We start from the raw sequence: 144179 nt of genomic DNA on the forward strand, positions 1-144179 counted from the left end.
TCTCTCTTCCATTCTCCTCCCCCTACACTCTCTCTCTCTCCATTCCCTCCCCCTACACTCTCTCTCTCTCCATTCCCTCCCCCTACACTCTCTCTCTCTCTCCATTCCCTCCCCCTACACTCTCTCTCTCTCCATTCCTCCCCCTACTCTCTCTCTCTCCATTCCCTCCCCCTACACTCTCTCTCTCCATTCCCTCCTCCTACACTCTCTCTCTCGTCCATTCCCTCCCCTACACTCTCTCTCCCATTCCCTCCCCCTACACTCTCTCTCTCTCCATTCCCGTCCCCCTACACTCTCTCTCTCTCCATTCCTCCCCCTACACTCTCTCTCTTCTCCATTCCCTCCCCCTACACTCTCTCTCTCTCCATTCCCTCCCCTTACACTCTCTCTCTCTCCATTCCCTCCCCCTACACTCTCTCTCTCTCCATTCTCCCTCTCTCGTCTCTCCATTCCCTCCCCTACACTCTCTCTCTCTCCATTCCCTCCCCCTACACTCTCTCTCTCTCCATTCCCTCCCCCTACACTCTCTCTCTCTCCATTCCCTCCCCCTACACTCTCTCTCTCTCCATTCCTCCCCCTACACTCTCTCTACTCCATTCCCTCCCCTACACTCTCTCTCTCTCTCCATTCCCTTCCCCCTACACTCTCTCTCTCTCTCCATTCCCTCCCCCTACACTCTCTCTCTCTCCATTCCCTCCCCTACACTCTCTCTCTCTCCATTCCCTCCCCCTACACTCTCTCTCTCTCCATTCCCTCCCCCTACACTCTCTCTCTCCATTCCCTCCCCTACACTCTCTCTCTCTCCATTTCCCTCCCCCTTCACTCTCTCTCTCTCTCCATTCCCTCCCCTACACTCTCTCTCTCTCTCCATTCCTCCCCTACACTCTCTCTCTCTCCATTCCCTCTCCCTACACTTCTTCTCTCTCCATTTCCTCCCCTACTCTCTCTCTTCTCTTCCATTCTCTCTCCCCTACACTCTCTTCTCTCTCATTCCCTCCCTACTCTCTCTCTCCATTCCTCCCCTTCACTCTCTCTCTCTCATTCCCTCTCCCTACACTCTCTCGTCTCTCCCATTTCCTCCCCTACACTCTCTCTCTCTCTCCATTCCCTCCCCTTACACTCTCTCTCTCTCATTTCCTCTCCCCTACACTCTCTCTCTCTCTCCATTCCCTCCTCCTACACTCTCGCTCTCTCATTCCCTCCCCGACTCTCTCTCTCTCTCTCTTCTCTCCATTCCCTCCCTCTACTACACTCTCTCTCTCCATTCCCTCCCCTACTCTATCTCTCTCTCCATTCCCTCCCCCTACACTCTCTCTCTCTCCATTTCCCTCCCCCTACTCTATCTCTCTCTCCATTCCTCTCCCCTACACTCTCTCTCTCTTCCATTCTCTCCCCTACTCTATCTCTCTCTCCATTCCTCCCCTACACTCTCTCTCTCTCCATTCCCTCCCTACACTCTCTCTCTCTCCATTCTCGCCCTACTCTCTCTCTTTCTCCATTCCCTCCCCTACACTCTCTCTCTCTCATTCCTCCCTACTCTCTCTCTCTCATCCATTCCCTCCTCCCTACACTCTCTCTCTCTCCATTCCTCCCCTACTCTCTCTCTCTCTTCCATTCTCCTCCTCCTATACTCTCTCTCTCTCCATTCTCTCTCTCTTACACTCTTCTCTCTCCCATTCCCTCCCCCTACACTCTCTCTCTCCTCCATTCCTCCCTACACTCTCTCTCTCTCCATTCCCTCCCCTACACTCTCTCTCTCCATTCCTCCCCTACACTCTCTCTCTCTCCATTCCCTCCTCCTACTCTCTCTCTCTTTCCATTCCCTCCTCCTACACTCTCTCTCTTCTTCCCATTCCCTCTCTCTCTATACTTTCTTCTCCCATTCCTCCCCTACACTCTCTCTCTCTTCCATTCCCTCCCCTACACTCTCTCTCTCCATTCCTCCCCTACTCTCTCTCTCTCTCCATTCCCTCCCCTATCACTTCTCTCTCTCCATTCCTCCCCTACTCTCTCTCTCTCTCATTCCCTCCCCCTCACTCTCTCTCTTCTCCATTCCTCTCCTCTCTCTCTCTCTTCTCTCTCTCCATTCCTCCCTCTACACTCTCTCTCTCTCCATTCCCTCTCCCCTGCTCTCTCTCTCTCTCCATTCCTCCCCCTACTTCTCTCTCTCTCTCCATTTCCCTCCCCCTACTCTCTCTCTCTCTCCATTCCCTCCCCCTACACTCTCTCTCCTCCATTCCCTCTCCCTACACTCTCTCTCTCTCCATTCCCTCTCCCTACACTCTCTCTCTCTCCATTCCTCCCTACTCTCTCTTTCTCTTCTCTCCATTCCTCTCCTCCTACACTCTCTTTCTCTCTCTCCATTCCTCCCCTACACTCTTCTCTCCATTCTCTCATTCCCTCCCCCTACACTCTCTCTCTCTCCATTCCCTCTCCCTACACTCTCTTCTCTCCATTTCCTCCCCCTACACTTCTCTCTCTCCATTCCTCTCCTCCTACACTCTCTTCTCTCCATTCCTCCCCTACTCTCTCTCTCTCTCCATTCCTCCTCCTCTACACTTCTCTCTCTCCATTCCCCTCACCCTACACACTCTCTCTCTCCATTCCCTCCCCCTATACTCTCTCTCTTCCATTCCTCCTCCTCACTCTCTCTTCTTCCATTCCCTCCCCCTACACTCTCTCTCTCTCCATTCCCTCCCTACACTCTCTCTCTCTCCATTCCCTCCCCCGACTTCTCTTCTCCATTCCTCCCCCTACACTCTCTCTCTCTCCATTCCTCCCCCTGCACACTCTCTCTCTCTCTCCATTCCCTCCCCTACACTCTCTTCTCTCTCCATTCCCTCCTCTACACTCTCTCTCTCTCTCTCTCTCCATTCCCTCCCCCTACACTCTCTCTCTCCATTCCCTCCCCCTACACTCTCTCTCTCTCTCTCTTTCCTCCCCCTACACTCTCTCTCTCATCCTTTTCCTCCCCCTACACTCTCTCTCTCTCCATTCCCTCCCCTACACTCTCTCTCTCCATTCCTCCTCCCTACCTCTCTCTCTCTCTCCATTCCCTCCCCTACACTCTCTATCTCTCTTCCATTCCCTCCCCCTACACTCTCTCTCTCTCTCTCCATTCCCTCCCCTACACTCTCTCTCTCTCCATTCCCTCCCCCTACACACTCTCTCTCTCCATTCCCTCCCCCTACACTCTCTCTCGTCTCCATTCCCTCCCCCTACTCTCTCTCTCTCTCCATTCCCTCCCCCTACACTTTCTCTCTCCATTCCTCTCTCCCCTACACTCTCTCTCTCTCTCCATTCTCCTCCCCCTACACTCTCTCTCTCTCCATTCCTCCTCTCTCTCTCTCTCTCCATTTCCCTCCCCTACTCTCTCTCTCTCTCCCATTCCCTCCCCCTACTACTCTCTCTCTCTCCATTCCCTCCCCTACACTCTCTCTCTCTCCATTCCTCTCCCCTACACTCTCTCTCTCTCCATTCCTCTCCCTACACTCTCTCTCTCTTCCATTCCCTCCCCCTACACTCTCTCTCTCCATTCCTCCCCTCTCTCTCTCTCTCCATTCCCTCCCCCTACACTCTCTCTCTCTCCATTCCCTCCCCCTACACTCTCTCTCTCTCCATTCCCTCCCCCTACACTCTCTCTCTCTCCATTCCCTCCCCCTACTACTCTCTCTCTCTCCATTCCCTCCCCCTACACTCTCTCTCTCTCTCCATTCCCTCCCCCTACACTCTCTCTCTTCTCATTCCTCCCCCTACACTCTCTCTCTCTCCATTCCCTCTCCCTACACTCTCTCTCTCTCCATTCCCTCCCCTACACTCTCTCTCTCTCTCCATTCCCTCTCCCTACACTCTCTCTCTCTCCATTCCCTCCCCCTACACTCTCTCTCTCTCCATTCCCTCCCCTACACTCTCTTCTCTCTTCCATTCCCTCTCTCTACACTCTCTCTCTTTCCATTCTCCTCTCCCTACACTCTCTCTCTCCATTCCCTCCCCTACACTCTTCTCTCTCTCCATTCCCTCCCTACACTCTCTCTCTCTCTCCATTCCTCCCCTACACTTCTCTCTCCATTCCCTCCCCCTACACTCTCTCTCTCTCCATTCCTCCCCTACACTCTCTCTCTCTCCATTCCCTCCCCCTACACTCTCTCTCTCCTCCATTCCCTCCCCTACACTCTCTCTCTCTCCATTCCTCCCCCTACACTCTCTCTCTCTCCATTCCTCTCCCTATACTCTCTGCTCTCTTCATTCCCTCCCCCTACACTCTTCTCTCTCTCTCCATTCCCTCCACCTACACTCTCTCTCTCTCCATTCCCTCCCCTACACTCTCTCTCTTCTCCATTCCCTCCCCTACACTCTCTCTCTCTCCATTCCCTCCCTCTACACTCTCTCTTCTCTCCATTCCCTCCCCTACACTCTCTCTCTCTCTCCATTCCCTCCCCTACACTCTCTCTCTTCTCTCCATTCCCTCCCCTAGCACTCTCTCTCTCTTCTCTCCATTCCCTCTCCCTACAACTTCTCTCTCTCCATTCCTCCCCCTACACTCTCTCTCTCTCCATTCCTCCCCTACACTCTCTCTCTCTCCATTCCCTCCCCCTACACTCTCTCTCTCTCCATTCCCTCCCCCTACACTCTCTCTCTCATCCATTCCCTCCCCCTACACTCTCTCTCTCTCCATTCCCTCCCCTACACTCTCTCTCTCTCCATTCCCTCCCCCTACACTCTCTCTCTCTCCATTCCTCTCTCCCTACACACTCTCTCTCTCCATTCCTCCCCTACACTCTCTCTCTCTCTCATTCCCTCCCCTACACTCTCTCTCTCTCCATTCCCTCCCCCTACACTCTCTCTCTCTCCATTCCCTCTCCCTACACTCTCTCTCTCTCCATTCCCTCCCCCTACACTCTCTCTCTCTCTCCATTCCCTCTCCCTACACACTCTCTCTCTTCCATTCCTCCCCCTACACTCTCTCTCTCTCCATTCCCTCCCCCTACACTCTCTCTCTCTCTCTCCATTCCCTCCCCCTACACTCTCTCTCTCCATTCCCTCCCCCTACACTCTCTCTCTCTCTCTCCTTTCCTTCCCCCTACACTCTCTCTCTCTCCATTCCCTCCCCCTACACCTCTCTCTCTCTCTCCATTCCCTCCCCCTACACTCTCTCTCTCTCCATTCCCTCCCCCTACACTCTCTCTCTCTCCATTCCCTCCCCTACACTCTCTCTCTCTCTCCATTCCCTCCCCCTACACTCTCTCTCTCTCTCCATTCCCTCCCCCTACACTCTCTCTCTCCATTCCCTCCCCCTACACTTCTCCTCTCTCCATTCCCTCCCCTACACTCTCTCTCTCCCTCTCTCCATTCCCTCCCCCTGCACTCTCTCTCTCTCCATTCCTCCCCCTACACTCTCTCTCTCTCCATTCCCTCCCCCTACACTCTCTCTCTCTCCATTCCCTCCCCCTACACTCTCTCTCTCTCCATTCCCTCCCCCTACACTCTCTCTCTCCATTCCCTCCCCCTACACTCTCTCTCTCTCCATTCCCTCCCCCTACACTCTCTCTCTTCCATTCTCCTCCCCTACACTCTCTCTCTCTCCATTCCTCTCCCCTACACTCTCTCTTCCCCATTCCCTCCCCTACACTCTCTCTCTCTCCATTCCTCCCCCTACACTCTCTCTCTCTCCATTCCCTCCCCCTACACTCTCTCTCTCTCTCTCCATTCCCTCCCCCTACACACTCTCTCTCCCCATTCCCTCCCCCTCACTCTCTCTCTTCTCCATTCCCTCCCCTACACTCTCTCTCTCTCCATTCTCTCCCCTACACTCTCTCTCTCTTCTCCATTCCCTCCCCCTACACTCTCTCTCTCTCCATTCCCTCCCCTACACTCTCTCTCTCTCATTCCTCTCCCCCTACACTCTCTCTCTCTCCATTCCCTCCCCCTACACTCTCTCTCTCTCCATTCCCTCCCCCTATACTCTCTCTCTCTCATTCCCTCCCCCTACACTCTCTCTCTCTCTCCATTCCCTCCCCCTACACTCTCTCTCTCTCTCCATTCCCTCCCCCTACACTCTCTCTCTCTCCATTCCCTCCCCCGACACTCTCTCTCTCTCCATTCCCTCCCCCTACACTCTCTCTCTCTCCATTCCCTCCCCCTACACTCTCTCTCTCCATTCCCTCCCCTACACTCTCTCTCTCTCCATTCCCTCCCCCTACACTCTCTCTCTCTCCCCATTCCCTCCCCCTACACTCTCTCTCTCTCTCCATTCCCTCCCCCTACACACTCTCTCTCTCCATTCCCTCTCCCTACACTCTCTCTCTCCATTCCCTCCCCCTACACTCTCTCTCTCTCCATTCCCTCCCCCTACACTCTCTCTCTCTCCATTCCCTCCCCCTACACTCTCTCTCTCCATTCCCTCCCCCTACACTCTCTCTCTCTCCATTCCCTCCCCCTACACTCTCTCTCTCTCCCCATTCCCTCCCCCTACACTCTCTCTCTCTCTCCATTCCCTCCCCCTACACTCTCTCTCTCTCCATTCCCTCCCCCTTACACTCTCTCTCTCTCCATTCCCTCCCCTCTACACTCTCTCTCTCTCTCCATTCCCTCCCCCTACACTCTCTCTCTCTCCATTCCCTCCCCCTCCACTCTCTCTCTCTCCATTCCCTCCCCCTACACTCTCTCTCTCCATTCCCTCCCCCTACACTCTCTCTCTCCATTCCCTCCCCCTACACTCTCTCTCTCTCTCCATTCCCTCCCCCTACACTCTCTTTCTCTCTCTCCATTCCCTCCCCTACACTCTCTCTCTCTCTCTCCATTCCCTCCCCCTACTCTCTCTCTCTCTCCATTCCCTCCCCTACACTCTCTCTCTCTCCATTCCCTCCCCTACACTCTCTCTCTCTCCATTCCCTCCCCCTACACTCTCTCTCTCTCCATTCCCTCCCCCTACACTCTCTCTCTCTCCATTCCCTCCCCCTACACTCTCTCTCTCTCTCCATTCCCTCCCCCTACACTCTCTCTCTCTCCATTCCCTCCCCCTACACTCTCTCTCTCTCTCCATTCCCTCCCCCCTACACTCTCTCTCTCTCCATTCCCTCCCCCTACACTCTCTCTCTCTCCATTCCCTCCCCTACACTCTCTCTCTCTCTCCATTCCCTCCCCCTACACTCTCTCTCTCTCCATTCCCTCCCCCTACACTCTCTCTCTCTCTCCATTCCCTCCCCCTACACTCTCTCTCTCTCCATTCCCTCCCCCTACACTCTCTCTCTCTCTCCATTCCCTCCCCTACACTCTCTCTCTCTCCATTCCCTCCCCCTACACTCTCTCTCTCTCCATTCCCTCCCCCTACACTCTCTCTCTCTCCATTCCCTCCCCTACACTCTCTCTCTCTCCATTCCCTCCCCCTACACTCTCTCTCTCTCCATTCCCTCCCCCTACACTCTCTCTCTCTCCATTCCCTCCCCTACACTCTCTCTCTCTCCATTCCCTCCCCCTACACTCTCTCTCTCTCCATTCCCTCCCCCTACACTCTCTCTCTCTCTCCATTCCCTCCCCCTACACTCTCTCTCTCTCCATTCCCCTCCCCCTACACTCTCTCTCTCTCCATTCCCTCCCCCTACACTCTCTCTCTCTCCATTCCCTCCCCCTACACTCTCTCTCTCTCCATTCCCTCCCCCTACACTCTCTCTCTCTCCATTCCCTCCCCCTACACTCTCTCTCTCTCCATTCCCTCCCCCTACACTCTCTCTCTCTCCATTCCCTCCCCCTACACTCTCTCTCTCCATTCCCTCCCCCTACACTCTCTCTCTCTCCATTCCCTCCCCCTACACTCTCTCTCTCTCCATTCCCTCCCCCTACACTCCTCTCTCTCTCCATTCCCTCCCCCTACACTCTCTCTCTCTCCATTCCCTCCCCCTACACTCTCTCTCTCTCCATTCCCTCCCCCTACACTCTCTCTCTCTCCATTCCCTCCCCCTACACTCTCTCTCTCTCCATTCCCTCCCCCTACACTCTCTCTCTCTCCATTCCCTCCCCCTACACTCTCTCTCTCTCCATTCCCTCCCCCTACACTCTCTCTCTCTCCATTCCCTCCCCCTACACTCTCTCTCTCTCCATTCCCTCCCCCTACACTCTCTCTCTCTCCATTCCCTCCCCTACACTCTCTCTCTCTCCATTCCCTCCCCCTACACTCTCTCTCTCTCCATTCCCTCCCCCTACACTCTCTCTCTCTCCATTCCCTCCCCCTACACTCTCTCTCTCTCCATTCCCTCCCCCTACACTCTCTCTCTCTCCATTCCCTCCCCCTACACTCTCTCTCTCTCTCCATTCCTCCCCCTACACTCTCTCTCTCTCCCATTCCCTCCCCCTACACTCTCTCTCTCTCCATTCCCTCCCCCTACACTCTCTCTCTCTCCATTCCCTCCCCCTACACTCTCTCTCCTCTCTCCATTCCCTCCCCCTACACTCTCTCTCTCTCCATTCCCTCCCCCTACACTCTCTCTCTCTCCATTCCCTCCCCCTACACTCTCTCTCTCTCCATTCCCTCCCCCTACACTCTCTCTCTCTCCATTCCCTCCCCCTACACTCTCTCTCTCTCCATTCCCTCCCCCTACACTCTCTCTCTCCATCCTCCCCCTACACTCTCCTCTCCCTCTCACTCTCTCTCCATCCCTCCCCTACAACTCTCTCTCTCCATTCCTCCCCTACACTCTCTCTCTCTCCATTCCCTCCCCCTACACACTCTCTCCTCCCTCCCCTCACTCTCTCTCTCATTCCCTCCCCCTACACTCTCTCTCTCCTCCCCTACCTCTCTCTCTCCATTCCCTCCCCCTACACTCTCTCTCTCTCCATTCCCTCCCCCTACACTCTCTCTCTCTCTCCATTCCCTCCCCCTACACTCTCTCTCTCTCCATTCCCTCCCCCTACACTCTCTCTCTCTCCATTCCCTCCCCTACACTCTCTCTCTCATTCCCTCCCCTACACTCTCTCTCCTTCCCTCCCCCTACACTCTCTCTCTCTCCATTCCCTCCCCCTACACTCTCTCTCTCTCCATTCCCTCCCCCTACACTCTCTCTCTCTCCATTCCCTCCCCCTACACTCTCTCTCTCTCCATTCCCTCCCCCTACACTCTCTCTCTCTCCATTCCCTCCCCCTACACTCTCTCTCTCTCCATTCCCTCCCCCTACACTCTCTCTCTCTCCATTCCCTCCCCCTACACTCTCTCTCTCTCCATTCCCTCCCCCTACACTCTCTCTCTCTCTCCATTCCCTCCCCCTACACTCTCTCTCTCTCCATTCCCTCCCCCTACACTCTCTCTCTCTCCATTCCCTCCCCCTACACTCTCTCTCTCTCTCCATTCCCTCCCCCTACACTCTCTCTCTCTCCGTTCCCTCCCCCTACACTCTCTCTCTCTCCATTCCCTCCCCCTACACTCTCTCTCTCTCCATTCCCTCCCCCTACACTCTCTCTCTCTCCATTCCCTCCCCCTACACTCTCTCTCTCTCCATTCCCTCCCCCTACACTCTCTCTCTCTCCATTCCCCCCTGTTCTGGGCTCTAACCCACTCCCCACCATTTCCAGTGGAGATTATTGTGCCGAAAGCTGCTGTCCAATTCCACAGTCCCGCAGCTCCTGCTCTCATCAGCCCGCTCACAGGGAGATGACTCCCCGCTCAGCCCAAAGGCCGAGTCCGAGCAGCGCCGCTGTAGTTTGCGGCTCTGTGTGGAGAGGCCGCAGTGTCCGGGCCTGTTGGTGCTGGAAGAGCCCCAGGTTCCCCCGGGGGGTGGAGCCGCCTCTCCAGGCTCCACATTGCCCGTCCCTCCCTCGCTCTGCTCCGGCCCGGGCCCAGTGCCCCCGGGGGGGGGGGAGCCCCGCGCAGGCGCGTCAGGCAGAGAGGCGGTTCCCGGGTTTATTTTCCACCTTCCTCTCTGCAGGGTTTGGAAAGGGGATTTTTTCCTCTTTATCTCCGGTTTAATTTGTTTCTTGTCCCATTCTGGGTCTGTTCTGAGCTGATTATTTTCGGTTTGTGTTCACTGGGCCCAGTTTGCTGCCCCGTCACTCCCGGCACCGAGTGTTTATAAGAATTTCACTTCCTGCTCTGGTTCGTCGCTCTCTCTTGTTCTGTGTGAAAGCTGCTTCAGGTGCTGTAGGAATGGAGCCCGGAGCTTTCGAGGATGAATTAACCTGTGCTGTGTGTCTCCAGGTGTACCAGGACCCGGTGGTGTTGTCCTGTCAGCACAGTTTCTGTTTGAAATGTATTGAGGGACTTTGGGCCCAGACACCAGGCCCAGAAGGGTTTGAGTGTCCTCAGTGTCACCGGAAATTCAACCCCAGGCCCAGTCTGGAGAGAAACTTCACGCTGTGTAATATTGTGGAAAAATACAAGCGGCCACAGCCTGCTGCTGATTCAGCCCGTGTCGTCTGCGATTACTGTGTCGAGAATCCATCCCCAGCTGTGAAGACGTGTCTGAAATGTGAAATATCTCTTTGCTCCCATCATTTAAAACCACATCTGCTGAACAAGGCCTTCAGTGGACACACCCTCATCGAGCCTGGAGCTGACCTTAAAGACAGGCAGTGCGTTGACCATAAGAAGATCCTTGAATACTACTGTGAAGATGATGCAGAGTGTCTGTGTGTTTCTTGTGTAATAATAGGGAAACATAAATCCCACACACTGCTGAGCCTGGATCAGGCACAAGCTGCAATTAAGGTGAGTGACACAAATCCCGATATTAAATACAGTGAGGGAGAATTTTCCTGTTAATGACCAACATTAATTAGAACTGATTGCAGACAGTGCTGATTTAGCCCAGTGTTTTCTTGCTGCCTGGGTCTGGGTTTACAGCTGTTTGTCAGTCAGATTTGCTCCCTCTCCTTTCTCTTACAGTCTGTCTGAGAGAACAGGGTGGGCTCTGGGAGGGTGTGAGAGTGGCCCAGGGTAACTGCCCCTCACCCACACTCAGCCCCTCCTGGTGAGGGCACTGTGGAGCTCAGTAATTCACTGTGTGGGCACCTGTGAGAACTGGCACTCCATGGCACAGGGCTGTGGAGCAGAGCATGTTGTAGCCCTGTGTAACACTGGGGTATTCTGCCATCTGACCAGCAGGGAGAGGACCATCACCGGTGGGGGGAGTGAGGGACACCCACGGGGGGAGACTCAGGGGCTGGGGGGAGAAACTGTTTCTCACAACAAGAGGGAATTGGTGTTTGAGAAATGCTGGTGTGACTGAGTCTGTCTCCCTTTCCCCTCGGCTGATTCTGGAAATGGAGGAGCTGAGTCCGTGTGAAAATTTGTTTTTTATTTGTTCATGGGATGTGGGCGTCACTGGCGAGGCCAGCATTTATTGCCCATCCCTAATTGCCCTTGGGAAGGTGGTGGTGAGCCGCCTTCCTGAACCGTTGCAGTCTGTGTGGTGAAGGTTCTCACACAGTGCTGTAAGTTAGGGAGTTCCAGGATTTAGATGCAACGATGATGAAGGAACAGCGATATATTTCCAAGTCAGGATGGTGTGAGACTTGGAGGGGAACGTGCAGGTGGTGGTGTTTTCATGTGCCTGCTGCTCTTGTCCTTCCAGGTGATAGAGATTGGGGGTTTGGGAGGTGTTGTCGAAGAAGCCTTGGTGAGTTGCTGCAGTGCATTCTGTGGATGGTACACACTGCAGCCATGGTGCGCCGGTGGTGAAGGGTGTATGGGGTGTCAATCAAGCGGGCTGCATTGTCCTGGATGGTGTCGAGCTTTTTGAGTGTTGTTGGAGCTGCACTCATCCAGGCAAGTGGAGAGTATTTCATCACACCCCTGACTTGTGTCTTGTCGATGATGGAAAGGCTTTGGGAGTCAGGAGGTGAGTCAATCGCTGCAGACTACCCAGCCTCTGACCTGCTCTTGTAGCCACAGTATTTATATGGCTGGTCCAGTTAAATTTCTGTTCAATGATGACCCCCAGGATGTTGATGGTGGGGGATTCGATGATGGTAATGCCATTGAATGTAAAGTGGAGGTGGTCATTGCCTGGCACTTGTCTGGTGCGAATGTTACTTGCGAGTGATCAGCCCAAGCCTGGATGTTGTGCAGGTCTTGCTGCATGCAGGCACTGACTGTTTCATTATTTTGAGGGGTTGCGAATGGAACTGAACACTGTGCAATCATCAGCAAACATCCCCATTTCTGACCTTATGATGGAGGGAAGGTCATTGATGAAGCAGCTAAGATGGTGGGCCTAGGACACTGCCCTGAGGAACTCCTGCAGCAATGTCCTGGGGCTGAGATGATTGGCCTCCAACAACCACTACCATCTTCCTTTGTGCTAGGTATGACTCCAGCCACTGGAGAGTTTTCCTCCTGATTCCCATTGACTTCAATTTTACTCGGGCACCTTGGTGCCACACTCGATCAAATGCTGCCTTGATGTCAAGGGCAGTCACTCTCACCTCACCTCTGGAATTCAGCTCTTTTGTCCAGGTTTGGACCAAGGCTGTAATGAGGTCTGGAGCTGAGTTGTCCTGGCGGAACCCAAACCGAGCATCGGTGAGCAGGTTATTGGTGAGTAAGTGCCGCTTGATAGCACTGTCGACGACACCTTCCATCACTTTTCTGATGATAGAGAGTAGACTGATGGGGCGGTAATTGGCCGGATTGGATTTGTCCTTTTTGTGGACAGGACATACCTGGGCAATTTTCCACATTGTCGGGTAGATGCCAGTGTTGTAGCTGTACTGGAACAGTTTGGCTAGAGGCGCGGCTAGTTCTGGAGCGCACGTCTTTCGCACTACAGCCGGGATGTTGTCGGGGCCCAAAGCCTCTGTTGTATCCAGTGCACTCAGCCGTTTCTTGATATCACGTGGAGTGAATCGAATTGGCTGAAGACTGGCTTTTGTGATGGTGGGGATATCGGGAGGAGGCCGAGATGGATCATCCACTCGGCACTTGTGGCTGAAGATGGTTGCAACGCCTCAGCCTCTTCTTTTGCACTCACATGCTGGACTCTGCCATCATTGAGGATGGGGATGTTTACAGAGCCTCCCCCTCCCATTAGTTGTTTAACTTTCCACCACCATTCAGACTGGATGTGGTCGGACTGCAGAGCTTTGATCTGATCCATTGGTTGTGGAATTGCTTAGCTCTGTCCATAGCATGTTGCTTCTGCTGTTTCGCATGCATGTAGTCCTGAGTTGTAGCTTCACCAGGTCGGCATCTCATTTTTAGGTACGCCTGGTGGTGCTCCTGACATGCTCTTCTACACTCCTTAATGAACCAGGGTTGATCCCCTGGCTTGTTGGTAATGGTAGAGTGAGGAATTTGCCGGGCCATGAGGTTACAGATTGTGCTGGAATACAATTCTGCTGCTGCTGATGGCCCACAGCACCTCATGGATGCCCAGTTTTGAGCTGCTCGATCTGTTCTGAATCTATCCCATTTAGCACGGTGATCGTGCCACACAACATGTTGGATGGTGTCCTCAGTGCGAAGACGGTACTTCGTCTCCACGAGGACTGTGCGGTGGTCACTCCTACCAATACTGTCATGGACAGATGCACCTGCGACAGGTAGATTGGTGAGAACGAGGTCAAGTAGGTTTTTCCCTCATGTTGGCCCGCTCACCACCTGCCGCAGGCCCAGTCTGGCAGCACATGGTGAGTCAGTGTGAAAAGAAGCCGGTGTGTGTGGTTACTCAGTTTATACAGGGTAGGGAGCGCCTCTTTACTGAGAGCCACAGAAGGGAATATTTCTGCTCGGGGCCCAGACACTGAGTCCATTATTTGAGGGGAGGGAGTACCTCAATGGAATTGGTTTACTCAGCGGGGGATTGTGAGATCACACCCGGGAGTGTGAGATTACGGGGGATGAAATGGCGGGGGGACAGAGACCACCAGGGGCTGTGAGATCGGCGGGGGTTTGGCCAATTGTTGGGAGGGAGGCAGATAGCGAAGTGTGTAGCCCGATCGTGGGGGTGGGGGAGAGATGGCGGCAGGATTGCTTGAAGGTCCGGGGGAGAGCTCGCTCCTGCTCCTCCTGGCCCACGAGCAGTGCTGGAAAAGCACTTACCTGCTGGATCCGGCAGCTCCCGCTTCCCTTTAGCTGCCAGGTTTCCCGAGCCCTGGAAATCCCGTCCCACAGCCATTAAATCCAGATGGCAGCTAAAATCTGAGGCTGGCAACCTGATTAAAATATTAGAATTCCTGATCCACCTCTCGAGAGACCATCCTTGGTCCTTTGGTCAACAAGGGGCCATAAATATAAGACTGTCACTAATAAATCCAAGAGGGAATTCAGGAGAAACTTCTTTACCAGAGAGTAGTTTGAATGTGGAACGTGTTACCACAAGGAGTAGTTGAGGCGAATATCATAGATACCATTTACAGGGAGGCTGATAAACACATGAGGGAGAAAGGAATAGAAGGATAAGTTGATGGTGTTAGATGAAGTAAAATGGGAGGAGGCTCGTGTGGAGCATAAACACTGGCGTACACCTGTTGGGCCGAATGGCCTGTTCCTGTACTGTCCATTCTATGTGATCCGTTCAGCTGCCTCCGCCTCTTCCCTCCCTTCCCCTAGCCCACCAAACCAAACTTCCCCCAAGGTTCCCCCCGCCCTAGCCCTGAACTCACATCGCGCTCTAATTTATCTCCTATCTCTCCTCATGCCCTCTCCATGCTCACCTTGTTCATGAGACCCACCTCCTGCTCTCTCGACCCTATTCCCGGTAAATTACTGACCACCCAACTTCCCCAAATGGTGTGTTAGCCTTTATTGCAAGGGGGTTGGAGTATAAGAGTAAGGAGGTCTTGCTGCAATGATATAAGGCTCTGGTGAGACCACACCTGGAGTGCTGTGTCCAGTTTCAATCTCCTGATCTAAGGAAGGATATACTTGCCTTTGAGGGGGTGCAAAGAAGTTTCACTAGATTGGTTCCTGGGATGAGAGGGTTGTCCTCTGAGGAGAGATTGAGTAGAATGGGCCTGTATTCTCTCTGGTATTGAGTAGAATGAAAGATGATCGCATTGAAACAGATCACGTTCTTAGAGGGCTTGACAGGGTAGATGCTGAGAGACTGTTTCCCCTGGCTGGAGAGTCTAGAACTCGGAGTCCTAGTCGGCCATTTCGGACCGAGATGAGGAAACATTTCTTCACTGAGTGTTGTGAATCTTTGGAATTCTCTATCCCAGAGAGCTATGGATGCTCACTCATTGAGTATATTCAAGACTGAGATCGATAGATTTTTGGACACGAAGGGAATCAAGGGATGTGGGGATAGGGCGGGCAAGTGGAGTTGAGGCCGAAGATCAGCCATGATGTTATTGAATGGCGGAGCAGGCTCGAGGGGCCGTATGGCCTACTCTTGCTCCTATTTCTTATGTTCTTATGTCCTTCCTGACCCCTATGCTAGCTGATATTATAAATAGTTCCCTCTCTTCAGGTACTGTCCCACTCCCTTTCAAATCTGCTGTCATCACCCCCTCCTCAAAAAACTCACCCTAGACCCCTCTGTCCTTGCAGACTACCACCTCATCTCCAATCTCCCTTTCCTCTCAAGTCCTTGTACGTATTGTCACCTCCCAAATCTGCGGCAATCTTTCCCGCAACTCCACGTTTGAACCTCTCCAATCAGGATTCCACCTCTGCCACTGAACTGAAACGGCCCGACTAAAAAGTCACAAATGAGATCCTTTGTGACTGTGGCCGTGGTGAACTATCCCTCCTCATCCTTCTCCACCTGTCTGCAGCCTTTGACATGGTTGACCACACCATCGTCCTCCAACGCCTGTCCTTTTGTCCAGCTGAGTGGGACTGCCCTCGCCCGGTTCCATTCCGATCTATCCAGTCGTAGCCAAAGAATCTCCGACAATGGCTTCTCTCCCCACCCCCCCGATACCTCTGGAGTCCCCCATGGATCTATCCTTGGCCTCCTCCTATTTCTCATCTGCATGCTGCCCCACGGCGGCATCATCTGAAAACACATTGTGAGGTTCCACACTTAGACTGATGACACCCAGCTCTACCTCAGCACTACCTCACTCGACCCCTCCACTGCCTCTGATTTCTCACACTGATGGTCCGACATCAAGTCCTGGATGAGTCGAAATTTCCTCCAATTAATTGGGAAGACTGAAGCCATTGTCTGAGACACTCCCTGCCCCCGGCCACAAACTCCGTTCCCTAGCCACCTATTCCATCCCCCTCCCTGCCACTGTCTCAGGCTAAACCAGACTTATCGCAATCTCAGCGTCCTATTTGACCCTGAGCTGAGCTTCCGACCCCATATCCTCTCCATCACTAAGACCACCTACTTCCACCTCTGGAACATCGACTGTGTCCACCCCTGCCTCAGCCCATCAGCCACTGAAACCCTCATCCATGCTTTTGTTATCTCCAGACTTGACTATTCCAATGCTTTCCTGGCCGACCTCCCTTCTTAAATATGAGCTCATCCAAAACTCTGCTGCCCATATCCTAACTCGTACCAAGTCCCGTTCACCCATCACCCATGTGCTCGCTGACCTGTATTGGCTCCCAGTCCGGCAACGCCTCAATTATAAAATTCAAATCCCCCCATGGCCTCACCCTTCCTATCTCTGTAACCTACTCCAGTCCTACAACCCTCCGAGAACTCTGCGTTCCTCCAACTCTGGCCTATTGTGCATGCCCAAATTCCTTTGCCCCACTATTGGCGGCCGTGCCTTCAGCAGTCTCGGCCTTAAGCTCTGGATTTCCCTCCCCAAACCTCTCCGTCTCTCCACCTCTCCCTCTCCTCCTCTAAGACTCTCCTTAAAACCTACCTCTTTAACCAAGCATTTTGTCACCTGTGCTAAAGTCTCCTTCTTTGGCTCGGTGTCAATTTTTGTGTGATGACTCTCCTGTGAAGAGCCTTGGGAGGTTTTACTACGTTAAAAGCGTGATATAAATGCAGGTTGTTGTTATAAGAACATAAGGAATAGGAGCATACGGCCCCTCGAGCCTGCTCCGCCATACAAAAGATCATGGCTGATCTTCGACCTCAACTCCACTTTCCCGCCAGATCCCCATACCCCTTCATTCAGTTAGAGTCTAAAAATCTATCGATCTCAGTCTCGAACATACTCAACAACTGAGCATCCACAGCCCTCTGGGGTAGAGAATTCCAACCCTCTGAGTGAAGAAAGTTCTCCTCATCTCAGTCCTAATTGGCCGACCTCTTATCCTGAGACTATGCCACCAAATTCTAGACTGTCCGGTCAGGGGAAACAACCTCTCAGCATCTACCCTGTCAAGCCCTCTCAGAATCTTACATGTTTCAATGAGATCACCGATCAATCTTCTAAACTCCAGAGAGTATTGGCCCATTGTACTCAATCTCTCCTCATAGGACAACCCTCTCATCCCAGGAATCAATCCAGTGAATCTTCGTGAAACTGCCTCTAAGGCAAGTATATCCTTCCTTCGGTAAGGAGACCAAAACTGTACACGGTACTCCAGGTGTAGTCTCACCAAAGCCCTGTTATTTTAAAGACTTCCTAATTGCCTTTACAGGAAGAATTGGAGAGAGAAATCGAGAAGCTTCGAGTCCAGCAGAAGGGTTCCAGCAAACAGCGAGACTTGGAGAGATCAGAAGCTGAAATAAAGGTGGGTAAAGTGGGACTGGATTTAGAAAGGGTTTCTCTCCCCGCTGAGTCAATGAGCACATCAGAAACAGGCCTTCCAAACCAGGCTGGTTGTGTTGGGGCCGAGTCACTGATTACACTGAGTTCCCCGTGTGTTTGATGTGAGGGGGAGCTGCTTAACTCTCCCTGCACCTCCCAGGGAATATTATTACATCACTTGGGCACTGGATTTCCTGAAACAGACACAGTCAGAGGCTGGGAGTTGGAGACTTGCCCTGAAGCCTGTGTCAGATGAACATAGAAAGGAAGAGGAAGAAAAGACCATTAGCCCCAGCGAGCCTGCCCCATGCAGACAGGGTTCAATCACACACACCACTGATCCACCCCGAGCCATGTACTCACCTGGGAAAGGCAAACAGAAGAGAGAAAAAACACCTGCAGACAATTCAGGACAAACTCTGGGAAATTCCTCCCCAGCTCCCTTTTAAAGGGTGGGAGTGACTCCATACCCCCGACATGTTGAGGGAGTCTGTTCCAGAGATCGAGGACTCTGGGGTCTAACCTAACTCTGTGCCTATGGATTTTATACACAGGCCCTCTAGTCCCACCATCCCGATCCATCTCAAGTACCTCACCCAACGAGTGAGTCCAATAATCCCTCGATCATTTTCAAAACCTCAATCATGTCCCTCTCGGCCTGCCTTTCTGTAAATCACCCTCCCTCTTGGAGCCGATCCTCAGAACTAAAATCCATCAGACTACGTGTCATTCTGGCCACCGTCCTCTCCAGAGTCTCAATCTCCTTCACCAGGTGTGGGCACCAAAACTGGACCCATCACTCCAGGTGTGGATGGACCAGGTGGCAGTGCCATACACAGTCTAAATACAGTGCTCTTTCTATTAAACTCAAGGCTCAAGGCAACACTCGTTAAACTCTGTTTTCTCTCCCAGTGGACCCTCCCCCCACTGCTTGTCTATCTTTAACGGGTGATTGAGTAGTGATCGAAACAAACTGTCCCGTCCCTGGAAAGTGCCGTGTGCTCAGGGTAAGAGCTGTGTGGAAGGGCCGTTTGTAATGAGAGTTGGTTTGGGTTTCAGACACGAATCAATGAGTTGAAAGGAAAGCTATCGAAGAGCTTCTCTGAATGGAGGAGAGAGCTGGAAGAAGATGAAGAATACGCACTGAAACTGATCGATGAGGAGGGGCTCCGAGCTCTCTCACAGATTAGAAGCTGTTCTGAAGCATTAAATGGGATGGAACAGATTCAATTAATGGATAGAGAAACCCAGAGTCTGGTACAGAGGGACCCTCTCTCCTTTATTCAGGTACATCTTCAATATAAACAGGGCCATGTCTGGGGAATGGGGCGTTTCTGTGAGGCTGGTGAGAGGGCTGAATTGTTTGAAGATTGTTGGTGGGTCCAGCATTGGCGCTGCCCCCTCAGCCCTGCCCTGGGAGTGTTGGCGCTGCCCCCTCAGCCCTGCCCTGGGAGTGTTGGCGCTGCCCCCTCAGCCCTGCCCAGGGAGTGTTGGCGCTGCCCCCTCAGCCCTGCCCTGGGAGTGTTGGCGCTGCCCCCTCAGCCCTGCCCTGGGAGTGTTGGCGCTGCCCCCTCAGCCCTGCCCTGGGAGTGTTGGCGCTGCCCCCTCAGCCCTGCCCTGGGAGTGTTGGCGCTGCCCCCTCAGCCCTGCCCTGGGAGTGTTGGCGCTGCCCCCTCAGCCCTGCCCTGGGAGTGTTGGCGCTGCCCCCTCAGCCCTGCCCTGGGAGTGTTGGCGCTGCCCCCTCAGCCCTGCCCTGGGAGTGTTGGCGCTGCCCCCTCAGCCCTGCCCTGGGAGTGTTGGCGCTGCCCCCTCAGCCCTGCCCTGGGAGTGTTGGCGCTGCCCCCTCAGCCCTGCCCTGGGAGTGTTGGCGCTGCCCCCTCAGCCCTGCCCTGGGAGTGTTGGCGCTGCCCCCTCAGCCCTGCCCTGGGAGTGTTGGCGCTGCCCCCTCAGCCCTGCCCTGGGAGTGTTGGCGCTGCCCCCTCAGCCCTGCCCTGGGAGTGTTGGCGCTGCCCCCTCAGCCCTGCCCTGGGAGTGTTGGCGCTGCCCCCTCAGCCCTGCCCTGGGAGTGTTGGCGCTGCCCCCTCAGCCCTGCCCTGGGAGTGTTGGCGCTGCCCCCTCAGCCCTGCCCTGGGAGTGTTGGCGCTGCCCCCTCAGCCCTGCCCTGGGAGTGTTGGCGCTGCCCCAGGATGGAGTGCAGTGAAATGTGGGATTATTGCCCATTCCTGTGACTGGCCCCACCTACTGTTATACACTGAACTCTTTACTCTCAATCCCAAATTCACTCTTTGGTTCCATTGGGTGTTGATTTGTTCGTTGACTGATTTGATCTCCTCTCTTTATTCACAGAACTCGAAGCAGCTCCTTTCCAGGTAAGTTCCTCTCAGTCATACAGTACCTGCTGCTGATAGGGAACCTTCCCCTGTATCTGGGAGAAGAGTGAAAGTAGAATCACCGCTTGGAAACCTTCCCAGATAAGGTGCTTTCAAATGGTGGGAATATTGAGTGATGTTTAACTGTGGTTTGAGGGGTTATTGGCTCAGGCAGCCTGTCGGAAATGGGAGTGACCTGTGCTGTTCCATCGGTGTGTCGAGCTTCTCAGGAACCTGTTAGACAGGAAGTGAGAGAGAGAGAAACCTGCAGTGACCTGTATCTAACCGAGGCTTCCGAAAGGCTCCATGTGTGTCAGTGACAGCTTTATTCCATTGGGTCAGTAAGTGCTGTGTGATTGGCTTGTTCCATCAACCAGCCCATGGAGAAATGAGGAGAGGGGCAGGTCCCAGTGTCAGAGTGACAGTAAAATGTGTTGTGATTGGCTCATTCTATCCACTAACAGAGAAATGAGTCAGTGCTGAGATTTCCCAGTAATGTCACTGTGATTGGACCCTCTGTGAGGGAATCCCACTGATCCCAGGTCCCTGGGAGGCTGTTCCTTCTCCTCTCCTCACTTCAAATGATTGTGGAGAGTGTGATCCTGCAGAGAGGGGGGAGCACAGACTGGAGACCCTCGGGATAATAATAATTAATAATGGAAAGATGAGGGCTCCAGTCCAGAAATACTGGACTGAACACAGACGGCTTTGAAAATCACAAATTGAGCTGAAGTGGCAGCAAACCAGGATCCCACTGCACGTGTGGAGATCAGTGTGAATGCAGGGAGACTGCAAATCCCGGGATTCTGCCATTTTCAGGATGGGTTGCTGCGGGGTCTCAGTACGAGCGTTAGAAGGGGTGCAGGTTGTTGCACTGATCACTCGTTCCCCTTTGGGTTTCTGATCTGAAATGTCCCCACTGATAAAAACATTCTCTCCTCTTTCATTCCAGAGTGACTGAGACTCAGAGAGTCACAGACCCAGATGTTCCAGCGCTCACCCTGAACCTGTCCAATATATCTCAACTTATCCAGAAGAGGCTGAATGGATCGGAAAAGTATCACTCAGACATACTGGGAATCATTGGTAAGAACATGCAGCTTTTCTCCAATATAAGGGGCTGAGAGCACGTCGGGTTAGTTGTGTTCAGACAGTTGGGAATATCCCCGAACTTTAATATCAGGTCCCCGTGTGTGTGGATCAGGAGCCTGAGATTAATCCTCAGTCCCCAGTGACACCTGCTTTAAACATTCCTCACTGTAATGGGCCAGAGCTTCACCCCCCATGGGTCAGGGAGGGGCGGGTTAGACGAACGATGTTCTTACTGATCAGTTCCTGCTCAATATAATAGGGTCGACAGTATTACAGTGGGTTGACAACGGATCTGGCCCGGGTAAATTGGAATCAAAGATTTGCAGGCAAAACTGTAATTGATCAATGGGCGGCCTTTAAAGAGGAGATAGTTTGGGTACAGTCTGGGTACATTCCCATGAGGGGGAATGGCAGGGCAACTAAAGCCAGAGCTCCCTGAATGACGAAAGAGATGGAGAGTAAGATGACGCAGAAAAAGCAGGTGTGTGACAGATGTCAGGTTAATAATACAAGTGAGAACCAGTCTGAAAATAGAAAATACAGAGGGGAAGTGAAAAAGGAAATAAGAGGGGCAAAGAGAGAGTGTGAGAATAGACTGGCAGCTAAGAGAAAAGGGAATCCAAAAGTCTTCTGTAGGCATATAAACAGTAAACGGGGGGTAAGGGGAGGGGTGGGGCCAATTAAGGACGTAAAAGGAGACCTCCGCATGGAGGCAGAGGGCATGGCCGAGGTACTAAATGAATACTTTGCATCTGTCTTTACCAAGGAAGAAGATGCTGCCAAAGTCACAATAAAAGGGGAGGTTGAGATAATGGATGGGGTGAAATTTGATAAAGAGGAGGTACTCGAAAGGTTGGCTATACTTAAAGTAGATAAGTCACGCGGTCCGGATGGGATGCATCCTAGGTTGCTGAGGTAAATAAGGGTGGAAATTGCGGAGGTACTGGCCCGAATCTTCCAATCCTCATTAGATCAGGGGGTGGTGCCAGAGGACTGGAGAATTGCAAATTCAACTGCAAATTTTTGAACAAGGGTTTAAGGAAACATCCAGAAACTCCAGGCCAGTCAGTTTAACGTCGATGGTGGGGAATCTTTTAGAAACGATAATCCGGGACAAAATTAACAGTCGGTTCTCATAGAATCCGAGAAAGGTTCCAGCACGGAAGGAGGCCATTCGACGCATCGAGTCAGTGCCTGCTCAATGCAAGAGCAATCCAGCTAGTCCCACTCCCCCGCCCTTTCCCCGTAACCCTGCAAATTTTTTGCTTTCAAGTACTTATCCAGTTCCCTTTTGAAGGCCATGGTTGAATCTGCCTCCACCACCCCCTCGGGCAGTGCATTCCAAATCCTGACCACTTGTGTGAAAATGTTTTTCCTCATGTCACCTTTGGTTTTTTTGCCAATCACCTTAAATCTCTGTCCTCTGGTTCTTGACCCTTCCCCCAATGGGACCAGTTTCTCCATATCTACTCCGTCTCGACCCTTCATGATTTTGAAAACCTCGATCAAATCTCCTCACAACTCTTCTCTGTTCCAAGGAGAACAACCACAGCTTTTCCAGTCTATCCACGTAACTGAAGTCCCTCATCCCTGGAATCATTCGAGTAAATCTCTTCTGCACCCTCGCTAAGGTCTTCACGTCTTTCCTGAAGTGCAGTGCCCAGAGCTGGACACAATACTCCAGTTGTGGCCGAACCAGTGTTTAATAAAGGTTCATCATGACTTCCATACTTTTGTACTCTATGCCTCCATTTATAAAGCCAAGGATCTCGTATGCTTTATTAACCGTGTTCTCAACCTGCTCTGCAAATTTCAACGAATTGTGCACATATACCACCAGATCTCTCGTTCCTGTACCCTTTATGAGTTGTGCCCCCTAATTTATATTGCCTCTCCTCGTTCTTCGTACTGAAATGTATCACTTTACATTTTTCTGCATTAAATTTCATCTGCCACATGTCCGCCCATGCCACCAGCCTGTCTATATCCTCTTGAAGTCTATCACTATCCTCCTCACTGTTCACTACCCTTCAAGTTTTGTGTCAACTGCAGATTTTGAAATTGTGCCCTGTACACCCAAGTCATTAATATATATCAAAAAAAGCAGTGGTCCCAGCACCGACCCCTGGGGAGCACCACTGTACACCTCCCTCCAGTCCGAAAAACAACCGTTCACCACTGCTCTTTGTTTCCTGTCACTTAGCCAATTCTGTATCCATGTTGCCACTGCCCCTTTTATTCCATGGGCCGCAATCTTGATAAGCCTACCATGTGGCACTTTATCAAATGCCTTTTGAAAGTCCATATACACCACATCAACTGCATTGCCCTCATCTACCCTCTCTGTTACCTCATCAAAAAACTCTATCAGGTTAGTTAAACATGATTTGCCTTTAACAGATCCGTGCTGGCTTTCCCTAATCAATCCACACTCATCCAACTGATTGTTAATTCTGTCCTGGATTATAGTTTCTAAAAGTTTCCGCATCATTGAGATTAAACTGGCTGGCCTATAGTTGCTGGGTTTATCCTTACACCCTTTTTTGAACAAGGGTGTAACATTTGCAATTCTCCAGACCTCTGGCACCACCCCTGTATCTATGGATGTTTGGAAGATTATGACCAGTACCTCCACAATTTCTACCCTTACTTCCCTCAGCATCCAAGGATGCATCCCATTCAGAGTGGGTGACTTATCTACTTTAAGTCAGCGAGCTTTTCAAGTACCTCTTCTTTATCAATTTTTAGCCCATCCAGTGTCTCAACTTTATCTTCCTTTACTGAGACTCTGGCAGCATCTTCTTCCTTGGTAAAGATCGATGCAATGTACTCATTCAGTACCTTGGCCATGCCCTCATTTTTTCTCTTCGTTCATGGGATGTGGGCGTCGCTGGCTAGGCCAACATTTATTGCCCATCCCTAATTGCCCTTGAGAAGGTGGTGGTGAGCCACCTTCTTGAACCGCTGCAGTCCGTGTGGTGAAGGTTCTCCAACAGTGCTGTTAGGAAGGGAGTTCCAGGATTTTGACCCAGTGACGATGAAGGAACGGTGATATATTTCCAAGTCGGGATGGTGTGTGACTTGGAGGGGAACGTTCAGGTGGTGTTGTTGCCATGTGCCTGCTGCCCTTGTCCTTCTAGTGGTAGAGGTCGTGGGTTTGGGAGGTGCTGTCGAAGAAGCCTTGGCGAGTTGCTGCAGTGCATCCTGTGGATGGTACTCACTGCAGCCGGTGGTGAAGGGAGTGAATGTTTAGGGTGGTGGATGGGGTGCCAATCAAGCGGGCTGCTTTGTCCTGGATGGTGTCGAGCTTCTTGGGTGTTGTTGGAGCTGCACTCATGCAGGCAAGTGGAGAGTATTCCATCACACTCCTGACTTGTGCCTTGTAGATGGTGGAAAGACTTTGGGGAGTCAGGAGGTGAGTCACTCTCCACCGAATACCCAGCCTCTGACCTGCTCTTGTAGCCATAGTATTTATGTGGCTGGTCCAGTTAAATTTCTGGTGAATGGTGACCCCCAGGATGTTGATGGTGGGGGATTCGGTGATGGTAATGCCGTTGAATGTCAAGGGGATGTGGTTAGACTCTCTCTTTTTGGAGATGGTAATTGCCTGGCACTTGTCTGGTGCGAATGTTACTTGCCACTTATCAGCCCAAGCCTGGATGTTGTCCAGGTCTTGCTGCATGCAGGCACGGACTGTTTCATTATTTGAGGGGTTGCGAATGGAACTGAACACTGTACAATCATCAGCGAACATCCCCATTTCTGACCTTTTGATGGAGGGAAGGTGATTGATGAAGCAGCTGAAGATGTTTGGGCCTAGGACACTGCCCTGAGGAACTCCTGCAGCAATGTCCTGGGGCTGAGATGATTGGCCTCCAACAACCACTACCATCTTCCTTTGTGCTAGGTATGATTCCAGCGACTGGAGAGTTTTCCCCTGATTCCCATTGACTTCAATTTTACTCGGGCTCCTTGGTGCCACACTCGGTCAAATGCTGCCTTGATGTTAAGGGCAGTCACTCTCACCTCACCTCTGGAATTCAGCTCTTTTATCCATTTTTGGATCAAGGCTGTAATGAGGTCTGGAGCCGAGTGGTCCCGGCAGAACCCAAACTGAGCATCGGTGAGCAGGTTATTGGTGAGTAAGTGCTGCTTGATAGCACTGTTGACGACACCTTCCATCACTTTGCTGATGATTGAGAGTAGACTGATGGGGCGGTAATTGGCCGGATTGGATTTGTCTTCCTTTTTGTGAACAGGACATATCTGGGCAATTTTCCACATTGTCAGGTAGATGCCAGCGTTGTAGCTGTGCTGGAACTGTTTGGCTGGAGGGGCGGCTAGTTCTGGAGCACATGTTTTCAGCACTGCAGCTGAGATGTTGTCAGGGCCCATAGCCTTTGTTGTATCCAGTGCACTCAACCGTTTCTTGATATCACATGGAATGAATCGAATTGGCTGAAGACTGGCTTTTGTGACAGTGGGGATATCGGGAGGAGGCCAAGATGGATCATCCACTCGGCACTTCTGGCTGAAGATGGTTGCAAATGCTTCAGCCTTGTCTTTTGCACTCACGTGCTGGACTCTGCCATCATTGAGGATGGGGATGTTCAGAGAGCCTCTTCCTCCCATTAGTTGTTTCATTTTCCATCACCATTCACGACTCGATGTGGCAGGACTGCAGAGCTTTGATATGATCTGTTGGTTGTGGAATCGCTTAGCTCTGTCTATAGAATGTTGCTTCCGCTGTTTAGCATGCATGTCATCCTGTGTTGTAGCTTCACCAGGTTGGCACCTCATTTTTAGGTATGCCCGGTGCTGCTCCTGGCATGCTCTTCTACACTCCTCATTGAAACAGGGTTGATTCCCTGGCTTGTTGTAATAGTAGAGTGAAGAATATGCCGGGCCATGAGGTTACAGATTGTGCTGGAATACAATTCTGCTGCTGCTGATGGCCCACAGCGCCTCGTGGATGCCCAGTTTTGAGCTGCTAGTTCTGTTCTGAATCTATCCCATTTAGCACGGTGGTAGTGCACATAACATGATGGTTGGTGTCCTCAGTGTGAAGACGGGACTTCATCTCCACAAGGACTGTGCGGTGGTCACTCCTACCAACACTGTCATGGACAGCTAGATTGGTGAGGACGAGGTCAAGTAGGTTTTTCCCTCATGTTGGTTCGCTCACCGCCTGCCGCAGGCCCAGTCTAGCAGCTATGTCCTTCAGGACTCGGCCAGTTTGGTCAGTAGTGGTGCTACCGAGCCATTCTTGGTGATGGACATTGAAGTCCCCCACCCAGAATACATTCTGTGCCCTTGCTACCCTCGGTGCTTCCTCCAAATGGTGCTCAACATGGAGGAGGACTGATTCATCAGCTGAGGGAGGGCGGTAAGTGGTAATCAGCAGGAGGTTTCCTTGCCCATGTTGGCCTAATGCCATGAGATTTCATGGGGTCCAGAGTCAATGTTGAGGACTCCCAGGGCCACTCCCTGCTTGCTGTATATCACTGTACCGCCACCTCTGGTCGGTCTGTCCTGCTGGTGGGACAGGACATACCCAGGGATGGTGATGGAAGAGTCTGGGACGTTGGCTGAAGGGATTATTCTGAGTGTGTGGCTTTGTCAGGTTGTTGCTTGACTCGTCCGTGGGACAGCTCTCCCAATTTTGGCACAAGTCCCCAGATGTTAGTGAGGAGGACTTTGCAAGGTCGACTGGGCTTGGTTTGCCTTTGTCGTGTCCGGTGCCTCGTGGTCTAATGCCGGGTGGTCCGTTCAGTTTTATGACTCCATGAGTCGGTCTCCTTTATGGTCTCTAACCGGCCCCACCCCTCCTTTTACTGCCCGTTTACTGTTTACATGCCTGTCGAAGACTTTTGGATTCCTTTTTATGTTGGCCAGTCTATTCTCATACTCTGTCTTTGCCCCTCTTATTTCCTTTTTCACTTGCCCTCTGAACTTTCTATATTCTGCCTGGTTCTCACTTGACATCTGCCATACGTCCCTTTTTTCCATTTCAACTTACTCTCCATCTCTTTTGTCATCCAGGGAGCTCTGGCTTTAGTTGCCCTACCTTTCTCCCTCGTGGGAATGTACCTAGACTGTACCCGAACCATCTCCTCCTTAAAAGCTGCCCACTGTTCAATTACAGTTTTGCCTGCCAATCTTTGATTCCAGTTTACCTGGGCCAGATCTGTTCTCATCCCACTGAAATTGGCCCTCCTCCAATTGAGTATTTTTACTTTAGAGTGGTGCATGCCCTTTTCCATAGCTATTCTAAACCTTATGATGCGATAATTGCTGTTCCCGAAATGCTCCCCCACTGACACTTGCTCCACTTGGCCCGCCTCATTCCCTAGAACCAAGTCCAGCAATGCCTCCTTCCTTATTGAGCTGGATACGTACTGATCAAGAAAGATCTCCCGAACACATTTCAAAAATTCCTCCCCCTCTTTGCCCCTTATTATTATTAACCCAGACTATATTAGGATAGTTGAAGTCCCCCATTATCACTACTCTATAGCTTTTGCACCGCTCTGTAATTTCCCTGCAAATTTGCTCCTCTGTATCGTTCCCACTAGTTGGTGGCTTATAGAATACTCCCAGTAGTGTAATGGCACCTCTATTGTTTCTTAACTAACCAAATAGATTCTGTCCTTGCCCCCTCCAGGACATCCTCTCTCCAGCATTGCATTATTCACCTTAATCAATACTGCCACCCCCCTCCTTCCTTTCCTTCCCTCTCTTTCCTGAAAACCTTGTATCCAGGAATATTTAGTATCCAATCCTGCCCTTTTTTGAGCCAGGTCTCCGTTATCGCCATGACATCATATTCCCATGTGACTATTTGTGCCTGCAGTTCACTGACCTTGTTTACCACACTTCGTGTGTTTACACACATACACTGCAAACCAGTCTTAGACTTTCTTCTACTCTCTCCTTGTCTGATCCCACCTAATACTGTACTATTTCTTGCTCTATTGCTGTCCGTCTCTCCCGATCCTTTGTGCCCCTTGTTTCTCTTTTCCAATACTACATCCTGGTGCCCATCCCCCTGCCAAACTAGTTTAAACCCACCGCCCCCCACAGCATAAGCAAACCTCCTCGCGAGGACATTGGTCCCAGCTCCATTGAGGTGCAACCCCCCGGCCTGTTCAGGTCCCACCTCCCCCAGCACGAGTCCCAATAACCCAGGTATCTAAAGCCCTCCCTCCTGCACCATCTCTCCAGCCACACATTCATCTGCTCTATTTTCCTATTTCTATACTCACTGGCGCATGACACTGGGAGTAATCCGGAGATTACTACCTTTGATGTCCTGCTTCTTAATCTCTTTCCTAACTCCTTAAAATCTGCCTGCAGGACCTCATCCCTCTTTCTACCTGTGTCGTCGATACTGATATGGACTACGACTTCTGGAAGTTCACCCTCCCCCTCCAGAACGGTCTGCAGACGCTCAGTGACATCCATGACTATGGTGCCATGGAGGCAACGTACCATCCTGGACTCGCGTCCGTGGCTGCAGAAATGCCTGCCTGTTCCCATAACTGTAGAATCCCCTATCACTGTTGCTCTCCTGACCTTCTCCTCCTCCCACTCCTCCCCCCCCCCCCCCCCCCCCCCTGTACAGCCGAGTCACCCATGGCGCTATGGTCCTGGCTCTGGTCCCTCTCAGGTCCGCCGCCGCTCTGTTCTCTGGTCTCAGGTCGCCCCTCCTTTTATCCCCGCTCTCGGGTCTCTCACCTCGGGGTCCGCTCCGCTCTGGTCAGTGACTTAATAGTCACGTGGACAAGAGGAGATTGGATAGAAGTGTTTCAAATCATGACGGGTTTAGATAAAGTAAATAAAGAGACACTGTTCCCATTGGTGGAAGGGTCGAGAACCAGAGGACACAGATTTAAGGTGATTGGCAAAAGATCCAATGGCGACGAGAGGTTGGGATCTGGAATACACTGCCAGGGGGTGGTGGAGGCAGATTCAATCGTGGCCTTCAAAAAGGAATTTGATCAATATTTGAAGAGAAGAAATTTGCAGGGCTACAGGGAGAGACCGGGGAATGGGACTAACTGGATTGTCCTGACAAAGAGCCAGCACAGGCTCGATGGGCCGATTGGCCTCCTCCTGTGCTGTAACGATTCTATGATACGGGTGGATAGTCACAGGTTTATTAAGCATATGATAACTATTATTGACAATAATTAAACACACACAACAACAGCACTCAGGAGTTTTTAACCCGGAGAATCCACACGTTAACAGTGAAATGGTCGGCTGGTCAGGCCCCATCAGATTCTGAGCTCTCTCTTCCCACTCCGACTGTTTATCGTTTTTCCCAATCCTGTTATGTTTTAGTGTTACCTCTTGTTCCTTTCATGTCCCCTGTCAATGATTTCCACATCCTGATTGATCTGTCAATCAAATCCTTAGGATGAGGTCAGTTACAGAACCATCAAAGACATTCTAACCCTCCAGTGCACGTGTTGCTGTTCCTCACACTGGGCCGTGTTCCTTTCGACAGGTCTCTCCTTCCAGGGGGGCCTTTACAGACAGCTGTTTATGTATCAATACAACCAGCTTCAACATTACAGACAACGAACCACCATTCCCACCTCTATCATGTCCCTGTGAAGTTCAAAGACGAAGAGTTTACAAGATGCCGTTCCACTCGCACCGACACGCCTCCTAAGGTCTTGTTACAGGGTCTGTCCATATCAAAGGGAGAATCAAACTGCTGGTGAGATCAGTTCCAATTGAAAAGTTACTGAACACAGTTAAATTAATATAAAGAGGAATCAATAACAGTCCCATTTGATTAACCCTTCGCTAACAGCAGAGTTACACACAGCCAATCAGTGTGTCTCTTAAAGGGACACCGTCCCTCACAGGGCTGTCAGTATCTGTGCTCTGGGGAGGAGGCAGAATCAGCTCAACAGGGGCAGCCCCTGTCCCAGGGATCGTCATCGAGCAGGGGACTGGGATCAGGGGGAGAGCGGGAATATTCCAAGGTGTGTTTATAATCTTAAACGGGGATCATTAATTTCTATTTAACCCTTTATTTGTTGATTTAACCCTTTATTTTTCTGTGCTGTTTCTTCAGTCCGGGTTCAGTGCGAGGGATTCGAGGGTCGAGTTCCTGCTCCTGTTCCCTCCTCACAGCTCGGAATTGGTCCGAGTCTCAGACCCAGGTCCGGAGGGAGTGTTGGTGAATTCAGAGTGAACAGGGAGCAACAGTTTAATGGACAGAAGGGAGATTAGATTCCCCTCAATTCCCCACTGAATCCTCCCTCCTGTGAGCTGTGTGTTCCCAGTACAGCCGGTGCTGAGATTGTGGGGCTGGAACTGTGAGTCTGTGGGATGTGTTGTGTGCCGGTGAATCCCCTCCATTGTGTCTGGGAGAACGTGAGCACAGTGCCAGGGGCTTGTGTGATTAAACTGACTGCTGCTGTGTGTCTCCACTGCAGTGTTTGCACTGAGTGTACAGCACTGGGACCCACACACTGCTATTTAACAGGGATTCTGATTGAAGGCCTTTGATTTAACATGGGATGAATCCAGTCTAAGAGGTAATGTGGAGCTGACACTGTCTGGGAAATACTGACACTCCCACCCTGCAGCTGTCAATCATTGATCTGAGTGGAATAACCCTGTCTGACCAATCTCTTCTCTCCTCTCCAGGGCAAAGGTCACCGATGAGCCTGGATCCAAAGACAGTAAACTGGAACTTGGTTCTGTCTGATGATCTGAGATCAGTAACATGGACTGAATGGGAACAGCCCCACCCACCTCACCCAGAGAGGTTTAAAGACTGTCCCCAAGTCCTCTGCTCCCAGAGTTTCTCCTCAGGATCCCATTCCTGGGATGTGGAGACTTATGGGAAGGACTGGGGAATCGGGATTGTGTGTGGGAGTGTGGCGAGGGAGGGGGACAAGTCTAATCTTAGGCTCAGCAGGAAATCCTGGTGTTTGGATTTTTATGATGATTCTCCTCTCAGAGCCTATCACAATTCCCAGTTCACTGTCCTCCCATTGAACTGGTCAATCAGCAGGATCCGAGTTCAGTTAGACTACGAGGCCGGGACTCTGTCATTTCACCGGGTCACTGACTCACTGAGACATTTACACACATTTCAAACCACATTCACTGAACCCGTGTTTCCCGCATTTTATTGTGGGAACAAATCCCTAAAACTGTTAAATTAATCTGAGATTCTGTTGACATCACTCCCGGGTCTGCCACTCGAAAGATGTCACTTCTGGGTTGCTGGATATGATTGTATCACTTCCAGGTCTGCCCCTCTGATGATGTCACTCCCGGGTCTGCCCCTCTGATGATGTCACTCCCGGGTCAGCCCTCTGATGATGTCACTCCCGGGTCCGCCCCCTCTGATGATGTCAGGAGCTCAGAAGCTTTGCTGTTTTTCAGGATCCGTGGGGTCTTTGTGCTTTTCTTTGTCAGGGCCTGTCACTAACGCTAAAAATAGTAACTTTTGGTGAGTTTGCTTGTAATTCGTGGTGTTACAATTGATTGTCTACTTCAGTTGTATAATTTTACTACTTTAGTTCCATAATTGTAGTGGTATTAATCTCAGTAATGAATCATAGAAATGTCAGGTGTGACTATTAATCTCAGTCCTGAGTGATAGTAGTGACAGGTGTGACTGTATTAATCTCGATGTGGAGATGCCGGTGATGGACTGGGGTTGACAATTGTAAACAATTTTACAACACCAAGTTATAGTCCAACAATTTTATTTTTAATCCCACAAGCTTTCGGGGGCTTTCCCCTTCCTCAGGTGAATGTGACGAACTCACCTGACGAAGGAGAAAGCCTCCGAAAGCTTGTGATTTTCAAATAAAACTGTTGGACTATAACCTGGTGTTGTAAGATTCCTGACATCTGAAAATCTGAGGCTGGGGTTGAAATTGTTCTTTGGCCGTAGCTCAAAACAGCGATGGTGAATCGACAGCCCGAGTTACACTGACTTCAGTGGAAAGGAAAATCGTGCGGGGTGTAAAATGGGCTGTCCATTCACTATCGCCCGTGTTGCACTAACACCAGAGACTAATTCCACCCCCGGGGTCTCCTGGGCATCGCTGAGAGCTTCTGGGACTGCCCAGGGGGGTAACAAATCTGTCCTAAACTAAGTCAATGTATTGATAGATTGGACCAGACTGGGAACTTTTAATCTATGGTTTATGGGGTAATGATTTTTAGTTTATTGGACAGTAAGGTTCCTCCAGGGCTCACGACCAACATGAAATGGTAATATTATGGGATGTTTAACTTCATTAGACACGAGGAAGTGACTGAGTGTGTGAGGTATGAACAGGAAAATTGCCCCACCAATTGGGGTCTACAGTCAGTGTCTCAGGTGACCATGGGTGATAATGGCCCCCAGGATCCCACAAAGGAGGGGGAGGGAGGGGCTGTTGAAGATTGAGACTGAGAAGTAAGAAGGGAAACCACTTTCTCAGATTACTTCTGTAGTTTAAAACCCCTAATATTGATAGACTGACAGTGCACATGAAACAACGTAATGCTGAGATTGAAAAGGGGACCTCTCCCCTTGGGAATCATGAATGGTGGGAGGTCGTCTATAATGTGGGACAGCACCCTTGGGTGAAAATCATATCTATACTTTTTGTTATTATACAGCTTGTTATGATTGGAACACTTTTCTTTCATTTGTCATATTTGAAAGAACTTTTGTGTCGATGTCTCGGTGATTAAACTTCTTGTAACAACAATTCTTAACCTCATCTGTGGTGAGTGCAATTCAGATTCATTGAATGATTTAAAGTCAGTTGTTCGATCGCTCACACTCACTGAAGGATTTTGGACTTTTCAATCCCAGTTATGAATTACCTGCTAAAGGAGCTGAGTTTGGTTAAAAGTATTAATTCAACAAAGGAACTGTTAAACTGACTGTTCAAGGCAGCATGCTGGGAAGGTTGGTCACATTGGAAAAGTCTTATTCAGCAGACTGTCTAGACGGTTAAAGATAAGACAGCGGTGAGGCCTTGAAAGTCTGTGAGAAGCTGTTGTAAACATCAGATGCTGTCGTATCTACTTGTTTAAACCATGGGAAAGAGAGAGAGTGGGAAAAGGAACAACAATGTGTTTTGAGCAGCAAGAAGGGTCTAAAACCAGACATTTTAGTGAGATGGAAGGAGACAGTCCACGAGAGAGACCAGAGACAGACCAGAAGATCACAGCACAGGATGGTGATGGAGAATTAACCTCTCAGTCTCCCGAAGCAGAAGAATTGGCCATTCTGAGTTTCGAGTTGTGCTTCTAATTAAGCTTGTATCAATCTCTATCTGTAAAACTGGTATTTTAATGTTCATAAAACCAATTGGTTCGAAAAGTTTAAAGCCTTGTTTGATCTTACCTCTGATTCCCCCAAAAGAGTAAAGAGAGTAAATTAAAAACCCTGCAGTCACTCTGTCCCTAATAACAGATTCTAGTAACTTCCCCACAACAGACGTTAGACTAATGGGCCTAATTCTCCTGCCAGAAATGAAGGTGTTTGGAGAATATGGCTGTCATGGTGGAATAGCTGAGTGTGTGTGAGATGTGAGTTGTGGGTAAGTGAAGTTTGTGACAGTGCTGAGTGTGTGAGGATGGGGAGAAGGATGTTTAGTGAAGTGTGGTGCAATGATTATATAGAATTACATCGAGTCCACAGCACAGAAACAGGCCATTCGGCCCAACTGGTCTGTGCTTGCATTTATTAATTAGGAATTAAAGGAAATTAGTATTCGTAAAAAAAGAAGTGCTGGAGAAATTAATGGTACTGAAAGCCGATAAATCCCCAGGGCCTGATAATCTGCATCCCAGAGTAATAAAAGAGGTAGCCATGGAAATAGTGGATGCATTAATTGTCATCTTCCAAAATTCTATAGATTATGGAACAGTTCCTGCAGATTGGAGGATGGCAAATGTAATCCCACTATTTTAAAAAAGGGAGAGAGAAAACAGGGACCGACAGACCGGTTAGCCTAACATCAGTCGTAGGGAAAATGCTGGAGTCTATTATAAAGGAGGGTCATTCTTTATCCGCGGGTGGGAGTAGCGATAGGACAAGAGGCCCTCCAGACATATGCTCAAAAGGCAGTGGGGGTCAGCGGGGGACGAAGTCAATGCCAGGCTCACAGCATCAAGAACATGGATGCAGTGCAGGAAGAAGTTCAATGCTTTGCCATGAGTGGTCAAGATGAGTGAGGTCAATTGTCCTTGGCATCTCCGACCAACTGCTCCACCCACTACACCCCCATCACCCACATACCAACAAACTCTATCCATCAGTACTCAACTCTTACAATCAGATGCTTCCTCTCACCCTCACACATCACCACTGTTGCAAGCCACACACCCACAACTCATGGGACACACACACTGGTAGCTATTCAACCACGACAGGCACATCACCCAGACACACTTCTCGCTTCCTTGCAGGAAACGGTGGAGCATTACAGGAGGCAGCAAGTGGCCGTGGCATTTCGTCCCTCGAGCCTGTTCCACCATTCAATGAGATCACGGTTGACCTGTGACCTAACTCCATATACCTGCCTTAGCCCCACATCCCATAATACCCTTGGTTCACAGAAATCTATCAATCTCAGATTGAGAATTCACAATTGAGCGAGCATCAACTGCCATTTACAGAAGAGTGTTCCAAACCTCTCCCACCCTTTGCGTGGAGAAGAGTTTCTTAACTTCACTCCTGCACATCCTGGCTCTAAATGTTAGACCATGTCCCCTCATCCCAGTATTCAAATATAGGAGACCTCCAAAAACAGTTACAAATGCATCAGCAGCCAGAAGCAATAATCCAGCCACTAACCTGTAAATCCTGCACGGTCCCTTTAAATAGCGCTGGTGGGGGGTCCTCCAGGCCGTCCAAGACGTGTTCAGCTGGTCGTGGTTAAGACAGTGCGTTGAGTGGAGCGTTAAATGCCAAAATGGTGTCTGTCCCTCGAATTCAGCGTTGCACACTGATCGAACGCATATTCTCCCGATGCCGGCACTCGTTATTTGCGCAGGCGCGAAACCCTTTACCAAGATGGCGTCCGGCGCACGTCATGCTAGAAGCGTGCGTGCACATCCCGGACACCATCTTGGACATTCGGAAAGCCACGTCGCGCCGAAACAACGGGCGCTACATGGCCCAATTTAGCGCTCATCGAGTCCACAGCACAGAAACAGGCCATTCGGCCCAACTGGTCCATGCTCCACATGAGCTTCCTCCCTCCCAACATCATCGAACCCGATCAGCATATCCTTCTATTCCTTTCCCCCTGGTTTGCTTATCGACTTCCCCTTAAATGTATCTGTACGATTCACCTCATGACTTGCCAAAAAACAACACTGTGACTATCGCAAGGGATTGAGTGTTTCCTCTTCCAATGACGCCCATGTGCGGGACGTCAATCTGGCCGACCGTGCTCATTGTATGTCACCGACTGCCCTCGCTGCCGGTCAGTAAAAGTGCGGACTGAAGGACAAGCACCAAAAATGCAGCCGATGCAGGTAGTCATGAGGGGGGAGGGGAGCAGAATCAGCGGGGGAGGAGCAGAAACAGGGGGCAGGGAGGGAACCTCCCCATTGGACCTCGATCTCACTCTCCTCCTCCCCCCATTAGACCTCGATCTCACTCTCCTCCTCCCCCCATTAGACCTCGATCTCACTCTCCTCCTCCCCCCCATTAGACCTCGATCTCACTCTCCTCCTCCCCCCATTAGACCTCGATCTCACTCTCCTCCTCCCCCCATTAGACCTCGATGTCGCTCTTGACCATGAACGTCAGCGAGCCAATCCATGGCCCACACACGATGCCCCATCACTCTCCCCAGCTCTCTCCCACAGTGTTTAGTTTGACGGACTGATTAGTGACAGTCTGGGGATTTCCAGTATTTGATCGGCCAGTGACATCACTTCCAATGATGTCACCCTCACCCGTTCTCGGTGAATGAAATGCGCCCTCACTAAACCAACCTTAGAGCTCAGATTATGTCAAATAGTCAGTGCTGTAGATTTGTCAAATTCAGCCTCAGAGATACGGTTACAGCCCCCCCACCACGTGATCTTGCAGTGCCTGTTCATGGGGCCGAATATTCGAAGGGGCCCACAGGTCAATTGCTGGGTTGGCCTGGAGTGGAGTGTTTTCAGAGTCAAAGTGAAGTGGGAGGCTGCTCAATGTGGAGACCTCACTCCCCCAGCAGACAGGGGAGTTTTACAGATCAGGCTGATACTGTGCCATGTGTGATGCCAGGTTCACAATGACTGGCATAAATTGGTGCCATGCAGCTCTCCATAGAGTGGGGCCTGGCTGGCCAGTGGAGATAATCTTTCACTATTTACCCACAGTAAGGTCCCCAGGTTTCACTCACCCCTTTACCAGCTGCTCCTCTCTCGCCATCGCTCCCACTCACCATGTTCTTGCTGCTGCTCCCGACTCTGCCCGACTTATCCCGCCCCGACCATCTCCCCCACCCCCAATCCACAGTCTCCCTCTTATCATCTAAGTCTACGCTGCTCTCGAGTAAAGGGCCATTGAAAGGTCGACCTGCTGCTGCTCCCGAGATGCCCTTCCACACCAGGCACTGCAGCAGGCCGAGTCCCCAGGCATGATGGTGATCGATGAGTATGGGCCATGAGGGTGAGGGCGAGGGGGATAGTGCACCACAGTGACAGTGAGTTCCTCACAACTTCTTGTTGGAGGTGAGGGGTGGGTAGGGGCGAGTTCCTGGAAATGATTGATGGGGCAGTGAAGAAGTGGAGGGTTATCATTGCTCTCCAGGATGACCCTGGAGTAGTCGGTGGTCTTGGCAGAGGAGGGTGAGGCCTGAAAGCGCTTGATGTTGTCCATCCTGATAAGGTGATGGATGGTTAAGTGTGTTGTGCACCGGATACACCCAGACCTGTGCCCCTTGGGCTCACAGAGTGAAGATGGGGGCCAGACCACGGGAAGGCAGGAAGGAAGGAAGGAAGGAAGGAAATAAAGGAACCAAAACACGGGAGCCGATTTGCACACAGCAAGATCCCACAAACAGCAATGAGATGGTGTTGGTGAAGTGGGCAGGGTGGGACTTATGCCTGCCCACGCAATCCCCCCAGCAGCTACTCGTAATGTGGAGGCCTCACTCACCGAGCAGACAGGGGAGTTTGGTTGGAGTTTTTCCCGATCATGCTGAGCATTCGACAAGGTTCCACATCAGAGACTGTTAACAAAAATGAGAGTGTCTGGAATTGGAGGCAACCTATTGGCTTGGACAGGGAATTAGTTAGGAAGTAGGAGACAGAGAGTAGGGATAATAGCTCTGGACTCAAACTGTCAGGATGTGACCAGTGGTGTCCCCCAGGGATCTGTCCCGGGGCCACAGCTTTTCACTATATTTATAAATGACTTGGATGAAGGAATAGAGAGCCGTATATCCCAGTTTACTGACGACACTAAGTTAGGAGGCACAGTAAATAACGTCGATGGGAGCAGAAAATTGCAAAGGGTCATTGATAGATTAGGTGAGAGGGCAAAACTGTGGCAGATGGAATTTAATGTTGGAAAGTGTGAGATCATCATCTATTTAAATGGTGGAGCAGGCTCGAGGGGCTGAATGGCCTCCTCCTGTTGCTGTAAATGTATACAACTACTCAACATCACTGGGAGAAGGCAAACAATCCCATCACTGTCCATCACCGCACTCCCTGTTCTCTGGGTCCGAACCCCCTCGAAACCTGTTATTGCATTCTAGTGAATCAAGTCATTGTAATCGAAATGAAGACCAAGGGTTTTTGCCAAACACCATTTCATCAAAGGTGAGGCCCCTTTAACTGGACGGGTCACACCGTGAGGTCACAGAGCGAGCCTCACCCTCACACTGAGCATCACAGTGAGATCAGACATCACAAGAGGTTTGTAAACTGGGTCAATTTGAGGCAGGAGGCTGGACAACCAGTTTAAGTGAAGGAAAGGGAGCTGCACTGACTGGGACTAACTGGCTGATCTATCTCGGAGTGAATGGGGTCGGGTAGAGGATCTGAACAGGTTTACTTTGTGAAGAGAACACATGGAAACATCATCAATTAGACAGAAGGTTGTGGTCATTGAAAGGTTTGTCTCAACGTTTTTATCTTGTATCATTATTTGTGAAAGTCACAACGAGTAATATGGACAGTTTAACAGACCCAGTAATATTGATGCACAGTCGGGTGGAATAGTTCAATGTAATGTCACGAAAGGATCTTCCATGGCGTTGCTCATTAGGTAGTCTGGGGCCTGGAGCCTGGTTACTGCTGGTTACTGAGCCCCACTCTCAGGTCCCTCCCTCCCTGTTGTCCCTCACTGACCGGCTGCTCCCAGTCCTTGAGTTTGGTGCTCACTCTCTGTTCTGTAAATGTAGACAGTTGTATCGGTCTCTGGTTAGACCACATCTGGAGACTGCGTTCAGTTCTGGGCACTGCACCTCAGGAAGGATAGATTGGCCTTGGAGGGGGTGCAGCCCATATTCACCAGAATGATACGGGGTTAAAAGGGTTAAATTATGAGGACAGGTTGCACCAACTCGGCTTGTATTCCCTTGAGTATAGAAGATTAAGGGGTGATCCAATTGTGGTGTTTCAGATGAGTAAAGGATTTGAAAGCGTAGATGGAGAGAAACCATTTCCTCTGGTGGGGGTGTCCAGAACAAGGGGGCAGAAATTTAAAATTAGAGCTAGGCCATTCAGGGGTGATGTCAGGAAGCACTTCTTCACACAAAAGACAGTGGAAATCTCGAATTCTCTTCCCCCAAAAAGTTGGTGGGCTGGGGGTCAATTGAAAATTTCAAAAATAGATTGATAGATATTCTTTAGGTGAGGGTGTTAATTAAGTGCGATGGAATGAAGGAGGGTAAATGGAGTCATGATACAGATCAGCCGTGATCTAATTGAATGGCGGAACAGGCTCGAAGAGCTGAATGGCCCCATTCTTGTTGCTGTAAATGTATACAGCAACTTATCATTGGTAGAAGGCAAATAATCCCATCATTCCCCATCGCCCGTGCACCGTCTTCTCTGGGTCCGAACCCCCTCGAAACCTGTTATTGCATTCTAGTGAATCAAGTCATTGTAATCGAAATGAAGCCCAAGGGTTTTTGCCAAACTCTGTTTCATCAAAGGTGAGGCCCCTTTAACTGGACGGGTCACACCGTGAGGTCACAGAGCGAGCCTCACCCTCACACTGAGCATCACAGTGAGATCAGACATCACAAGAGGTTTGTAAACTGGGTCAATTTGAGGCAGGAGGCTGGACAACCAGTTTAAGTGAAGGAAAGGGAGCTGCACTGACTGGGACTAACTGGCTGATCTATCTCGGAGTGAATGGGGTCGGGTAGAGGATCTGAACAGGTTTACTTTGTGAAGAGAACACATGGAAACATCATCAATTAGACAGAAGGTTGTGGTCATTGAAAGGTTTGTCTCAACGTGTTTATCTTGTATCATTATTTGTGAAAGTCACAACGAGTAATATGGACAGTTTAACAGACCCAGTAATATTGATGCACAGTCGGGTGGAATAGTTCAATGTAATGTCACTAAAGGATCTTCCATGGCGTTGCTCATTAGGTAGTCTGGGGCCTGGAGCCTGGTTACTGCTGGTTACTGAGCCCCACTCTCAGGTCCCTCCCTCCCTGTTGTCCCTCACTGATCGGCTGCTCCCAGTCCTTGAGTTTGGTGCTCACTCCCTGTTCTGTAAATGTAGACAACAACTTACCATTGGTAGATCTCCCATGGCATTGCTCATAGGTAGTCTGGAAGGTGGGGACCAGTTACCAATGTTTACTGGGCCTCACTCCAGTTGCTGTAAATGTTTACAACTACCTAACATCATTGGTAGAAGGCAAACAATCCCATCGCTGCCCCACCGCTCCTGACACCGGCCCAAGGGAAGGGAATTGGATATAAACTTGTAAAGGAGAGATTTGCAGGGCTCTGAGGAAAGAGCATTGCAGTGGGATAATTGGGGAGCTCTTTCAAAGAGCCAGCACAGACACAAGGGGCCGAATGGTCTCATTCTGTGCTGTACCATTCTATGATTCCAGGTACAGCAGTCTCAACCGATGATCCTGAGCTACAAAACTCAAAATTAATTTTCCTCATTGTGATTAGAATAGACCGAGCCAGCAGAGTGGGAGAGAATAGAAGTCTTGGAGAGGGAGAGAAGACATTGACAGAGGAAGAGTTGGAGACAGGGAGTGGATACAGAGAAAGAGAAAAGAGAGAAAGACACAGAGAATATGAAGAGAGCTCAGAGAGTGAGGTGGGAAAACTTTCACAAGAGACTCTCAGAGGCAACTCTTGCAGCAAATAGGCACTGTACCAATTCCTTCCATTCTTTTGAGCTGCAGGCAATATCTGAAACACCGAAAATACTGCATTCTGGGGGTGAGAGGGGGGAGATAGTGGCTGTTTTAAACTGAAAATGGAAATACTGCTCCTGAAATGTTTTTGATGAGGAACAGTTTATTATTTAATTGAACCCAGTGCATTGACACTCTGTTAATTAAAAATATAAAAAGATCTGGAGCTTGGGCTTGGCCTCAGACAATGAGACTGAAGGAGTCGGGGAGATACTCTTGACCCAGGTGTTACTGGTGTCGTCTGGACTTGTCAATCCCTGGGTCCTTGCCAAGGACCTCCCAGGTCAGCTGGTTCAGGTCCTGCCATCTGAAGCACTCCGATAGTGTCAGACAAGCTCCTCTTGTGCCAGTGATCCTGGTTCACCTGAAGGCATGGCAGCCATTCTGGACCTTCTCTCTGATTCTGAAGAAGGTGTCAATTGTCCAACTCCAGAACCGGTGGAATCTTCTGCCTTTAATACTCAGGTGGCATCAGAATCTGTGGCCAGAAACGTTACAAGAAAAGAAACAAGTCATCTGCATTAAGCATTTCCATGTTGAATGGTTTACTATATGTGGGCAGCTATAAAATGCCTGTCGTTGTCCTTGTTGCAATCCAGTGATTTTATGTGTAATTTCTTCTGCTGCCACAGGTACACAGTTGGTGTCAGGATGAGTGAGAGGAAATGGGTGTTTTTATCAAACTCCCCACAGACTAAAGTTGGAACAAAACCACAAAGAACAAGTGGATCTAATACAAGTGAGAGCGTATCCTGACCGGAATCGAATCAATGCCAGCAGAGATACCACAAAGGAGGGAGCAGTGCAACTGAAATTCCCCTCACGCCATCCCTCTGTGTCCCATCCATTTCTCAGTGCCAACTCCACATCTTTTCATTTGCTTTTTAATTGACGGCCAAAAACCAACCCCCAAAGACCCATCTAAACGTGCAGCCAATGACTGGAGATGGTGTTAAACCCACTCTCTCCCTTCTCTCACATTTCTTTCCCATCCCAGACTCCCAGTTTTAGCAAAATGAAAGGGTCGACCCACCAGGTTTATTTTGTTCACCTCCCCGGATTAACAAGACAAATAGATGTCAAGAGTACGGAACTGAAACTAAAAGTTTGGAACTGGTTCATTGATTCTGATGATTGAAGCAATGAAAGTGCCCAGAGAGAACCTTAGTCCCTTCCTCGATTGATTGTGTCTCATCTACAGGCCCATCTGAGGAGTCATTGAAGGGTTGGCCAACAATTTACACTGATCACTAACAGTGAGAAGTCTGTGGGTCTGCAGTTTGGACACTAAGGTCACCGAGCCTGTTATCCCTACCAGCTCTGCCTTGACTTATTCTGACATCTATTTGTATTGTTAATTTGCTCCCCTCCTCCCCACTCCCCTGGGCTGGACCTCCACGTCCAGCCATCTTGTCCCTGCATCGGCATCAAGCACCAACCCTGCTCCAACTCCAGGTTCAGTTCGGCACTGCTCGGGGTTAACTGCACTGGCACTGGAGAGGGCCCAGTCCATACAGTCATCTCCGACCGATGTCGGCTGGAGCTCCACCTTGGGACTGAACAGGAAAGTCTCGAGGGGGGACACTCCGGTTGTTGCCTCGATGGTGTAGAGTGGGACAGGCTGGTTAAAGCCACTCGCCAACCAATCCCTGCCATCCCAGTCCACACCATCGGGTGAAGCCCCGGTACCAACTTGTACCGAGGCCTCCCGGGATAAAGAGGAAGAGTCCTCCTCTGGCACCAGCTGGCTCTGAGGTGTCCGTGCCTTCTGGTGCCAGAATCAGGCTGGTTCCCCCAAGTGCCGCCAGCTACTGTTGGTGAGTCCTTCACCAGAGGCATCTGTCGTGCCCTCTGGTGACACCAACCCAGCCCCGGGACATTGGTCTCCAGTTGGCGCCAGCTCATTTGGGGGCACCTCTCTCGGAGGACTCGACCCCGCTCAGGGTCACCGATGCTGCGAGTGAGTTCCACTTTGGTGAGGGCAGTCCCAGGTCTCCGTTCACTTTTTATAGATCTGTGTCTCCCCCACCCCCCACCACCTTCAGCCGCTCCCTACAATTCCTGAGGGGCATCCAGGTTCCAAGGGCTCTCACTCCCAGGGAGGTTACGTGTGCCTCAGTGGCACCTCCCCCGAGTGGCAGGGGCTCATGTCTCGAGGGTTTAACTCGATCGGCACTTGTATTCATGAGTCTGTTGCTGGTATAGCCGCCCTCATCCCTGTTCCCAGGGGCTAACTATCAACCTTCCCTGTCGGTTTAGCCCGAGGAAGCTGCCCGGAGGCTTCCCACCTTCGGAAGCCCAGTTGGGAGCCTGAGTCAGACCACGACCTCCAGTCACTGAGGCTTATTCATGTATTCAACACAAGGGTGACCCAGAGTCTGAAACTGTCGGTTCCGGAAGTCCCTGTCCTTCTGTTGGTTATGGCCAAGGTAGACAGCATCCATAGTGCCTCTGCCACCCTGCTTCACACCTTGCAGTTCACTGATCCAGCTGGTGAACTTTAGTCGTGAAAGCATCAGAAGGAAGGTCACCGCCCAGGAAACGAGTCCTGTTCCACCCACCACAATCCAAATGGTGGGACATGTGGGTCTGGTGGACCTTCCTGCAGGGTTTGGCGCATATCCCATTTTCCCTGCTACCAAATCCACTGGGGCCGGCTTTACTTATTGGCAGGCAAATGGTTCGCAGGTGAGTTGAGGGAACAATCCCTGCCACACAGTGAGGACCACCTTCAGAGAGCATCCACTGCAGCAGCAGGCTGTGTGGGTGCCCTCAATGTAGGAGCAGCGTCCATCGTCCAGTGGATCTTGTATCACCAATTAGCTTGTCTGCGCACCTTGGGGTTCCTTCAGGAACTGTACAGCAACTACTGCAGCTGCCGTTTGATGCTGAGGTCTTCATTGGCGAGCAAATGGAGGAGCAGCTGCAGGGCTACAAGCATCTCCAGCAGAACCTTCAGGCATTCCCGGATTGGCACCCAAGGTGGGGGGGACACTTAGGCAACACCCCATCTACAGGCCCCTTCAAAGCTTTAGCTGGGCCGCAATGTCCTTTGTACCATGCCAGCCCGTCATTCCAGATTAGGACCTGGAACGCAGGGAGCTCACAACAAGTAACCTTCGAGACCCTGTCCAGCTCCACGTCCCCAAGCAGTGATCCTGCCTTGATAGCCCACCACAGATCTGGATGACTGGCCATTTCCAGTCCTTCCATGTGGACGTGGATCACTCTGGATGCTTGGGTCCAGGAGACCAGGAGTAGTGAGTATCCTCTGCGTTAGCAGCTTGAGCCTCCATGTTTTTCACAACGTGGTTTGGTTTGACCATCAGAGGAACCATCTACTACTGGGCATACTGGCAGGTGACATCATGGTCTTCTACCATCCACACTGAGAGTGAGTGAGTGATTGTCATCCAGAAGGCTCAACTGTTGGGGATATTTCTCCAGTTGAGCCTTGCTCCGCCAGTAATGTTTCCACAGGTCTCCTTTGCCACGGCATCTGAACTAGAGCTGGTGGTCCTGGGAGCACAGTGTTCTCCAGGGGTTGGTGCTGCAGCCATCAGGGTCTTCAGCTAATGCTCTGACATATGGGTGGAGGTCACATTCAGGGTGAATGGGCTTCTAGGCCAGTGGACACGGATGGGTTCACTTGGCATTTCAACAGGCTCGAGGAGTGAACGATACAACAGGACATTATCCATTTTCAGACTCGGTGCGGGGTAAGTCAGTGTGTCTCCAGGCAGACAATATGGCAGTATTCCGGTCTGTCTACAGGGTGGGACTCCCTCCTGGGTCCTTCTGTCAAGATGACACGTTGCTTCCCATTGGTGCTTGAACGATGGGGTGACACTCTTGGTGCCACATTTGGCCGGCGTGGACAACACTACAGTCGGCACACTCAGCTGCTCTGTAGTCCATCCTGACGAGTGGATGATCCACACTGAGGTAGTCCAGAATATCTTCAGGACTTGGGGGGTGACCAGATCGATCGACTTGCTCGTATCACCAGACAATCACCAATCTGCTCGAGGACCTCAGACAGTCAAGGTGGAGGCTGGGACAGTCTTTCATTCTTTTGTTTCTAGATTCTGTTGCTCAGGGTTGCCTGATCTCCAGGATGCTGCAGAAAATTGCAGCAGGAGGTGGCTCTGGTTAACCCTTTACTGGCCTCACAGACCGTGCTTTTCAGATACACCGGTGTTGAATGCTGCCAGTCTGACTTCAGGAGCCCACGGGAGAACGCCAAGTCATTTGAAGATTAAAGACGTCCCTACTTTTTTAGGGAATCTTTCTGCTTCATTCCGACATCCTCCAAACACTGCTGGACACTGTCCAACTGGTACTCAGGGTGAGAAGGGTGGACCCTGCAAGGGAACAGAATCCGGCTCCCAGGACAAATAGGTCAAAGTGAGCGTGATTCCCAGAAATGCTCGGGAACCAAGGGTCCAGTGAGAAGGAGGAATTATTATTCGTAAAAAAATAGTGCTGGAGAAATTAATGGAACTTAAAGCCGATAAATCCCCAGGGCCTGATAATCTGCATCCCAGAGTACGAAAAGAGGTAGTCATGGAAATAGTGGATGCATTCGTTGTCATCTTCCAAAATTCAATAGGTTATGGAACAGTCCTGCAGATTGGAGGGTGGCAAATGTAACTCCACTATTTAAAAAAGGAGGGAGCGAGAAAACAGGGAAATACAGACCGGTTAGCCTAACGTCAGTAGTAGGGAAAATGCTGGAGTCTATTATAAAGGATGTGATAACAGGACACTTAGAAAATATCAACGGGATTAGACAAAGTCAATTTGGATTTATGAAAGGGAAATCGTGTTTGACAAACCTACTGGAGTTTTTTGAGGATGTAACTGGTAGAATAGATAAGGGAGAACCAGTGGATGTGGTTTATTTGGATTTTCAGAAGGCCTTTGATAAAGTCCCACATAAGAGGTTATTGTACAAAATTAAAGCACATGGGATTGGAGGTAATATACCGGCATGGATTGAAAATTGGTTAACAGACAGGAAACAGAGAGTAGGAATAAATGGGTCTTTCACTGGGTGCCAGGCAGTGACTAGTGGGGTACCGCAGGGATCAGTGCTTGGGCTCCAGCTATTCACAATATATATCAATGATTTGGATGAGGGAACCAAATGTAATATTTCCAAGTTTGCTGATGTCACAAAACTAGGTGGGATCGTGAGTTGTGAGGAGGATGCAAAGAGGCTTCAAGGCGATTTAGACAAGTTGAGTGAGTGGGCAAATACATGGCAGATGCAGTATAATGTGGATAAATGTGAAGTTATCCACTTCGGAAGGAAAAACAGAAAGGCAGAGTATTATTTAAATGGTGATAGATTGGGGAATGTTGATGTACAAAGGGACCTGGGTGTCCTTGTACACCAGTCATTGAAAGCAAACATGCAGGTACAACAAGCAGTTAGGAAGGCAAATGGTATGTTGGCCTTCATTGCAAGAGGATTTGAATACAGGAGCAGGGATGTCGTACTGCAGTTATACAGGGCCTTGGTGAGACCACACCTGGAGTATTGTGTGCAGTTTTGGTCTCCTTACCTAAGAAAGGATATACTTGCCATGGAGGGAGTACAGCGAAGGTTCACCAGACTGATTCCTGGGATGGCAGGACTGTCGTATGAGGAGAGATTGGGTCGACTAGGCCGGTATTCACTCGAGTTTAGAAGAATGAGAGGGGTCTCATTGAAACGTATTAAATTCTGACAGGGCTCGATAGACTGGATGCAGGGAGGATGTTTCCCCTGGCTGGGGGTCGAGACCCAGGGGTCACAGTCTCAGGATACAGGGTAGAACATTTAGGACTGAGATGAGGAGAAATTTCTTCACTCAGAGGGTGGTGAACCTGTGGAATTCTCTACCACAGAAGGCAGTGGAGGCCAAGTCACTGAATATATTTAAGAAGGAGATAGATAGATTTCTAGACACAAAAGGCATTATGGGTATGGGGAGAGAGCGAGAATATGGTATTGAGATAGAGGATCATATTGAATGGCAGAGCAGGCTCGAAGGGCCGAATGGCCTACTCCTGTTCCTATTTTCTATGTTTCTCTGGATCCAAACAGTGAGCTGAAGTGTCAGGATCAGGATCTGGATCCTGCCAGATGCTGATTGATGGCCTGGCTGTTGAGATGGAATGCCTATCAGATTAGGGTACACCAGCAGTGGGACATTCATGGGCAATGTTCACTTTATCATGTCTGTCCTGGTCACTTAAGTCTCCGTTCCCCTACAAGTACCTCCATCCTCCTTGTCCTCAGTACTACTTGGTTAGTCCCCAGCAGAGTGTGAAGAATGCCTGAATGACCATCAGCTCCCTTGTAAGCTGATTGCGGTGCAGTCTGACCAGAACTGGACACAGTACTCGAGGTATGACTGACAGAACTGGATACAGTACTCGAGGTGTGACTGACAGGACTGGACACAGTCCTCGAGGTATGACTGACAGAACTGGATACAGTACTCGAGGTATGACTGACAGAACTGGATACAGTACTCGATGTGGGACTGACCAGAACTGGACACAGTACTCGAGGTATGACTGACAGAACTGGATACAGTACTCGATGTGGGACTGACCAGGACTGGACACAGTACTCGAGGTGGGTCTGACCAGAACTGGACACAGTACTCAAGGTGGGTCTGACCAGAACTGGACACAGTCCTCGAGGTGGGTCTGACCAGAACTGGACACAGTACTCGAGGTGGGTCTGACCAGAACTGGACACAGTACTCAAGGTGGGTCTGACCAGAACTGGACACAGTCCTCGAGGTGGGTCTGACCAGAACTGGACACAGTACTCGAGGTGGGACTGACCAGAACTGGACACAGTACTCGAGGTGGGTCTGACCAGACCCTGTACAGTTTGATCGTGACTTCCTCTGACTGTATTCTCCTGTTTTGGATTTGATGTACAACATTATTTTATCTTTGTTGGTCACAGCTCTGTGTTGTTTGGACATGTTTCGTGTTGAGTTTACTGAGACTTGCAGCCTCTGCTGGTTTGCTTTGTTTGATCTCTCTTTGCCCCTCTGATGAACCTTTTAACTTTTTCTGTATATTTTTCCATTCCTCCCAGAGATCTCCTTCACCTTCCTCTCTGCAGGATTTGTAAAGGTTATTCTTAAAATTACAAATTTTTTCTGTGTGTTTCTGATTTTTGTTCTGAACTGCTGCTGCAGGCCTGAAAGGGTTAATCTTCAGCAAAGGTGAATCATGAAATTAACACCGTCACTCCCGACACTGAGTGTTTACAAGAATTTCACTTCCTGCTCTGGTTCGTCGCTCTCTCTTGTTCTGTGTGAAAGCTGCTTCAGGAGCTGTAGGAATGGAGCCCGGAGCTTTAGAGGATGAATTAACCTGTGCTGTGTGTCTCCAGGTGTACCAGGACCCGGTGGTTTTGTTCTGTCAGCACAGTTTCTGTTTGAAATGTATTGAGGGAGTTTGGGCCCAGACACCAGGCCCAGAAGGGTTTGAGTGTCCTCAGTGTCACCGGAAATTCAACCCCAGGCCCAGTCTGGAGAGAAACGTTACGCTGTGTAATATTGTGGAAAAATACACACGGTCACAGCCTCCTGCTGATTCAGCCCATGTCTTGTGTGAGTACTGCATCGAGAATCCATCCCCAGCTTTGAGGATGGGGGTAATTTTAGCCAGGAGCCAGGAAGGGGGCGGTGGGGGTGCGGGTCGATTTGCGGAGAGGAAACCCGGAAGTACGGGTTTCCCAGACATTCTTACAATTTTAAGGTCAGGATGTCTTTTTTTTGACGGTTTCCCGACTGACAGGCCAGCCTGATTGACAGGCCGGTCTCAGTCAGATGGGAGCAGAGCAAGGAAGGGGTAAGTGTTCAGGTCAGCCTTAGATTGGATGGATGGGAGGGTAAAGGTCATCGGTGGGCATGGGGGCATTGGGGGGCATGGTGGCATTGGCGGTGTCGGGGGGAGTTAGTCATTGGGGTGGGGATCAGTCATTGGGGGGTTGGTCATCAGGAGGGGTATCGGGCGTCATGGGGAGGGGGATCAGGGTCATCGGGAGGGGAATCGGGGGTCATTGGGAGGGGGATCGGGGGTCATCGGGAGGGGGATCGGGGGTCATCGGGAGGGGGATCGGGGGTCATCGGGAGGGGAATCGGGGGTCATCAGGAGGGGGATAGGGGGTCAGTCACCGGGGGATCAGTCAACGAGGGGTGGCGGGGTCATGATCGGAGGTCATCGCTGCAGGTGGGCTTGTCGGGCCGGGGGGAAGCACTCCTGCTCCTCTGGGCCCACAAGCTGTGCTGTAAAGGCACTCACCTGCAGTTTCGGGCCTTCTCGCCTCCTCTCACGGTGTGATGGAGAAGGCCCAGGAATCCCGGGCCCCAGTGACTAAAATCACAAAACCTGACAAAATGGAGGCCCACAGCCTCCTTGAAAGCTTTTAATGACCAACCCTCCTCCTGAGAGCGGGTTGGTCGCCCGCCCCTCGTCCCGCCCCTCGTCCCGCCCCTGGGAAAACCAGAAATGGGCGGGTTGGAGGCGGGTTGGGGGCGGGTTTTAAATTGTTGCAATTTTTAATGCACCCCGTCCCCAACCCACCCGTTTTTCAAAGCGAAAATCATGCCCAATGTGTCTGAAATGTGAAACATCTCTTTGCTCCCTTCAGGGTAAGCACATTCCTTATAAAGTGAAGGGCAAGGCTGGTAGAAGTAGGGAACCTTGGATGACTCGGGAGATTGAGGCCCTGGTCAAAAAGAAGAAGGAGGCATATGACATGCATCGGCAGCTGGGATCAAGTGGATCCCTTGAAGAGTATAGAGATTGCCGGAGTAGAGTTAAGAGAGAAATCAGGAGGGCAAAAAGGGGACATGAGATTGCTTTGGCAGATAAAGCAAAGGCGAATCCAAAGAGCTTCTACAAATACATAAAGGGCAAAAGAGTAACTTGGGAGAGAGTAGGGCCTCTTAAGGATCAACAAGGTCATCTATGTGCGGAACCACAAGAGATGGGTGAGATCCTAAATGAATATTTCACATCGGTATTTACGATTGAGAAAGGCATGGATGTTAGGGAACTTGGGGAAATAAATAGTGATGTCTTGAGGAGTGTACATATTACAGAGAGGGAGGTGCTGGAAGTCTTAATGCGCATCAAGGTAGATAAATCTCCGGGACCTGATGAAATGTATCCCAGGACGTTATGGGAGGTTAGGGAGGAAATTGCAGGTCCCCTAGCAGAGATATTTGAATCATCGACAGCTACAGGTGAGGTGCCTGAAGATTGGAGGGTAGCAAATGTTGTGCCTTTGTTTAAGAAGGACGGCAGGGAAAAGCCTGGGAACTACAGACCGGTGAGCCTGACATCTGTAGTGGGTAAGTTGTTAGAGGGTATTCTGAGGGACAGGATCTACAGGCATTTGGAGAGGCAGGGACTGATTAGGAACAGTCAGCATGGTTTTGTGAGAGGAAAATCATGTCTCACGAATTTGATTGAGTTTTTTGAAGGGCTAACCAAGAAGATAGATGAGGGCTGTGCAGTAGACGTGATCTACATGGACTTCAGCAAAGCCTTTGACAAGGTACCGCGTGGTAGGTTGTTACATAAGGTTAAATCTCACGGGATCCAAGGTGAGGTAGCCAATTGGATACAAAATTGGATTGACGACAGAAGACAGAGGGTGGTTGTAGAGGGTTGTTTTTCAAACTAAAGCCTGTGTCCAGCGGTGTGCCTCAGGGATCGGTGCTGGGTCCGCTGTTATTTGTTATTTATATTAATGATTTGGATGAGAATTTAGGAGGCATGGTTAGTAAGTTTGCAGATGACACCAAGATTGGTGGCATTGTGGACAGTGAAGAAGGTTATCTAGGATTGCAACAGGATCTTGATAAATTGGGCCAGTGGGCCGATGAATGGCAGATGGAGTTTAATTTAGATAAATGTGAGGTAATGCATTTTGGTAGATCGAATCGGGCCAGGACCTACTCCGTTAATGGTAGGGCGTTGGGGAGAGTTATAGAACAAAGAGATCTAGGAGTACAGGTTCATAGCTCCTTGAAAGTGGAGTCACAGGTGGATAGGGTGGTGAAGAAGGCATTCAGCATGCTTGGTTTCATTGGTCAGAACATTGAATACAGGAGTTGGGATGTCTTGATGAAGTTGTACAAGACATTAGTAAGGCCACACTTGGAATACTGTGTACAGTTCTGGTCACCCTATTATAGAAAGGATATTATTAAACTAGAAAGAGTGCAGAAAACATTTACTAGGATGCTACCGGGACTTGATCGTTTGACTTATAGGGAGAGGTTAGATAGACTGGGACTTTTTTTGGAGAGTAGGAGGTTAAGGGGTGAACTTATAGAAGTCTATAAAATAATGAGGGGCATAGATAAGGTAGATAGTCAAAATCTTTTCCCAAAGGTAGGGGAGTCTATAACGAGGGGACATAGATTTAAGGTGAGAGGGGAGAGATACAAAAGGGTCCAGAGGGGCAATTTTTTCACTCAAAGGGTGGTGAGTGTCTGGAACGAGCTGCCAGAGGCAGTAGTAGAGGCGGGTACAATTTTGTCTTTTATAAAGCATTTGGACAGTTACATGGGTAAGATGGGTATAGAGGGATATGGGCCAAGTGCAGGCAATTGGGACTAGCTTAGTGGTATAAACTGGGCGACATGGACATGTTGGACCGAAGGGCCTGTTTCCATGTTGTAACTTCTATGATTCTATGATTTAAAACCACATTTATTGAAAGGGGCCGACAAAGATCACACCCTAATCGAACCTGTGGCTGATCTTACAGACAGGCAGTGCGTTCACCATAAGAAGATCCTTGAATTCTACTGTAAAGATGATGCAGAGTGTGTGTGTGTTTCCTGTACAATAACAGGGAAACATAATTCCCACACACTGCTGAGCCTGGATCAGGCACAAGCTGCAATTAAGGTGAGTGACACAATTCCTGATATTAAATACAGTGAGGGAGAGTTTTCCTGTTAATGACCAACATTAATTAGAACTGATTGCAGACAGTGCTGATTTAGCCCAGGGTCTGGGTTTACAGCTGTTTGTTTTTTGTCAGTCAGATTTGCTCCCTCCCCTTTCTCTTACAGTCTGTCTGAGAGAACAGGGTGGGCACTGGGAGGGTGTGAGAGTGGCCCAGGGTGACTGCCCCTCACCCACACTCAGCCCCTCCTGGTGAGGGCACTGTAGAGCTCAGTAATTCACTGTGTGCGCACCTGTGAGAACTGGCACTCCATGGCAGAGGGCTGTAGAGCAGAGCATGTTGGAGCCCTGTGCAACGCTGGGGTATTCTGCCATCTGACCAGCAGGGAGAGGACCATCACCGGTGGGGGGAGTGAGGGACACCCACGGGGGGAGACTCAGGGGCTGGGGGGAGAAACTGTTTCTCACAACAAGAGGGAATTGGTGTTTGAGAAATGCTGGTGTGACTGAGTCTGTCTCCCTTTCCCCTCGGCTGATTCCTGGAAATGGAGGAGCTGAGTCCGTGTGAAAATGCAGCACACGGTGAGTCAGTGTGAAAAGAAGCCGGTGTGTGTGTGGTTCCTCAGTTTATACAGGGCAGGGAGCGCCTCTTTACTGAGAGTCACAGAAGGGAATATTTCTGCTCAGGGCCCAGACACTGAGAATCCCCCAAACCACTTTCTATCCACACCCAGTGGGGTCACTCCTGGAACGGAATCATTTCCCTTTTACATTCCAGTTTCAATCCCTTTAAAACACTTTCCAATTGCCTTCACAGGAAGAATTGGAGAGAGAAATCGAGAGTCTTCGGGGAGTCCAGCAGAATTGTTCCAGCAAACAGCAAGACTTGGAGAGATCAGAAGCTGAAATAAAGGTGGGTAAAGTGGGACTGGACCTGGATTTACTCTGGAACCTGCAGACAACTCAGGAAAATCTGTGGGAAATTCCTCCCCTTTTAAAGGGTGGGAGTGACTCCATACCCCCCACATGTTCAGGGAGTCTGTTCCAGAGATCGAGGACTCTGGGGTCTAACCTAACTCTGTGCCTATGGATTTTATACACAGGCCCTCTAGTCCTACCATCCCGATCCATCTCAAGTAGCTCACCCAACGAGTGAGTCCAATAATCCCTCGATCATTTTAAAAACCTCAATCATGTCCCTCTCGGCCTGCCTTTCTCGAAATCGCCCTCCCTCTTGGAGCCGATCCTCAGAACTAAAATCCATCAGACTACGTGTCATTCTGGCCACCGTCCTCTCCAGAGTCTCGATGTCCTTCACCAGGTGTGGGCACCAAAACTGGACCCATCACTCCAGGTGTGGATGGACCAGGTGGCAGTGCCATACACAGTCTAAATACAGTGCTCTTTCTATTAAACTCAAGGCTCAAGGCAACACTCGTTAAACTCTGTTTTCTCTCCCAGTAGACCCTCTCCCACTGCTTGTCTATCTTTAATGGTGATCGAGTAGTGATCGAAACAAACTGTCCCGTCCCTGGAAAGTGCCATGTGCACGGGGTAAGAGCTGTGTGGAAGGGCCGTTTGTAATGAGAGTTGGTTTGGGTTTCAGACACGAATCAATGAGCTGAAAGGAAAGCTATCGAAGAGCTTCTCTGAATGGAGGAGAGAGCTGGAAGAAGATGAAGAATACGCACTGAAACTGATCGATGAGGAGGGTCTCCGAGCTCTCTCACAGATTAGAAGCTGTTCTGAAGCATTAAACAAGAGGATGGAACAGATTACATTAATAGATGGAGAAACCCAGAGTCTGGTACAGAGGGACCATCTCTCCTTTATTCAGGTACATCTTCAATATAAACAGGGCCATGTCTGGGGAATGGGGCGTTTCTGTGAGGCTGGTGAGAGGGCTGAATTGTTTGAAGATTGTTGGTGGGGCCCAGCATTGGCGCTGCCCCCTCAGCCCTGCCCTGGGAGTGTTGGCGCTGCCCCCTCAGCCCTGCCCTGGGAGTGTTGGCGCTGCCCCCTCAGCCCTGCCCTGGGAGTGTTGGCGCTGCCCCCTCAGCCCTGCCGTCGGAGAGTTGGCGCTGCCCCCTCAGCCCTGCCCTCAGAGTGTTGGTGCTGCCCCCTCAGCCCTGCCCTCGGAGTGTTGGCGCTGCCCCCTCAGCCCTGCCCTCGGAGTGTTGGCGCTGCCCCCTCAGCCCTGCCCTGGGAGTGTTGGCGCTGCCCCCTCAGCCCTGCCGTCGGAGAGTTGGCGCTGCCCCCTCAGCCCTGCCCTCAGAGTGTTGGCGCTGCCCCCTCAGCCCAGCCCTCGGAGTGTTGGCGCTGCCCCCTCAGCCCTGCCGTCGCAGAGTTGGCGCTGCCCCCTCAGCCCTGCCCTCAGAGTGTTGGCGCTGCCCCCTCAGCCCTGCCCTGGGAGTGTTGGCGCTGCCCCCTCAGCCCTGCCCTGGGAGTGTTGGTGCTGCCCCATCAGCCCTGCCCTCGGAGTGTTGGCGCTGCCCCCTCAGCCCTGCCCTCGGAGTGTTGGCGCTGCCCCCTCAGCCCTGCCCTCGGAGTGTTGGCGCTGCCCCCTCAGCCCTGCCCTCGGAGCGTTGGCGCTGCCCCCTCAGCCCTGCCCTCGGAGTGTTGGTGCTGCCCCTTCAGCACTGCCCGAGGAGTTATATCGAATTTCATAGAATCTACAGCACAGAAACAGGCCATTCGGCCCATCATGTCTCTGCTGGTGTTTATGCTCCACACGAACCTCCTCCCTCTCTAATTCATCTCACCCTATTAGTATCTCCTTCTATTCCTTTCTCCCCCATGTGTTTATCGAGCTTCCCTTTAAATATATCTGTGCTGTTCACCTCAACTACTCCTTGTGGTGGTGAGTTCCACATTCTCACCACTCTCCGGGTTAAGAGGTTTCTCCTGAATTCCCTATTGGATTTATTAATGTCTATTAAAATACACTCTTGGACCTAATCCATTAAATAAGTGTCCTTTTCGAGTTTTTATGTTGCTCTTCAATTCTCAATATCTGGCAAAACCACGGATCAGGGGCTGTAACCTCAGTGACACAATAAAGTCTCATTATTGAACAGAATTGATCAAGCAGTGGAGGAGTTGAGGGGATAAAATTATATTTATGGCCCCTATTTCTGGTCTCCCCCACAAGTGGAAACATCTTCTCTCAGTCTACCCTATTAAACCCTTTCATCATCTTAAAGACCTCAATCAGGTCACCCCTCAGTCTTCACTTTCTAGAGAAAAGAGCCCCAGCCTGTTTTTTGTGATATATATTAATGATTTGGACTTAAATGTAGGGGGCATGATTAAGAAGTTTGCAGATGTTACAAAAATTGTCCGTGTGGTTGATAGTGAGGAGGAAAGCTGTCGACTGCAGGAAGATATCAATGGACTGGTCAGGTGGGCAGAAAAGTGACAAATGGAATTCAATCCAGAGAAGTGTGAGGGAATGCATTTGGGGAATGCAAACAAGGTAAGGGAATAAACAATAAATGGGAGGATACTGAGAGGTGTAGAGGAAGTGAGGGACCTTGGAGTGCATGTCCACAGATCCCTAAAGGTAGCAGGACAGGTAGATAAGGTGGTTAAGAAGGCAAATGGAATACTTTCCTTTATTAGCCAAGGCATAGAATATAAGAGCAGGGAGGTTATGCTAGAACTGCATAAAACACTGGTTAGGCCACAGCTTGAGTAACTGAGTACAGTTCTGGTCACCACATTACAGGAAGGATGTAATTGCACTGGAGAGGATACAGAGGAGATTTACGAGGATGTTGCCAGGACTGGAGAAGTTTAGCTATGAGGAAAGATTGGATAGGCTGGGGTTGTTCTCTTTGGAACAGAGCAAGCTGAACGGTGATTTAATTGAAGTGTATAAAATTATGAGGGGCCCAGATAGAGTGGATAGGAAGGACCTATTTCCCTTAGCAGAGAGGTCAGAGGGCATCGAATTTAAAGTAATTGGTAGAAGGATTAGAGGGGAGCTGAGGAAACATTTTTTCACCCAGAGGGTGGTGGGAGTCTGGAACTCACTGCCTGAATGGATGGGAGAGGCAGAAACCCTCAACTCATTTGAAAAGTACCTGGACGTGCACCTGAAGTGCTGTGACTGACAAGGCCACGGACCAAGTGCTGGAAAGTGGGATTAGGCTGGGTGGCTCATTGTCGGCCGGTGCAGACACAATGGGCCAAATGGCCTCCTTCTGTGCCGTAAATTTTCCATGATTCTATGATTCAGTCTTTCCTGATAGGTATCACCTCTCAGTTCTGGTATCATTCCAATAAATCGTTTCTGCACCTTCTCCAGTGCCTCAATATCCTTTTTATAATATGGAGACCAGAACTATTCACAATACTGCAAGTGTGGTCTAACCAAAATTCTATACAATTTTAACATAAATTCTATCCCTCGAGAAATGAAAACCAGTCCTTTGCTTTTTTTATGGCCTTATTAACCTGCGTCGCTACTTTTAGTGATTTGTGTATCTGGAGCCTCGAGATCCCTCTGCGCTATTTCGACTCTTGTTTTCCAAGGAGTTTGAGGCCTCCTTATTATTCCAACCAAAATGTAATGCCTCACACCTAACTATATTGAAATTCATTTGCCAGATACACACCCATTCCGCAAGTTTATTAATGTCTTCCTGTATTTTGTCGCAGTCTCCTCAGTATTAACTACACCTCCAATTTGGTGTCGTCCGCAAATTTTGAAATTGTACTTCCAATTCCCGAGTCCAAATCATTTATGTAAATGGTGAACAGCAGTGGTCTCAGCACCGATCCCTGTGGGACAACACACCCCAAGTTTTACCCTGCCCTCGGAGTGTTGGTGCTGCCCCCTCACCCCTGCCCTCGGAGTGTTGGTGCTGCCCCCTCACCCCTGCCCTCGGAGTGTTGGCGCTGCCCCCTCACCCCTGCCCTCGGAGTGTTGGTGCTGCCCCCTCAGCCCTGCCCCCGGAGTGTTGGTGCTGCCCCCTCACCCCTGCCCTCGGAGTGTTGGTGCTGCCCCCTCAGCCCTGCCCTCAGAGTGTTGGTGCTGCCCCCTCAGCCCTGCCCTCGGAGTGTTGGCGCTGCCCCCTCGGCCCTGCCCTGGGAGTGTTGGCGCTGCCCCCTCGGCCCTGCCCTGGGAGTGTTGGCGCTGCCCCCTCGGCCCTGCCCTGGGAGTGTTGGCGCTGCCCCCTCGGCCCTGCCCTGGGAGTGTTGGCGCTGCCCCCTCGGCCCTGCCCTCGGAATGTTGGCGCTGCCCCCTCAGCCCTGCCCTGGGAGTGTTGGCGCTGCCCCCTCGGCCCTGCCCTCGGAGTGTTGGCGCTGCCCCCTCGGCCCTGCCCTCGGAGTGTTGGCGCTGCCCCCTCGGCCCTGCCCTGGGAGTGTTGGCGCTGCCCCCTCGGCCCTGCCCTCGGAATGTTGGCGCTGCCCCCTCAGCCCTGCCCTGGGAGTGTTGGCGCTGCCCCCTCGGCCCTGCCCTCGGAGTGTTGGCGCTGCCCCCTCGGCCCTGCCCTCGGAGTGTTGGCGCTGCCCCCTCGGCCCTGCCCTCGGAGTGTTGGTGCTGCCCCAGGATGGAGTGCAGTGAAATGTGGGATTATTGCCCATTCCTGTGACTGGCCCCACCTACTGTTATACACTGAACTCTTTACTCTCAATCCCAAATTCACTCTTTGGTTCCATTGGGTGTTGATTTGTTCGTTGACTGATTTGATCTCCTCTCTTTATTCACAGAACTCGAAGCAGCTCCTTTCCAGGTAAGTTCCTCTCAGTCATACAGTACCTGCTGCTGATAGGGAACCTTCCCCTGTATCTGGGAGAAGAGTGAAAGTAGAATCACCGCTTGGAAACCTTCCCAGATAAGGTGCTTTCAAATGGTGGGAATATTGAGTGATGTTTAACTGTGGTTTGAGGGGTTATTGGCTCAGGCAGCCTGTGGGAAATGGGAGTGACCTGGGCTGTTCCATCGGTGTGTCGAGCTTCTCAGGAACCTGTTAGACAGGAAGTGAGAGAGAGAGAAACCTGCAGTGACCTGTATCTAACCGAGGCTTCCGAAAGGCTCCATGTGTGTCAGTGACAGCTTTATTCCATTGGGTCAGTAAGTGCTGTGTGATTGGCTTGTCCTATCAACCAGCCCATGGAGAAATGAGGAGAGGGGCAGGTCCCAGTGTCAGTGACAGTAAAATGTGTTGTGATTGGCTCATTCTATCCACTAACAGAGAAATGAGTCAGTGCTGAGATTTCCCAGTAATGTCAGTGTGACTGGACCCTCAGTGAGGGAATCCCACCGATCCCAGGTCCCTGGGAGGCTGTTCCTTCTCCTCTCCTCACTTCACATGATTGTAGAGAGTGTGATCCTGCAGAGAGGGGGGAGCACAGACTGGAGACCCTCGGGATAATAATAATTATTAATAATGGAAAGATGAGGGCTCCAGTACAGAGAAACTGGACTGAACACAGACGGCTTTGAAAATCACAAACTGAGCTGAAGTGGCAGCAAACCAGGATCCCACTGCACGTGTGGAGATCAGTGTGAATGCAGGGAGACTGCAAATCCCGGGATTCTGCCATTTTCAGGATGGGTTGCTGCGGGGTCTCAGTACGAGCATTAGAAGGGGTGCAGGTTGTTGCACTGATCACTCGTTCCCCTTTGGGTTTCTGATCTGAAATGTCCCCACTGATAAAAACATTCTCTCCTCTTTTATTCCAGAGTGATTGAGACTCAGAGAGTCACAGACCCAGATGTTCCAGCGCTCACCCTGAACCTGTCCAATATATCTCAACTTATCCAGAAGAGGCTGAATGGATTGGAAAAGTATCACTCAGACATATTGGGAATCATTGGTAAGAACATGCAGCTTTTCTCCAATATAAGGGACTGAGAGCAGGTCGGGTTAGTTGTGTTCAGACAGTTGGGAATATCCCCGAACTTTAATATCAGGTCCCTGTGTGTGTGGATCAGGAGCCTGAGATTAATCCTCAGTCCCCAGTCACACCTGCTTTAAACACTCCTCACTGTAATGGGCCAGAGCTTCACCCCCCATGGGTCAGGGAGGGGCGGGTCAGAGGAACGATGTTCTTACTGATAATTAATGGTCAAAATACTGGGGTTCACAGTATTACAGGTGGATAGTCACAGGTTTATTAAGCATATGATAACTATTATTGACAATAATTAAACATACACAACAACAGCACTCAGGAGTTTTTAACCCGGAGAATCCACACGTTAACAGTGAAATGGTCGGCTGGTCAGGCCCCATCAGATTCTGAGCTCTCTCTTCCCACTCCGACTGTTTATCGTTTTTCCCAATCCTGTTATGTTTTAGTATTACCTCTTGTTCCTTTCATGTCCCCTGTCAATGATTTCCACATCCTGATTGATCTGTCAATCAAATCCTTAGGATGAGGTCAGTTACAGAACCATCAAAGACATTCTAACCCTCCAGTGCACGTGTTGCTGTTCCTCACACTGGGCCGTATTCCTTTCGACAGGGGTCTCCTTCCAGGGGGGCCTTTACAGACAGCTGTTTATGTATCAATACAACCAGCTTCAACATTACAGACAACGAACCACCATTCCCACCTCTCTCATGTCCCTGTGAAGTGCAAAGACGAAGAGTTTACAAGATGCCGTTCCACTCGCACCGACACGCCTCCTAAGGTCTTGTTACAGGGTCTGTCCATATCAAAGGGAGAATCAAACTGCTGGTCAGATCAGTTCCAATTGAAAAGTTACTGAACACAGTTAAATTAATATAAAGAGGAATCAATAACAGTCCCATTTGATTAACCCTTCGCTAACAGCAGAGTTACACACAGCCAATCAGTGTGTCTCTTAAAGGGACACCGTCCCTCACAGGGCTGTCAGTATCTGTGCTCTGGGGAGGAGGCAGAATCAGCTCAACAGGGGCAGCCCCTGTCCCAGGGATCGTCATCGAGCAGGGGACTGGGATCAGGGGGAGAGCGGGAATATTCCAAGGTGTGTTTATAATCTTAAACGGGGATCATTAATTTCTATTTAACCCTAACTATTTCAGTGATGTTTCTTCAGTCTGGGTTCAGTGCGAGGGATTCGAGGGTCGAGTTCCTGCTCCTGTTCCCTCCTCACAGCTCGGAATTGGTCCGAGTCTCAGACCCGGGTCCAGAGGGAGTGTTGGTGAATTCAGAGTGAACAGGGAGCAACAGTTTAATGGACAGAAGGGAGATCAGATTCCCCTCAATTCCCCACTGAATCCTCCCTCCTGTGAGCTGTGTGTTCCCAGTACAGCCGGTGCTGAGATTGTGGGGCTGGAACTGTGAGTCTGTGGGATGTGTTGTTTGCCGGTGAATCCCCTCCATTGTGTCTGGGAGAACGCGAGCACAGTGCCAGGGGCTTGTGTGATTAAACTGACTGTGACCGTGTGTCTCCACTGCAGTGTTTGCACTGAGTGTACAGCACTGGGACCCACACACTGCTATTTTTAAATTTGTTTTTATGAATTCATGGGATGTGGGCGTCGCTGGCGAGGCCAGCATTTATTGCCCATCCCTAATTGCCCTTAAGAAGGTGGTGGTGAGCCGCCTTCTTGAACCGCTGCAGTCCATGTGGTGAAGTTTCTCCCACAGTGCTGTTGGGAAGGGAGTTCCAGGATTTTGACCCAGCGACAATGAAGGAACGGTGATATATTTCCAAGTCGGGATGGTGTGAGACTTGGAGGGGAACGTGCAGGTGGTGTTGTTCCCATGTGCCTGCTGCCCTTGTCCTTCTAGGTGGTAGAGGTCGCAGGTTTGGGAGGTGCTGTCGAAGAAGCCTTGGTGAGTTGCTGCAGTGCATCCTGTGGATGGTGCACACTGCAGCCACAGTGCGCCGGTGGTGAAGGGAGTGAATGTTTAGGGTGGTGGATGGGGTGCCAATCAAGTGGGCTGCTTTGTCCTGGATGGTGTTGAGCTTCTTGAGTGTTGTTGGAGCTGCACTCATCCAGGCAAGTGGAGAGTATTCCATCACACTCCTGATTTGTGCCTTGTCGATGATGGAAAGGCTTTGGGAGTCAGGAGGTGAGTCACTCGCCGCAGAATACCCAGCCTCTGACCTGCTCTTGCAGCCACAGTATTTATGTGGCTGGTCCAGTTAAGTTTCTGGTCAATGGTGACCCCCAGGATGTTGATGGTGGGGGATTCGGCGATGGTAATGCCGTTGAATGTCAAGGGGAGGTGGTTAGACTCTCTCTTATTGGAGATGGTCATTGCCTGGCACTTCTCTGGTGTGAATGTTACTTGCCACTTATCAGCCCAAGCTTGGATGTTGTCCAGGTCTTGTTGCATGTGGGCTCGGACTGCTTCATTATCTGAGGGGTTGTGAATGCAACTGAACACTGTGCAATCATCAGCGAACAACCCCCTTCTGACCTTATGATGGAGGGAAGATCATTGATGAAGCAGCTGAAGATGGTTGGGCCTAGGACACTGCCCTGAGGAACTCCTGCAGCAATGCCCTGGGACTGTGATGATTGGCCTCCAACAACCACTACCATCTTCCTTTGTACTAGGTGTGACTCCAGCTACTGGAGAGTTTTCCCCCTGATTTCCTTTGGCATCAATTTTACTCGGGCTCCTTGGTGCCACACTCGGTAAAATGCTGCCTTGATGTCAAGGGCAGTCACTCTCACCTCACCTCTGGAATTCAGCTCTTTTGTCCATGTTTGGATCAAGGCTGTAATGAGGTCTGGAGCCGAGCGGTCCTGGCGGAACCCAAACTGAGCATCGGTGAGCAGGTTATTGGTGAGATTTAACAGGGATTCTGATTGAAGGCCATTGATTTAACATGGGATGAATCCAGTCTAAGAGGTAATATGGGGCTGACACTGTCTGGGAAATACTGACACTCCCACCCTGCAGCTGTCAATCATTGATCTGAATGGAATCACCCTGTCTGACCAATCTCTTCTCTCCTCTCTAGGGCAAAGGTCACCGATGAGCCTGGATCCAAAGACCGTAAACTGGAACTTGGTTCTGTCTGATGATCTGAGATCAGTAACATGGACTGAACGGAAACAGCCCCACCCACCTCACCCAGAGAGGTTTAAAGACCATCCCCAAGTCCTCTGCTCCCAGAGTTTCTCCTCAGGATCCCATTCCTGGGATGTGGAGACTGATGGGAATCGTTGGGGAATAGGGATTGTGTGTGGGAGTGCAGAGAGGAATGGGAGCAACTCCGATCTTAGGCTCAGCAGTAAATCCTGGTGTTTGGGATTTTCTGCTGATTTTCTCAGAGTTTGGCACAATTACCGGAGCTCTGACCTCCCACCGACCCCGTCTAACAGCAGGATCCGAGTTCAGTTAGACTACGAGGCCGGGACTCTGTCATTTCACCGGGTCACTGACTCACTGAGACATTTACACACATTTCAAACCACATTCACTGAACCCGTGTTTCCAGCATTTTATTGTAGGAATAAATCCTTAAAACTGTTTAATTAATCCTGATATCTGAGACTCGGATGATGTCACTCCCAGTTAAGATGATCAGGGGACTCTGAAGATGGCATTTCCGGTTTCTCAATCCCCTCCATGATGTCACTCCTGGGTCTGCCCCTCTGATGATGTCACTCCCGGGTCTGCCCCTCTGATGATGTCACTCCTGGGCCTGCCCCCTCTGATGATGTCACTCTCAGGTCTTCCCCTCTGATGATGTCACTCCTGGGTCTGCCCCTCTGATGATGTCACTCCTGCGTCTGCCCCTCTGATGATGTCACTCCTGGGCCTGCCCCTCTGATGATGTCACTCCCGGGCCTGCCCCCTCTGATGATATCACTCTCAGGTCTGCCCCTCTGATGATGTCACTCCTGGGTCTGCCCCTCTGATGATGTCACTCCCGGGTCTGCCCCTCTGATGATGTCACTCCCGGGTCTGCCCCCTCTGATGATGTCACTCCTGGGTCTGCCCCCTCTGATGATGTCACTCCCGGGCCTGCCCCCTCTGATGATGTCACTCCCGGGTCTGCCCCTCTGATGATGTCACTCCCGCGTCTGCCCCCTCTGATGATGTCACTCCCGGGCCTGCCCCCTCTGATGATGTCACTCCCGGGTCTGCCCCTCTGATGATGTCACTCCCGGGCCTGCCCCCTCTGATGATGTCACTCCCGGGACAGAGCTCAGAGCTTTGCTGTTTTTAAGGATCCGTGGGGTCTTTGTGCTTTTCTTTGTCAGGGTCTGTCGCTAACGCTAAAAATAGTAACTTTAGGTGAGTTTGCTTGTAATTCGTGGTGTTACAATTGATTGTCATTACCTGATCAATACCCGAGACATCGGGACCGTGCAGGGGGAGAGAAGCAAAGACCTCCAGACACCCCCCGATCTGTTGATAAGACAGACTGAAAGTGCAGGAATGGTTTGTATTTGATGTCACGTTTGGGATGATTTTGGGAAACCGCTGTGTGTAAATGTGATATGTTGCGTGTGAGGCAACTCGTATGTGGAATGCATGATGAAGATGCACTGAAGAACGGGTCTCAGACACGCTCAGTCACGTTGACAACATCACTACATGAAATGGTTAATGTGCTCAGGAGAGTGAGGACATCTACTGGGTCACTACTGATCTGAACTTTTTTTAATCAAAGCACTGACACAAACTCCATAAACCGAGCAGTTAATGAAACAATCAGGATCGAGTTAAACACACTGGGACCTGTCAGAGGGATTGAAATTAAAGTAAAGAGGGACAGAGAATTTGGATTTCCAGAATTCAGGGTTGGGTTTCTTTGAGTTAACAATGAAATTGGGACAACTGAGGGCCGGGGAGAAATAATACTTAGCCTGAATTATCCACAAGATGGATAATGGGAAAAGGGGGAGCTGGAGGATCTTTGAAGTCCAAGATTTCTTGATAATATGGTAGTATTTGGGGGAGCCGAGTTTCTGTAGTTTTCTGTACAATGTATTATGATTTTCTTTGTCTCTATCATGATGTGTAATATTAACCAAATGAAACTTCGATTAGAAGAGCAAATGGCTGGAGATCGGTCTGTGATGCTAACAAGATGAGGACCTTGGATAAGGCCCCCAGGATCCCACAAAGGAGGGGGAGGGAGGGGCTGTTGAAGATTGAGACTGAGAAGTAAGAAGGGAAACCACTTTCTCAGATTACTTCTGTGCAAAGGAACTGTTAAACTGACTGTTCAAGGCAGCATGCTGGGAAGGTTGGTCACATTGGAAAAGTCTTATTCAGCAGACTGTCTAGACGGTTAAAGATAAGACAGCTGTGAGGCCTTGAAAGTCTGTGAGAAGCTGTTGTAAACATCAGATGCTGTCGTATCAACTTGTTTAAACCATGGGAAAGAGAGAGAGTGGGAAAAGAAACAACAGTGTGTTTTGAGCAGCAAGAAGGGTGTAAAACCAGCCATTTTCGTGAGATCGAAGGAGACAGTCCACAAGAGAGACCAGAGACAGACCAGAAGATCACAGCACAGGATGGTGATGGAGAATTAACCTCTCAGTCTCCCGAAGCAGAAGAATTGGCCATTCTGAGTTTCGAGTTGTGCTTCTAATTAAGCTTGTATCAATCTCTATCTGTAAAACTGGTATTTTAATGTTAATAAAACCAATTGGTTCGAAATGTTTGAAGTCTTGTTTGATCTTCTGCGAGATGTGAGTTGTGGGTAAGTGAAGTTTGTGACAGTGCTGAGTGTGTGAGGATGGGGAGAAGGATGTTTAGTGAAGTGTGGTGCAGTGATTATATAGAATTACACAGAGTCTACGGCACAGAAACAGGCCATTCGGCCCATCTGGTCTATGCCGGTGTTTATGCTCCACACGAGCCTCCTCCCACTTCTCTTCATCTCACCCTATCAGTATATCCTTCTATTCCTTTCTCCCTCATGTGTTTATCTAGTTTCCCTTTCAATGTATCTGTGCTATTCACCTCAACTACTCCTTGTGGTCGCACATTCCACATTCTAACCACTCTCTGGGTGAAGAAGTTTCTCCTGAATTCCCTATTGGATTTATTAGTGACCATCTTCTATTTATGACCTCTAGTGTTACACTCCCCCACAATTGGAAACATTTTCTCTACTTCTACCCTATCAAACCCTTTCATAATCTTAAAGGCCTCCATCAGGTCACCCCTCAGCCTTCTCTTTACTAGAGAAAAAAGAGCCTCAGCCTGTTCAGCCTTTCTCAATAATTATACCCCGTCAGTTCTGAAATCATCCTTGAGAATCTTTTCTGCACCTTCTCCAGTGTCTCTATAACCTTTCATCTGGAGACCAGAACTGTGCACAGTTCTCCAAGTGTGGTCTAACCAAGGTTCGGTACAAGTTTAACATAACTTCTCTGCTTTTCAATCTGATCCCTGTAGAAATGAACCCCAGTGCTTGGTTTGCCTTTTTCATGACCTTATTAACCTGTGTCGCTACTTTTAGTGATTTGTGTATCTGTACCCTCAGATCCCTTTGCACCTCAATCCCATTTAAACTCTCATTATCCAAGCAGCAAGTGGCCTCCTTATTCTTCGTACCAAAATGTAGTACCTCACACATATTGAAATTCATTTGTCAACTCGCCATCATGAGGGACCAGCCCTCGCCACCACCAGCCAGCCGACAAACTGAGGAGGGGGAGGAGGAGGAGGAGGAGGAGGAGAGGCAGCGATCTCCACAGCCCCTTTCTGCCAGGGCTCCAAGAGATCAGCTCATTGAGGAGCGATTCCACTAACCTCAACTCCACCTCCCCATTCACCAGCACTTTAAATAATGAAGTCCAGAATTATAATTAGACAGCATCTGATTTGCATAAACTTTGTTTTGAAAATGCATTAAATTGTCAGTTCTTCTGTGCTTAAACTATAATAATGTTAACAGTGATCATATTTAATGGTCTGACTGCAGAAAAGGTGGAGTACAGTTTTGCGAATGGCCACATTTACATGAAGTGCCCAAGCCCTTTGACGTTCCCAGTGCAGGCTCGATCTCTGCTGGACGGTAGAGAATGTTGCTGCTTCTCCCCTGGGGCAGAATCAGCTTCCCATTTTTCCCCCTTTCTCAGTTCCCTCCCCCTCTCCACCTCTCACCGCTCCCAGACTCTTCTTAAAACATTATCTGGCGCTCTAAAGCAGACGAGTCACATTGTCCCGTCACAGTCTTCATCAGAGCAGGTGTTTCTGCTTTTACTAAAGGTGAAGTCATTCTGATAAACTTCATCCTGTCATTTTTCATCCAGAAAGCCCTTTGTGTTTTCCAATCATTGGCAGCTGAGGTAGATTTTTCCTTTCAAGTGGTGACGAGTTGGCTGAAGATCAAAGCAAGGCCCTGTGGTATTGGTGGCCCCGAGGGGTGTTGGAGTTGGCATGGAGCCCAGATCCTCAGTGACAGGCAGACCCAGTAGGTGCTGAGCCCCTGGGTCAACAGTGAGTGTCTGGGCACGTTCTCCTCTCTGTCTGTCTCATGTTACATTTCCCCTTTTGGTTTTACAGACCAGCAGCAGGTTGAAGCAGATTGAGAAAGAATACAGTCAGAGGCTTTTCGAATCTTCCCAGGCCTGGCCCAGAGAGTCAGAAACCGCAGCATCGTTCCCCAACAAGCAGCAGTTGATCCAAGGCCTCTGTCACTGCTGTTCACCAACCAGCCACTGAGAGAGGCAGGAGGGCCATTTACTCGACTCCCAGTTTGATTTTTGTGGGGAAGCAGCTTGCCTCTGCCTGTGATGGCCCCCCGCCCCCGCCCCGAGATTGGTTAATTGTCTCATGGAGAATAATGGAGGCAAGTTTCCAGTGGCAAAGGATGTTGCTGCGCTGCCCATTCTGTACTGACGACACTCTTTTACTTTGATTCATCTTCCCTGGGGCTGTCCCTGGGGGACGGATGGTTTGTAGAATGTTACATCAATAGACCTGAACATCTTTCAGCACTGCTCCCATTTCTGTGCTTTTCATTTCACCGAGAAGCAGCTGTTTAACTGTAAATGCCCCACATGAGCCACAGAAAAGCAAAAGAAGAGACAAATACTTTTGGAATAAATCCGCCGTTTCTCCGGGACATAAACCATTCCTCATTTTTAACATTCTTTCCTGGTTTTACAAGACAAGGAACTACAGGCATTTCCAAAATGGGGAACCGATATCCTCAGACCTGGATCGATGTGCTGACAGCTCCGAGCGATTTGTGAACTATCGATAAACATTGGACCAATCACATAATTTCGGATTATCGGTGATGAAGGATTCCCGTTAAGTTCTGATTCTGAAAAGTGAAAATTCTAAAAAGCTTCTAAAGATTGACCTTTTACTAAAATGCATTCACCTCCGGTATTTTTAAAAATGTCGATTTTTATGTTCTCTTTTTTTTAAAGTTTGCTTGAATCAGACTCCATTCATTCTCTGGGCACGGGGAGAGTCTCTGCTTCATTTTGAACTAATGTAAAGTCCCCCCGTCCCAGGACCAGATTTTAAATGCGACTGTCAAATTCGATTGGTGCCTCAGATGTCTGCAGCCACATAATGTGGATTAGTGATTGTCGGGATTAGTTTTACTTGGTATTTTGTCAATATTGTCATCAACCAAATTTACAACAATCCGAATCACAGAACGTTTATTGAGGCAACCAGTTGAGAACAGTGAGCCTGAGAGAGGATCAAACCAACAGTGAGAGATAATAAGGTCTGGGCAAAATGAAGATCTGGAGGTCCTGCTGCAAAGGAATGGACAGGACTTGCATTTATATAGTGCCTTTCCCCACCTCAGGACGTCCCAAGGTGCTTTCCAGGCAATGAGGTAGTTTTTGAAGTGTAGCCACTGTTGTAATGGAGGAAAGGCGGCCGGATGGTGCGTGACCCAGAGAGGGACTTGGAGGTGACGCTGTTTCCAGAACATTGCTGCTCTTGTCCTTCTCAGTGGCAGATATCGCAGGGAAAGGAGGTGCTGTTGAAGTGACCTTGGTGAGTTGCTGCAGTGCACCCTGGAGATTGGACAAACTACAGCCAGTGTGCTGGTGGGGAAGGGGCTGGATATTGGGGCTAACTTTAACCCCCAAGAACTGGTGGGCTGGGGGTGGGAGGGGAGTAAAAATAGTTGAATTCTTCAGAGGGACGGCATCCCAGCTCCAACACGCCCACTTCCGGGTTTAACCCAGGAGCGTTTGGATGGGCACACAACAGAAACCCAGAAATCCCGTCCCCACTTAAAACCGGCAGGTCAACACGTCAAGGAGCAACGGACCTCACTGTCAGAGTCGAGACACTTAATTTCTTGTGTATCAGAAATGTAAAATTAATTTAACCTTTCCTGTTCGGGTTTCCCATCGCTTCTGATTCACGTCAGGTGAAAGCAGGCGGGAAGGGTACGGTAGCATAGTGGTTATGTTACTGGGCTAGTAATCCAGAGTCATGAATTCAAATCCCGCCACGGCAGCTGGCGAATTTAAATTCAATTAATTAATTACATTCAATTAATTAAATAAAAATCTGGAATTAAAATACTAGTATCAGTAATGATGGCCATGAAACTACCGGATTGTCGTAAAAACCCATCTGGTTCACTAATGTCCTTTAGGGAAGGAAACCTGCTGTCCTTACCCGGTCTGGCCTATATGTGACTCCAGACCCACAGCAATGTGGTTGATTCTTAATTGCCCTCTGAAATGGCCTAGCAAGCCACTCAGTTGTAAAATCTCGCTACGAAAAGTCATAATAAGAATAAAACCGGACGGACCACTAGGCACCGGACACGACAACGGCAAAAAAAAAGCCCAGTCGACCCTGCAAGGTCCTCCTTACTAACATCTGGAGACTTGTGCCAAAATTGGGAGAGCTGTCCCACAGACTAGTCAAGCAACAGCCTGACATAGCCATACTCACAGAATCATATCTTTCAGCCAACGTCCCAGACTCTTCCATCACCATCCCTGGGTATGTCCTGTCCCACCAGCAGGACAGACCCACCAGAGGTGGCGGTACAGTGATATACAGTCAGGAGGGAGTGGCCCTGGGAGTCCTCAACATTGACTCTGGACCCCATGAAATCTCATGGCATCAGGTCAAACATGGGCAAGGAAACCTCCTGCTGATTACCACCTACCGTCCTCCCTCAGCTGATGAATCAGTCCTCCTCCATGTTGAGCACCACTTGGAGGAAGCACTTAGGGTAGCAAGGGCACAGAATGTACTCTGGGTGGGGGACTTCAATGTCCATCACCAAGAGTGGCTCGGTAGCACCACTACTGACCGAGCTGGCCGAGTCCTGAAGGACATAGCTGCTAGACTGGGCCTGCGGAAGGTGGTGAGCGAACCAACATGAGGGAAAAACTTACTTGACCTCGTCCTCACCAATCTACCTGTCGCAAATGCATCTGTCCATGACAGTATTGGTAGGAGTGACCACCGCACAGTCCTCGTGGAGATGAAGTCCCGTCTTCGCACTGAGGACACCATCCAACGTGTTGTGTGGCACTACCACCGTGCTAAATGGGATAGATTCAGAATGGATCTAGCAGCTCAAAACTGGGCATCCATGAGGCGCTGTGGGCCATCAGCAGCAGCAGAATTGTATTCCAGCACAATCTGTAACCTCATGGCCCGGAATATTCCTCACTCTACCATTACCAACAAGCCAGGGGATCAACCCTGGTTCAATGAGGAGTGTAGAAGAGCATGCCAGGAGCAGCACCAGGCGTACCTAAAAATGAGGTGCCAACCTGGTGAAGCTACAACTCAGGACTACATGCATGCTAAACAGCGGAAGCAACATGCTATAGACAGAGCTAAGCGATTCCACAACCAACGGATCAGATCAAAGCTCTGCAGTCCTGCCACATCCAGTCGTGAATGGTGGTGGACAATTAAACAACTAACGGGAGGAGGAGGCTCTGCAAACATCCCCATCCTCAATGATGGCGGAGTCCAGCACGTGAGTGCAAAAGACAAGGCTGAAGCGTTTGCAACCATCTTCAGCCAGAAGTGCCGAGTGGATAATCCATCTCAGCCTCCTCCCGATATCCCCACCATCACGGAAGCCAGTCTTCGGCCAATTCGATTCACTCCACGTGATATCAAGAAACGGCTGTGTGCACTGGATACAGCAAAGGCTATGGGCCCCGACAACATCCCAGCTGTAGTGCTGAAGACTTGTGCTCCAGAACTAGCTGCGCCTCTAGCCAAGCTGTTCCAGTACAGCTACAACACTGGCATCTACCCAACAATGTGGAAAATTGCCCAGGAATGTCCTGTCCACAAAAAGCAGGACAAATCCAATCCGGCCAATTACTGCCCCATCAGTCTACTCTCAATCATCAGCAAAGTGATGGAAGGTGTCGTCGACAGTGCTATCAAGCGGCACTTACTCACCAATAACCTGCTCACCGATGCTCAGTTTGGGTTCCGCCAGGACCACTCGGCTCCAGACCTCATTACAGCCTTGGTCCAAACATGGACAAAAGAGCTGAATTCCAGAGGTGAGGTGAGAGTGACTGTCCTTGACATCAAGGCAGCATTTGACCGAGTGTGGCACCAAGGAGCCCTAGTAAAATTGAAGTCAATGGGAATCAGGGGGAAAACTCTCCAGTGGCTGGAGTCATACCTAGCACAAAGGAAGATGGTAGTGGTTGTTGGAGGCCAATCATCTCAGCCCCAGGACATTGCTGCAGGAGTTCCTCAGGGCAGTGTCCGAGGCCCAACCATCTTCAGCTGCTTCATCAATGACCTTCCCTCCATCATAAGGTCAGAAATGGGGATGTTCGCTGATGACTGCACAGTGTTCAGTTCCATTCGCAACCCCTCAGATAATGAAGCAGTCCGAGCCCACATGCAGCAAGACCTGGACAACATCCAGGCTTGGGCTAATAAGTGGCAAGTAACATTCGCGCCAGATAAGTGCCAGGCAATGACCATCTCCAACAAGAGAGAGTCTATCCACCTCTCCTTGACATTCAACGGCATTACCATCGCTGAATCCCCCACCATCAACATCCTGGGGGTCACCATTGACCAGAAACTTAACTGGACCAGCCATATAAATACTGTGGCTACGAGAGCAGGTCAGAGGCTGGGTATTCTGCGGCGAGTGACTCACCTCCTGACTCCCAAAGCCTTTCCACCATCTACAAGGCACAAGTCAGGAGTGTGATGGAATACTCTCCACTTGCCTGGATGAGTGCAGCTCCAACAACACTCAAGAAGCTCGACACCATCCAAGATAAAGCAGCCCGCTTGATTGGCACCCCATCCACCACCCTAAACATTCACTCCCTTCACCACCGGCGCACTGTGGCTGCAGTGTGTACCATCCACAGGATGCACTGCAGCAACTCACCAAGGCTTCTTCGACAGCACCTCCCAAACCCGCGACCTCTACCACCTGGAAGGACAAGAGCAGCAGGCGCATGGGAACAACATCACCTGCACGTTCCCCTCCAAGTCACACACCATCCTGACTTGGAAATATATCGCCGTTCCTTCATCGTCACTGGGTCAAAATCCTGGAATTCCCTTCCTTGCAGCACTGTGGGAGAACCGTCACCACACGGACTGCAGCAGTTCAAGAAGGCGGCTCACCACCACCTTCTCAAGGGCAATTAGGGATGGGCAATAAATGCCGGCCTCGCCAGCGACGCCCACATCCCATAAACGAATTAAAAAAAAGAAATGAGGAGGGGCTTAAATAACTTTGAACACAAGAGGTGACTTTAATGTGAACACAAACTGTAAACACTTACTGGTGCTGACAGGGTCACTATAAGTAGTGGCTTCAATCAGCCCACCAGAAAACACACCAACCCCGAGGAGAACTTTGGATCACACCGAAAAGACTGACCTTTATTGTATAGTTTAAGACGCTGCTGCACAGAGGTAATGGCCCCCAGCACAGACAGACGGTTCACTCGAGATTTGATGTTTGAGGCAGTGACAAACTCACGCACAAAGAGAGGGCATGATAAAAATACTGGCAAGTAAAATCAAGGAAAACCCAAAGATGTTTTAGAAATACATCAAGAACAAAAGGACAACTAAGGAAAGAGTCGGGCCGATTAGAGACTAAAAAGGTCACCTGTGTGTGGAGGTGGAAGATGTGGGTATGGTTCTTAATGAATACTTTACATCTGTCTTCACAAAAGAGGGGGACAATGCAGAGAATGTAGTTAAGGAGAAGGAGTGTGAAATATTGGATGGGATAAACTTAGTGAGAGAGGAAATATTAAGGGGTTTAGCATCTTTGAGAGTAGCTAAATTGTCAGACCTGGATGAAATGTATCTCAGGCTGTTAAGGGAAGCAAGGAAGGAAATAGCGGAGGCTCTGACCATCATTTTCCAATCCTATCTGGCTACAGGCATAGTGCCGGAGGATTGGAGGACTGCTAACGTTGTACCATTGTTTAAAAAGGGAGAAAGGGATCGACCGAGTAATTACAGGCCAGTCGGTCCAACCTCGGTAGTGGGCAAATTATTGGAATCAATTCTGAGCGACAGTTTTAATCGTCATTTCGAAAGGCATGGGTTAATCAAGGACAGTCAGCATGGATTTGTTGCGGGAAGGTCGTGTCTGACTAATTTGATTGAATTTTTTAGGAGGTAAAAAGGCGGGTCGGTGAGGGTAACGCGTTTGATGTCGTCTACATGGATTTTAGTAAGGCTTTCGACAAAATCCCACATGGCAGACTGGTCAGAAAAGTAAAAGCCCATGGGATCCAAGGGAAAGTGGCAAGTTGGATCCAGAATTAGCTCAGTGGCAGGAAGCAAGGGGTAATGGTCGATGGGTGTTTATGTGACTAGAAGGCTGTTTCTAGTGGAGTTCCACAGGGCTCAGTACCAGGTCCCTTGCTTTTGGGGTATATATCAATGATTTAGACTTAAATGTAGGGGGCATGATTCAGAAGTTTGCAGATGATACAAAAGTTGGCCATGTGGTTGATAGTGAGGAGGAAAGCTGTAGACTGCAGGAAGATATCAATGGACTGGTCAGATGGGCAGAAAAGTGGCAAATAGAATTGAACAGTCACCGAGGACAAGTTATCAGAGGGCAACCAGTGATTCGATAGGGTAGACACAGAGAGACTATTTCTTCCTGTGGGGAAATCCAGTACAAGGTGGGGTAATCTTAAAATTAGAGCTCAGACGGTTCGGGGGGTGATTTCAGGAAGCATTGCTTCAGACAAAACTCTCTCCCCCAAGCAGTTGTTGAGACCTACTCCAGTTCCTATCACCAGAACTGGACACAGTACTCGAGGTGCAGTCTGACCAGAACTGGACACAGTACTCGAGCTGGGTCTGACCAGAACTGGACACAGTACTCGAGCTGGGTCTGACCAGAACTGGACACAGTACTCGAGCTGGGTCTGACCAGAACTGGACACAGTACTTGAGCTGGGTCTGACCAGAACTGGACACAGTACTCGAGGTGGGTCTGACCAGAACTGGACACAGTTCTCGAGGTGGGACTGACCAGAACTGGACACAGTTCTCGAGGTGCAGTCTGACCAAAACTGGACACAGTACTCGAGGTGGGTCTGACCAGAACTGGACACAGTATTTGAGGTGGGACTGATTGAGGTGTACAAAATTATGAGGGGCACAGATAGGATGGATACTAAGGAGCTTTTTCCCTTCGTTGAGGGTACTATAACAAGGGGGCATAGATTCAAGGTAAAAGGCGGGAGGTTTAGAGGGGATTTGAGAAAGAACTTTTTCACCCAGAGGGTGGTTGGAGTCTGGAACTCACTGCCTGAAAGGGTTGTGGAGGCAGGAACCCTCACAAAATTCAAGAAGCATTTGGATGAGCACTTGAAATGCCATAGCATACAAGGCTACGGACCAAATGCTGGAATATGGGATTAGAGTAGACAGGGCTGATGGCCGGTGCAGACACGATGGGCCGAAGGGCCTCTATCCGTGCTGTATAACTCTATGACTCTATGACTCTATGACTATGACCAGAACTGGACACAGTACTCGAGGTGGGTCTGACCAGAACTCGACACAGTACTCGAGGTGGGTCTGACCAGAACTGGACACAGTACTCGAGGTACAGTCTGACCAGAACTGGACACAGTACTCGAGGTGAGTCTGACCAGAACTGGACACAGTATTTGAGGTGGGTCTGACCAGAACTGGACACAGTACTCGAGGTGGGTCTGACCAGAACTGGACACAGTACTCGAGGTGGGTCTGACCAGAACTGGACACAGTACTCGAGGTGGGTCTGACCAGAACTGGACACAGTACTCGAGGTGGGTCTGACCAGAACTGGACACAGTACTCGAGGTGGGTCTGACCAGAACTGGACACAGTACTCGAGGTACAGTCTGACCAGAACTGGACACAGTACTCGAGGTGGGTCTGACCAGAACTGGACACAGTACTCGAGGAGGGTCTGACCAGAACTGGACACAGTACTCGAGGTGGGTCTGACCAGACCCTGTACAGTCTGATCATGACTTCCTCTGACTGTATTCTCCTGTTTTGGATTTATTGTACAACATTATTTTATCTTTGTTGGTCACAGCTCTGTGTTGTTTGGATATGTTTCGTGTTGGGTTTACTGAGACTTGTAGCCTCTGCTGGTTTGCTTTGTTTGAACTCTCTTTGCCCCTCTGATGAACCTTTTAACTTTTTCTGTATATTTTTCTATTCCTCCCAGAGATCTCCTTCACCTTCCTCTCTGCAGGATTTGTGAAGGTTATTTTTTCCTCTTTATATCAGTTTTAATTTGTTTCTTAAGCCATTTTGGGTCTGGTCTGAGCTGATTAGTTTTCGGTTTCTGTTTACTGAGCCCAGTTTGCTGTATTCTGGCTCCAGATTGTAAAATTGTAATCTTGTGTTTCTGATTTTGTTTCTGAACTGCTGCTGCAGGCCTGAAAGGGTTAATCTTCAGCCAAGACAAATCATGTGATTGAAACAAACATCGTCACTCCCAACACCGAGTGTTTATCAGAATTTCACTTCCTGCTCTGGTTCCTCGCTCTCTCTTGTGTTGTGTGAAAGCTGCTTCAGGATCTGCAGGGATACAAGCTGACACTGATTCAGTCTGTGGTGTGTGTGTCGAGAATCCATCCCCAGCTGTCAAGGCGTGTCTGAAATGTGAAACATCTCTTTGCTCCCTTCATTTAAAACCACATTTACTGAAAGAGGCCGACAAAGATCGCACCCTAATCAAACCGATGGCTGATCTTAGCGACAGGCAGTGCGTTGACCACAAGAAGGACTTTGAATTCTACTGTAAAGATGATGCAGACTGTGTGTGTGTTTCTTGTACAATAACAGGGAAACATAAATCCCACACACTGCTGAGCCTGGATCAGGCACAAGCTGCAATTAAGGTGAGTGACACAATTCCTGATAGTTTTTTATTTATTCGTTCATGGGACGTGGGCGTCACTGGCAAGGCCAGCATTTATTGCCCTTGAGAAGGTGGTGGTGAGCTGCCTTCTTGAACCGCTGTGGTGAAGGTTCCCCCACAGTGCTGTTAGGAAGGGAGTTCCAGGATTTTGACCCAGTGATGATGAAGGAACGGTGATATATTTCCAAATCGGGATGGTGTGTGACTTGGAGGGGAACGTGCAGGTGGTGTTGTTCCCATGTGCCTGCTGCCCTTGTCCTTCTAGGTGGTAGAGGTCGAGGGTTTGGGAGGTGCTCTCAAAGAAACCTTGGCGAGTTGCTGCAGTGCATCCTGTGGATGGTACACACTGCAGCCACAGTGCGCCGGTGGTGAAGGGAGTGAATGTTTAGGGTGGTGGATGGGGTGCCAATCAAGCGGGCTGCTTTATCCTGGATGGTGTCAAGTTTCTTGAGTGTTGTTGGAGCTGCACTCATCCAGGCAAGTGGAGAGTATTCCATCACACTCCTGACTTGTGCCTTGTAGATGGTGGAAAGGCTTTGGGGAGTCAGGAGGTGAGTCACTCACCACAGAATACCCAGCCTCTGACCTGCTCTTGTAGCCACAGTATTTATATGGCTGGTCCAGTTAAGTTTCTGGTCAATGGTAACCCCCAGGATGTTGATGGTGGGGGATTCGGCGATGGTAATGTCGTTGCATGTCAAGGGGAGGTGGTTAGACTCTCTCTTGTTGGAGATGGTTATTGCCTGGCACTTGTCTGGTGCGAATGTTACAGTGAGGGAGAGTTTTCCTGTTAATGACGAACATTAATTAGAACTGACTGCAGACAGTGCTGATTTAGCCCAGTGTTTTCTTGCTGCCCTGGGTATTAGAATTTTATTACTCCATTTCGGCAACTGGCCACATTGAGAGACTGACTGGCTGTTGTCCCCAACAGTCCCCAGCAGCTGCCTTGTACCGCGGGCTTTCCCTATGGTACAAGGCAGCATCAGGACTGCTGGGGACGGTCTCAGAGAGAGAGAGGGAGAGGGAGAGGGAGAGGGAGAGGGAGACTAATTAACCCCTCAGAATCCCCCAAACCACTTTCTATCCACACCCAGTGGGGTCACTCCTGGAATGGAATCATTTCCATTTTACATTCCACTTTCAATCCCTTTTATTCCTCCTCTGTCAAAACTGCTCCCTATTCCAGGATCACCCTGGAATGTAAAGATGGTCTCCGGCTTCTATTCTCCACTATCAACAGTCTCCTTAAACCCCTCTCCCCTGCCCCCTCCACCCTCACCTCCAACAAGTGCGAGGACCTCATGGACTTCTGTCACTACGATTGAGACCATCCATTCAGCTGCCTCCACCGCTAACCTCCCTTCCCCGAGCCGACCAAACCAAACTTCCCCTTCGGTTCCCCCCTGCCCGAGTCCTGAACTCACATCTCTCTCTGATGTCTCTCTTATCTCCCCTCATGCCCTCTCCAAGCTCATCCTGCCCATGAGACCCACCTCCTGCACTCTCGATCCTATTCCTACTAAACTGCTGACCATCTGACTTCCCTTCCTGACCCCTAAGCTAGCTGATATTGTAGACGGTTCCCTCTCCTCAGGTACTGTCCCCCTCCCCTTCAAATCTGCTGTCATCACCCCCTCCTCAAAAAACTCACCCTTGACCCCTCTGTCCTTGCAGACTACCACCTCATCTCCAATCTCCCTTTCCTCTCAAGTCCTTGTACGTGTTGTCACCTCCCAAATCTGCGCCAATCTTTCCCGCAACTCCATGTTTGAACCTCTCCAATCAGGATTCCACCTCTGCCACTGTACTTAAACGGCCCGACTAAAAAGTCACAAATGAGATCCTTTGTGACTGTGGCCGTGGTGAACTATCCCTCCTCATCCTTCTCCACCTGTCTGCAGCCTTTGACATGGTTGACCACACCATGCTTCTCCAACGCCTGTCCTTTTGTCCAGCTGAGTGGGACTGCCCTCGCCCGGTTCCATTCCGATCTATCCAGTCGTAGCCAAAGAATCTCCGACAATGGCTTCTCTCCCCACCCCCCCGATACCTCTGGAGTCCCCCATGGATCTATCCTTGACCTCCTCCTATTTCTCATCTGCATGCTGCCCCACGGCGGCATCATCTGAAAACACATTGTGAGGTTCCACACTGAGACTGATGACACCCAGCTCTACCTCAGCACTACCTCACTCGACCCCTCCACTGCCTCTGATTTCTCACACTGATGGTCCGACATCAAGTCCTGGATGAGTCGAAATTTCCTCCAATTAATTGGGAAGACTGAAGCCATTTTCTGAGACACCCCCCCCTGCCCCCGGCCACAAACTCCGTTCCCTAGCCACCTATTCCATCCCCCTCCCTGCCACTGTCTCAGGCTAAACCAGACTTATCGCAATCTCAGCGTCCTATTTGACCCTGAGCTGAGCTTCCGACCCCATATCCTCTCCATCACTAAGACCACCTACTTCCACCTCCGGAATATCGACTGTGTCCACCCCTGCCTCAGCCCATCAGCTACTGAAACCCTCATCCATGCTTTTGTTATCTCCAGACTTGACTATTCCAATGCTTTCCTGGCCGACCTCCCTTCTTAAATATGAGCTCATCCAAAACTCTGCTGCCCATATCCTAACTCGTACCAAGTCCCATTCACCCATCACCCATGTGCTCGCTGACCTGTATTGGCTCCCAGTCCGGCAACGCCTCGATTATAAAATTCAAATCCCTCCATGACCTCACCCTTCCTATCTCTGTAACCTACTCCAGTCCTACAACCCTCCGAGAACTCTGCGTTCCTCCAATTCTGGCCTCTTGTGCATGCCCAAATTCCTTTGCCCCACCATTGGAGGCCGTGCCTTCAGCAGTCTTGGCCTCAAGCTCTGGATTTCCCTCCCCAAACCTCTCCGTCTCTCCACCTCTCCCTCTCCTCCTCGAAGACTCTCCTTAAAACCTATCCCTTTAACCAAACATTTTGTCACCTGTGCTAAAGTCTCCTTCTTTGACTCGGTGTCAATTTTTGTCTGATTACCTTCCTGTGAAGCATCTTGGGATGTTTTACATTGTTAAAAACGCGATATAAGTGCAGGTTGTTCTTAATTTAAACACTTTCCAATTGCTTTTACAGGAAGAATTGGAGAGAGAAATCGAGAAGCTTCGAGTCCAGCAGAATAATTCCAGCCAACAGCGAGACTTGGAGAGATCAGAAGCTGAAATAAAGGTGGGTAAAGTGGGACTGGATTTAGAAAGGGTTTCTCTCCCCGCTGAGTCAATGAGCACATCAGAAACAGGCCTTCCAAACCAGGCTGGTTGTGTTGGGGCCGAGTCACTGATTACACTGAGTTCCCCGTGTGTTTGATGTGAGGGGGAGCTGCTTAACTCTCCCTGCACCTCCCAGGGAATATTATTACATCACTTGGGCACTGGATTTCCTGAAACAGACACAGTCAGAGGCTGGGAGTTGGAGACTTGCCCTGAAGCCTGTATCAGATGAACATAGAAAGGAAGAGGAAGAAAAGACCATTCGTCCCAGCAAGCCTGCCCCATGCAGACAGGGTTCAATCACACACACCACTGATCCACCCCGAACCATGGACTCACCTGGGAAAGGCAAACAGAAGAGAGAAAAAACACCTGCAGACAATTCAGGACAAACTCTGGGAAATTCCTCCCCAGCTCCCTTTTAAAGGGTGGGAGTGACTCCATACCCCCCACATGTTCAGGGAGTCTGTTCCAGAGATCGAGGACTCTGGGGTCTAACCTAACTCTGTGCCTATGGATTTTATACACAGGCCCTCTCGTCCTACCATCCCGATCCATCTCAAGTACCTCACCCAACGAGTGAGTCCAATAATCCCTCGATCATTTTAAAAACCTCAATCATGTCCCTCTCGGCCTGCCTTTCTCCAAATCGCCCTCCCTCTTGGAGCCGATCCTCAGAACTAAAATCCATCAGACTACGTGTCATTCTGGCCACCGTCCTCTCCAGAGTCTCAATCTCCTTCACCAGGTGTGGGCACCAAAACTGGACCCATCACTCCAGGTGTGGATGGACCAGGTGGCAGTGCCATACACAGTCTAAATACAGTGCTCTTTCTATTAAACTCAAGGCTCAAGGCAACACTCGTTGAACTCTGTTTTCTCTCCCAGTAGACCCTCCCCTCACTGCTTGTCTATCTTTAACGGGTGATTGAGTAGTGATCGAAACAAACTGTCCCGTCCCTGGAAAGTGCCATGTGCTCAGGGTAAGAGCTGTGTGGAAGGGCCGTTTGTAATGAGAGTTGGTTTGGGTTTCAGACACGAATCAATGAGCTGAAAGGAAAGCTATCGAAGAGCTTCTCTGAATGGAGGAGACAGCTGGAAGAAGATGAAGAATACGCACTGAAACTGATCGATGAGGAGGGGCTCCGAGCTCTCTCTCAGATTAGAAGCTGTTCTGAAGCATTAAACAAGAGCATGGAACAGATTACATTAATCGATGGAGAAACCCAGAGTCTGGTACAGAGGGACCATCTCTCCTTTATTCAGGGACATCTTCAATATAAACAGGGCAATGTCTGGGGAATGGGGCGTTTCTGTGAGGCTGGTGAGAGGGCTGAATTGTTTGAAGATTGTTGGTGGGTCCCAGCATTGGCGCTGCCCCCTCGGCCCTGCCCTGGGAGTGTTGGCGCTGCCCCCTCAGCCCTGCCCTGGGAGTGTTGGCGCTGCCCCCTCAGCCCTGCCCTGGGAGTGTTGGCGCTGCCCCCTCAGCCCTGCCCTGGGAGTGTTGGCGCTGCCCCCTCAGCCCTGCCCTGGGAGTGTTGGCGCTGCCCCCTCAGCCCTGCCCTGGGAGTGTTGGCGCTGCCCCCTCGGCCCTGCCCTGGGAGTGTTGGCGCTGCCCCCTCGGCCCTGCCCTGGGAGTGTTGGCGCTGCCCCCTCGGCCCTGCCCTGGGAGTGTTGGCGCTGCCCCCTCGGCCCTGCCCTGGGAGTGTTGGCGCTGCCCCCTCGGCCCTGCCCTGGGAGTGTTGGCGCTGCCCCCTCGGCCCTGCCCTGGGAGTGTTGGCGCTGCCCCCTCGGCCCTTCCCTGGGAGTGTTGGCGCTGCCCCCTCAGCCCTGCCCTGGGAGTGTTGGCGCTGCCCCCTCAGCCCTGCCCTGGGAGTGTTGGCGCTGCCCCAGGATGGAGTGCAGTGAAATGTGGGATTATTGCCCATTCCTGTGACTGGCCCCACCTACTGTTATACACTGAACTCTTTACTCTCAATCCCAAATTCACTCTTTGGTTCCATTGGGTGTTGATTTGTTCGTTGACTGATTTGATCTCCTCTCTTTATTCACAGAACTCGAAGCAGCTCCTTTCCAGGTAAGTTCCTCTCAGTCATACAGTACCTGCTGCTGATAGGGAACCTTCCCCTGTATCTGGGAGAAGAGTGAAAGTAGAATCACCGCTTGGAAACCTTCCCAGATAAGGTGCTTTCAAATGGTGGGAATATTGAGTGATGTTTAACTGTGGTTTGAGGGGTTATTGGCTCAGGCAGCCTGTGGGAAATGGGAGATTCCACATGTACACTGACGACCCCCAGCTCTACCTCACCACCACCTCTCTCGACCCCTCCACAGCATCTGATTTGTTACGCTGCTTGTCCAACATCCAGTATTGGATGAGCCGAAATTTCCTCCAATTAAATATTGGGAAGTTCGAAGCCATTGTCTTCGGTCCCCACCACAAACTCCGTTCCCTAGTCACCGACTCCATCCCCCTCCCTGGCCACTGTCTGAGTCTGAACCAGACTGTTCACAACCTCGGTGTTCTATTTGACCCTGAGCTGAGCCTCCGACCCCATTTCCTCTCCATCACCAAGACCTCCTACTTCCACCCCATAATATCACCTGTCTCAGCATCTGCTGCTGAAACCCTCATCCATGCTATTGTTACCTCTCGACTCGACTTTTCCAATTCTCTCCTGGCCAGCCTCCCATCTTCCACCCGCCATGACCTTCAGCTGATCCAAAACTCTGCTGCCCGTATCCTAACTCGCACCAAGTCCCGTTCACCCATCACCCTCTGCTCACTGACCCACATTGACTCCCGGTCCAGCAACGCCTCGAATTTAAAATTCTCATCCTTGTTTTAAATCCCTCCATGGCCTCGCCCCTCCCTGTCTCTGTAACCTCCTCCAGCCCGACAACCCCTGAGAATCATACAATCATAGAATGATAGAAATTTACGGCACAGAAGGAGGCCATTCGGCCCATTGTGTCCGTGCTTGCCAAAATAGAGCAATTTAGCCTAATCCCACTTTCCATCTCTTGGTCCGTAGCCCTGTAGGTTACGGCACTTCAAGTGCATGTCCAAGTACTTTTTAAATGTGATGAGGGTTTCTGCCTCTCCCACCCTTTCAGGCAGTGAGTTCCAGACCCCCACCACACTCTGGGTGAAAAAACTTCTCCTCAACTCCCCTCTAATCCTTCTACCAATTGCTTAAATTCTATGCCCCCTGGTTATTGACCTCTCTGCAAAGGGAAATCGGTCCTTCCTATCTACTCTATCCAGGCCCCTCATAATTTTATACACTCAATTAAATCTCTCCTCAGCCTCCTCTGTTCCAAAGAAAACAACCCCAGCCTGTCCAATCTTTCCTCATACCTAAAATTCTCCAGACCTGGCAACATCCTCGTAAATCTCCTCTGTTCTCTGTCCAGTGCAATCACATCTTTCCTGTTATGTGGTGAACAGAACTGTACATTGTACTATAGCTGTGGCCTCACTCGTGTTTGATACAGTTCTAGCATAACCTCCCTGCTCTTATATTCTGTGCCTCAGTTAATAAAGGAAAGTTTCCCCTTTGCCTTCTTAACCACCTTATCGACCTGTCCTGCTACCTTCAGGGATCTGTGGACATGCACTCCAAGGTCCCTCTGTTCCTCTACACTTCTCAGTATCCTACCATTTATTGTCTATTCCCTTGCCTTGTTTGCCCTCCCCAAATGCATTGCCTCACACTTCTCCGGATTGAATTCCATTTACCACTTTTCTGCCCACCTGACCAGTCCACTGACCAGAGAACTCTGCGTTCCTCCAATTCTGGCCTTTTGTTCATCCCCGATTTCCTTCGCCCGACCATTGGTGGCCGTGCCTTCAGATGCCTCGGCCCTAAGGTCTGGAATTCCCTCCCTAAATCTCTCCGCCTCTCTACCTCTCTCTCCTTGCTAAAGATGCTCCTTCAAACCTACCTCTTTGACCAAGCTTTTCGTCACCTGTCCTAATATCTCCTTATGTGGCTCAGTGTGAAGCATCTTGGGACGTTTCACTACTTTAAAGGTGCTACATAAATGCAAGTTGTTGTTGTTATTGAGTGACCTGGGCTGTTCCATCGGTGTGTCGAGCTTCTCAGGAACCTGTTAGACAGGAAGTGAGAGAGAGAGAAACCTGCAGTGACCTGTATCTAACCGAGGCTTCCGAAAGGCTCCATGTGTGTCAGTGACAGCTTTATTCCATTGGGTCAGGAAGTGCTGTGTGATTGGCTTGTTCCATCAACCAGCCCATGGAGAAATGAGGAGAGGGGCAGGTCCCAGTGTCAGAGTGACAGTAAAATGTGTTGTGATTGGCTCATTCTATCCACTAACAGAGAAATGAGTCAGTGCTGAGATTTCCCAGTGATGTCACTGTGATTGGACCCTCTGGCCAAGATTTTATCTCCGAGGTCCGGGTGGGTTGGGGGCGTGGGGCAAACAAAATCGGGGATTTCCAGAGCGGGAAGGAATCCCGGCTCCAACCCGCTGAAAAACACGTCCGACCCAGAGCCACCTGGGTGCGCGGGGTTCAGGAAGCTGGGACGGGACGATATTTAAACCCACAATTAACGGAGTTAAAGTCCTTGGAATTGTGATTTACATTTTATTGATGCAGGGAAACGATATCAACGCTGCCTCAACGTGTTTCCTGTGCTGTGTGAAGCACGCCATGGAAACGGAGGTGAGTTGCAGCCGGCAGCCATTTGGCCATTGAAATCCCTGTTTGACAGATGGGGATAAAAGGTGAGTTATTGCAGCAGGGCACTCAGTTCTCTCAGACAAACTATTGGCTGGGAGTTCTTTGTGTTTAGTCTGAGAATTCTTGGTTCACACTCAGAATTGTTCTGTTTACACATATTTACCTACATTTTGGACCCCCTCAAACTGGTAACATCAGGATGGGGGACACGATGGCTGCATTCACCAGTATATCCGAGGAGGAGGCACATCACCATCCTCGCCAGGCACGGCCTGCAGATCCACCACTTGCAGCTCCACAAGACAGAGGTACGTCACAGGGACCCGCACAAGAGCAGAGAGGGGAACAACAGAGGGCCTGACATCGCAGGAGGCACTACCCTCGTGAGAGGGTCTACAGACCGAGGCTGAGCTTCCTGGACCTCTCTGAGGAGCAGTGCATACGGAGGCTGAGAGTGAGTCACCAGGTGGTCGCAGACATCTGCAGCCTCCTTCATGCAGAGCTGCTCCCGGCTGGGCCTGGTGGCATCGCATTGCCCGTCGCAGTTAAAGTCACCACTGCCCTTAACTCCTTCACCTCCGGATCCTTCCAGGGTGCCACCGGTGACATCATCGGGGTCTCTCATTCGTCTGCCCACAAGTGTATAAGACAGGTCTCCGATGGTTTGTTTTGCAGGGTGTCTCACCACGTCAACTTCCCCATGGACGATCTCAGCCAGACGGAGAGGGCAGTGGGTTTCCACTCACTGTGCTGGCTTCCCACGGGTACAGGGTGCAATTGATTGCACACACGTAGAAATCCGAGCACCTCCACACGAGCCAGGACTGTTCACCAACAGAAAGGGATATCACTCCCTCAACACGCAGCTCGTTTGTGATCACCAGAAAAGATTTCTTCACGTGTGCACCAGATTCCCTGGCAGCTGCCACGATTCCTTCATTCTGCGGGAATCCAACATCCCGGCCCTCTTCCACGCACCAAACAGACTTAAGGGCTGGCTCCTCGGAGACAAGGGAAACCTCCTGCAGACGTGGCTCATGATACCTGTGAGAAACCCCATCAGCGAGGCACAGAGTCAGTACAACGACAGTCACATCACCACCAGGTCTGTCATTGAACATGCGATGTGATGGGCTTCAGGTGCCTGGGTCGATCTGGGGGAGAGCTTCAATACGCACCAGCGAGAGTGGGTAGAATTATAGTCGTCTGTTGTGTCCTGCACAACATCGCACAACAGAGAGGATTACCAGTGGATGAGGCCACAGCCATCAACATTGAGGAGGAGGGGCAGGAGGACGAGGATGAGGACGAGGAGGGTGGCTGCTCGTGAGGCCAAGGAGTCACTGATATTTGACCGATTCTCCGAAGGACATCTGCAAAGTGAGGATAGTGCAGTCCTCAGACCACCTGGAACGAGCACCACCAACACCAGCACCCCCGGCCCACACAAAACAGTCCAACAACCACACATACACCCACTGTAAACGCACCCACTGGGTGGCATCAAGTCTCACCGTTCATGATGAAGCACATGAAAGGGCCCGATCACAAAAGGGACTCAAGAATGGGCAAGATGTGGCAGTAGTGGTGAGAATGATAATATTTAATGCGACTTTAACAAAAAACAAATATAAATGATAAACCTGACAGTCTGTCAGACACTCTTGTGCAAACCCCCGGTGATCACAAAACCTTCGCCTTCCTCTTCCTCCTACTTCTACCTGGTGCATCCCCTGTGGCTGTAACAGAGGTAGTGGCAGGTTGCTCAGATTCATACCCTGACTGTTAAGATGCTCTCGGCCGACGCTCTCTGGGTTTTGGAGCCCATGAGGGCCCCTCCAAAGACTGCTCCACCTGCACCTGTGCAGGGGCAGACTCGGCAACCTGGAGAGGAGGCAGCATTGTGGGTACTGGTTGAGAGGGGGGCAAAGGGTGAGACATGGGAACACTTTGAGTGGTGTCCCCACTTCCATGTCCCCTTTTGCCAACATCCCTCTCCTGGGTCAGGGCCACATCACTCCTACCACCCTGCTGACAACAGTTTGGAGGACATGTGTGATGCCTGGTAAGGCCACTTCTAAAGTTTCTGTCTGCCTATTTAAGGTGGCAGACATGTTGGCATCCAGAGTCCGAAAGCCCATTGTCAGGGCCTGAATGGACTCATTTGTGAGCCGTGCTTGAAGCTCAATGGAGGCTCGCCTTCTCTCCATCGCAGACGTTCCTGCACTTACCTGTGACACTATCTCAGATATTCCCGCACGTACCTGTGACACTGTCTCAGATATTCCCTCACTGTCCCTGTGACACTATCTCAGATATTCCCGCACTTACCTGTGACACTATCTCAGATATTCCCGCACTTACCTGTGACAGTATCTCAGAGATTCCCTCCTGTATCTGTGCCACCATTCCACTAATGCAGGAGTTGGACTCCTCCATCCTCTCCGCTATTGTGGAGAGTGTGCGTGGCACCTGTTCCAGTACCTCGTAAATGTGCTGCTGTCCCTCGATCATTCTCTTTTTAAAGGATGGTCCCCGGGGTTCAGCATCTGCGTCCAGCTGAGCAGAGCCTGGAGAGGAGTGCTCCCACCGACACGGACTCTCCACAGCTGCCTCTGCCACCAGTGCCTGCTCGTGCTCACTTGTGTGTGGTTACTCACCAGGTGCCAACCCAACGAACTCACTACTTGGACCCATCGAGGTGTGAGTATCTGTGCTGGTGGATGGCTCACGAAGATGTGACGGTGCACCCTCAGAGGCCGGGAGCTCCTCTGAGGAATCGCCCTCTGCTGTCACTGCAGTCGCTGAAGGGCCTGTGAGAGAACAGAAGGCAATATTAAGCATCATCACAGATGTGTCATGTTGCGATGAGCATACTGAGGTGTTCAACATGCCAATCATTGTTAACATCAATTCATGTTGTGTGTGATGAATGTTAAAGTTGTGTCACCAGATGTTTGTGGGGGGCCAGTCTCGCCGTCCCCGATGGACAGGCACTCGAGGGTGCGTCTGATCTGCAGGGCCTCCTCCTCCACCTCTGTGAGGACCACTATTAGTTGTGGCCCCCCCTCCAGTCCTCACCCTCTCCCGTGTATTTTGAGCTCTTCTCCTACGAGGGGAGAAAGTACAGACGTGTGAGTGAGTGAGGGTGAAGTGGTCAGCCAATGAATGCATTGCTTTGGGTGAGGCTGACCGTGAAAGAGGTGCATCAGAGGGTGAGTATCAGACAGAGACATCACATTGGATGAGGATTGGGCCGAGTGGTCGTGGTGGGGGGACTAATGGGGAGGTGAGGAAGTGCTGAGGAAGTGAAGGTAAGTTGAGGATGAGCCTTAAGTGGGTGTGAGGAGTGATGTGATGGCAGTGCAGAGTGAGAGGGGGTGAGGGTGGGGGAGTGATGTGCACCACGAATTGCAGGAGAATCAGGAAGTGGACTCACTTTTGCTGACCTGGTTAGGTCATTGAAACGCTTCCTGAACTGCACCCAAGTGCGGGAGATGTTGCTCCTGCTGGTCACCTCCTCAGCCACCTCGAGCCAGGCCTTCTTGGTGGCAGAGGCAGGCCACTTCCTCCTGTCCGCCGGGTAAAATATTTCCCTCCTCCTCCTCTCCCCGGCCAGCAGCACCTCAAGTGAGGAGTCACTAAATTGTGGAGCTGCCTTGTCCCTCTGCTGCTCCATTCTGCCTGGTTGTTCCTTTGTGCAGCAAAAGTCATTGCATCAATGGCCCTTTAAATACGGACACTCCAACTGACAGCAGGTCATGTGGGTGCGCAGTCCGCCCGCTGCGCAGCTTTCAGACGGCAAACCCACAACCAACGTTAAGGGCCATCAATTAAGTCGCGATCGTGTGGGGAAAGGTCGGGATTAATTTTTCGGGTTTTCTGTGCCCTTTGACCTCCCGCGGCCATCCCACAGGCAGATTAAAATCATGGCCTCTGTGAGGGAATCCCACCGATCCCAGGTCCCTGGAAATGGAAAGATGAGGGCTCCAGTGCAGAGAAACTGAACTGAACACAGACGGCTTTGAAAATCACAAACTGAGCTGAAGTGGCAGCAAACCAGGATCCCACTGCATCTGTGGAGATCAGTGTGAATGCAGGGAGACTGCAAATCCCGGGATTCTGCCATTTTCAGGACGGGTTGCTGCGGGGTCTCAGTACGAGCATTAGAAGGGGTGCAGGTTGTTGCACTGATCACTCGTTCCCCTTTGGGTTTCTGATCTGAAATGTCCCCACAGATAAAAACATTCTCTCCTCTTTCATTCCAGAGTGACTGAGACTCAGAGAGTCACAGACCCAGATGTTCCAGCGCTCACCCTGAACCTGTCCAATATATCTCAACTTATCCAGAAGAGGCTGAATGGATCGGGAAAGTATCACTCAGACATATTGGGAATCATTGGTGAGAACGTGCAGCTTTTCTCCAATATAAGGGACAGAGAGCAGGTCGGGTTAGTTGTGTTCAGACAGCTGGGAATATCCAAAATAATTCAGGAACTTACAAAGACACAGACACACACGCCCCGTCACAGAGACTCACACAGACACACACGCCCCGTCACAGAGACTCACACAGACACACACGCCCCGTCACAGAGACTCACACAGACACACACGCCCCGTCACAGTCTCAGATTCAGGGCTGGAGGGGGGTCCTGGGGAACTCACAGTGAACAGGGACTAACCGAAGGGACATAAGATTCATCCGAATTCTCAGGTGAATCCGCGGTACTGTTTGTAAACTGATGGAGGCTTTAATCAAGCTGTGGGCAGGATGGAACAGTAACAGGAGGGAGAGAGCCCAGGGCACACTCCTGTATTCAGGATGGAACAGTAACAGGAGGGAGAGAGCCCAGGGCACACTGCTGTATTCAGGATGGAACAGTAACAGGAGGGAGAGAGCCCAGGGCACACTCCTGTATTCAGGATGGGACAGTAACAGGAGGGAGAGAGCCCAGGGCACACTCCTGTGTTCAGGATAGGACAGTAACAGGAGGGAGAGAGCCCAGGGCACACTCCTGTGAGCTGTGTGTTCCCAGTACAGCCGGTGCTGAGATTGTGGGGCTGGAACTGTGAGTCTGTGGGATGTGTTGTGTGCCGGTGAATCCCCTCCATTGTGTCTGGGAGAATGTGAGCACAGTGCCAGGGGCTTGTGTGATTAAACTGACTGCTACTGTGTGTCTCCACTGCAGTGATTGCACTGAGTGCACAGCACTGGGACCCACACACTGCTATTTAACAGGGATTCTGATTGAAGGCCATTGATTTAACATGGGATGAATCCAGTCTAAGAGGTAATATGGGGCTGACACTGTCTGGGAAATACTGACACTCCCACCCTGCAGCTGTCAATCATTGATCTGAGTGGAATAACCCTGTCTGACCAATCTCTTCTCTCCTCTCTAGGGCAAAGGTCACCGATGAGCCTGGATCCAAAGACAGTAAACTGGAACTTGGTTCTGTCTGATGATCTGAGATCAGTAACACGGACCAAACAGGAACAGCCCTACCCACCTCACCCAGAGAGGTTTAAACACCGTCCTCAAGTCCTTTGCTCCCAAAGTTTCTCCTCAGGATCCCATTTCTGGGATGTGGAGACTGATGGGGAATACTGGGGAATAGGGATAGTGTGTGGGAGTGTAGAGAGGGAGGGGAACAAGTCTGAGCTTGGGGACAACAGTAAATCCTGGTGTTTGGAGTTTTATTTTGGTGATTATTTCGATGCCTGGCACAATTCCAAGTTCACTGACCTCCCACTAATCCCGTCTAACAGCAGGATCCGAGTTCAGTTGGACTACGAGGCCGGGACTCTGTCATTTCACCGGGTCACTGACTCGCTGAGACATTTACACACATTTCAAACCACATTCACTGAACCCGTGTTTCCAGCATTTTATTGTGGGAATAATTCCCTAAAACTGTTAAATTAATCTGAGACTCGGATGACATCACTCCCGGGTCTGCCCCTCTGATGATGTCAGGAGCTCAGAGCTTTGCTGTTTTTAAGGATCCGTGGGGTCTTTGTGCTTTTCTTTGTAAGGGTCGGTCACTATCGCTAAAAATAGTAACTTTAGGTGAGTTTGCTTGTAATTCGTGGTGTTACAATTGATTGTCTACTTCAGTTGTTGAATTTTACTACTTTAGTTCCATAATTGTCATGAATGGTAGTAATGGCAGGTGAAAATGCATTAATCTCACTCATGAATCATGGTCGTGGCAGGCACAATTGCATTAATCACAGTAGTGAATGCTAGTAGTGGCAGGTGTGACTGTATTAACCTCGATGTGGAGATGCACGGTGATGGACTGGGGTGGACAAATGTAAGGAATCTTACAACACCAGGTTATAGTCCAACAGTTTTATTTGAAAATCACAAGCTTTCGGAGATTATCTCCTTCGTCAGGTGAGTGAGTGAATGAGAGGTCCTCAAATCGCATATCTTATATTCGGCTGGGACACCATCACACCAATCAAAGGTGTCGTTGGTGTTCAGACAGGTTAGCCACGGAAAACAGTAGGTCCCAGTATACTGAATACACAATGGGTCAAATTACACAGACAAAGAGAGAAAGAGACCTGAAAGGCAGAGAGAGAGAGAGAGAGAATGTCCAGTTGTATTAAAAACAGATAACTTTTTTTCCTGCTGGTGGGGTTACGTGTAGCGTGACATGAACCCAAGATCCCGGTTGAGGCCGTCCTCATGGGTGCGGAACTTGGCTATCAGTTTCTGCTCGACGATTTTGCGTTGTCGTGTGTCTCGAAGGCCGCCTTGGAGAATGCTTACCCAAAGATCGGTGGCTGAATGTCCTTGACTGCTGAAGTGTTCTCCGACTGGGAGGGAACCCTCCTGTCTGGCGATTGTTGCGCGGTGTCCGTTCATCCGTTGTCGCAGTGTCTGCATGGTCTCGCCAATGTACAATGCTCCGGGGCATCCTTTCCTGCAACGTATGAGGTAGACAACGTTGGCCGAGTCACAGGAGTATGAACCACGTATCTGGTGGGTGGTGTCCTCTCGTGTGATGGTGGTATCTGTGTCGATGATCTGGCATGTCTTGCAGAGGTTGCCGTGGCAGGGTTGTGTGGTGTCGTGGACGCTGTTCTCCTGAAAGCTGGGTAATTTGCTGCGAACGATGGTCTGTTTGAGGTTGGGTGGCTGTTTGAAGGCGAGCAGTGGAGGCATGGGGATGGCCTTAGCGAGGTGTTCGTCGTCATCGATGACATGTTGAAGGCTGCGGAGAACATGGCGTAGTTTCTCCGCTCCGGGGAAGTACTGGACGACGAAGGGTACTCTGTTGGTTGCGTCCCGTGTTTGTCTTCTGAGGAGGTCCATGCGATTCTTCGCTGTGGCCCGTCGGAACTGCCGATCGACAAGTCGAGCGTCATATCCCGTTCTTACAAGGGCGTCTTTCAGCGTCTGTAGGTGTCCATCGCGTTCCTCCTCGTCTGAGCAGATCCTGTGTATTCGCAGGGCCTGTCCATAGGGGATGGCCTCTTTGACGAGGTTCGGGTCCTATGGACACACGGCGAATAATCACTGACGAGACTACACGATAACATCAACAAGTTCTATCCCACCATCGAACTCACCATGGACTACTCCTCAGAATCGGTTTCTTTCTTGGACACACAAATCTCCATCAAAGACGGGCACCTCAGCACCTCACTCTACCGCAAGCCCACGGACAACCTCACGATGCTCCACTTTTCCAGCTTCCACCCTAACCACTCACCTGACGAAGGAGATAATCTCTGAAAGCTTGTGATTTTCAAATAAAATGTTTGGACTATAACCTGGTGTTGCAAGATTCCTTACATTTGTATTAATCTCAGTAGTGAATGATAGTAGTGACAGGTGTGACTGTATTAATCTCAGTAGTGACAGGTGTGAGTGTATTAATCTCAGTAGTGAATGATAGTAGTGACAGGTGTGACTGTATTAATCTCAGTAGTGACAGGTGTGAGTGTATTAATCTCAGTAGTGAATGATAGTAGTGGCAGGTGTGACTGTATTAATCTCAGTGGTGAATGATAGTAGTGACAGGTGTGACTGTATTAATCTCAGTAGTGAATGATAGTAGTGACAGGTCACGGTCCCTTTTAAGAGCTGCTCTGAAAATCTGAGGCTGGGGTTGAAATTGTTCTTTGGCCGTAGCTCAAAACAGCGATGGTGAATCGACAGCCCGAGTTACACTGACTTCAGTGGAAAGGAAAATCGTGTGGGGTGTAAAATGGGCTGTCCATTCACTATCGCCCGTGTTGCACGAACACCAGAGACTAATTCCACCCCCGGGGTCTCCTGGGCATCGCTGAGAGCTTCTGGGACTGCCCAGGGGGGTAACACATCTGTCCTAAACTAAGTCAATGTATTGATAGATTGGACCAGACTGGGAACTTTTAATCTATGGTTTATGGGGTAATGATTTTTAGTTTATTGGACAGTAAGGTTCCTCCAGGGCTCACGACCAACATGAAATGGTAATATTATGGGATGTTTTACTTCATTGGACACGAGGAAGTGACTGAGTGTGTGAGGTATAAATAGGAAAATTGCCCCACCAATTGCGGTCTACAATCAGTGTCCCAGGTGACCATGGAATCATAGAAAGGTTATTGCAGATGGAGTCCATGGAGGTAAAAGGATGGAGTCCATTCGGCCCATCGAGTCTGTGCTGGCTCTATCTAAGAGCAATCCAGGTAGTCCCACTCCCCAGCCCTATCCCCATAGCCCTCTAAATTTTTTCCTTTCAAGTACTTACCCAGTTCCCTTTTGAAAGCCATGATTGAATCTGCCTCCACCACCCCCTCGGGCAGTGCATTCCAGATCCTGACCACTCGCTGTGTAAATACGTTTTTCCTCATGTCACCTTTGGTTCTTTTGCCAATCAGCTTAAATCTGTGTCCTCTGGTTCTTGACCCATCCTCCAATGGGAACAGTTTCTCTCTATCTGCTCTGTCTGGATCCTTCATGATTTTGAATACCTCTATCAAATCTCCACACAACCGCCTCTGTTCCAAGGAGAACAAGCCCAGCTTCTCCAGTCTATCCACATAACTAAAGTCCCTCATCCCTGGAATCATTCCAGTAAATCCCTTCTGCACCCTCTCTAAGGCCTTCGCATCTTTCCTGAAGTTCAGTGCCCAGAACTGGACTCAATCCTCCAGTTGTGGCCGAACCAGTGTTTTATAAAGGTTCATGACTTCCATACTTTTGTACTCTATGCCTCTATTTATAAAGCCCAGGATCCCGTATGCTTTTTAAACCACTTTCTCAACCTGCTCTGCCACCTTCAACGATTTGTGCACATACACCCCCAGATCTCTTGTTCCTGTACCCCTTTTAGAGTTGTGCCCTCTAGATTATATTGCCTCTCCTCGTTCTTCCTACCGAAATGTATCACCACATTTTTCTGTGTTAAATTTCATCTGCCACGTGTCTGCCCATGCCACCAGCCTGTCTATATCCTTTTGAAGTCTATCACTATCCTCCTCACTTCACTACCCTTCAAGTTTTGTGTCATCTGCAAATTTTGAAATTGTGTCCTGTACTCCCAGGTCCAAGCCATTAATATATATCAAGAAAAGCAGTGGTCCCAGCACCAACCCCTGGGGAACACCACTGTACACCTCCCTCCAGTCCAAAAAACAACCGTTCACCACTACTCTCTGTTTCCTGTCACTTACCCAATTTTGTATCAGTGTTGCTACTGCCCCTTTTATTCCATGGGCCATCATCTTAAAAGCACGCCTGTTATGCAGCACTTTATCAAACGCCTTTTGAAAGTCCGTATAAACCACATCAACAGCATTGCCCTCATCTACCCTCTCTGTTACCTCATCAAAAAACTCTATCAGGTTACTTAAACATGATTTACCTTTAACAAATCCATGCTGGCTTTCCCTAAACAATCCACACGCGTCCAAGTGACTGTTAATTCTGTCCCGGATTATCGTTTCTAAAAGTTTCCCCACCACTGAGGTTAAACTGACTGGCCTGTAGCTGCTGGGTTTACCCTTACACCCATTTTTGAACAAGGGTGGAACATTTGCAATTCTCCAGTCCTCTGGCACCACCCCTGTATCTACGGATGTTTGGAAGATTATGGCCAGCACCTCTCCAATTTCCATTATGGAGGTGCCTTCCCTCAGATGATGCTTTAAACTGCGGCCCTGCCGGCCTGTTCAGGTGGATGGTAAAGATCCCAGGGCATTATTTGAAGAGCAGGAACGTTTTGTGTCCCGAATAACATCCCTCCCTCTACCAACACCAGGAAATGATTGGTCATTGATCTGAATGCTGGTTATGGGATCTTGCTGTGCACAAGGTGGCGGCTGTTTGTGACAAGTCATTGCTTCCACAGTAATTGATTGTAGGTGAAGCACTTTGAGACACACAGACAGGCACCGTATCGATGCAAGTCTTGCTGTGAATTTGCAGCGTTTCTGTGTGTTTGAGGTTTCTCCAGTTGTTGCCAGTTGTGGACACGGCTTTTCTCGGATTAGATTTTGAAATGCCGGTGTTTTGTATTTAAAGGCCGAGGAGGTGAGTCCGCCCTGAGTTTCTCTGCCCTGAGAATGGAGAAGAGCCGTGACTGTGTGCGGGAGGTGCGGACAGGCTGTGCGGATCTCCATCAGCAGCGACAAGGTGAAGGTGGCGACTCCCATCTTGTCTGATGGGCTCATTTCCCCCCCGAGCTCAGCCAGTCCCACATGTTGGAGCCGGGAAGCTGAAGCCCAATCGCTCACCGGCACTGAGTGAAAACGGCAACACCTGGAACTGGCGGCAGACCTGCCGGGCCCGGGATCGTCTCTAAACCCCGCCGTTCCCACACGGACTGTCCGGGCCGGGCCCGGGATCGTCTCTAAACCCCGCCGTTCCCACACGGACTGTCCGGGCCGGGCCCGGGATCGTCTCTAAACCCCGCCGTTCCCACACGGACTGTCCGGGCCGGGCCCGGGATCGTCTCTAAACCCCGCCGTTCCCACACGGACTGTCCGGGCCGGGCCCGGGATCGTCTCTAAACCCCGCCGTTCCCACACGGACTGTCCGGGCCGGGCCCGGGATCGTCTCTAAACCCCGCCGTTCCCACACGGACTGTCCGGGCCGGGCCCGGGATCGTCTCTAAACCCCGCCGTTCCCACACGGACTGTCCGGGCCGGGCCCGCCCGCCATTTCCTCCTCTCGAGGGCGACAGTTGCTCTTTGAATCTCGGGAACCGCCTCTCTGCCTGACGCGCATGCGCGGGGCTCCCCCCGGCCGGCCGCGCCTGCGCACCGCGCTGCCCTTCAGTGAGCGCGGCCCCGGGTTGTGTTTTTATTGAAAGCCCCGAGCCCCGCAGCGCTGAAGATCATTGATCCCCAACCATGGAGAGAGAGAGTGTAGGGGGAGGGAATGGAGAGAGAGAGAGTGTAGGGGGAGGGAATGGAGAGAGAGAGAGTGTAGGGGGAGGGAATGGAGAGAGAGAGAGTGTAGGGGGAGGGAATGGAGAGAGAGAGAGTGTAGGGGGAGGGAATGGAGAGAGAGAGAGTGTGTAGGGGGAGGGAATGGAGAGAGAGAGAGAGTGTAGGGGGAGGGAATGGGGAGAGAGAGAGTGTAGGGGGAGGGAATGGAGAGAGAGAGAGTGTAGGGGGAGGGAATGGAGAGAGAGAGAGTGTAGGGGGAGGGAATGGAGAGAGAGAGAGTGTGTAGGGGAGGGAATGGAGAGAGAGAGAGAGTAGGGGGAGGGAATGGAGAGAGAGAGTGTAGGGGGAGGGAATGGAGAGAGAGAGAGTGTAGGGGGAGGGAATGGAGAGAGAGAGAGAGTGTAGGGGGAGGGAATGGAGAGAGAGAGAGAGTAGGGGGAGGGAATGGAGAGAGAGAGTGTAGGGGGAGGGAATGGAGAGAGAGAGAGTGTAGGGGGAGGGAATGGAGAGAGAGAGAGAGTGTAGGGGGAGGGAATGGAGAGAGAGAGAGTGTAGGGGGAGGGAATGGAGAGAGAGAGAGTGTAGGGGGAGGGAATGGAGAGAGAGAGTGTAGGGGGAGGGAATGGAGAGAGAGAGTGTAGGGGGAGGGAATGGAGAGAGAGAGAGTGTAGGGGGAGGGAATGGAGAGAGAGAGAGTGTAGGGGGAGGGAATGGAGAGAGAGAGAGTGTAGGGGGAGGGAATGGAGAGAGAGAGAGTGTAGGGGGAGGGAATGGAGAGAGAGAGTGTAGGGGGAGGGAATGGAGAGAGAGAGTGTAGGGGGAGGGAATGGAGAGAGAGAGAGTGTAGGGGGAGGGAATGGAGAGAGAGAGAGTGTAGGGGGAGGGAATGGAGAGAGAGAGAGTGTAGGGGGAGGGAATGGAGAGAGAGAGAGAGTGTAGGGGGAGGGAATGGAGAGAGAGAGTGTGTAGGGGGAGGGAATGGAGAGAGAGAGTGTGTAGGGGGAGGGAATGGAGAGAGAGAGTGTAGGGGGAGGGAATGGAGAGAGAGAGAGAGTGTAGGGGGAGGGAATGGAGAGAGAGAGAGAGTGTAGGGGGAGGGAATGGAGAGAGAGAGAGTGTAGGGGGAGGGAATGGAGAGAGAGAGTGTAGGGGGAGGGAATGGAGAGAGAGAGTGTGTAGGGGGAGGGAATGGAGAGAGAGAGAGTGTAGGGGGAGGGAATGGAGAGAGAGAGAGTGTAGGGGGAGGGAATGGAGAGAGAGTGTAGGGGGAGGGAATGGAGAGAGAGAGTGTAGGGGGAGGGAATGGAGAGAGAGAGAGTGTAGGGGGAGGGATTGGAGAGAGAGAGAGTGTAGGGGGAGGGAATGGAGAGAGAGTGTAGGGGGAGGGAATGGAGAGAGAGTGTGTAGGGGGAGGGAATGGATAGAGAGAGTGTGTAGGGGGAGGGAATGGAGAGAGAGAGTGTGTCGGGGGAGGGAATGGAGAGAGTGTCGGGGGAGGGAATGGAGAGAGAGAGTGTTGGGGGAGGGAATGGAGAGAGTGTTGGGGGAGGGAATGGAGAGAGAGAGTGTGGGGGGAGGGAATGGAGAGAGTGTCGGGGGAGGGAATGGAGAGAGAGAGAGTGCAGAGGGAGGGAATGGAGAGAGTGTTGGGGGAGGGAATGGAGAGAGTGTTGGGGGAGGGAATGGAGAGAGAGTGCGGGGGAGGGAATGGAGAGAGAGAGAGTGCGGGGGGAGGGAATGGAGAGAGAGAGAGTGCGGGGGGAGGGAATGGAGAGAGAGAGAGTGCGGGGGGAGGGAACGGAGAGAGAGTGTAGGGGGAGGGAACGGAGAGAGAGTGTAGGGGGAGGGAACGGAGAGAGAGAGAGTGTAGGGGGAGGGAATGGAGAGAGAGTGTGTAGGGGGAGGGAATGGATAGAGAGAGTGTGTAGGGGGAGGGAATGGAGAGAGAGAGTGTGTCGGGGGAGGGAATGGAGAGAGAGTGTAGGGGGAGGGAATAGAGAGAGAGAGTGTGCAGGGGGAGGGAACGGAGAGAGAGAGTGTGTAGGGGGAGGGAATGGAGAGAGAGAGTGTAGGGGGAGGGAATGGAGAGAGAGAGAGTGTAGGGGGAGGGAATGGAGAGAGTGTCGGGGGAGGGAATGGAGAGAGAGAGTGTCGGGGGAGGGAATGGAGAGAGAGAGTGTTGGGGGAGGGAATGGAGAGAGAGAGTGTGGGGGGAGGGAATGGAGAGAGTGTCGGGGGAGGGAATGGAGAGAGAGAGAGTGCAGAGGGAGGGAATGGAGAGAGTGTTGGGGGAGGGAATGGAGAGAGTGTTGGGGGAGGGAATGGAGAGAGAGTGCGGGGGAGGGAATGGAGAGAGAGAGAGTGCGGGGGGAGGGAATGGAGAGAGAGAGAGTGCGGGGGGAGGGAACGGAGAGAGAGTGTAGGGGGAGGGGACGGAGAGAGAGAGAGAGAGTGTGTCGGGGGAGGGAATGGAGAGAGAGAGTGTGTAGGGGGAGAGAATGGAGAGAGAGAGAGTGTAGGGGGAGGGAATGGAGAGAGAGAGAGAGTGTAGGGGGAGGGAATGGAGAGAGAGAGAGTGTAGGGGGAGGGAATGGAGAGAGAGAGAGTGTGTAGGGGGAGGGAATGGAGAGAGAGAGAGTGTAGGGGGAGGGAATGGAGAGAGAGAGAGTGTAGGGGGAGGGAATGGAGAGAGAGAGAGAGAGAGAGTGTAGGGGGAGGGAATGGAGAGAGAGAGAGAGAGTGTTGGGGGAGGGAATGGAGAGAGAGAGAGAGAGTGTAGGGGGAGGGAATGGAGAGAGAGAGAGTGTAGGGGGGAGGGAATGGAGAGAGAGAGAGTGTAGGGGGAGGGAATGGAGAGAGAGAGAGAGTGTCGGGGGAGGGAATGGAGAGAGAGAGAGAGAGTGCAGGGGGAGGGAATGGAGAGAGAGAGAGTGTAGGGGGAGGGAATGGAGAGAGAGAGAGAGTGTCGGGGGAGGGAATGGAGAGAGAGAGAGTGTAGGGGGAGGGAATGGAGAGAGAGAGCAGGGGGAGGGAATGGAGAGAGAGAGTGTGTAGGGGGAGGGAATGGAGAGAGAGAGTGTCGGGGGAGGGAATGGAGAGAGAGAGAGTGTAGGGGAGGGAATGGAGAGAGAGAGAGTGCAGGGGGAGGGAATGGAGAGAGAGAGAGTGTAGGGGGAGGGAATGGAGAGAGTGTCGGGGGAGGGAATGGAGAGAGAGTGTGTGGGGGGAGGGAATGGAGAGAGAGAGTGTAGGGGGAGGGAATGGAGAGAGAGAGAGTGCGGGGGGAGGGAATGGAGAGAGAGAGAGTGTAGGGGGAGGGAACGGAGAGAGAGTGTAGGGGAGGGAACGGAGAGAGAGTGTAGGGGGAGGGAACGGAGAGAGAGTGCAGGGAGAGGGAACGGAGAGAGAGTGCAGGGGGAGGGAACGGAGAGAGAGTGCAGGGGGAGGGAACGGAGAGAGTGTTGGGGGAGGGAACGGAGAGAGAGTGCGGGGGAGGGAATGGAGAGAGAGAGAGTGCGGGGGGAGGGAATGGAGAGAGAGAGAGAGAGTGTAGGGGGAGGGAACGGAGAGAGAGTGTAGGGGAGGGAACGGAGAGAGAGTGTAGGGGGAGGGAACGGAGAGAGAGTGCAGGGAGAGGGAACGGAGAGAGAGTGCAGGGGGAGGGAACGGAGAGAGAGTGCAGGGGGAGGGAACGGAGAGAGTGTTGGGGGAGGGAACGGAGAGAGAGTGCGGGGGAGGGAATGGAGAGAGAGAGAGAGTGTAGGGGGAGGGAACGGAGAGAGAGTGTAGGGGAGGGAACGGAGAGAGAGTGTAGGGGGAGGGAACGGAGAGAGAGTGCAGGGAGAGGGAACGGAGAGAGAGTGCAGGGGGAGGGAACGGAGAGAGAGTGCAGGGGGAGGGAACGGAGAGAGAGTGTAGGGGGAGGGAACGGAGAGAGAGTGTAGGGGGAGGGAACGGAGAGAGAGTGTAGGGGGAGGGAACGGAGAGAGAGTGTCGGGAGAGGGAACGGAGAGAGAGTGTAGGGGGAGGGAACGGAGAGAGAGTGTAGGGGGAGGGAACGGAGAGAGAGTGTAGGGGGAGGGAACGGAGAGAGAGTGTAGGGGGAGGGAACGGAGAGAGAGTGTCGGGAGAGGGAACGGAGAGAGAGTGTAGGGGGAGGGAACGGAGAGAGAGTGTAGGGGGAGGGAACGGAGAGAGAGTGTAGGGGGAGGGAACGGAGAGAGAGTGTAGGGGGAGGGAACGGAGAGAGAGTGTGTAGGGGGAGGGAACGGAGAGAGAGAGAGAGTGAGCGTAGGCAGGGAACGGGAAGAGAGGGAGATATTCTAACTGTTACCCACATAATGCAGCAGGAGCAGGGCTGCAAACATCACACAGAATCACCGTGGCACAGAGTAAAAGTGATTATTTTAATTCTTCTTATTTCTTAAATTATTAAAAACAAACTATGAAAATTGAACACTATTACACAGACTTTCCTATTGCCAGTTTAAAGATTAAACACCAGGGATAAGAACAAGATAGTCTAACCTGCATAAACAGAGCCCACCTTTCAGAGCTTCCTTCGCCTCTGAACTACATTTGGACACATAATGGGGTAGAAATTGGTCTCGGGTTGTAGTGTGAAACGGGCGATCGCCAATCGGCCGCCCGTTTTTACACTCCGCCTGATTCTCTTTTCCATTCAAGTCAAAAATCAGAATCGTATCTCTGATTCGCTATTGGCCGTTTCACACCATCGTCCGAGGCTCATTCCCAGCCCCACAGGGAGGTGAAATCAGTCTCCGCTCATCGGGCTCGTCGCCAAATCGGCAGCCCCTTCTCCACCGCGGCAGAACGGGAAAGGAAACCGGGTGTGGTGTGAAATGGGCTGGTGATTCGCGATGAGCTCATTTCACGCTCCCGGTGTAGATCAGTTTCACTCCCGCAGTACGTTCACATTTATAACAACGACATCTTGCATTCATATAGTGCCTTTAACGTAGTAAAACGTCCCAAGGTGTGTCACAGGAGCAATTATCAAACAAAATCTGACTCCGAACCACATAAAGGAGATATTAGGACATAAGAACATAAGAAATTGGAGCAGGAGTAGGCCAATCGGCCCCTCGAGCCTGCTCCGCCATTCAATAAGATCATGGCTGATCTGATCCCAACCACAAATCTCAAGAACACAAGAAGTCGGAGCAGGACCCGGCCACACAGCCCCTGGGCCCTCTCCGCCACCCACAGGGCATTGACCGATCCGAACTCAGCTTCATGTCCAATTTCCTGCCCGCTCCCCAGAACCCCTAATTCCCTTTACTTCTAGGAAACTGTTTATTTCTGTTTTAAATTTATCTAATGATGTAGCTTCCACAGCTTCCTGGGGCAGCAAATTCCACAGACCTACCACCCTCTGAGTGAAGAAGTTTCTCCTCATCTCAGTTTTGAAAGAGCAGCCCCTTATTCTAAGATTATGCCCCCTAGTTCTAGTTTCACCCATCTTTGGGAACATCCTTACTGCATCCACCCGATCAAGACCCTTCACAATCTTATATGTTTCAATAAGATCGCCTCTCATTCTTCTGAACTCCAATGAGTAGAGTCCCAATCTACTCAACCTCTCCTCATATGTCCGCCCCCTCATCCCCGGGATTAACCGAGTGAACCTTCTTTGTACTGCCTCGAGAGCAAGTATGTCTTTTCTTAAGTATGGAGACCAAAACTGTATGCCGTATTCCAGGTGCGGTCTCACCAATACCTTATATAACTGCAGCAATACCTCCCTGTTTTTATATTCCATCCCCCTAGCAATAAAAGCCAACATTCCGTTGGCCTTCTTGATCACCTGCTGCACCTGCATACCAACTTTTTGATTTTCTTGCACTTGGACCCCCAGATCCCTTTGTACTGCAGTACTTTCCAGTCTCTCGCCATTAAGAAAATAACTTGCTCTCTGATTTTTCCTGCCAAAGTGCATAACCTCACATTTTCCAATATTATATTGCATCTGCCAAATCTCCGCCCACTCACCCAGCCTGTCTATATCCCCTTGCAGGTGACCAAAAGCTTGGTCAAAGAGGTAGGTTTTAAGGAGCGACTGAATGGAGGAGAGAGGGAGGTGGAGGGTTTAAGGAGGGAATTCCAGAGCTTTGGGCCGAGGCAGTTGAAGGCACGGCAGCCAATGGTGGAGGTTTGAAAATCGGGGATGCGCAAGAGGCCAGAATTGGAGGAGCGCAGAGATCTCGGAGGGTTGTCGGGCTCGAGGATGTTGCAGAGATAGGGAGGGGCGAGGCCATGGAGGGTTTTGAAAACAAGAATAAAATGTTAAAATTGAGGCGTTCCTGGACTGAGAGCCAATGTGGGTCAGCGAGCACAGGGGCTGATGGGTGAACGGGACTTGGTGCGAGTATATACACATGTACACACACATCATGAGGTATTTTGGGGGGAGGGAGGGGTGCGGGAAAGAGTTTGTAGCAATTCAAGGCAGGGGAGGAGAGGGGAAGGACTTACTTCCCTCTGCATTCAATTTCAATCAAAGGAACGCTGTATGAAAACCACAGTGTTCTGATTATACAGTGTTTAATAAATCTAGCACCAAGCCAACAAGTAATGAAATTTAAACAGAGCAACAACCGACACTGCGAGAACATAAGAAATAGGAGCAGGAGTAGGCCACATGGCCCCTCGAGCCTGCTCCACCATTCAATCAGATCAAGGCTGATCTTTGACCTCAACTCCACTTTCCTGCCCGATCCCCATATCCCTTGATTCCCCGAGAGTCCAGAAATCTGTCTATCTCAGTCTTGAATATATTCAACGACTCAGCATCCACAGCCCTCTGGGGCAGAGAATTCCAATGATTCACATCCCTCTGAGTGAAGAAATTCCTCCTCATCTCAGTCTTAAATGGCCGACCCCTTATCCTGAGATTGTGCCCCCTGGTTCTTAGACTCTCCAACCATGGGAAATAACCTCTCAGCATTTATCCTGTCAAGCCCCTTATAATCTGATATGTTTCAATGAGATCACCTCTCATTCTTCTAAACTCCAGAGAGTATAGGCCCATTCTACTTAGCCTCACCACGTATGACAACCCTCTCATCCCAGGAATTAATCTAGTGAACCTTTGCTGCACCGCCTCGAAGGCAAGTATGTCCTTCCTTGGATAAGACCAAAACTGTACACATGACTCCAGGTGAGGTCTCACCAAAGCCCTGGACAATTTGAAAGCCCTGAGAAAAATTGATGTCCTTTTTTAAGTTCATCGAATCATAGAAAGGTTACAGCATGGAAGGAGGCCATTCGGCCCATCGAGTCCGAGCTGGCTCAATGCAAGGGTAATCCAGCTAGTCGCACTCCCCCACCCTGCAATTTTTTTCCTTTCAAGGACTTATCCAGTTCCCTTTTGAAGGCCATGATTGAATCTGCCTCCACCACCCCCTCAGGCAGTGCATTCCAGATCCCAACCACTCGCTGTGTAAAAGTTTTCCTCATGTCACCTTTGGTTCTTTTGCCAATCACCTTAAATCTAGGTCCTCTGGTCCTTGACCGCTCTGCCAATGGGAACAGTTTCTCTCTATCTACTCTGTCTGCACCCTTCATGATTTTGAATACCTCTATCAAATCTCCACACAACCGCCTCTGTTCCAAGGAGAACAAGCCCAGCTTCTCCAGTCTATCCACATAACTAAAGTCCCTCATCCCTGGAATCATTCTAGCAAATCTCTTCTGCACCCTCTCAAAGGCCTTCACGTCTTTCCTGAAGTGCAGTGCCCAGAACTGGACTCAATCCTCCAGTTGTGGCCGAACCAGTGTTTTATAAAGGTTCATGACTTCCATACTTTTGTACTCTATGCCTCTATTTATAAAGCCCAGGATCCCGTATGCTTATTTAACCGCTTTCTCAAACTGCTCTGCCACCTTCAACGATTTGTGCACATATACCACCAGATCTCTCGGTTCCTGTACCCCTTTTAGAGTTGTGCCCTCTAGATTATATTGCCTCTCCTCGTTCTTCCTAACGAAATGTATCACTTCACATTTTTCTGCATTAAATTTCATCTGCCACATGTCTGCCCTTGCCACCAGCCTCTTGAAGTCTATCACTATCCTCCTCACTGTTCACTACCCTTCTAAGTTTTGTGTCATCTGCAAATTTTGAAATTGTGTCCTGTACTCCCAGGTCCAAGCCATTAATATATATCAAGAAAAGCAGTGGTCCCAGCACCAACCCCTGGGGAACACCACTGTACACCTCCCTCCAGTCCAAAAAACAACCGTTCACCACTACTCTCTGTTTCCTGTCACTCACCCAATTCTGTATCGGTGTTGCTACTGCCCCTTTTATTCCATGGGCCATAATCTTAATAGCAAGCCTATTATGCAGCACTTCATCAAATGTCTTTTGAAAGTCCATACACACTACATCAACCGCATTGCCCTCATCAACCCTCTCTATTACCTCATCAAAAAACTCTATCAGGTTACTTTAACAAATCCATGCTGGCTTTCCCTAATCAATCCACACGCGTCCAAGTGACTGTTAATTCTGTCCTGGATTATCGTCTCTAAAAGTTTCCCCACCAATGAGGTTTAACTGACTGGCCTGCAGCTGCTGGGTTTATCCTTACACTCGTTTTTGAACAAGGGTGTAACATTTGCAATTCTCCAGTGCTCTGGCACCACCCCTGTATCTACGGATGTTTGGAAGATTATGGCCAGCACCTCTCCAATTTCCATTATGGAGGTGCCTTCCCTCAGATGATGCTTTAAACTGCGGCCCTGCCGGCCTGTTCAGGTGGATGGTAAAGATCCCAGGGCATTATTTGAAGAGCAGGAACGTTTTGTGTCCCGAATAACATCCCTCCCTCCAGCAACACCAGGAAATGATTGGTCATTTATCTGAATGCTGGTTATGGGATCTTGCTGTGCACAAGGTGGCGGCTGTTTGTGACAAGTCATTGCTTCCACAGTAATTGATTGTAGGTGAAGCACTTTGAGACACACAGACAGGCACCGTATCGATGCAAGTCTTGCTGTGAATTTGCAGCGTTTCTGTGTGTTTGAGGTTTCTCCAGTTGTTGCCAGTTGTGGACACGGCTTTTCTCGGATTAGATTTTGAAATGCCGGTGTTTTGTATTTAAAGGCCGAGGAGGTGAGTCCGCCCTGAGTTTCTCTGCCCTGAGAATGGAGAAGAGCCGTGACTGTGTGCGGGAGGTGCGGACAGGCTGTGCGGATCTCCATCAGCAGCGACAAGGTGAAGGTGGCGACTCCCATCTTGTCTGATGGGCTCATTTCCCCCCCGAGCTCAGCCAGTCCCACATGTTGGAGCCGGGAAGCTGAAGCCCAATCGCTCACCGGCACTGAGTGAAAACGGCAACACCTGGAACTGGCGGCAGACCTGCCGGGCCCGGGATCGTCTCTAAACCCCGCCGTTCCCACACGGACTGTCCGGGCCGGGCCCGGGATCGTCTCTAAACCCCGCCGTTCCCACACGGACCGTCCGGGCCGGGCCCGGGATCGTCTCTAAACCCCGCCGTTCCCACACGGACTGTCCGGGCCGGGCCCGGGATTGATCCTAAACCCCGCCGTTCCCACACGGACTGTCCGGGCCGGGCCCGGGATTGATCCTAAACCCCGCCGTTCCCACACGGACGGTCCGGGCCGGGCCCGCCCGCCATTTGTTTCTGTCGATGTTAAATTGTGTGGGTGGGGGATGGAATTGGTGCAGTGACTTGGAAAGTTGCCGATAAAACACGGAAAAGCGGCAGAGCCCGAGGAATAATTTAGCTCAGTGTTTAATTTATTGTATAATTAAGCTCAGTGTTTCATTAATTAATCAGATCGAAGGGGATAAAATTCAAATTAACTAAATAGAGGATACTAACATTAAAGGGCTCCTAATTTATATTAAAATCTGGTATTCATGTATAATAAGGAGGGGCCATGAAATAACACTGGCGAGCAAAATAAAGGAAAATCCTAAGATGTTTTATAAGTATATTAAGGGTAAGAGGATGACTAGGGAAAAAATAGGGCCCATTAGGGACAAAAATGGCAATCTGTGTGTGGAGCCGGCAGATGTAGGAGGGGTTCTAAATGAATTTTTTGCATCTGTTTTCACTATGGAGAAGGACGATGTAGACATAGAAATACGGCAGGGGGACTGTGATATACTCGAACATATTAACATCGAGCGGGAGGAGGTATTGGCGGTTTTAGCAGGCCTAAAAATGGATAAATCCCCAGGCCCGGACGAAATGTATCCCAGGCTACTGTGCGAGGCAAAGGAGGAGATTGCGGGGGCTCTAACACATATATTCAGAACCTCTCTGGCCACAGGGGATGTGCCAGAGGACTGGAGAACCGCTAATGTAGTACCATTATTCAAGAAGGGGAGTAGGGAAAAACCGGGGAACCACAGGCCAGTGAGCCTAACATCAGTGGTAGGAAAATTATTGGAAAAAATTCTGAAGGACAAAATTAGTCTCCACTTGGAGAAGCAAGGATTAATCAGGGATAGTCAACATGGCTTTGTCAAGGGAAGATCATGTCTGACTAATTTGATTGAATTTTTTGAGGGGGTGACTAGGGGGTGATGAGGGTAACGCAGTGGATGTGGTATACATGGATTTCAGTAAGGCCTTCGATAAAGTCCCCCACAGGAGACTGGTCAAGAAGGTACGAGCCCATGGAATCCAGGGTGCATTGGCACTTTGGATACAAAACTGGCTTAGTGGCAGAAGGCAGAGGGTGATGGTCGAAGGTTGTTTTTGTGACTGGAAGCCTGTGGCCAGTGGGGTACCACAGGGATCGGTGCTGGGTCCCTTGCTGTTTGTGGTCTACATTAATGACTTGGATATGAATGTAAAAGGTATGATCAGTAAGTTCGCTGATGATACAAAGATTGGTAGGGTGGTAAATAGCGAGGAGGATAGCCTCAGTCTGCAGGACGATATAGATGGGTTGGTCAGATGGGCGGAACAGTGGCAAATGGAATTTAACCCGGAAAAGTGCGAGGTGATGCACTTTGGAGGGACTAACAAGGCAAGGGAATACACAATGAATGGGAGGACCCGAGGCAAGACAGAGGGTCAGAGGGATCTTGGTGTGCAAGTTCACAGATCCCTGAAGGCGGCAGAACAGGTAGATAAGGTGGTAAAGAAGGCATATGGGATACTTGCCTTTATTAGCCGAGGCATAGAATATAAGAGCAAGGAGGTTATGATGGAGCTGTATAAAACACTGGTTAGGCCACAGCTGGAGTACTGTGTGCAGTTCTGGTCGCCACACTACAGGAAGGATGTGATCACTTTGGAGAGGGTGCAGAGGAGATTCACCAGGATGTTACATGGGCTGGAGCGCTTCAGCTATGAAGAGAGACTGGGAAGATTGGGTTTGTTTTCCTTGGAGCAGAGGAGGCTGAGGGGGGACATGATTGAGGTGTACAAAATTATGAGGGGCACAGATAGGATGGATACTAAGGAGCTTTTTCCCTTCGTTGAGGGTTCTATAACAAGGGGGCATAGATTCAAGGTAAAAGGCGGGAGGTTTAGAGGGGATTTGAGGAAGAACTTTTTCACCCAGAGGGTGGTTGGAGTCTGGAACTCACTGCCTGAAAGGGTTGTGGAGGCAGGAACCCTCACAACATTCAAGAAGCATTTGGATGAGCACTTGAAATGCCATAGCATACAAGGTTACGGACCAAATGCTGGAATATGGGATTAGATTAGACTGGGCTTGATGGCCGGCGCGGACACGATGGGCCGAAGGGCCTCTATCCGTGCTGTATGACTCTATGACTCTCTATGACTCTAATAAATAGGCGTTAAGGAAAAATAAAATAAACAAAGCAATAAACAAAAAACAAGGCTAATTAGCTGCTAATTAATCTGAAATCAAGCTAAATCTATCTACCAAATGTAATCTTGATCTCAAGTAATTGAATTATATCTGGAACTAAATTCATACAAATAAATAAAAACTAAAAATGACAGGGCAGGCAATGTGGCGGGACTGTGATATGTGGGAGTTGGTGGACGATCCTGGATTGCCACATCTGCAGGAAATGGGAATCGGGGAAAACTCTCCAGTGGCTGGAGTTATACCGAGCACAAAGGGAGATGTTGGTGGTTGTTGGAGGCCAATCATCTCAGCCCCAGGACATTGCTGCAGGAGTTCCTCAGAGCAGTGTCCTAGGCCCAACCATCTTCAGCTGCTTCATCAATGACCTTCCCTCCATCATAAGGTCAGAAATGAGAATGTTCGCTGATGATTGCACAGTGTTCAGTTCCATTCGCATCCACTCAGAATATGAAGCTGTCCGTGCCTGCATGCAGCAAGACCTGGACAACATCCAGGCTTGGGCTGATAAGTGGCAAGTAACATTCGCGCCAGACAAGTGCCAGGCAATGACCATCTCCAACAAGAGAGAGTCTAACCACATCCCCTTGACATTCAATGGCATTACCATCGCCGAATCCCCCACCATCAACATCCTGGGGGTCAACATTGACCAGAAACTTAACTGTACCAGCCATATAAATACTGTGGCTACAAGAGCAGGTCAGAGGCTGGGTATTCTGCAGCAAATGACTCACCTCCTGACTCCCCAAAGCCTTTCCACCATCTACAAGGCACAAGTCAGGAGTGTGATGGAATACTCTCCACTTGCCTGGATGAGTGCAGCTCCAACAACACTCAAGAAGCTCGACACCATCCAGGACAAAGCAGCCCGCTTGATTGGCACCCCATCCACCACCCTAAACATTCACTCCCTTCACCACCGGCGCACTGTGGCTGCAGTGTGTACCATCCACAGGATGCACTGCAGCAACTCGCCAAGGCTTCTTCGATAGCACCTCCCAAACCCACGAACTCTACCACCTGGAAGGACAAGAGCAGCAGGCACATGGGAACAACACCACCTGCACGTTCCCCTCCAAGTCACACACCATCCCGACTTGGGAATATATCACCGTTCCTTCATCGTCACTGGGTCAAAATCCTGGAACTCCCTACCTAACAGCACTGTGGTAGAAACTTCACCACACGGACTGCAGCAGTTCAAGAAGGCGGCTCACCACCAGCTTCTCAAGGATAATTAGAGATGGGCAATAAATGTTGGCCTTGCCAGCGATGCCCACATTCTATGAACGAATAAAAAAAATGTCTCTGCCTTCAGACATTCCAGCTCAGAGTCCTTGAGCTGGAGTCCGAGTTAGAGACACTCCAACACATAAGGGAGGGGGAGGAGTTTCTGGATAGTTTTCTCCAGAGTAGTCACACCTCAGAGGAAGGAGAAAGCCTCCGAAACTTGTGATTTTCAAATAAAACTGTTGGACTATAACCTGGTGTTGTAAGATTCCTTACATTTGTCCACCCCAGTCCATCACCGGCATCTCCACCTCAGAGGAAAGCACAGGTACAGGAAGGGGAGAGTGTAACGGTTAGTCAGCAGGGTAAGGGGAACCGAGGGGAGGTAGAGAAGGAGATCCTGCAGACACTAGTCCTGTCCAACAGGTACAATGTACTTTCTACCTGTGAGGATAAGGACACGGGCTGTGGGGTGGACAGCCAGAATGCTGAACATGGCACCGTGGAGCAGGAGGCAGTCCAAGGGGGGGGGGAGGAGCAGAATAGAAAGGTTCTAGTCACAGGGGATTCCATAATTAGGGGGATAGATAGCGTCCTCTGCAGTCGTAACCGAGAGTCCAGGAGGGTGCGTTGCTGAACTGGTGCAAGAGTAAAGGATATCTCGGAGCAACTGGGGAGGAACGTGGAAAGGGAGTGGGAAGATCCAGTTGTCATGGTCCATGTTGGGACCAATGACATAGGGAAAAAAAGGGAGGAGGTCCTGCCAAGCGAATATCAGAAGTTAAAAACTAAATTAAAAATCAGGAGCTCACGGGCGGTAATCTCAGGATTACTACCTGAGCCATGGGCTAATTGGCCCAGGGATAGACAGGTCAGGAAGGTGAATGGGTGGCTGAAAGACTGGTGTGGGAAGGAGGGGTTCCATTTCATGGGACACTGGCACCAGTACTGGGACAGGAAGGAGCTGTACCTCTGGGACGGGCTCCACCTGAACCCCAATGGGACCAGAGTCCTGGCGGAAAGGATAACTAGGTCTGTGGATAGGATTTTAAATTAGTAAGACTGGGGGGAGGGATCTGGTGATAATAACATAAGTCTGAAGATAAACGAAATAGGAGATGAGAGTAAAGGTCAGACCAAGGTAAGGAAAGGATAACAAACAGTCAGGGAACAGATACAGTTATAGAACATGAGCACAAAATGACTGTTAAAAATAAAGTGAGGGGAACAATTATTAAAAACAAATTAAATTGCCAGAACAGCAATGTGCACAGCATCCGAAACAAAATAGGGGAACTGGAGGCAATAATTTGTAGCGAGGAGCCAGGTGGAGAACGAATAACTGAAACATGGCCACATAAAGAGCAGGAATAGCAGTTAAATATTGCAGGATATAATGTGTTTAAAAAGTATCGGGAGGGAGGGGTGTGGGGTAGTTGCATTAATTGGAGACAACATAATGGCAATAGAAAAAAGGGTCATAACTCATGTAAAAGACAGAAACTGAATCCATATGGATTGAGACAAAGGATAAGAAGGGATCGATCACGTTAATGGGGATATTCTACAAACCACCTAATAGTGGAAGGGAAGTGGAGGATGAAATCTGTAGACAAATCTATGAAATGAGTAAAAAACATTGAATAATAATCATGGGAGATTTCACCTCCCCCCAAATAAACGGGCAAGAAGAGGTGGGGAAAGGGGAAAGGGGAATGGAGTTTTTACAGTGTGTACAGGACTCCTTTCTTACCCAGTATGTGAGACGACCAACAAGAGAGGAATCACTGCTGGATCCAGTAATGGGAAATGAACCATAGCTGATAAGAGAACTAAGCGTAGAGGAACATCTAGGCAATAGCGATCATAACATAATAAGATTTAAAATAATGATTGAGAAAGACACAAGACAAAGACCAAAGTAATAGATTGGAAAAAAAAGCTTATTTTGAGGGGATGAGAATGGAACTAGGGAAGGTAAACTGGAAAAAAAGTGTTGACAGACAGAGAGATAGAAGAGCAGTGGGAAATATTGAAAACGGTGATAGATTTCAGGAGAAATATATTCCTCTAAAAAACAAGGACAAACTGTCCAATAATGAAACACCATGGATGAATAAAGAGAGAAGGGTAAAATTGAAACTGAAGAAAAAGAATTACTCGAAGTACATGGACAATAAAGGAGAGGATGACAAAAGGGAATACAAAGAGGTTCAGAAACAAGTCAAAAAAACAATTCGAAAAGCAAAAAGAAACTGAGATTAAATGATCAAGGACTATAAAAAGAAATAGTAAACTATTCTACAGACACATAAACAGCAAAAGAATAATCAGGATAGGGATTGGGCCACTAAGAGATACACACGATAAACTCACAGGTAATGACAGCAAAATGGCAGAAATATTGAATCGTTACTTTGCCTCGGAATTTACCAGGGAGACGATCAAGGTGGGCATGATATTCGAGGAAGAGATCGAAGAAAATATAAAGACATTTAAGATCAAAATGGGGGAGACAATTGATAAACTAATCAAACTTAGAGAGGATAAAACCCCTGGTCTGGATGGATTGCATCCACACATATTAAAAGAAGTTAGGGAAGAGATCGCAGAGGCATATTACATATATATAAACATTCATTAGAAAAGGGAATAGTTCCAGAGGACTGGAGGACAGTTAATGTGATTCCTATATTTAAAAAGGGAGACAGGACAAGTCCAGGGAACTAGAGACCAGTTTGCTTAACGTTGGTGGTGGGAAAGATCATGGAATCTTTACTCAAAGATGTAATAGAAAAACATCGAGAAAATGAAAATATAATAAAGATTAGTCAGCACAGATTTCAGAAGGGAAAGTAATCCTTGACCAACCTTACTGAATTCTTTGAAACAGTAACAGAAAGGGTAGACAAGGGTAATGTAGTAGCTGTAATATATTTGGATTTTCAAAAGGCCTTCGACAAGGTACCACATTGTGGAATCATGACTAAGGTCAGAACATGTGGAGTAAGGGGACCACTGTTGTTCTCAATTTACTCCAACGATTTGGACTCGGGAATCGGAAGTACAATTTCAAAATCTGCGGATGACACCAAATTGGAGGTACAGTTAATACTGAGGAGAACTGTGACAAAATACCGGAAGACATTAATAAACTTGCAGAATGGGCATTTATTGGCATATGAATTTCAATATAGATATGTGTGAGGTGGTACATTTTGGTAGAATTTGGAAGAATAAGGAGGCTACACACATGGATAATGAGTCTAAATGGGATAGAGGAGCAGAGGGACCTGATAGAGATCTTTAAGATTATGAAAGGTTTTGATAAACAGACGGAGAGAAAATGTTTCCACCTGTGGGAGTGTCCAAAAAAAGGGACCATAAACATAAGATAGTCACTAATACATCCGATGGGGAATTCAGGAGAAAGTTCTTTACCCAGAGAGTGGTTAGAATGTGGAACGTGCGACCACAAGGAGTAGTTGAGGTGAATAGCACAGATACATTTAAAGGGAAACTAGATAAGCACATGAGGGAGAAAGGAATATAAAGGTAAGCTGATAGGGTGAGATGAAGAGGAGTGGGGGAGTGGTGGTGAGATGAAGAGGGGTGGGGGAGGAGGGATGAGACTCGTGTGGAGCATAAATGCCGGCATAGACCAGTTGGGCCGAATGGCCTGTTTCTGTGCTGTGGGCTCGATGTAATTCTATATCGTCACTGCACCACACTTCACTAAACATCCTTCTCCCCATCCTCACACACTCAGCACTGTCACAAACTTCACTTACCCACAACTCACACACACTCAGCTATTCCACCATGACAGCCACATTCTCCAAACACCTCACAAGACTCTCACTAACACACTTCCCTCTTTCTTGCAGGAGAATTAGGCCCATTAGTCTAACGTCTGTTGTGGGGAAGTTACTAGAATCTGTTATTAGGGACAGAGTGACTGTCCGGTTTTTAATTTACTCTTTAGGGTAATCAGAGGTAAGATCAAACAAGGCTTTAAACTTTTTGAACCAATTGGTTTTATGAATATTAAAATACCAGTTTTACAGACAGAGATTGATACAAGCTTAATTAGAAGCACAACTCGAAACTCAGAATGGCCAATTCTTCTGCTTCGGGAGACTGAGAGGTGAATTCTCCATCACCATCCTGTGCTGTGATCTTCTGGTCTGTCTCTGGTCTCTCTCGTGGACTGTCTCCTTCGATCTCACTAAAATGGCTGGTTTTAGACCCTTCTTGCTGCTCAAAACACATTGTTGTTCCTTTTCCCACTCTCTCTTTCCCATGGTTTAAACAAGTTGATACGACAGCATCTGATGTTCACAACAGCTTCTCACAGACTTTCAAGGCCTCACAGCTGTCTTATCTTTAACCGTCCAGACAGTCTGCTGAATAAGACTTTTCCAATGTGACCAACCTTCCCAGCATGCTGCCTTGAACAGTCAGTTTAACAGTTCCTTTGTTGAATTAATACTTTTAACCAAACTCAGCTCCTTTAGCAGGTCATTAATAACTGGGATTGAAAAGTCCAAAATCCTTCAGTGAGTGTGAGCGATCGAACAACTGACTTTAAATCATTCAATGAATCTGAATTGCACTCACCACAGATAAGGTTAAGAATTGTTGTTACAAGAAGTTTAATCACCGTGACATCGACACAAAAGTTCTTTCAAATACAACAAATGAAAGAAAAGTGTTCCAATCATAACAAGCTGTATAATAACAAAAAGTATAGACATGATTTTCACCCAAGGGTGCTGTCCCACATTATAGACGACCTCCCACCATTCATGATTCCCAAGGGGAGAGGTCCCCTTTTCAATCTCAGCATTATGTTGTTTCATGTGCACTGTCAGTCTATCAATATTAGGGGTTTTAAACTACAGAAGTAATCTAAGAAAGTGGTTTCCCTTCTTACTTCTCAGTCTCAATCTTCAACAGCCCCTCCCTCCCCCTCCTTTGTGGGATCCTGGGGGCCTTATCCAAGGTCCTCATCTTGTTAGCATCACAGACCGATCTCCAGCCATTTGCTCTTCTAATCGAAGTTTCATTTGGTTAATATTACACATCATGATAGAGACAAAGAAAATCATAATACATTGTACAGAAAACTACAGAAACTCGGCTCCCCCAAATACTCCCATATTATCAAGAAATCTTGGACTTCAAAGATCCTCCAGCTCCCCTCTTTCCCATTATCCATCTTGTGGATAATTCAGGCTAAGTATTATTTCTCCCCGGCCCTCAGTTGTCCCAATTTCATTGTTAACTCAAAGAAACCCAACCCTGAATTCTGGAAATCCAAATTCTCTGTCCCTCTTTACTTTAGTGTCAATCCCTCTGACAGGTACCAGTGTGTTTAACTCGATCCTGATTGTTTCATTAACTGGTCGGATTATGGAGTTTGTGTCAGTGCCTTGATTAAAAAAAGTTCAGATCAGTAGTGACCCAGGATATGTCCTCACTCTCCTGAGCACATTAACCATTTCATGTAGTGATGTTGTCAACGTGACTGAGCGTGTCTGAGACCCGTTCTTCAGTGCATCTTCATCATGCATTCCACATACGAGTTGCCTCACACGCAACATATCACATTTACACACAGCGGTTTCCCAAAATCATCCCAAACGTGACATCAAATACAAACCATTCCTGCACTTTCAGTCTGTCTTATCAACAGATCGGGGGGTGTCTGGAGGTCTTTGCTTCTCTCCCCCTGCACGGTCCCGATGTCTCGGGTAGTGGCCAGGTTATAAAATATTCTTCTCACTGTTCAGTATAAGCAAGGACACAACCATCTCCAAGAGAAAGCTGTCAATGAACTATTCTTAACTCCCCTTCCCTGACTTTCACTGGATTGTGCACTGATCCCTGATTGATGTCCTTTGGGGGTTGTTCCCAGGTGATCTTTGTTTCTCACCGGTCACTCACACATCTTTTTCCCGACCCGCTGGTTTTGGTCATCACAAAATGTCCCATTATCACCCATGGTCACCTGGGACACTGATTGTAGACCCCAATTGGTGGGGCAATTTTCCTGTTTACACCTCACACGCTCAGTCACTTCCTCGTGTCCAATGAAGTTAAACATCCCATAATATTACCATTTCATGTTGGTCGTGAGCCCTGGAGGAACCTTACTGTCCAATAAACTAAAAATCATTACCCCATAAACCATAGATTAAAAGTTCCCAGTCTGGTCCAATCTATCAATACATTGACTTAGTTTAGGACAGATGTGTTACCCCCCTGGGCAGTCCCAGAAGCTCTCAGCGATGCCCAGGAGACCCCGGGGGTGGAATTAGTCTCTGGTGTTGGTGCAACACGAGCGATAGTGAATGGACAGCCCATTTTACACCCCGCACGATTTTCCTTTCCACTGAAGTCAGTGTAACTCGGGCTGTCGATTCACCATCGCTGTTGTGAGCTACGGCCAAAGAACAATTTCAACCCCAGCCTCAGATTTTCAGAGCAGCTCTTTAAAGGGACCGTGATCTGTCACTACTATCATTCACTACTGAGATTAATACAGTCACACCTGTCACTACTATCATTCACCACTGAGATTAATACAGTCACACCTGTCACTACTATCATTCACTACTGAGGTTAATACAGTCACACCTGTCACTACTATCATTCACTACTGAGATTAATACAGTCACACCTGTCACTACTGAGATTAATACAGTCACACCTGTCACGACTGTCATTCACCACTGAGATTAATACAGTCACACCTGCCACTGCTATCATTCACTACTGAGATTAATACAGTCACACCTGTCACTACCATCATTCACTACTGAGATTAATACAGTCACACCTGCCACTGCTATCATTCACTACTGAGATTAATACAGTCACACCTGTCACTACTATCATTCACTCCTGAGATTAATACCGTCACTCCTGTCACTACGATCATTCACTCCCTTGATTAATACAGTCACACCTGCCACTACTATCATTCACTCCTGAGATCAATACAGTCGCACCTGTCACTACTATCATTGACGACTGAGATTAATACAGTCACACCTGTCACTACTATCATTCACGACTGAGATTAATACAGTCACACCTGCCACTACTATCATTCACTACTGAGATTAATACAGTCACACCTGTCACTACTATCATTTACTACTGAGGTTAATACAGTCACACCTGTCACTACTATCATTCACGACTGAGATTAATACAGTCACACCTGTCACTACTATCATTCACTACTGAGATTAATACAGTCACACCTGTCACTACTATCATTCACTCCTGAGATTAATACCGTCACTCCTGTCACTACGATCATTCACTCCCTTGATTAATACAGTCGCACCTGTCACTACTATCATTCACTCCTGAGATTAATACAGTCACACCTGTCACTACTATCATTCACTACTGAGATTAATACAGTCACACCTGCCACTACTATCATTCACTACTGAGATTAACACAGTCACACCTGCCACCACTATCATTTCACAACTAAGGTTAATACAGTCACACCTGCCACCACTATCATTCACTACTGAGGTTAATACAGTCACACCTGTCACTACTATCATTCACGACTGAGATTAATACAGTCACACTTGTCAGTACTATCATTCACTACTGAGATTAATAGTCACACCTGTCACTACTATCATTCACTACTGAGATTAATACAGTCACACCTGCCGTTACTACGATTCATTACTGAGATTAATACAGTCACACCGGCCGTGACTACGATCCATTACTGAGATTAATACAGTCACACCGGCCGTTACTACGATTCATTACTGAGATTAATACAGTCACACCGGCCGTTACTACGATCCATTAGTGAGATTAATACAGTCACACCTGCCGTTACTACGATTCATGACTGAGATTAATACAGTCACACCTGCCGTTACTACGATCCATTACTGAGATTAATACAGTCACACCGGCCGTTACTACGATTCATTACTGAGATTAATACAGTCACACCGGGCGTTACTACGATTCATTACTGAGATTAATACAGTCACACCCGCCGTTACTACGATTCATTACTGAGATTAATACAGTCACACCGGCCGTTACTACGATTCATTACTGAGATTAATACAGTCACACCTGCCGTTACTACGATTCATTACTGAGATTAATATGGTCACACCGGCCGTTACTACGATTCATTACTGAGATTAATACAGTCACACCGGCCGTTGCTACGATTCATTACTGAGATTAATACAGTCACACCGGCCGGTACTACGATTCATTACTGAGATTAATACAGTCACACCTGCCGTTACTACGATTCATTACTGAGATTAATACAGTCACACCCGCCGTTACTACGATTCATTACTGAGATTAATACAGTCACACCGGCCGTTACTACGATTCATTACTGAGATTAATACAGTCACACCTGCCGTTACTACGATTCATTACTGAGATTAATATGGTCACACCGGCCGTTACTACGATTCATTACTGAGATTAATACAGTCACACCGGCCGTTGCTACGATTCATTACTGAGATTAATACAGTCACACCGGCCGGTACTACGATTCATTACTGAGATTAATACAGTCACACCTGCCGTTACTACGATTCATTACTGAGATTAATACAGTCACACCTGCCGTTACTGCGATTCATTACTGAGATTAATACAGTCACACCCGCCGTTACTACGATTCATTACTGAGATTAATACAGTCACACCGGCCGTTACTACGATTCACCACTGAGATTAATACAGTCACACCTGCCGTTACTACGATTCATTACTGAGATTAATACAGTCACACCTGCCGTTACTACGATCCATTACTGAGATTAATACAGTCACACCGGCCGGTACTACGATTCATTACTGAGATTAATACAGTCACACCTGCCGTTACTACGATTCATTACTGAGATTAATACAGTCACACCTGCCGTTACTACGATTCATTACTGAGATTAATACAGTCACACCTGCCGTTACTGCGATTCATTACTGAGATTAATACAGTCACACCCGCCGTTACTACGATTCATTACTGAGATTAATACAGTCACACCGGCCGTTACTACGATTCTCCACTGAGATTAATACAGTCACACCTGCCGTTACTACGATTCATTACTGAGATTAATACAGTCACACCTGCCGTTACTACGATTCATTACTGAGATTAATACAGTCACACCGGCCGTTATTGTATTAATCTCAGTCATGAATCGTAGTAACGGCCGGTGTGACTGTATTAATCTCAGTAATGAATCGTAGTAACGGCAGGTGTGACTGTATTAATCTCAGTTATGAATCGTAGTAACGGCAGGTGTGACTGTATTAATCTCAGTAATGAATCGTAGTCACACCGGCCGTTACTACGATTCATTACTGAGATTAATACAGTCACACCGGCCGTTACTACGATTCATTACTGAGATTAATACAGTCACACCGGCCGTTACTACGATTCATTACTGAGATTAATACAGTCACACCGGCCGTTACTGTATTAATCTCAGTGATGAATCGTAGTAACGGCCGGTGTGACTGTATTAATCTCAGTAATGAATCGTAGTAACGGCAGGTGTGACTGTATTAATCTCAGTAATGAATCGTAGTAACGGCAGGTGTGACTGTATTAATCTCAGTAATGAATCGTAGTCACACCGGCCGTGACTACGATTCATTACTGAGATTAATACAGTCACACCGGCCGTTACTACGATTCATTACTGAGATTAATACAGTCACACCGGCCGTTACTACGATTCATTACTGAGATTAATACAGTCACACCGGCCGTTACGACGATTCATTACTGAGATTAATACAGTCACACCGGCCGTTACTACGATTCATTACTGAGATTAATACAGTCACACCGGCCGTTACTACGATTCATTACTGAGATTAATACAGTCACACCGGCCGTTACTACGATTCATTACTGAGATTAATACAGTCACACCGGCCGTTACTACGATTCATTACTGAGATTAATACAGTCACACCAGCCGTTACTACGATTCATTACTGAGATTAATACAGTCACACCTGCCGTTACTACGATTCATTACTGAGATTAATACAGTCACACCGGCCGTTACTGCGATCCATTACTGAGATTAATACAGTCACACCTGCCGTTACTACGATTCATTACTGAGATTAATACAGTCACACCGGCCGTTACTACGATTCATTACTGAGATTAATACAGTCACACCTGCCGTTACTACGATTCATTACTGAGATTAATACAGTCACACCTGCCGTTACTACGATTCATTACTGAGATTAATACAGTCACACCTGCCGTTACTACGATTCATTACTGAGATTAATACAGTCACACCTGCCGTTACTACGATTCATTACTGAGATTAATACAGTCACACCGGCCGTTACTACGATTCATTACTGAGATTAATACAGTCACACCTGCCGTTACTACGATTCATTACTGAGATTAATACAGTCACACCGGCCGTTACTACGATTCATTACTGAGATTAATACAGTCACACCGGCCGTTACTACGATTCATTACTGAGATTAATACAGTCACACCTGCCGTTACTACGATTCATTACTGAGATTAATACAGTCACACCGGCCGTTACTACGATTCATTACTGAGATTAATACAGTCACACCGGCCGTTACTACGATTCATTACTGAGATTAATACAGTCACACCGGCCGTTACTACGATTCATTACTGAGATTAATACAGTCACACCTGCCGTTACTACGATTCATTACTGAGATTAATACAGTCACACCGGCCGTTACTACGATTCATTACTTAGATTAATACAGTCACACCTGCCGTTACTACGATTCATTACTGAGATTAATACAGTCACACCTGCCGTTACTACGATTCATTACTGAGATTAATACAGTCACACCTGCCGTTACTACGATTCATTACTGAGATTAATACAGTCACACCGGCCGTTACTACGATTCATTAATGAGATTAATACAGTCACACCGGCCGTTACTACGATTCATTACTGAGATTAATACAGTCACACCTGCCGTTACTACGATTCGTTACTGAGATTAATACAGTCACACCTGCCGTTACTACGATTCATTACTGAGATTAATACAGTCACACCTGCCGTTACTACGATTCATTACTGAGATTAATACAGTCACACCGGCCGTTACTACGATTCATTACTGAGATTAATACAGTCACACCTGCCGTTACTACGATTCATTACTGAGATTAATACAGTCACACCTGCCGTTACTACGATTCATTACTGAGATTAATACAGTCACACCTGCCGTTACTACGATTCATTACTGAGATTAATACAGTCACACCGGCCGTTACTACGATTCATTACTGAGATTAATACAGTCACACCTGCCGTTACTACGATTCATTACTGAGATTAATACAGTCACACCGGCCGTTACTACGATTCATTACTGAGATTAATACAGTCACACCGGCCGTTACTACGATTCATTACTGAGATTAATACAGTCACACCGGCCGTTACTACGATTCATTACTGAGATTAATACAGTCACACCGGCCGTTACTACGATTCATTACTGAGATTAATACAGTCACACCTGCCGTTACTACGATTCATTACTGAGATTAATACAGTCACACCGGCCGTTACTACGATTCATTACTGAGATTAATACAGTCACACCTGCCGTTACTACGATTCATTACTGAGATTAATACAGTCACACCGGCCGTTACTACGATTCATTACTGAGATTAATACAGTCACACCGGCCGTTACTACGATTAATTACTGAGATTAATACAGTCACACCTGCCGTTACTACGATTCATTACTGAGATTAATACAGTCACACCTGCCGTTACTACGATCCATTACTGAGATTAATACAGTCACACCTGCCGTTACTACGATTCATTACTGAGATTAATACAGTCACACCCGCCGTTACTACGATTCATTACTGAGATTAATGCAGTCACACCGGCCGTTACTACGATTCATTACTGAGATTAATACAGTCACACCTGCCGTTACTACGATTCATTACTGAGATTAATACAGTCACACCTGCCGTTACTACGATTCATTCCTGAGATTAATACAGTCACACCTGCCGTTACTACGATTCATTCCTGAGATTAATACAGTCACACCGGCCGTTACTACGATTCATTACTGAGATTAATACAGTCACACCTGCCGTTACTACGATTCATTACTGAGATTAATACAGTCACACCGGCCGTTACTACGATTCATTACTGAGATTAATACAGTCACACCGGCCGTTACTACGATTCATTACTGAGATTAATACAGTCACACCGGCCGTTACTACGATTCATTCCTGAGATTAATACAGTCACACCTGCCGTTACTACGATTCATGACTGAGATTAATACAGTCACACCTGCCGTTACTACGATTCATTACTGAGATTAATACAGTCACACCGGCCGTTACTACGATTCATTACTGAGATTAATACAGTCACACCGGCCGTTACTACGATTCATTACTGAGATTAATACAGTCACACCGGCCGTTACTACGATTCATTACTGAGATTAATACAGTCACACCTGCCGTTACTACGATTCATTACTGAGATTAATACAGTCACACCGGCCGTTACTACGATTCATTACTGAGATTAATACAGTCACACCGGCCGTTACTACGATTCATTACTGATATTAATACAGTCACACCGGCCGTTACTACGATTCATTACTGAGATTAATACAGTCACACCTGCCGTTACTACGATTCATTCCTGAGATTAATACAGTCACACCGGCCGTTACTACGATTCATTACTGAGATTAATACAATCACACCTGCCGTTACTACGATTCATTACTGAGATTAATACAGTCACACCGGCCGTTACTACGATTCATTACTGAGATTAATACAGTCACACCGGCCGTTACTACGATTCATTACTGAGATTAATACAGTCACACCTGCCGTTACTACGATTCATTACTGAGATTAATACAGTCACACCGGCCGTTACTACGATTCATTACTGAGATTAATACAGTCACAACCGCCGTTACTACGATTCATTACTGAGATTAATACAGTCACACCGACCGTTACTACGATTCACCACTGAGATTAATACAGTCACACCTGCCGTTACTACGATTCATTACTGAGATTAATACAGTCACACCTGCCGTTACTACGATTCATTCCTGAGATTAATACAGTCACACCTGCCGTTACTACGATTCATTACTGAGATTAATACAGTCACACCGGCCGTTACTGCGATCCATTACTGAGATTAATACAGTCACACCTGCCGTTACTACGATTCATTACTGAGATTAATACAGTCACACCGGCCGTTACTACGATTCATTACTGAGATTAATACAGTCACACCTGCCGTTACTACGATTCATTACTGAGATTAATACAGTCACACCTGCCGTTACTACGATTCATTACTGAGATTAATACAGTCACACCTGCCGTTACTACGATTCATTACTGAGATTAATACAGTCACACCTGCCGTTACTACGATTCATTACTGAGATTAATACAGTCACACCGGCCGTTACTACGATTCATTACTGAGATTAATACAGTCACACCTGCCGTTACTACGATTCATTACTGAGATTAATACAGTCACACCTGCCGTTACTACGATTCATTACTGAGATTAACACAGTCACACCGGCCGTTACTACGATTCATTACTGAGATTAATAAAGTCACACCGGCCGTTACTACGATTCATTACTGAGATTAATACAGTCACACCTGCCGTTACTACGATTCATTCCTGAGATTAATACAGTCACACCTGCCGTTACTACGATTCATTCCTGAGATTAATACAGTCACACCGGCCGTTACTACGATTCATTACTGAGATTAATACAGTCACACCTGCCGTTACTACGATTCATTACTGAGATTAATACAGTCACACCCGCCGTTACTACGATTCATTCCTGAGATTAATACAGTCACACCGGCCGTTACTACGATTCATTACTGAGATTAATACAGTCACACCCGCCGTTACTACGATTCATTACTGAGATTAATACAGTCACACCCGCCGTTACTACGATTCATTACTGAGATTAATACAGTCACACCTGCCGTTACTACGATTCATTACTGAGATTAATACAGTCACACCGGCCGTTACTACGATTCATTACTGAGATTAATACAGTCACACCGGCCGTTACTACGATTCATTACTGAGATTAATACAGTCACACCGGCCGTTACTACGATTCATTCCTGAGATTAATACAGTCACACCTGCCGTTACTACGATTCATGACTGAGATTAATACAGTCACACCTGCCGTTACTACGATTCATTACTGAGATTAATACAGTCACACCGGCCGTTACTACGATTCATTACTGAGATTAATACAGTCACACCGGCCGTTACTACGATTCATTACTGAGATTAATACAGTCACACCGGCCGTTACTACGATTCATTACTGAGATTAATACAGTCACACCTGCCGTTACTACGATTCATTACTGAGATTAATACAGTCACACCGGCCGTTACTACGATTCATTACTGAGATTAATACAGTCACACCGGCCGTTACTACGATTCATTACTGATATTAATACAGTCACACCGGCCGTTACTACGATTCATTACTGAGATTAATACAGTCACACCTGCCGTTACTACGATTCATTCCTGAGATTAATACAGTCACACCGGCCGTTACTACGATTCATTACTGAGATTAATACAGTCACACCTGCCGTTACTACGATTCATTACTGAGATTAATACAGTCACACCGGCCGTTACTACGATTCATTACTGAGATTAATACAGTCACACCTGCCGTTACTACGATTCATTACTGAGATTAATACAGTCACACCGGCCGTTACTACGATTCATTCCTGAGATTAATACAGTCACACCGGCCGTTACTACGATTCATTACTGAGATTAATACAGTCACACCGGCCGTTACTACGATTCATTACTGAGATTAATACAGTCACACCTGCCGTTACTACGATTCATTACTGAGATTAATACAGTCACACCGGCCGTTACTACGATTCATTACTGAGATTAATACAGTCACACCGGCCGTTACTACGATTCATTACTGAGATTAATACAGTCACACCTGCCGTTACTACGATTCATTACTGAGATTAATACAGTCACACCGGCCGTTACTACGATTCATTACTGAGATTAATACAGTCACACCGGCCGTTACTACGATTCATTACTGAGATTAATACAGTCACACCGGCCGTTACTACGATTCATTACTGAGATTAATACAGTCACACCTGCCGTTACTACGATTCATTACTGAGATTAATACAGTCACACCTGCCGTTACTACGATTCATTACTGAGATTAATACAGTCACACCTGCCGTTACTACGATTCATGACTGAGATTAATACAGTCACACCGGCCGTTACTACGATTCATTACTGAGATTAATACAGTCACACCTGCCGTTACTACGATTCATTACTGAGATTAATACAGTCACACCGGCCGTTACTACGATTCATTACTGAGATTAATACAGTCACACCGGCAGTTACTACGATTCATTACTGATATTAATACAGTCACACCGGCCGTTACTACGATTCATTACTGAGATTAATACAGTCACACCTGCCGTTACTACGATTCATTCCTGAGATTAATACAGTCACACCGGCCGTTACTACGATTCATTACTGAGATTAATACAGTCACACCTGCCGTTACTACGATTCATTACTGAGATTAATACAGTCACACCGGCCGTTACTACGATTCATTACTGAGATTAATACAGTCACACCTGCCGTTACTACGATTCATTACTGAGATTAATACAGTCACACCGGCCGTTACTACGATTCATTCCTGAGATTAATACAGTCACACCGGCCGTTACTACGATTCATTACTGAGATTAATACAGTCACACCGGCCGTTACTACGATTCATTACTGAGATTAATACAGTCACACCTGCCGTTACTACGATTCATTACTGAGATTAATACAGTCACACCGGCCGTTACTACGATTCATTACTGAGATTAATACAGTCACACCGGCCGTTACTACGATTCATTACTGAGATTAATACAGTCACACCTGCCGTTACTACGATTCATTACTGAGATTAATACAGTCACACCGGCCGTTACTACGATTCATTACTGAGATTAATACAGTCACACCGGCCGTTACTACGATTCATTACTGAGATTAATACAGTCACACCGGCCGTTACTACGATTCATTACTGAGATTAATACAGTCACACCTGCCGTTACTACGATTCATTACTGAGATTAATACAGTCACACCTGCCGTTACTACGATTCATTACTGAGATTAATACAGTCACACCTGCCGTTACTACGATTCATGACTGAGATTAATACAGTCACACCCGCCGTTACTACGATTCATTACTGAGATTAATACAGTCACACCGGCCGTTACTACGATTCATTACTGAGATTAATACAGTCACACCGGCCGTTACTACGATTCATTACTGAGATTAATACAGTCACACCGGCCGTTACTACGATTCATTACTGAGATTAATACAGTCACACCTGCCGTTACTACGATTCATTACTGAGATTAATACAGTCACACCCGCCGTTATTACGACTCATTACTGAGATTAATACAGTCACACCGGCCGTTACTACGATTCATTACTGAGATTAATACAGTCACACCTGCCGTTACTACGATTCATTACTGAGATTAATACAGTCACACCGGCCGTTACTACGATTCATTACTGAGATTAATACAGTCACACCGGCCGTTACTACGATTCATTACTGAGATTAATACAGTCACACCGGCCGTTACTACGATTCATTACTGAGATTAATACAGTCACACCTGCCGTTACTACGATTCATTACTGAGATTAATACAGTCACACCCGCCGTTATTACGACTCATTACTGAGATTAATACAGTCACACCGGCCGTTACTACGATTCATTACTGAGATTAATACAGTCACACCCGCCGTTATTACGATTCATTACTGAGATTAATACAGTCACACCGGCCGTTACTACGATTCATTACTGAGATTAATACAGTCACACCGGCCGTTACTACGATTCATTACTGAGATTAATACAGTCACACCGGCCGTTACTACGATTCATTACTGAGATTAATACAGTCACACCTGCCGTTACTACGATTCATTACTGAGATTAATACAGTCACACCTGCCGTTACTACGATTCATTACTGAGATTAATACAGTCACACCCGCCGTTATTACGACTCATTACTGAGATTAATACAGTCACACCTGCCGTTACTACGATTCATTACTGAGATTAATACAGTCACACCCGCCGTTATTACGACTCATTACTGAGATTAATACAGTCACACCTGCCGTTACTACGATTCATTCCTGAGATTAATCCCATGACAATTATGGAACTAAAGTAAAATTATACAACTGAAGAAAACAATCAATTGGAACACAAGAGTGTCACACCTGGAAATGACATCATCAGAAGGGGGGAGCAGACCTGGAAGTGATATCATCGGAAGGGGGGCAGACCTGGAAGTGACATCATCAGAAGGGGGGCAGACCTGGAAGTGACATCATCAGAAGGGGGGCAGACCTGGAAGTGACATCATCAGAGGGGGGCAGACCTGGAAGTGACATCATCAGAACGGGGCAGACCGGGAAGTGACATCTTCAGAAGGTGGGTAGACCTGGAAGTGACATCATCAGAATGGGAGGGGGGGGCAGACCTGGAAGTGACATCGTCAGAAGGGGGCAGAACTGGAAGTGACATCATCAGAAGGTGGGCAGACCTGGAAGTGACATCATCAGAATGGGGGGGGGGGGGGGGGCAGACCTGGAAGTGACATCGTCAGAAGGGGGCAGAACTGGAAGTGACATCATCAGAAGGGGGGAAGACCCAGGAGTGATGTCACCTCAAGATCCAGAAACATGAAGTGATGTCATCCAATTCTCAGATTAATTTAACAGTTTTAGGGATTTGTTCCCACAATAAAATGCTGGAAACACGGGTTCAGTGAATGTGGTTTGAAATGTGTGTAAATGTCTCAGTGAGTCAGTGACCCGGTGAAATGACAGAGTCCCGGCCTTGTAGTCTAACTGAACTCGGATCCTGATGTTAGACGGGGTCAGTGGGAGGTCAGTGAACTGGGAATAGTGAGCGGCTCTGAGAAAATAATTATCATAAAAATATAAACACCAGGATTTACTGTTGTCCCCAAGATCAGACTTGTCCCCCTCCCTCTCTACACTCCCACACACAATCCCTATTCCCCAGCGTTTCCCATCAGTCTCTGTATCCCAGGAATGGGATCCTGAGGAGAAACTCTGGGAGCAGAGGACTTGGGCCCAGTCTTTAAACCTCTCTGGGTGAGGTGGTTTGGGCTGTTTCCATTCAGTCCATGTTACTGATCTCAGATCATCAGACAGAACCAAGTTCCAGTTTACTGTCTTTGGATCCAGGCTCATCGGTGACCTTTGCCCTGGAGAGGAGAGAAGAGATTGGTCAGACAGGGTTATTCCACTCAGATCAATGATTGACAGCTGCAGGGTGGGAGAGTCAGTATTTCCCAGACAGTGTCAGCCCCATATTACCTCTTAGACTGGATTCATCCCATGTTAAATCAATGGCCTTCAATCAGAATCCCTGTTAAATAGCAGTGTGTGGGTCCCAGTGCTGCACACTCAGTGCAAACACTGCAGTGGAGACACACAGTAGCAGTCAGTTCAATCACACAAGCCCCTGGCACTGTGCTCACGTTCTCCCAGACACAATGGAGGGGATTCACCGGCACACAACACATCCCACAGACTCACAGTTCCAGCCCCACAATCTCAGCACCGGCTGTACTGGGAACACACAGCTCACAGGAGTGTGCCCTGGGCTCTCTCCCTCCTGTTACTGTCCCATCCTGAATACAGGAGTGTGCCCTGGGCTCTCTCCCTCCTGTTACTGTTCCATCCTGAACACAGGAGTGTGCCGTGGGCTCTCTCCCTCCTGTTACTGTTCCATCCTGAATACAGGAGTGTGCCCTGGGCTCTCTCCCTCCTGTTACTGTTCCATCCTGAATACAGGAGTGTGCCCTGGGCTCTCTCCCTCCTGTTACTGTTCCATCCTGAACACAGGAGTGTGCCGTGGGCTCTCTCCCTCCTGTTACTGTTCCATCCTGAATACAGGAGTGTGCCCTGGGCTCTCTCCCTCCTGTTACTGTTCCATCCTGAATACAGGAGTGTGCCCTGGGCTCTCTCCCTCCTGTTACTGTCCCATCCTGAATACAGGAGTGTGCCGTGGGCTCTCTACCTCCTGTTACTGTTCCATCCTGAATACAGGAGTGTGCCCTGGGCTCTCTCCCTCATGTTACTGTTCCATCCTGAATACAGGAGTGTGCCCTGGGCTCTCTCCCTCCTGTTACTATTCCATCCTGAATACAGGAGTGTGCCCTGGGCTCTCTCCCTCCTGTTACTGTTCCATCCTGAATACAGGAGTGTGCCCTGGGCTCTCTCCCTCCTGTTACTGTCCCATCCTGAATACAGGAGTGTGCCCTGGGCTCTCTCCCTCCTGTTACTGTCCCATCCTGAATACAGGAGTGTGCCCTGGGCTCTCTCCCTCCTGTTACTGTTCCATCCTGAATACAGGAGTGTGCCCTGGGCTCTCTCCCTCCTGTTACTGTTCCATCCTGAATACAGGAGTGTGCCCTGGGCTCTCTCCCTCCTGTTACTGTCCCATCCTGAATACAGGAGTGTGCCCTGGGCTCTCTCCCTCCTGTTACTGTCCCATCCTGAATACAGGAGTGTGCCCTGGGCTCTCTCCCTCCTGTTACTGTCCCATCCTGAATACAGGAGTGTGCCCTGGGCTCTCTCCCTCCTGTTAATGTTCCATCCTGAATACAGGAGTGTGCCCTGGGCTCTCTCCCTCCTGTTACTGTTCCATCCTGAATACAGGAGTGTGCCCTGGGCTCTCTCCCTCCTGTTACTGTCCCATCCTGAATACAGGAGTGTGCACTGGGCTCTCTCCCTCCTGTTACTGTCCCATCCTGAATACAGGAGTGTGCCCTGGGCTCTCTCCCTCCTGTTACTGTTCCATCCTGAATACAGGAGTGTGCCCTGGGCTCTCTCCCTCCTGTTACTGTCCCATCCTGAATACAGGAGTGTGCCCTGGGCTCTCTCCCTCCTGTTACTGTCCCATCCTGAATACAGGAGTGTGCCCTGGGCTCTCTCCCTCCTGTTACTGTCCCATCCTGAATACAGGAGTGTGCCCTGGGCTCTCTCCCTCCTGTTAATGTTCCATCCTGAATACAGGAGTGTGCCCTGGGCTCTCTCCCTCCTGTTACTGTCCCATCCTGAATACAGGAGTGTGCCCTGGGCTCTCTCCCTCCTGTTAATGTTCCATCCTGAATACAGGAGTGTGCCCTGGGCTCTCTCCCTCCTGTTACTGTTCCATCCTGAATACAGGAGTGTGCCCTGGGCTCTCTCCCTCCTGTTACTGTTCCATCCTGAATACAGGAGTGTGCCCTGGGCTCTCTCCTTCCTGTTACTGTTCCATCCTGAATACAGGAGTGTGCCCTGGGCTCTCTCCCTCCTGTTACTGTCCCATCCTGAATACAGGAGTGTGCCCTGGGCTCTCTCCCTCCTGTTACTGTCCCATCCTGAATACAGGAGTGTGCCCTGGGCTCTCTCCCTCCTGTTACTGTCCCATCCTGAATACAGGAGTGTGCCCTGGGCTCTCTCCCTCCTGTTAATGTTCCATCCTGAATACAGGAGTGTGCCCTGGGCTCTCTCCCTCCTGTTACTGTCCCATCCTGAATACAGGAGTGTGCCCTGGGCTCTCTCCCTCCTGTTAATGTTCCATCCTGAATACAGTAGTGTGCCCTGGGCTCTCTCCCTCCTGTTACTGTTCCATCCTGAATACAGGAGTGTGCCCTGGGCTCTCTCCCTCCTGTTACTGTTCCATCCTGAATACAGGAGTGTGCCCTGGGCTCTCTCCTTCCTGTTACTGTCCCATCCTGCCCACAGCTTGATTAAAGCCTCCATCAGTTTACAAACAGTACCGCGGATTCACCTGAGAATTCGGATGAATCTTATGTCCCTTCGGTTAGTCCCTGTTCACTGTGAGTTCCCCAGGACCCCCCTCCAGCCCTGAATCTGAGACTCGGACCAATTCCGAGTTGTGGAGAGGAAAGAGGTGCAGGAACTCGACCCTCGAATCCTCTGAGCTAAACCCTGACTGAAGAAACACCAGAGAAAAACAAAGAGTTAAACAGAAATGAATCACTGCCCCCGTGATCCTTGTGTAAGATTATAAACAGACCTTGCGATATTCCCGCTCTTCCCGTGATCCCAGTATCTGTCCATGTTTGTGTATTTATTGATTGTGTTGATAACTTTCTGTGTCTGTGTGTGTGTCTGTGGGAGTCTGTGACGGGGCGTGTGTGTCTGTGTGAGTCTCTGTGACGGGGCGTGTGTGTCTGTGGGAGTCTCTGTGACGGGGCGTGTGTGTCTGTGGGAGTCTCTGTGACGGGGCGTGTGTGTCTGTGGGAGTCTCTGTGACAGGGCGTGTGTGTCTGTGTGAGTCTCTGTGACAGGGCGTGTGTGTCTGTGTGAGTCTCTGTGACAGGGCGTGTGTGTCTGTGTGAGTCTCTGTGACAGGGCGTGTGTGTCTGTGGGAGTCTCTGTGACGGGGCGTGTGTGTCTGTGTGAGTCTCTGTGACGGGGCGTGTGTGTCTGTGTGAGTCTCTGTGACGGGGCGTGTGTGTCTGTGTGAGTCTCTGTGACAGGGCGTGTGTGTCTGTATGAGTCTCTGTGACAGGGCGTGTGTGTCTGTGTGACTCTCTGTGACGGGGCGTGTGTGTCTGTGTGAGTCTCTGTGACAGGGCGTGTGTGTCTGTGTGAGTCTCTGTGACAGGGCGTGTGTGTCTGTGTGACTCTCTGTGACGGGGCGTGCGTGTCTGTGTGAGTCTCTGTGACAGGGCGTGTGTGTCTGTGTGAGTCTCTGTGACAGGGCGTGTGTGTCTGTGTGACTCTCTGTGACGGGGCGTGTGTGTCTGTGTGAGTCTCTGTGACAGGGCGTGTGTGTCTGTGTGAGTCTCTGTGACAGGGCGTGTGTGTCTGTGTGAGTCTCTGTGACAGGGCGTGTGCGTCTGTGTGAGTCTCTGTGACAGGGCGTGTGTGTCTGTGTCTTTGTTAGTTCCTGAATTATTTTGGATATTCCCAGCTGTCTGAACACAACTAACCCGACCTGCTCTCAGTCCCTTATATTGGAGAAAAGCTGCACGTTCTCACCAATGATTCCCAATATGTCTGAGTGATACTTTTCCGATCCATTCAGCCTCTTCTGGATAAGTTGAGATATATTGGACAGGTTCAGGGTGAGCGCTGGAACATCTGGGTCTGTGACTCTCTGAGTCTCAGTCACTCTGGAATGAAAGAGGAGAGAATGTTTTTATCAGTGGGGACATTTCAGATCAGAAACCCAAAGGGGAACGAGTGATCAGTGCAACAACCTGCACCCCTTCTAATGCTCGTACTGAGACCCCGCAGCAACCCATCCTGAAAATGGCAGAATCCCGGGATTTGCAGTCTCCCTGCATTCACACTGATCTCCACACATGCAGTGGGATCCTGGTTTGCTGCCACTTCAGCTCAGTTTGTGATTTTCAAAGCCGTCTGTGTTCAGTCCAGTTTCTCTGTACTGGAGCCCTCATCTTTCCATTATTAATAATTATTATTATCCCGAGGGTCTCCAGTCTGTGCTCCCCCCTCTCTGCAGGATCACACTCTCTACAATCATGTGAAGTGAGGAGAGGAGAAGGAACAGCCTCCCAGGGACCTGGGATCGGAGGGATTCCCTCACTGAGGCCATGATTTTAATCTGCCTGTGGGATGCCAGCCGGGGGTCAAGGGGCCCGCGGGAAACCCGAAAAATTAATCCCCACCTTTCCCCACACGATCGCGACTTAATCGATGGCCCTTAACGTTGGTGGCGGGTTTGCCGTCTGAAAGCTGCGCAGCGGGCGGACTGCGCACCCACATGACCTGCTGTCAGTGGGAGTGTCCGTATTTAAAGGGCCATTGATGCAATGACTTTTGCTGCACAAAGGAACAACCAGGCAGAATGGAGCAGCAGAGGGACAAGGCAGCTCCACGATTTAATGACTCCTCACTTGAGGTGCTGCTGGCCAGGGAGAGGAGGAGGAGGGAAATATTTTACCCGGCGGACAGGAGGAAGTGGCCTGCCTCTGCCACCAAGAAGGCCTGGCTCGAGGTGGCTGAGGAGGTGACCAGCAGGAGCAACATCTCCCGCACTTGGGTGCAGTTCAGGAAGCGTTTCAATGACCTAACCAGGTCAGCAAAAGTGAGCACACTTCCTGATTCTCCTGCAATCCGTGGTGCACATCACTCCCCCACCCTCACCCCCTCTCACTCTGCACTGCCATCACATCACTCCTCACACCCACTTAAGGCTCATCCTCAACTTACCTTCACTTCCTCAGCACTTCCTCACCTCCCCATTAGTCCCCCCACCACTACCACTCACCCCAATCCTCATCCAATGTGATGTCTCTGTCTGATACTCAACCTCTGATGCACCTCTTTCACGGTCAGCCTCACCCAAAGCAATGCATTCATTGGCTGACCACTTCACCCTCACTCACTCACACGTCTGTACTTTCTCCCCTCGTCGGAGAAGAGCTCAAAATACACGGGAGAGGGTGAGGACTGGAGGGGGGGCCACAACTCATAGTGGTCCTCACAGAGGTGGAGGAGGAGGCCCTGCAGATCAGACGCACCCTCGAGTGCCTGTCCATCGGGGACGGCGAGACTGGCCCCCCACAAACATCTGGTGACACAACTTTAACATTCATCACACACAACATGAATTGATGTTAACAATGATTGGCATGTTGAACACCTCAGTCTGCTCATCGCAACATGACACATCTGTGATGATGCTTAATATTGCCTTCTGTTCTCTCACAGGCCCTTCAACGACCGAAGTGATGGCAGAGGGCGATTCCTCAGAGGAGCTCCCGGCCTCTGAGGGTGCACCGTCACATCTTAGTGAGCCCTCCACCAGCACAGATACTCACACCTCGATGGGTCCTAGTAGTGAGTTCGTTGGGTTGGCACCGAGTGAGTCACCACACACAAGTGAGCACGAGCAGGCACTGGTGGCAGAGGCAGCTGTGGAGAGTCCGTGTCGGTGGGAGCACTCCTCTCCAGGCTCTGCTCAGCTGGACGCAGATGCTGAACTCCGGGGACCATCCTTTAAAAAGAGAATGATCGAGGGACAGCAGCACATTTACGAGGTACTGGAACAGGTGCCACGCACACTCTCCACAATAGCGGAGAGGATGGAGGAGTCCAACTCCTGCATTAGTGGAATGGTGGACCAGGTACAGGAGGGAATCTCTGAGATACTGTCACAGGTACGTGCGGGAATATCTGAGATAGTGTCACAGGTAAGTGCGGGAATATCTGAGATAGTGTCACAGGTACGTGCGGGAATATCTGAGATAGTGTCACAGGTACGTGCGGGAATATCTGAGATAGTGTCACAGGGACGTGCGGGAATATCTGAGATAGTGTCACAGGGACGTGCGGGAATATCTGAGATAGTGTCACAGGGACGTGCGGGAATATCTGAGATAGTGTCACAGGGACGTGCGGGAATATCTGAGATAGTGTCACAGGGACGTGCGGGAATATCTGAGATAGTGTCACAGGTACGTGCGGGAATATCTGAGATAGTGTCACAGGTACGTGCGGGAATATCTGCGATAGTGTCACAGGTCCGTGTGGGAATATCTGAGATAGTGTCACAGGTACGTGCGGGAATATCTGAGATACTGTCACAGGTAAGTGCGGGAATGTCTGCGATGGAGAGAAGGCGAGCCTCCATTGAGCTTCAAGCACGGCTCACAAATGAGTCCATTCAGGCCCTGACGATGGGCGTGCGGACTCTGGATGCCAACATGTCTGCCACCTTAAACAGGCAGACAGAAACTTTAGAAGTGGCCTTACCAGGCATCACACATGTCCTCCAAACTGTTGTCAGCAGGGTGGTAGGAGTGATGTGGCCCTGACCCAGGAGAGGGATGTTGGCAAAAGGGGACATGGAAGTGGGGACACCACTCAAAGCGTTCCCATGTCTCACCCTTTGCCCCCCTCTCAACCAGTACCCACAATGCTGCCTCCTCTCCAGGTGGCCGAGTCTGCCCCTGCACAGGTGCAGGTGGAGCAGTCTTTGGAGGGGCCCTCATGGGCTCCAAAACCCAGAGAGCGTCGGCCGAGAGCATCTTAACAGTCAGGGTATGAATCTGAGCAACCTGCCACTACCTCTGTTACAGCCACAGGGGATGCACCAGGTAGAAGTAGGAGGAAGAGGAAGGTGAAGGTTTTGTGATCACCGGGGGTTTGCACAAGAGTGTCTGACAGACTGTCAGGTTTATCATTTATATTTGGTTTTTGTTAAATTCACATTAAATGTTATCATTCTCACCACTACTGCCACATCTTGCCCATTCTTGAGTCCCTTTTGTGATCGGGCCCTTTCATGTGCTTCATCATGAACGGTGAGACTTGATGCCACCCAGTGGGTGTGTTTACAGTGGGTGTATGTGTGGTTGTTGGACTGTTTTGTGTGGGCTGGGGGTGCTGGTGTTGGTGGTGCTCGTTCCAGGTGGTCTGAGGACTGGACTATCCTCACTTTGCAAATGTCCTTCGGAGAATCGGTCAAATATCAGTGACTCCTTGGCCTCATGAGCAGCCACCCTCCTCGTCCTGATCCTCGTCCTCCTGCCCCTCCTCCTCAATGTTGATGGCTGGGGCCTCATCCACTGGTAATCCTCTCTGTTGCGCGATGTTGTGCAGGACACAACAGACGACTATAATTCTACCCACTCTCGCTGGTGCGTATTGAAGCTCTCCCCCAGATCGACCCAGGCACCTGAAGCCCATCACATCGCATGTTCAATGACAGACCTGGTGGTGATGTGACTGTCGTTGTACTGACTCTGTGCCTCGCTGATGGGGTTTCTCACAGGTATCATGAGCCACGTCTGCAGGAGGTTTCCCTTGTCTCCGAGGAGCCGGTCCTTAAGTCTGTTTGGTGCGTGGAAGAGGGCCGGGATGTTGGATTCCCGCAGAATGAAGGAATCATGGCAGCTGCCAGGGAATCTGGTGCACACGTGAAGAAATCATTTCCGGTGATCACAAACGAGCTGCGTGTTGAGGGAGTGATATCCCTTTCTGTTGGTGAACAGTCCTGGCTCGTGTGGAGGTGCTCGGATTTCTACGTGTGTGCAATCAATTGCACCCTGTACCCGTGGGAAGCCAGCACAGTGAGTGGAAACCCACTGCCCTCTCCGTCTGGCTGAGATCGTCCATGGGGAAGTTGACGTGGTGAGACACCCTGCAAAACAAACCATCGGAGACCTGTCTTATACACTTGGGGGCAGACGAATGGGAGACCCCGATGATGTCACTGGTGGCACCCTGGAAGGATCCGGAGGTGAAGGAGTTAAGGGCAGTGGTGACTTTAACTGCGACGGGCAATGCGATGCCACCAGGCCCAGCCGGGAGCAGCTCTGCATGAAGGAGGCTGCAGATGTCTGCGACCACCTGGTGACTCACTCTCAGCCTCCGTATGCACTGCTCCTCAGAGAGGTCCAGGAAGCTCAGCCTCGGTCTGTGGACCCTCTCACGAGGGTAGTGCCTCCTGCGATGTCAGGCCCTCTGTTGTTCCCCTCTCTGCTCTTGTGCGGGTCCCTGTGACGTACCTCTGTCTTGTGGAGCTGCAAGTGGTGGATCTGCAGGCCGTGCCTGGCGAGGATGGTGATGTGCCTCCTCCTCGGATATACTGGTGAATGCAGCCAGTCGGACGTGTTTTTCAGCGGGTTGGAGCCGGGATTCCTTCCCGCTCCGGAAATCCCCGATTTTGTTTGCCCCACGCCCCCAACCCACCCGGACCTCGGAGATAAAATCGTGGCCAGAGGGTCCAATCACAGTGACATTACTGGGAAATCTCAGCACTGACTCATTTCTCTGTTAGTGGATAGAATGAGCCAATCACAACACATTTTACTGTCACTGACACTGGGACCTGCCCCTCTCCTCATTTCTCCATGGGCTGGTTGATGGAACAAGCCAATCACACAGCACTTACTGACCCAATGGAATAAAGCTGTCACTGACACACATGGAGCCTTTCGGAAGCCTCGGTTAGATACAGGTCACTGCAGGTTTCTCTCTCTCTCACTTCCTGTCTAACAGGTTCCTGAGAAGCTCGACACACCGATGGAACAGCCCAGGTCACTCAATAACAACAACTTGCATTTATATAGCGCCTTTAAAGTAGTGAAATGTCCCAAGATGCTTCACACTGAGCCACATAAGGAGATATTAGGACAGGTGACCAAAAGCTTGGTCAAAGAGGTAGGTTTGAAGGAGCATCTTTAGGAAGGAGAGAGAGGTAGAGAGGCGGAGAGATTTAGGGAGGGAATTCCAGACCTTAGGGCCTAGGGAACTGAAGGCACGGCCACCAATGTTCGGGTGAAGGAAATCGGGGATGAACAAAAGGCCAGAATTGGAGGAACGCAGCGTTCTCTGGTCAGTGGACTGGTCAGGTGGGCAGAAAAGTGAGAAATGGAATTCAATCCGGAGAAGTGTGAGGCAATGCATTTGGGGAGGGCAAACAAGGCAAGGGAATAGACAATAAATGGTAGGATACTGAGAAGTGTAGAGGAACAGAGGGACCTTGGAGTGCATGTCCACAGATCACTGAAGGTTGCAGGACAGGGAGATAAGGTGGTTAAGAAGGCAAAGGGGAAACTTTCCTTTATTAACTGAGGCACAGAATATAAGAGCAGGGAGGTTATGCTAGAACTGCATAAAACACTAGTGAGGCCACAACTAGAGTACAGTGTACAGTTCTGGTCACCACGTTACAGGAAGGATGTGATTGCACTGGACAGGGTACAGAGGAGATTTACGAGGATGTTGCCAGGACTGGAGAATTTTAGCGATGAGGAAAGATTGGATAGGCTGGGGTTGTTTTCTTTGGAACAGAGGAGGCTGAGAGGTGATTCAATTGAGGTGTATAAAATTATGAGGGGCCTGGATAGAGCAGATAGGAAGGACCGATTTCCCTTCGGAGAGAGGTTAATAACCAGGGGGCATAGAATTTAAGTAATTGGTAGAAGGATTAGAGGGGAGTTGAGGAGAAGTTTTTTTACCCAGAGTGTGGTGGGGGTCTGGAACTCACTGCCTGAAAGGGTGGGAGAGGCAGAAACCCTCATTGCATTTAAAAAGTACTTGGACAAGCACTTGAAGTGCCGTAACCTGCAGGGCTACGGAGCAAGAGATGGAAAGTGGGATTAGGCTGAATTGCTCTTTTTTGGCAAGCACGGACATGATGGGCCAAATGGCCTCCTTCTGTGCTGTAAATTTCTATCATTCTATGATTCTATGATTCTCGGGGGGTTGGAGGGCTGGAGGAGGTTATAGAGACAGGGAGGGGCGAGGCCATGGAGGGATTTAAAACAAGGATGAGAATTGTTGGCCGGGGCTGCAAAAAAACTACTGAGTTTATTCCGAATTGCTAACACTCAGGCAAAAGTAACTTTTGAACTGAAGTAACCTGGAGTTCAGTCACTGGTCTGAGCTGGCCGGAACCGGTTTGAATTAGCTACGCTTCTAAGAGACAAAGGGGCTGTGATGAGACACCAGTCCTTATTTGGAAAAGGAGTAATGAGGTGATGCTACCTAACCCCTTGGAACAGAGCCAATCAGGGGATGACACCGACCACTCGAGCAAATCTAAGCCAACAGGAGAAGACAGCATCATTCGAAAAGACAGACTTGGAAATAAGACTGGAGAATTGCAGGCTTGGTGCCAGTGTGCGAGACTCCGGAGACTGACCATCGCGGAAGTGGAAAAGACCCAACGTCAGGGACGTGGAGACAACGTCAAGAAAGAAAGAACGGAACGCCTGGCCAGCGTCAGCTCTCCTTTACGGGTAATATAATATCCTTTCTATTCTGTGACCACTCAGGGAGTGTCAGAGAAACCTAGTAAGTGTGCGTTTAAATCCTAGTTTGGGTATAAAACTGTATAACCTGCTGTAAACTGCATGCCTATATCTAACCAGACGTATAAGCTATATGTGCATGATCTAACAACGTTAATAAAGCAAATTGAGAATTATTCCCACCATTTGAAAGCATCTTATCTGGGAAGGTTTCCAAGCGGTGATTCTACTTTCACTCTTCTCCCAGATACAGGGGAAGGTTCCCTATCAGCAGCAGGTACTGTATGACTGAGAGGAACTTACCTGGAAAGGAGCTGCTTCGAGTTCTGTGAATAAAGAGAGGAGATCAAATCAGTCAACAAACAAATCAACACCCAATGGAACCAAAGAGTGAATTTGGGATTGAGAGTAAAGAGTTCAGTGTATAACAGTAGGTGGGGCCAGTCACAGGAATGGGCAATAATCCCACATTTCACTGCACTCCATCCTGGGGCAGCGCCAACACTCCCAGGGCAGGGCCGAGGGGGCAGCGCCAACACTCCCAGGGCAGGGCCGAGGGGGCAGCGCCAACACTCCCAGGGCAGGGCCGAGGGGGCAGCGCCAACACTCCCAGGGCAGGGCCGAGGGGGCAGCGCCAACACTCCCAGGGCAGGGCCGAGGGGGCAGCGCCAACACTCCCAGGGCAGGGCCGAGGGGGCAGCGCCAACACTCCCAGGGCAGGGCCGAGGGGGCAGCGCCAACACTCCCAGGGCAGGGCCGAGGGGGCAGCGCCAACACTCCCAGGGCAGGGCCGAGGGGGCAGCGCCAACACTCCCAGGGCAGGGCCGAGGGGGCAGCGCCAACACTCCCAGGGCAGGGCCGAGGGGGCAGCGCCAACACTCCCAGGGCAGGGCCGAGGGGGCAGCGCCAACACTCCCAGGGCAGGGCCGAGGGGGCAGCGCCAACACTCCCAGGGCAGGGCCGAGGGGGCAGCGCCAACACTCCCAGGGCAGGGCCGAGGGGGCAGCGCCAACACTCCCAGGGCAGGGCCGAGGGGGCAGCGCCAACACTCCCAGGGCAGGGCCGAGGGGGCAGCGCCAACACTCCCAGGGCAGGGCCGAGGGGGCAGCGCCAACACTCCCAGGGCAGGGCCGAGGGGGCAGCGCCAACACTCCCAGGGCAGGGCCGAGGGGGCAGCGCCAACACTCCCAGGGCAGGGCCGAGGGGGCAGCGCCAACACTCCCAGGGCAGGGCCGAGGGGGCAGCGCCAATGCTGGGCCCCACCAACAATCTTCAAACAATTCAGCCCTCTCACCAGCCTCACAGAAACGCCCCATTCCCCAGACATGGCCCTGTTTATATTGAAGATGTACCTGAATAAAGGAGAGATGGTCCTTCTGTACCAGACTCTGGGTTTCTCCATCTATTAATGTAATCTGTTCCATCCTCTTGTTTAATGCTTCAGAACAGCTTCTAATCTGAGAGAGAGCTCAGAGCCCCTCCTCATCGATCAGTTTCAGTGCGTATTCTTCATCTTCTTCCAGCTGTCTCCTCCATTCAGAGAAGCTCTTCGATAGCTTTCCTTTCAGCTCATTGATTCGTGTCTGAAACCCAAACCAACTCTCATTACAAACGGCCCTTCCACACAGCTCTTACCCTGAGCACACGGCACTTTCCAGGGACGGGACAGTTTGTTTCGATCACTACTCGATCACCCGTTAAAGATAGACAAGCAGTGGGGGGGGTCTACTGGGAGAGAAAACAGAGTTTAACGAGTGTTGCCTTGAGCCTTGAGTTTAATAGAAAGAGCACTGTATTTAGACTGTGTATGGCACTGCCACCTGGTCCATCCACACCTGGAGTGATGGGTCCAGTTTTGGTGCCCACACCTGGTGAAGGAGATTGAGGCTCTGGAGAGGACGGTGGCCAGAATGACACGTAGTCTGACGGATTTTGTTCTGAGAATCGGCTCCAAGAGGGAGGGCGATTTAGAGAAAGACAGGCCGAGAGGGACATGATTGAGGTTTTTAAAATGATCGAGGGATTATTGGACTCACTCGTTGGGTGAGGTACTTGAGATGGATCGGGATGGTAGGACTAGAGGGCCTGTGTATAAAATCCATAGGCACAGAGTTAGGTTAGACCCCAGAGTCCTCGATCTCTGGAACAGACCCCCTGAACATGTGGGGGGTATGGAGTTACTCCCACCCTTTAAAAGGGAACTGGGGAGGAATTTCCCAGAGTTTGTCCTGAATTGTCTGCAGGTGTTTTTTCTCTCTTCTGTTTGCCTTTCCCAGGTGAGTCCATGGTTCGGGGTGGATCAGTGGTGTGTGTGATTGAACCCTGTCTGCATGGGGCAGGCTCGCTGGGGCTAATGGTCTTTTCTTCCTCTTCCTTTCTATGTTCATCTGATACAGGCTTCAGGGCAAGTCTCCAACTCCCAGCCTCTGACTGTGTCTGTTTCAGTCAATCCAGTGCCCAAGTGATGTAATAATATTCCCTGGGAGGTGCAGGGAGAGTTAAGCAGCTCCCCCTCACATCAAACACACGGGGAACTCAGTGTAATCAGTGACTCGGCCCCAACACAACCAGCCTGGTTTGGAAGGCCTGTTTCTGATGTGCTCATTGACTCAGTGGGGAGAGAAACCCTTTCTAAATCCAGTCCCACTTTACCCACCTTTATTTCAGCTTCTGATCTCTCCAAGTCTCGCTGTTTGCTGGAACCATTCTGCTGGACTCCCCGAAGACTCTCGATTTCGCTCTCCAATTCTTCCTGTAAAGGTGATTGGAAAGTGTTTAAAAGGGATTCAAACTGGAATGTAAAAGGGAAATGATTCCGTTCCAGGAGTGACGCCACTGGGTGTGGATAGAAAGTGGTTTGGGGGATTCTCAGTGTCTGGGCCCTGAGCAGAAATATTCCCTTCTGTGACTCTCAGTAAAGAGGCGCTCCCTGCCCTGTATAAACTGAGGAACCACACACACACCGGCTTCTTTTCACACTGACTCACCGTGTGCTGCATTTTCACACGGACTCAGCTCCTCCATTTCCAGGAATCAGCCGAGGGGAAAGGGAGACAGACTCAGTCACACCAGCATTTCTCAAACACCAATTCCTTCTTGTTGTGAGAAACAGTTTCTCCCCCCAGCCCCTGAGTCTCCCCCCGTGGGTGTCCCTCACTCCCCCCACTGGTGATGGTCCTCTCCCTGCTGGTCAGATGGCAGAATACCCCAGTGTTACACAGGGCTACAACATGCTCTGCTCTACAGCCCTGTGCCATGGAGTGCCAGTTCTCACAGGTGCCCACACAGTGAATGACTGAGCTCTACAGGAAAACTCTCCCTCACTGTATTTAATATCAGGAATTGTGTCACTCACCTTAATTGCAGCTTGTGCCTGATCCAGGCTCAGCAGTGTGTGGGATTTATGTTTCCCTGTTATTATACAGGAACCACACACACACTCTGCATCATCTTTACAGTAGAATTCAAGAACCTTCTTATGGTCAACGCACTGCCTGTCTGTAAGATCAGCCACAGGTTCGATTAGGGTGTGATCTTTGTAGGCCTCTTTCAGTAAATGTGGTTTTAAATGAAGGGAGCAAAAGGAAGCTTCACATTTCAGATACGTCTTGACAGCTGGGGATGGATTCTCGATGCAGGACTCACACACAACACGGGCTGAATCAGCAGGAGGCTGTGACCGGGTGTATTTTTCCACAATATTACACAGCGTGAAGTTTCTCTCCAGACTGGGCCTGGGGTTGAATTTCCGGCGACACTGAGGACACTCAAACCCTTCTGGGCCTGGTGTCTGGGCCCAAACTCCCTCAATACATTTCAAACAGAAATTGTGCTGACAGGACAACACCACCGGGTCCTGGTACACCTGGAGACACACAGCACAGGTTAATTCATCCTCTAAAGCTCCGGGCTCCATTCCTACAGCACCTGAAGCAGCTTTCACACAGAACAAGAGAGAGCGAGGAACCAGAGCAGGAAGTGAAATTCTTATAAACACTCAGTGTAGGGAGTGACGGTGTTAATTTCATTTCCTGATTGACTCTGTCTGAAGATTAACCCTTTCAGGCCTGCAGCAGCAGTTCAGAAACAAAATCAGAAACACAAGATTACAATTTTACAATCTGGATCCAGAATACAGCAAACTGGGCTCAGTAAACACAAACCGAAAACTAATCAGCTCAGACCAGACCCAAAATGGTTGAAGAAACAAATTAAAACTGATATAAAGAGGAAAAAATAACCTTTACAAATCCTGCAGAGAGGAAGGTGAAGGAGATTTCTGGGAGGAATAGAAAAATATACAGAAAAAGTTAAAAGGTTCATCAGAGGGGCAAAGAGAGATCATAAACTCCATCTTCTCATAATGAAGTCCACGTGTTTATTATAATCTTTCCTCTCTCTCTCCCCCCCCCAATTTTTATGATTAATTTCCACCCTCTTCCTCCTCAGAAGGCAATAACCCAAAGTCTAGTTCCAGCCCAACAGGCAGTGTTTGCCTCCAGTCCCTCACCCTCACGTGGCCAGCATTCATATGTAAACTTGGACATCGAGTACTGGCAGGATATTTGACCGTGGAGAGCATCACAGCTCAGCCCGAGCCTGTTTTTTATTTCTCTCTCTCACTCGTGCTCTGTCTCTCATAGGAACAGGAGTAGGCCATTCAGCCCCTCGAGCCTGTTCCGCCATTCAATCAGATCATGGCTGATCTGTATCCTAACTCCATTTACCAGCCTTGGCTCCATATTCCTTCATTATTAATTGAGCGAGTATCTCCTGCTTGTAGTGGGAGAGAGTTCCACACTTCTCCCACCCTTTGTGTGAAGAAGTGTTTCCGAACTTCTCTCCTGAATGGCCTGGCTCTGATTTTAAGGTTATGTCCCCTTGTCCTCGAATCCCCCACCAGCGGAAAAAGTTTCTCTCTATCCACCCGATCAATTCCTTTCAAAATCCTAAATCAAATCACCCCTCAACCTTCAATATTCCAGGGAATTCAAGCCTAGTTTATGCAATCTCTCCTCATAATCTAACCCGTGGTATGTTTTGAAGTGCAGTCAATGTTGTGAGCTGGAAACACAGCAGCCAATTTGTGCACAGCAAGATCCCACAAACAGCAATGTGATAACGAGCAGATAATGTGTTTTCCTGGTGTTGATTGAGGGATAAATAGTATTCAGTCCTGCACTGGAGTGTCAGCCTAGATTTAGTGCTCCAGTCCCTGGAGTGGGACTTGAACCATCACATTGTGACTCCCGAGGCGAGAGTGCTCACACTGAGCCCCGGCTCACACCCACATTCATTACTGAGGGAAACACTTCAACAGATTCAGTTTGTGCTGTTTTATTTATGATCCTTTGTACAAAATGTGGTTCTAAATCCTGTGAGACGGTTGTTTAATAAAAGGTGGTGTTGGTGAAAGTGCCTTTGGTTTGCTGCATGAGTCCTGTGTGTAATGACAGTCCCTGGACTATAATACTGGGCCAGGATTGGGGTTTGTTATGTGAGGAAAGAGAATGGGATTTCTCTCCTAATCCTTTCTCCCTGAAGACAAGGTGGACAGAGGCTGGGGTTTGGTTCCCGAGGCCCCGGCAGTCCGACCCCACCTCATCCAAATGAGCGCTGATGGATGAGCCTCGACGGGGAGTGGAGACAGGAGACTTGAGCAGGATGTCTGGGGGAGGGGGGCGAGGCATCATTGCCGGCCTCGGGGAACATCCAGACAGGCCTGGTTTCCGGCAGGAGTCCCTGGATAATGAGAGTGATCAGGAGCAAGGCCCGGGATCATTTCTCCCGCTCCCCTCCCCTCCCCTCCTCACACCAAAAGCCCAAAACCTCAAGGGAACTGATCAGAAGCCCGGGATCAAATCTGGGCCATTCGCGGTCTATTCGGGTCACTGCCCCAGTGAGCGGGGGATTGACCGCGCTCCATGTCGGGGGATCTGATCAGAAGCCGATTACAATTTACTCACAATCAACGGCATTGACTCTCAGCTCACAACTCGCAGCGCGGGCCCGCCCCCGCTCCCGCTCCCCTCCCCCCGCGCGCTCCCGCTCACCCGCCCCGCGCGCTCCCGCTCACCGCCACGCGCGCTCCCGCTCCCCCTCCCCCCGCGCGCTCCCGCTCCCCCGCGCCGCCATCGAGCAGCGGACTGTGATCAGGGGGAGAGCGGGAATATTCCCAGGTTTGTTTATAATCTTAAACCGGGATCAGGAATTTTTGATTTGACCCTTTATTTGATGATTTGACCCTTTATTTGTTCATTTGACCCTTTATTTGATGATTTAACCCTTTATTTGATGATTTGATCCTTTATTTGTTGATTTGACCCTTTATTTGACGATTTGATCCTTTATTTGTTGATTTGACCCTTTATTTGATGATTTGATCCTTTATTTGTTCATTTGACCCTTTATTTGATGATTTAACCCTTTATTTGATGATTTGATCCTTTATTTGTTGATTTGACCCTTTATTTGATGATTTGATCCTTTATTTGTTGATTTGACCCTTTATTTGATGATTTTATCCTTTATTTGTTCATTTGACCCTTTATTTGATGATTTAACCCTTTATTTGATGATTTGATCCTTTATTTGTTGATTTGACCCTTTATTTGATGATTTAACCCTTTATTTGATGATTTGATCCTTTATTTGTTGATTTGATCCTTTATTTGTTGATTTGACCCTTTATTTGTTGATTTAACCCTTTATTTGTTGATTTGACCCTTTATTTGTTGATTTGACCCTTTATTTGATGATTTGACCCTTTATTTGTTGATTTAACCCTTTATTTGATGATTTGACCCTGTATTTGTTGATTTAACCCTTTATTTGATGATTTGACCCTTTATTTGATGATTTGACCCTGTATTTGTTGATTTAACCCTTTATTTGATGATTTGACCCTTTATTTGTTGATTTGACCCTTTATTTGATGATTTGACCCTTTATTTGATGATTTGACCCTGTATTTGTTGATTTGACCCTTTATTTGATGATTTGACCCTGTATTTGTTGATTTAACCCTTTATTTGATGATTTGACCCTTTATTTGTTGATTTGACCCTTTATTTGATGATTTGACCCTTTATTTGATGATTTGACCCTTTATTTGATGATTTGACCCTTTATTTCCCGGTGCTGTTTCTTCAGTCCGGGTTCAGTGCGAGGGATTCGAGGGTCGAGTTCCTGCTCCTGTTCCCTCCTCACAGCTCGGAATTGGTCCGAGTCTCAGACCCGGGTCCGGAGGGAGTGTTGGTGAATTCAGAGTGAACAGGGAGCAACAGTTTAATGGACAGAAGGGAGATCAGATTCCCCTCAATTCCCCACTGAATCCTCCCTCTTGTGAGCTGTGTGTTCCCAGTACAGCCGGTGCTGAGATTGTGGGGCTGGAACTGTGAGTCTGTGGGATGTGTTGTGTGCCGGTGAATCCCCTCCATTGGGGCTGGGAGAACGTGAGCACAGTGTCTGTGTGAATATTACTGTCTCTTTAAAAAGCCCGTGTGAATATTACTGTCTCTTTAAAAAGCCTGTGTGAATATTACTGTCTCTTTAAAAAGCCCGTGTGAATATTACTGTCTCTTTAAAAAGCCCGTGTGAATATTACTGTCTCTTTAAAAAGCCCGTGTGAATATTACTGTCTCTTTAAAAAGCCCGTGGGAATATTACTGTCTCTTTAAAAAGCCTGTGCGAATATTACTGTCTCCTTAAAAAGCCCGTGTGAATATTACTGTCTCTTGAAAAAGCCCGTGTGAATATTACTGTCTCTTGAAAAAGCCCACTTGAATTGAAAAGCAAGTTGTGATGAGGACACAAAGTGTCTGCAAAGGGATATTGGCAGGTTAAGCGAATGGGCAAAAATTTGGCAGATGGAATATAATGTGGGAAAATGTGAAGTCATCCACTTTG

General features: G+C 49.5%; 4 protein-coding genes and 1 long non-coding RNA gene across 5 annotated transcripts; 4 read left to right on the forward strand and 1 right to left on the reverse strand.

Annotated features, from left to right (window-relative positions):
- The first annotated feature begins 9528 nt into the window (after positions 1–9528).
- Positions 9529–33420, forward strand: LOC137315666 (E3 ubiquitin/ISG15 ligase TRIM25-like). The gene is made up of 6 exons (XM_067980177.1): positions 9529–10693; positions 17489–17581; positions 18658–18885; positions 19945–19967; positions 20920–21053; positions 30729–33420. The coding sequence occupies exons 1-6, from the start codon at positions 10133–10135 to the stop codon at positions 31250–31252; spliced, it is 1563 nt and encodes a 520-aa protein (XP_067836278.1). The 5' UTR covers positions 9529–10132; the 3' UTR covers positions 31253–33420.
- A 14266-nt stretch (positions 33421–47686) lies between these two features.
- LOC137315665 (uncharacterized) lies at positions 47687–52307 on the forward strand. Its single transcript, XR_010961455.1, has 3 exons — positions 47687–48081; positions 51258–51400; positions 52218–52307. It is a non-coding gene; the product is annotated as an uncharacterized lncRNA (long non-coding RNA).
- Positions 52308–52760: 453 nt separating this feature from the next.
- LOC137315664 (E3 ubiquitin-protein ligase TRIM39-like) lies at positions 52761–63974 on the forward strand. The gene is made up of 5 exons (XM_067980176.1): positions 52761–52769; positions 53007–53237; positions 57119–57141; positions 58095–58228; positions 61323–63974. The coding sequence occupies exons 1-5, from the start codon at positions 52761–52763 to the stop codon at positions 61841–61843; spliced, it is 918 nt and encodes a 305-aa protein (XP_067836277.1). The 3' UTR covers positions 61844–63974.
- Positions 63975–74423: 10449 nt separating this feature from the next.
- Positions 74424–90447, forward strand: LOC137315663 (E3 ubiquitin-protein ligase TRIM39-like). Its single transcript, XM_067980174.1, has 6 exons — positions 74424–74664; positions 77815–77907; positions 78984–79184; positions 80003–80025; positions 86925–87058; positions 88063–90447. The coding sequence occupies exons 1-6, from the start codon at positions 74506–74508 to the stop codon at positions 88584–88586; spliced, it is 1134 nt and encodes a 377-aa protein (XP_067836275.1). The 5' UTR covers positions 74424–74505; the 3' UTR covers positions 88587–90447.
- Positions 90448–124553: 34106 nt separating this feature from the next.
- Positions 124554–125952, reverse strand: LOC137315667 (E3 ubiquitin-protein ligase TRIM39-like). The gene has a single exon (XM_067980178.1). The coding sequence runs from the start codon at positions 125710–125712 to the stop codon at positions 125203–125205; it is 510 nt and encodes a 169-aa protein (XP_067836279.1). The 5' UTR covers positions 125713–125952; the 3' UTR covers positions 124554–125202.
- Between the last annotated feature and the right edge of the window lie 18227 nt (positions 125953–144179).

Source organism: Heptranchias perlo, unplaced genomic scaffold (assembly GCF_035084215.1).
Source record: "Heptranchias perlo isolate sHepPer1 unplaced genomic scaffold, sHepPer1.hap1 HAP1_SCAFFOLD_550, whole genome shotgun sequence".
NCBI classification, from domain to species: Eukaryota; Metazoa; Chordata; class Chondrichthyes; order Hexanchiformes; family Hexanchidae; genus Heptranchias; species Heptranchias perlo.

What these genes read in the sequence shown, in the direction of transcription:
- LOC137315666 (XM_067980177.1), top strand. Translation starts at nt 10,133, where the DNA reads ATGGAGCCCGGAGCTTTCGAGGATGAATTAACCTGTGCTGTGTGTCTC. An exon ending in TCGAAGCAGCTCCTTTCCAG is followed by an intron (nt 19,968 to 20,919) that starts GTAAGTTCCTCT and finishes CTTTCATTCCAG; the next exon opens with AGTGACTGAGACTCAGAGAG. An exon ending in AGACATACTGGGAATCATTG is followed by an intron (nt 21,054 to 30,728) that starts GTAAGAACATGC and finishes TCTCCTCTCCAG; the next exon opens with GGCAAAGGTCACCGATGAGC.
- LOC137315664 (XM_067980176.1), top strand. An exon ending in ACCATCTCTCCTTTATTCAG is followed by an intron (nt 53,238 to 57,118) that starts GTACATCTTCAA and finishes CTTTATTCACAG; the next exon opens with AACTCGAAGCAGCTCCTTTC. An exon ending in AGACATATTGGGAATCATTG is followed by an intron (nt 58,229 to 61,322) that starts GTAAGAACATGC and finishes TCTCCTCTCTAG; the next exon opens with GGCAAAGGTCACCGATGAGC.
- LOC137315663 (XM_067980174.1), top strand. Translation starts at nt 74,506, where the DNA reads ATGGCTGATCTTAGCGACAGGCAGTGCGTTGACCACAAGAAGGACTTT. An exon ending in GATCAGAAGCTGAAATAAAG is followed by an intron (nt 77,908 to 78,983) that starts GTGGGTAAAGTG and finishes TTTGGGTTTCAG; the next exon opens with ACACGAATCAATGAGCTGAA. An exon ending in TCGAAGCAGCTCCTTTCCAG is followed by an intron (nt 80,026 to 86,924) that starts GTAAGTTCCTCT and finishes CTTTCATTCCAG; the next exon opens with AGTGACTGAGACTCAGAGAG.
- LOC137315667 (XM_067980178.1), bottom strand. Translation starts at nt 125,712, where the DNA reads ATGAGCCTGGATCCAAAGACAGTAAACTGGAACTTGGTTCTGTCTGAT.